Source organism: Gorilla gorilla, chromosome 9 (assembly GCF_029281585.2).
Source record: "Gorilla gorilla gorilla isolate KB3781 chromosome 9, NHGRI_mGorGor1-v2.1_pri, whole genome shotgun sequence".
Classification (NCBI taxonomy): domain Eukaryota; kingdom Metazoa; phylum Chordata; class Mammalia; order Primates; family Hominidae; genus Gorilla; species Gorilla gorilla.
The window spans coordinates 28,765,886-28,910,064 of record NC_073233.2 but is presented as its reverse complement, the minus strand read 5'-3'; the positions used below and the strand labels follow the sequence as shown (position 1 = coordinate 28,910,064).

General features: G+C 36.8%; 2 long non-coding RNA genes across 2 annotated transcripts; one reads left to right on the top strand and one right to left on the bottom strand.

The window, feature by feature from the left end:
- Positions 1 to 30,960: 30,960 nt before the first annotated feature.
- LOC134759282 (uncharacterized) lies at positions 30,961 to 49,106 on the bottom strand. Its single transcript, XR_010135375.1, has 4 exons — positions 49,022 to 49,106; positions 34,149 to 34,250; positions 32,438 to 32,596; positions 30,961 to 31,201 (listed from the first exon to the last, which is right to left on the bottom strand). It is a non-coding gene; the product is annotated as an uncharacterized lncRNA (long non-coding RNA).
- Positions 49,107 to 49,206: 100 nt separating this feature from the next.
- On the top strand, positions 49,207 to 95,578 carry LOC109028805 (uncharacterized). Its single transcript, XR_002007777.3, has 4 exons — positions 49,207 to 49,311; positions 60,717 to 60,853; positions 73,322 to 73,420; positions 95,474 to 95,578. It is a non-coding gene; the product is annotated as an uncharacterized lncRNA (long non-coding RNA).
- Positions 95,579 to 144,179: the final 48,601 nt, after the last annotated feature.

The window sequence follows — 144,179 nt, the reverse complement described above, 5'->3', positions numbered from 1 at the left end:
AACGCATATTGGTAGTGTTTTTCTCCTTCTCCCTTTTTACATACACACACACATTTTAATTTCTGAAGCAATTTGGACACTGAAGTGTCTGAGTAAATTTTTACTTCTCCCTTGGTGTAGCACAAGTGAGAAGATCATTCTGGTCCCTGCTTAGAAGGAAGAAAATAAGTGTGAAATCAGCTCTTGTTGGTGTGACACCTGGTTTCCAAGGAGAAAACGGCTCTGAAGAGCTCTAAACTCCTTCCTAACTAGCTTTTGGGACTTAACTGAAGCCTTCAGTGAGATTTGGACCAGTGGATATAGTCCATCATTATCATGAGTCTCTAAAGTCACAGGTCAGGTTTTTCATGAATTTGTTCACTTGCCGCGTATTTCCTAACGCCCATTAGGCACCAGGTGCTGTGCTGGGTGATGTGGAAGTGACAGAGATGACCGAGGCACAGCTGGGTCTCCCAGAAATATACAATCCAAACAATCTATTGAGATACAAATTATAAGAAAAAAGATTAACAGTGACAAGAAAATAGAAGAACAGGCACCAAAAGGAAGATTTTGTGAGCCAGGGAATGAATGATCAGAGCCCTGGGAGTTAGGTGTGGAATTAACTAACAGAGAGGAAAAGCCAAAGCTATGATAACGAGGCAGAATGCAATTTTAAAAACACCTAAAATTGACATTGATCAATGTGTGTGCAAATATGTAATTTGCATTTATAAACTTCTTTTGTCTTATTCACATGCATGTACTATATACAGAACATGAGAGTTCTGTTGAAAATTATTTCTTACCATCATTATGGGAAGACAGCAATGAACTCTGCTCCTGTGAAAAGTAAAATGACCATAAAATATAGGTAGCTTTCAGCTATACACACTGTATTTCTTTTTTAAATTGAGGTATTCTACCTATTAAAGGAATACAGTCATTCTCCTCCAGACATTTTCTGGGTAGAGAGGAACAAGGGGACAAGATCATCTGTGAATTCTACCATTTACCTGAAATATCCCACTGGTAATTTTTTAAATCCACAATCGGTGGTATATTGTCCAGAATAAGAATCACTACTGCTAATTCCAGTGCACCTCCCTGTCTTCCAGCCTATCTCCTTCTACCACTAGAGTGCACCAGAATATTTATTACCAGCATTGAGAGCCCAGTGACTGAGCTTCAACTATAGAGTCTCATCTTTTCTATTTGATAATTCTATCACATAAACATTCTCATGTCTGTGAGAGATTAGGCACAGTCCAGGACCCCTAGTTTATAGAAAAAAAATCCAGTTGGAATCAGACAAGGATGATGACTTCATTCAGTGGCCAAAATTGTAACTAGTCATTCTTTTTGGTGTGTATTTTGAGTTAAAAATTTGTACTGGATGTGGAGGAGAGAGTCTGCTTGGCAAGTGTAATAGAACAGCTTGAAATACACAAAATCCTGGTATGAAATTTGGCAAAAGATCCTTTTAACACATCAGTGAACTAGTGATATACTTTACAAATTCCTGGAAAACTCTAGGGAATATGCAACTTAAAAATCCAAACTATTATAAATATATTTTAGTATTACGCAGTCTGCAAACATCATCTTAACACCTACTATGTTCTTGGCACTGATGGGCTAGGTTTTAGGGTGGATTTGGCATTCTTGTTGAAGACTACAAAATACCCTCCTTCCAATAATATTTCTCCTATAGCAAATCCTCCCAAAATGCTTACCTTCTCCTTCAGTTTTGTTATTTGAGCATCATTATCTTTGAGTTAAGTAATATTTCCAGGACACTTTTATTAAAAAGAAAGTTTTTAAGCAAGAAAGGTCACCCATAGAGTTATTAATGATGATGGTGATCTTGGCAGCTAATATTTATTTATGCTTAACACAAGTAAAAACTTTTTAAGTGCTTTGCTGTTTAGCTTATTTACATAAGGTCATTGCTATCATCATTATTATCACTTTACAGATGACAAGTCTGTAATTCAGATAGGTTAAATAACTTGCCCAAAATTACACAGCTAGTAAATTGCAAAACCAGATTAAAACTCAGAAGGTCTATATTTAAAACCATACTTTTAACCACTGTTCTATATAATAACAATTCCCAAACTTATATTTCCAGTATATACATTTTCTGTAAGTTGTAGACTTATGACTGTCAACTTGACATTTCCAGTTGGATGTCTCAAAGGCATCTCAATGATGATATGTCAAAAATCGATCTCTTTATTTCCACCACCATTTCCCAGAAGTTACACATGAATACACCCCAAAACAAATATTCTCTCTCTCACACACACACACACACACATACACACACCGTCATTTCAATTAAAGTTACCACAATCTACCCAGTATTAAAGTCAGAACCATGAGAAGCATGCCTACTTCTGAATGGCCTCTTACTCTCATATCCAAAACACCTGCAGATTCTATTGGTTTTACATCCAAAATGTATACCAAATATGCCCACTATCTCCAACTTGATCCAAGCCACCAGCATCACCACTGAATTAGCATCCTATCTGGTCTCTGTGTTTTCTTTCCCTATCTCTCCATCACTACTAAATCCATTTTTGTATTGAAATTATTGTGAACTTTCAGAAACCTGAGTCAGAAATGACACATTGTTAAAAAAAAACCTTCAAGAGTTTGTACTTAAATAAAAATTCTTTATTATGACTCAAATATTCTGTGTCTTTTCTCCCTTCTCTCTCTCTCTCTCTCTCTCTCTCTCTCTCTCTCTCTCTCTCTCTAATATCCTCTTAGGACCCACCAATCCCTTACTTACAATGTTCAAATGGGGGGTGATGATCGGCTCATTCCTAGGGCATGCCAAGTTCATGATGGCACAGGGTGTCTACGTGCACTTATTCCTCTGGTTATGTTTGATTTTCCTACCTTTTCACACGATTGACTTTTTGTCCTTCAGGTTTTAGCTTAAACATTGGCTCCTCTTGGTCATCTTCCCTAACCACCCCATCTTAGATAGTCTATACTCATTATCCTTTATCCTAACACTTTGTTTCTGTATTTCATAGTACTGATCACAATCCATAACCATTTAGTTACTTGTTGTGTACTTATGTATTTATTTCTCTCATGTCAATGTACATTCCAGAGTATCAGGAACCTAATGTCTCTTCTTCATTGCATTCCTAGTGCCTAACCAAGAATATGGCTTCCAGGGGACATTCAACAAATAGCTACTGAATAGTCTATCTACAAGAAAAACATGTAAAAATGAAGGACATGAAAAAGCTAAAATTTAAAGGATAGTAAAAGATGTGCCAGGCAAAGACAAATCAAAAGAGCTGAAGTTACTTTTATCGGCAGGCAACGAAACCAAAAACAAAACACACTCATCTTTAAGAGAAAAAAATATATATAATGCATTACATTAACTGGTAAAAAATATATACTCTACTACATAAACTGATTCAATCTACACCTTACTTAAAAGATAAAACATGATCATTTCAAAAGATGAAGTAAAAGCATTTGAAAAAATTCAAAGCTCATTTATGATAAAGACAGCAAACTAGGAATAGAAGGCAGTGTTCTTTATTTTTATTTTTTTAATTTTATTATTATTATACTTTAAGTTTTAGGGTACATGTGCACAATGTGCAGGTTTGTTACATATGTATACATGTGCCATGTTGGTGTGCTGCACCCATTAACTCGTCATTTAGCATTAGGTATATCTCCTAATGCTATCCCTCCCCCCTCCTCCCACCCCACAACAGTCCCAGGTGTGTGATGTTCCCCTTCCTGTGTCCATGTGTTCTCATTGTTCAATTCCCACCTATGAGTGAGAACTTGCGGTGTTTGGTTTTTTGTCCTTGTGATAGTTTGCTGAGAATGATGGTTTCCAGTGTTCTTTATTTGATGAAAGGTAGCTTCAATATATTTTCAACAAGCCTCATGTTTAATAACGTAATGTTACAAGCTTTCTTTTAAAATTAATATTCAAACAAGTTTAACCACCATCACTCTATTCAAATAACAATAATTTTAAAAATAGATATATTAATATTTGGAAATAAAAAAGCATGTCATTGGTGACAAATATACATGTTTACATAAGTAAAAAGATTTTCCATTGGAACATTAGAATTTATAAATTTAGGAAGCTGTGTGCTTATTAAATTAATACATAAAAATAAGCTGCATTTCTTTACAAAGGATGGGCACAGTTCTTTAGAGCTTTTAAAATGTGAGCTAATCTATTAAAATGCTATTCTTTTCCCTTTTTACACAACTAACTAAAAATCAGAGGGCTACTACAGTCCTCGAGTTGTCCTCATCTAAGTCAAAGGGAAACTTTTGGCTTACAGGGTCATTAATTTCTGTTAAGGAAAAAACTAATATAAAGAAGAACAATTATATTTCCTAGAGATGGATGTGTTCTGCAGAAGGAAAATGAGAACCTAATGACATTACATTTAATTTCTCTGCCTTTTCTTACTCTATAAATAACCAAGATTTGAAATATTAATACTTTCCCTGATTATAAGACTCACATAAGAATTTATGAAGGCAGGAAAACTAAGTAAAAGTAATGCACAGAATAAATCCCTGAAAAGCAAAGGTAACATTTGTTTTGAAATTTTCCAACACAAATCTTTCTTCCAGATTTTCAACCTGAAATAATTTTGGAAATAATTTGGAAACATTTTGGATTACATTCAAAATACAATCATTCCCTACCAGAATGGATTTTTAAGGTATGTAAGAATCCTCAATGAAATATTTATCAACATTCCTTTGGTATAACATCATTTTGTAATGGGGTTTAACCACAACAAATTCCATACATTATTTGTTGTCTGTTTCATTTTAAATTATTTTCTATCAAATAAATTTACCTAATTACAACTACAGATAGCAGTGTTTTCTTCACCACTTATTCATCCAGTAAGCTTTCCTTGAATCCCTGGTATGTGCCAAGTACCTATATTGGTAACAAGACCCAATTTCTACTTTCAAAGTCTTGACAGTCTAACGGATGATCAGACAAATAAACAGATTATTGTAATATGTAATGGTTAATTCTATGAAGGGCTAAGACCAGAAAAGCCAGAAAAATGTATGAGTCACTTCCCCACAATAGAGAGGTAGTCAAGGAAAGCTTTCTAGAAGAGGTAAGGATTGAATTTAAGCTGAAAGATTAGCTGAGCTACCTAGGCAGAGAGAAGGCAGCAACTGTGATAGAACACTATTGAGGAGGTGTTTTTAGTGCAATAATGAAGACAGGGAGTAGAAGAAGAGTGATAGCAAAAGACAAAGATAAAGATGTAGACAGGGTAAAGATTACAGAGGGTTTGTATGCCATAATTCATCCAGAGTAAAACATTTTTGTGGATCCACTGAAAGATTTTAAGTTGGAAGGATCATCCCCTAGAGGCTTTAGAAAGAGCATGGCCAAGCCAACACTTTGATTTTATACTTCTAGCATTCAGAACTGTGAGACAATGAATTTCTGTTGTTCTAAGCCACCGGGTTTGTGATTATTTTTTATGGCTGCCCTAGGAAACCAGTATGGAAGCTATCACAGTGCTATAGACTGAATTGTACCTCTCTTCCCTGTCAGATTGATATGTTGAAGTCCTAGCCTACAATACCTCAGAATATGACTATATTAGAAGGTAGAGTCTTTAAAGGGGTTAAAATGAGGCTGTTAGGGTGAGCCTCAACCTAATCTGACGTATATAAGAAGAGGAAACTAGGACACAAGAGGAGACATCAGGACTGTGCGTGCATGGAAGAAAGACCAGGTGAGGATGCGGCACGATGGCAGCCATTTCCAAGCCAAAGAGGGAAACCTCAGAAGAAACCAAACCTCACTGACACCTTGGTCTTGGACTTCCAGTCTCCAAAACTGTGAAAAAAGATGCATTTCCATTGTTTAAGCCACCCAGTCTCTGGTATTTTGTTACAGCACCCTTAGTAAGCTAACACATACAGTAATACAAATACAAAGAACTAAAGCCTTGAAATTAGTTTGTGACTATGGGGATGGGGAGAAGTGCACAGGCTGGAGTTTAGTAACAAGAAGAATTGACATATTCTGTGTGATGAGTAGGAGAGTGAGGAAAAGGACCCTGATTTGGACACTGAGAGAGAAGAAAGAGCTGTAAGGAGGAAAGAGGAAGACATGGGTTTCACTATTAGACATGCTGGGAGTGTGACGTGCTGTGGATGGGTGAAAATGGAGATGGAGGTTTGGACGTCAAGAGTGATCAGGTCTAAATTTATAGCTCTTAGAGTCATCATTATATAGAAAGTCTATGGTGTCACAGGAGATGATAGGATCACTTAGGAGAGCCCAGAGAGAAAGGAAAGAGAACTGAAGATCTAAGGAACACCAACATTAAGGGACAGGCCAAGGAGGAGGAAGCCACAGCAGTGGCAGTAGATTGTTAAGGCAATTATGTGTCTTCCATGGGTAGAGAGGATCCATCAGATCTGGCAGTCAAGGGTCCACTGGCATCCTCTGCCAGAATATTTTTATTTGAGTGGTAGTGGCAAAAGGTAGACTTCAAAGATAGGTTGTGGGGCACATGAAACAAAAGGAGTAATATGTGTAGGTGACTCAGGATGGGAAACAGCATAAATGTTATGGTATCTCAGAATGTTTCTGCATCAAGGGATAATTTACTTTTTCAAGGTTGGAGACAATTAAGTTTGTTCAAATCTTGATAGAAAGGATCCAGTAGAGATGAGGAAGAAAAAGAAGTATTTAGTATGTCTGAGCAAATGGAAAAGCATAGACATCAAGAACAGAATTGAAGAAATCAGTATTACATAGGAGGAGCAAAAACTAGTCCATTTGGGAGAACAATAATGGAAGTAAGATGGAGTGAGGAGAAGTAATTCGAGGGTAATATGAATAAACTGATGGATGAGGTTGCAGGAAATAGAGTTTCTAATTTTGTTGTGAAATAGAACGGCATAGGTCATGGATAGAGTGAGGTGGAAGGTAGAGAAGCAAGACATTTGTGGAAAGCTGAAGGGTTTAAGGGGCTACTGCCTAGGGGCAGATAGAAAGCTAGCAGGGCAGTGTGGGGGACTGCTTATTTTCTGGGCTCAGACTCGTCCCCTGTGTAACAGATTCACCAGCAAGTCTCAATGGCTCGGGACTGGAAGCTGAGAAGACATCCTCTGCTGGGGAGTTACTCAATTCAAGTTAATAATTCAAGTATTTATTAAGCACACAGATAATGACAGACAGAGTATTAGGGCCTGATGATACTATACAAAGAAGAATACAGTATGGTCTTAGTCCTTAAAATTTTATTATCCCTGAAATATTTACTGGATAAACAGGGGGATTAAGTCAAGCACACATGTAACTTCAGAAAGTATAAAATACAAGGGTGCAACAAAGAAACCACACAGGACTATGAGGGTTAAAAAAAGGAGTTTGAAGATGTATTGAGAGCCCACTATATGACAAGCTCTAAGCCAGAAGTTTTGTATACAGAATGTAGTCCTTAGCACAATTCTGTGTGTTTGGTATGACTATCCCCATTTCACTGATGAAGAAACAGGCTCAGAAAGAAGATAATTTAGAAGGATAAGGAAATTATTCATAGGGTAATTGGTATGTAGAGAAGGCTTTAGAAGGTAAGAGAGGTTTGGCCAGATAAAGACGAAGGACTGACCTCATCAATTCCTGCATGCATTTGTGAAATGGCTTGATTTAATTCTGCTTGATTTCATTATAGGAATGAAGGATCAAGTTATTTTGCATTTGGGCCTTAAATACTAGCCTAAGGAATATGGTCTTTTATTTTTTAGGCACCGAGAAAGGATGCAAAGCCTTTTAAACAGACTGACTTCGTCAAAGTTAAGTGGCTTTGGATAACATGGATTGAAAAACACAAGAAATTGGACATGGTGGGACCACCTGAGAAGTCAATTTTGCTATCTAAGGGAGACAGGCCAAGAGAAATGAGACCAGGGTACAGTTCTCAGATTCCCATCTATCTAATTCTGCACTTTGGACACATCCCTTATCCTCTTTTAGTCCCAATTTTTTATTATAAAATTGAAGAGATTGGAAGAAATAACTTCTAAGGGCCCTTTCGAGGAATATAGTTTTATTATTCTGAGGTTCTGAACAAGAATGGTGGCAGTGGGAAGGGAAATTATAGGGAAGAATGGAACAAAATCTTTAGAGCTTTTGAAACCTTAAACACAATGTGAATACAAATAAAGTATCTTCCACTTTAACTCCATACGCAACCTCCACCCCACTTAGGTCTGTTGATGTCTCCTCTTGCATCACAAACACACATGTATACACACACACACGTAGCCTCTTCTATTCAGAAAATGAGATGAAAATTTTCTATTCATTATTCATCTGGTTGACTGGTCTAGCTTTTTTTTTTTTCTTTCTTTCTTTCTTTTTTTTTTTTTGAATCAGGGTCTTACTCTGTCACCCAGGTTGGAGTACAGTTGTGTGATCATAGGTCAATACAACCTCAAACTTGAGCTCAAGCAATCCTCCCACTTCAGCATAGAACCTGCCACTGCACCCGGCTATATATATTTTGTTGTTGTTTTTGTAGAGATTTGGTCTCACTTTGTTGCCCAGGCTGGTCTCGAACTCCTGCCTTCAAGCAAGCCTCCCACCTTGGTCTTCCAAAGTGCTGAGATTACAGGCATGAGCCATTGCACCTGGCAAGTTAAGCGTGTAGTTCATACTTATTCTTTTACCTCAGATTCATCCATCCTCTTTTAGAAAGTTTTCTCACACTCAAGATATCCAAAGATGAATTTATAATTTCATTACCTTTGCCTTCTTTTAGCTGGTTTTCTCTTCCAGGATTCCCCCTCTCTGTACAGACTACCATTCACCAAATGTTCAAGTCATTATGATTGCCTCCTTCTCCCTCATCCTCTCATCTGCCAGTCACTTCTCCTTCATCCAATCCATCGCTAATCTCATAGAGTCTATCTCCTTGCATATTTCTTCATCAGTCTTTCCTTCTTACTCCTCCTGGCAGAAGTACTCAACAGCTTACAGCGGAATCATTCCTGTTGTCAACTAATTCATTTTGCTTATTCCATTATAAATCATTATCTTCACTTTATTGCTGAAAATTTTCTTCTTTTGTTTTCTTCTTTCTTTTCCTTTTCTTCCTTTTCTTATTTTCTTTACTATTCTTTTTTTCTTTCCTTTTTTTATTTCCTTTACTCTTTCTCTTTTCCTTTCCTTCTTTTAACTTTTCCCAGCTTTATTGAGGTATAATTTACAAATAAAATTATATATATTTAAGGTGTACAACATAATGTTTTGATGTACATATGCATTATAAAATGATTACCACAAATCAAGCTAATTAACATTTTCATCATCTCACTTAGCTACCTTTTTTGTGTGTGGCGCGAATGCTTAAAATCTATTTGCTTGGCAAATTTCAAGTATACAATACAATATTATTAACCATAGTCACTCTGCTGTACATTTGATCTCCAAAATTTATTTATCCTGCTTAACTGAAACTTTGTACCCTTTGACCAAATGAAAACTTACTTCCGATAATCTTACTTTCCTACTTAAAACAGTTTAGATACTTGACTTAGAAGTTCATGCTCTTTCCACAATATATTTTGTAGGTTTTCATTTATATCCACTTCCTTCTTCATTTTTTTCAAAAAAATATATTTAAGCAGGCTTTATTTTCTAGACAGAATATCTATCTGTCTGTCTATTATCTATCTATCTATCTCTCAACTATATATATGTATGTCCAACAGAAAGACACATGTAAGAGTATCAGTAGATGTATTATTTTAATATTCCAAACTGGACATATCCAAAATATCAATCAACCATAGACTGAATAAATAATTATTAAATAAACTGTGGTGTATTTTGATGGTGGAATACTGTAGATCAATGAAAATATTCATACTACAGCTGTATAAAGGTATAATACTTTGAAAAATTATTTTGGTTTTAGAAGCTTGTGGCATTATTACAGAAAATAGATGACTCTCACAAACATGTATTATTGAAGGGGAAAACAGTAGACCCAAAATAGTATATATTATGATTTTATTTATATAGAGTCAAAATGTGGCAAAACTAGGATAGTGGGATTGGGCTTTGGAGAAGGCACAAGTGATGATTTCCGGTGCTGAAAATGTATTTTTTCATCTAAGTGGTGGAAACACAGGTGTTAACACTTAGTGAAAAGTCATCAAGGCATACCCTTTTTAGTGTGTATGGTTATTTAATAAAAATTTGCAATTATGTAAAATATACAGTAAAAAAGGAAAGGTTGAGAGCCAGGAGAAGTGACACATGCCCATAGCTCTAGCTACTTGAGAGCCTGAGGAGGAAGGATCACCTCAGGCCAGGAGTAGTTCAAGTCCTGCCTGGGCAACATAGAGAGACCCCATCTCTAACACAAATAAATAAATAAGTAAATGTTGACGAAATCGGGGGGTGGTAAGATAATGAAAGTGGAAAAGTAGAGAAAATGTCAGCATACAATGTGTATATGGTGAGGTCTACATCAGTGTCTGTACCTGACTCACAAGTTCATTCTGGGCTTCCTAGCACATCTTTCCTTACTTTCCCAAACTGCTCTAACCAACAGTGTCCTCAATAACATCCCTTTGGTACAGGATGTATCTACTATAATGTTCTACAGTGAAGGCTGTTGCCATCACAACCAGTGGCAATGTAGTAAAAATAATTCAACGAGATGCTAAAACAATGCTGTTTGGTCTTTTAGAATATTCAGAGTAATAGATAGATTACACGTCTTTCAGATAATCTTCTTTGGATGTTAACTACTTTGATTGGACTTTCTCTAAGAAATGAATGGCAAAAGTTTAAGGTCACACTTTCCAGTAAAAGCCTATAGTGCAGATAATCTATGTTTCCGATTAAGAGCAAGTCTATAGATTTCCAATCATTCTAAAACAGGGTAAGGTTTACCCATAATAAGGAAAATGAAGGCACTTACCTGGCACATTTGGCTGACAAGTTGGCCACAGTGATTCTGAACACAGGTTGCTCAAAGGAATCCATTGGGGCTTAGGTCCACATTTTGCTTAGGAAACAGATTTGGCTCTACTATAACATGGAAATAAATGGGTAGCCAAGGCTCGATGTTCTACTCTATTAAGAATCACTGGAAAATTTTTAAAGCAGATATTAGTAATCACTCACCAGAGCCATAAAGAACTCATCACAGGGCAACTTCCTGGTGATCTCACTGAGGTAAATTAATTGCAAAATATACTTCATTGATAGCTGCAAGATTTGACCTGATGAATAAAATGGACGAAGGTGAGTCAAGTAAACAGTGGGAGACTTCTGCCATGAAAAATTATTTTGGTTTTAGAAACTTGTGATGTTATTACAGAAAATAGAGTATGTGATCAATGCCTTATCTGGCAGGCCTCAGTATGCCACTGCATAATCATGCCTTTATCAAAGAGAAAAATATTTATCATTATATTCTCAGTGGCAGAAAGGTATATGTCTATTTAATCAAGAAATATCAAGTCATTAATGTACAATTTCCAAAGGACGAAAGTTAAAAATGAAATGTATTTCTAGTTTTTATGCTGCTTGAAATTGTCATCAAAGTACTGTGACTCTCTGCGGCATTAGGATGCATTTTTAGATTAGGATTAAAAGTGAGTTTATACTGCTAATTCCATGTCCAAAGTCTCAATGGGCTTTTGTTCATATTTACCTATGAACTAATACAACAAACAAACAAACAAAAAAGCCAAGATCCAATAAAAGCAACTAGGTTGTATTTTTAAACAATTTTTACTCAGGTATTTAGTGTATGATATAGATAGAGTATAAATGTAATGATTGACTTGATCATATCTTGAGAAATGCACTAAGTTAAACATTTGTCTTGGGTGATATAAATTCAGTTCAGTAACCCATATCATCCTGGTTATGCAAGGTTAAAACTTTAAATAATATTTAGCTCTCCCTCTCACCTTATTTTTCCTAAAATGCCTTTGCCTTGGGGTAGCATAGCATGGTGATTAAGAGTATGCTTTTTGACTCGGAGGAGCCAGGATGGCCGAACAGGAACAGCTCCGGTCTACAGCTCCCAGCCTGAGCGACCCAGAAGACGGGTGATTTCTGCATTTCCATCTGAGGTACCGGGTTCATCTCACTAGGGAGTGCCAGAGAGTGGGCGCAGGTCAGTGGGTGCGCGCACGGTGCGCGAGCCGAAGCAGGGCGAGGCATTGCCTCACTCAGGAAGCGCAAGGGGTCAGGGAGTTCCCTTTCCTAGTCAAAGAAAGGGGTGACGGACGGCACCTGGAAAATCGGGTCACTCCCACCCGAATACTGCGCTTTTCCGACGGGCTTAAAAAACGGCGCACCGCGAGATTATATCCCGCACCTGGCTCGGAGGGTCCTACCCCACGGAGTCTCGCTGATTGTTAGCACAGCAGTCTGAGATCAAACTGCAAGGCGGCAGCCAGGCTGGGGGAGGGGCGCCCACCATTGCCCAGGCTTGCTTAGGTAAACAAAGCAGCCAGGAAGCTCGAGCTGGGTGGGGCCCACCACAGCTCAAGGAGGGCTGCCTGCCTCTGCAGGCTCCACCTCTGGGGGCAGGGCACAGACAAACAAAAAGACAGCAGTAACCTCTGCAGACTTAAATGTCCCTGTCTGACAGCTTTGAAGAGAGCAGTGGTTCTCCCAGTACGTAGCTGGAGAGCTGAGAACGGGCAGACTGCCTCCTCAAGTGGGTCCCTGACCCCTGACCCCCGAGCAGCCTAACTGGGAGGTACCCTCCAGCAGGGGCACACTGACACCTCACACGGCAGGGTACTCCAACAGACCTGCAGCTGAGGGTCCTGTCTTTTAGAAGGAAAACTAACAAACAGAAAGGACATCCACACCAAAAACCCATCTGTACATCACCATCATCAAAGACCAAAAGTAGATACAACCACAAAGATGGGGAAAAAACAGAACAGAAAAACTGGAAACTATAAAAATCAGAGTGCCTGTCCTTCTCCAAAGGAACGCAGCTCCTCACCAGCAACGGAACAAAGCTGGACAGAGAATGACTTTGGCGAGCTGAGAGAAGAAGGCTTCAGATGATCAAATTACTCTGAGCTACGGGAGGACATTCAAACCAAAGGCAAAGAAGTTGAAAACTTTGAAAAAAATTTAGAAGAATGTATAACTAGAATAACCAATACAGAGAAGTGCTTAAAGGAGCTGATGGAGTGAAAACCAAGGCTCAAGAACTACGTGAAGAATGCAGAAGCCTCAGGAGCCGATGCGATCAACTGGAAGAAAGGGTATCAGCAATGGAAGATAAAATGAATGAAATGAAGCGAGAAGGAAAGTTTAGAGAAAAAAGAATAAAAAGAAACGAGCAAAGCCTCCAAGAAATATGGGACTATGTGAAAAGACCAAATCTACGTCTCATTGGTGTATCTGAAAGTGATGGGGAGAATGGAACCAAGTTGGAAAACACTCTGCAGGATATTATCCAGGAGAACTTCCCCAATCCAGCAAGGCAGGCCAACATTCAGATTCAGGAAATACAGAGAACGCCACAAAGATACACCTAGAGAAGAGCAACTCCAAGACACATAATTGTCAGATTCACCAAAGTTGAAATGAAGGAAAAAATGTTAAGGGAAGCCAGAGAGAGAGGTCGGGTTACCCTCAAAGGGAAGCCCATCAGACTAACAGTGGATCACTCGGCAGAAACCCTACAAGCCAGAAGAGAGTGGGGGCCAATATTCAACATTCTTAAAGAAAAGAATTTTCAACCCAGAATTTCATATCCAGCCAAACTAAGCTTCATAAGTGAAGGAGAAATAAAATACTTTATAGACAAGCAAATGCTGAGAGATTTTGTCACCACCAGGCCTGCACTAAAAGAGCTCCTGAAGGAAGCGCTAAACATGGAAAGGAACAACCGATACCAGCTGCTGCAAAATCATGCCAAAATGTAAAGACCATTGAGACTAGGAAGAAACTGCATCAACTGAGGAGCAAAATAACCAGCTAACATCATAATGACAGGATCAAATTCACACATAACACTATTAACTTTAAATGTAAATGGACTAAATGCTCCAATTAAAAGACACAGACTGGCAAATTGGATAAAGAGTCAAGACCCATCAGTGTGCTGTATTCAGGAAACCCAACTCACATGCAGAGACACACATAGGCTCAAAATAAAAGGATGGAGGAAGATCTACCAAGCCAATGGAAAACAAAAAAAGGCACGGGTTGCAATCCTACTCTCTGATAAAACAGACTTTAAACCAACAAAGATCAAAAGAGACAAAGAAGGCCATTACATAATGGTAAAGGGATCAATTCAACAAGAAGAGCTAACTATCCTAAATATATATGCACCCAATACAGGAGCACCCGGATTCATAAAGCAAGTCCTGAGTGACCTACAAAGAGACTTAGACTCCCACACATTAATAATGGGAGACGTTAACACCCCACTGTCAACATTAGACAGATCAACGAGACAGAAAATCAACAAGGATACCCAGGAATTGAACTCAGCTCTGCACCAAACGGACCTCATAGACTTCTACAGAGCTCTCCACCCCAAATCAACAGAATATACATTTTTTTCAGCACCACACCACACCTATTCCAAAATTGACCACATAGTTGGAAGTAAAGCACTCCTCAGCAAATGTAAAAGAACAGAAATTATAACAAACTATCTCTCAGACCACAGTGCAATAAAACTAGAACTCAGGATTAAGAATCTCACTCAAAACCGCTCAACTACATGGAAACTGAACAACCTGCTCCTGAATGACTACTGGGTACATAACGAAATGAAGGCAGAAATAAAGATGTTCTTTGAAACCAACGAGAACAAAGACACAACATACCAGAATCTCTGGGATGCATTCAAAGCAGTGTGTAGAGGGAAATTTATAGCACTAAATGCCCGCAAGAGAAGGCAGGAAAGATCCAAAATTGACACCCTAACATCACAATTAAAAGAACTAGAAAAGCAAGAGCAAACACATTCAAAAGCTAGCAGAAGGCAAGAAATAACTAAAATCAGAGCAGAACTGAAGGAAATAGAGACACAAAAAACCCTTCAAAAAATTAATGAATCCAGGAGCTGGTTTTTTGAAAGGATCAACAAAATTGACAGACCGCTAGCAAGACTAATAAAGAAAAAAAGAGAGAAGAATCAAATAGATGCAATAAAAAAATGATAAAGGGGATATCACCACCCATCCCACAGAAATACAAACTACCATCAGAGAATACTACAAACACCTCTACGCAAATAAACTAGAAAATCTAGAAGAAATGGATAAATTCCTTGACACATACACTCTCCCAAGACTAAACCAGGAAGAAGTTGAATCTCTGAATAGACCAATAACAGGATCTGAAATTGTGGCAATAATCAATAGCTTACCAACCAAAAAAAGTCCAGGACCAGATGGATTCACAGCCGAATTCTACCAGAGGTACAAGGAGGAACTGGTACCATTCCTTCTGAAACTATTCCAATCAATAGAAAAAGAGGGAATCCTCCCTAACTCATTTTATGAGGCCAGCATCATTCTGATACCAAAGCCGGGCAGAGACACAACCAAAAAAGAGAATTTTAGACCAATATCCTTGATGAACATTGATGCAAAAATCCTGAATAAAATACTGGCAAACCGAATCCAGCAGCACATCAAAAAGCTTATCCACCATGATCAAGTGGGCTTCATCCCTGGGATGCAAGGCTGGTTCAATATACGCAAATCAATAAATGTAATCCAGCATATAAACAGAACCAAAGACAAAAACCACGTGATTATCTCAATAGATGCAGAAAAGGCCTTTGACAAAATTCAACAACCTTTCATGCTAAAAACTCTCAATAAATTAGGTATTGATGGGACATATTTCAAAATAATAAGAGCTATCTATGACAAACCGACAGCCAATATAATACTGAATGGGCAAAAACTGGAAGCATTCCCTTTGAAAACTGGCACACGACAGGGATGCCCTCTCTCACCACTCCTATTCAACATAGTGTTGGAAGTTCTGGCCAGGGCAATTAGGCAGGAGAAGGAAATAAACGGCATTCAATTAGGAAAAGAGGAAGTCAAATTGTCCCTGTTTGCAGATGACATGATTGTATATCTAGAAAACCCCATTGTCTCAGCCCAAAATCTCCTTAAGCTGATAAGCAACTTCAGCAAAGTCTCAGGATACAAAATCAATGTGCAAAAATCACAAGCATTCCTATACACCAACAACAGACAAACAGAGAGCCAAATCATGAGTGAACTCCCATACACAATTGCTTCAAAGAGAATAAAATACCTAGGAATCCAACTTACAAGGGATGTGAAGGACCTCTTCAAGGAGAACTACAAACCGCTGCTCAAGGAAATAAAAGAGGATACAAAGAAATGGAAGAACATTCCATGCTCATGGGTAGGAAGAATCAATATTGTGAAAATGGCCATACTGCCCAAGGTAATTTACAGATTCAATGCCATCCCCATCAAGCTACCAATGCCTTTCTTCACACAATTGGAAAAAACTACTTTAAAGTTCATATTGAACCAAAAAAGAGCCCGCATCGCCAAGTCAATCCTAAGCCAAAAGAACAAAGCTGGAGGCATCATGCTACCTGACTTCAAACTATACTACAAGGCTACAGTAACCAAAACAGCATGGTACTGGTACCAAAACAGAGATATAGATCAATGGAACAGAACAGAGCCCTCAGAAATAACACCGCATATCTACAACTATCTGATCTTTGACAAACCTGAGAAAAACAAGAAATTAGGAAAGGATTCCCTATTTAATAAATGGTGCTGGGAAAACTGGCTAGCCATATGTGGAAAGCTGAAACTGGATCCCTTCCTTACACCTTATACAAAAATCAATTCAAGATGGATTAAAGACTTAAATGTTAGACCTAAAACCATAAAAACCCTAGAAGAAAACCTAGGCATTACCATTCAGGACATAAGCATGGGCAAGGACTTCATGTCTAAAACACCAAAAGCAATGGCAACAAAAGCCAAAATTGACAAATGGGATCTAATTAAACTAAGGAGTTTCTGCACAGCAAAAGAAACTACCATCAGAGTGAGCAGGCAACCTACAAAATGGGAGAAAATTTTCGCAACCTACTCATCTGACAAAGGGCTAATATCCAGAATCTACAATGAACTCAAACAAATTTACAAGAAAAATCAAACAACCCCATCAAAAAGTGGGCAAAGGACAGGAACAGACACTTCTCAAAAGAAGACATTTATGCAGCCAAAAAACACATGAAAAAATGCTCACCATCACTGGCCATCAGAGAAATGCAAATCAAAACCACAATGAGTTATCATCTCACACCAGTTAGAATGACAATCATTAAAAAGTCAGGAAACAACAGGTGCTGGAGAGGATGTGGAGAAATAGGAACACTTTTACACTGTTGGTGGGACTGTAAACTAGTTCAACCATTGTGGAAGTCAGTGTGGCAATTCCTCAGGGATCTAGAACTAGAAATACCATTTGACCCAGCCATCCCATTACTGGGTATATACCCAAAGGACTATATATCATGCTGCTATAAAGACACATGCACACGTATGTTTATTGCGGCATTATTCACAATAGCAAAGACTTGGAACCAAGCCAAATGTCCAACAATGATAGACTGAATTAAGAAAATGTGGCACATATACACCATGGAATACCATGCAGCCTTAAAAAATGATGAGTTCATGTCCTTTGTAGGGACATGGATGAAATTGGAAACCATCATTCTCAGTAAACTATTGCAAGAACAAAAAACCAAACACCGCATATTCTCACCCATAGGTGGGAATTGAACAATGAGATCACATGGACACAGGAAGGGGAACATCACACTCTGGGGACTGTTGTGGGGTGGGGGGAGTGTGGAGGAATAGCATTGGGAGATATACCTAATGCTAGATGATGAGTTAGTGGGTGCAGCACACCAGCATGGCACATGTATACATATGTAACTAACCTGCACAATGTGCACAAGTACCCTAAAACTTAAAGTATAATAATAAAAAAATAAAAAAATAAATAAATAAATAAAAAATAAACCATTTCTCAGTCATATAAAATTTTAAATAAATATTTGTTAGGAATTTATTAATGTGGCTCTTGCCTTTCATCACCACTACTTCCTATTATTTCTTAGTTGTATATTTAACATGTATCAAATCTCTACTGTATGTCAGATACTATGTTCACTAAGTTTATAATGTGATGACTTTTATGTTACTATATTAAGTAAAATAAAACCTCCCAGGTCCTATTATAAAAAAAAAAGAGTATGCTTTTTGAAAAAATATGATCTCAGTTTTAGCCTTGGATCTGCCACTTCCCAACTGTGATCATAAGCAAATTACTTAAACTCACTCAATTTAATTTCATATTTCATAAAAGTTAAAATTATCATAATACCTACTTCCTGAATTTATTAGGAAAATTCAATAAGATAATGCATGTAAAACATTTAGTGTAGAGCCTGGCACAGAATAAATGCTTGACACATAGGGGCTGAATGAATGAGTAAATGAATGAGCGATTGAGAAAAGTCAACACATTCCATTTTCTTCTCTGTCCTTGGCATCTGTGATCTGCACCAGCACTTATTAAAATAACAAAAGAAAGAAAAATTGTAAAAGTTATAATGAACTATGTGTCCTTGTGCATTATGATAGAAAGTTACCAAGGACAAATTGCGCATAAAGAACTCACTAGTTCTCCTTCCACTAAGGGACACATTTAATGGATAAAAGTTCTATAGTTAATATAATTTTCCTTTTCTTCGAAGATATGCTGACCGTAGCAATTAACTTTAAATGTCAGTAAGTTAATGCATAACTTTAAATGCTACTTTAAACAAAGGTTTTATAAAGTCATGCTTAATAGTTCTTAAGACAAAGTGAAGTCCACAAAAAACAAATTTGAAAAGTTTAGGGCTTGAAACGTTAATTTTGTAAGCTTAATGATTGCTTTCAAATGACAGTGATGATACAATTCACTCCATAAATATTTATTGACTATTATATTACCATTAATGATAAATGTTTTTTATTATCTATTTTATGCTCTATATCATTTATTTTTATTGAATCTTCAGAATAGCCCTTCAGGAAGAGTATTATAATCCTTTAACAGTTGAAGAACTTATGACTGGTGTACATGGGACCAGAAATTTGATTGCAATGCCTTGATCACTCCTCTACCCCTCAGTCCATAATGTTGCAGTTCCTATTATTATTATTAGACATTTGATACTGTGTAGATGATTATTAAATAGGTTCCTCCTTTAAAAACCTTTTAGAGTTTGCAAAGTAATCTTACATATTATCAACTTTAATCTTTACTATAATTGAATAAGAAATTATTCTTTCCATTATATAGAAAGTAAACACAGGCTGGAGATATTAGCTAATTTACTCAAGGACTCACATCCATTAAATGTAAAACTAAATTTAAGCAGAATCCTTCTTTATTAATTATCAACTAAATGTAACTTTTAGAAATAAAATATTATTTTTTCCTGTCAAATTGGCAAGTATAAGAACATGGTAATATGCAGTGTTTGCAAAGCGTGTGGAAATCACCACTTTCATGTATTCTGGTGGAAACATAAACCAGTGAAACCATTCTAGAGGGCCATTTGACAAGGTATATCTCTCTATGAGATGCTTATACTCTCCTGCCTCCTTAAAGTCAGACTTGACCACATGACTTGATTTGCCCAATTAATTTCAAGAGTCGTCATGTGCTTCACTACTCTCACCTCACTGCCTTGATAACCGGCATTGTACAAGAGAATGACTGCTCTGACAGCTTAGTTCCAGAGTGCACAATACGAAGCAGAACCCAGGCAACCCTGATAACTCATATCACAAACCACTGTCTTAGGTCTCCAAGATTTTGAATTGTTGTCATGCCAATACAACCTAACATAGCAGAAATTTTTCCACAGAGAAGTTATCCTAAAGGAATAGTTAGGTATATTCACAAAATGTATCTTAATGTATCTTCATGACAGTAAACTTAGAGATAAACTATATAAATCAGGGTACTTTTAAGTATGTCTAAAACATGGAACATCTGCTATAACACTAAAAGAAATTTGAGATGGTAATAAATGAAAAAGAAGATCAGCCTTAAGTATTACATAATCATAATTTTCTTTTTTTAATTCAGAAACAATATATACCAGGGTGTTTACAGGATTATTTCTAAATGTGTTTCATTTAGTTTTAAATATTTTTTCTTATTTGCATTTTCTAATTTCTCAATAAACTCTTTAAAAATAACAAGAAGAATAGCACTAATAACAAGAGAAAAACATTTTATACATTTTTATCTTAAGTCCTATTCTTATTGAGTTATACTATGCTATGTGTTTAGTGAAAACTATATATTTCCATAATGAATAAAAGAGACTCCAGGAAGGCTTGGCTTTGGACACTGGAAATCTTATTTTTCTTTTAGAGGCAATGATTGGACACTGCTTGGAAGGAGTCCAATCATCATAACAGCAGTTTACCGGAGTACCCCTGCAAAGCTGGAATATGATGCTCTGGCAAGTTAAACAAGTATTTTGCCCTTCTGTTTTTGCTTATTGACTGAAATAAGAAATGTGATGTACTCAGAGTAGGGGTGAACTGTTAAAACACTGTACCCTTCAGTATTCCTCAAACTGAGACAATCATGAAAACGAAGGAAAGACTGTGAAATTTCCCTAGTTTAGAGGAGACTCAGCCCAGAAGACATGACAACTAAATAAAATGTGGTATTGTGGATTGGTCTTGGAATATAAAAAGGACATCATGGAAAAACTGTGAAATCCAGATAAAGTCTAAAGTTTAGTAAATAGTAATGTACCAATGTCAGTTTCTTAGTTTTGCCAAATGTACAAGGGTAAAGTAAAATGGTAACAATGAGGGAATTTAGATAAGCGGTGTGATAGGCAGAATAATGGCCTCCGAAGAATGTCCATGCCCTAAACTCTGAGACAGGTGAGTATGTTAAATTATCTGGCAAAGGAGAATCAAGGTAGCTGATGGAATTAAGGTTGTTAATCAGTTGATCTTATGATAGGGAGATAATCATGAGTTTGTCCAGGTAGACACAAGATAATAGTAAGAGTCCTTAAATGAGGAAGAGGGAGAAATAAGAATCAGTGTCAGAGTGACGCAATAGAAGAAAATCTTGACTGGCTATTGCTGGCTTTGAAGATGGAAGGCAGCCACACACCAAGCAATGCAGAAAGCCTCTGAAAGCTGGAAAAAGCATGGATATAGGCTTTCCTCTTGAGCCTCCAGAAGTAACGGAGCCTTGGCAACTCCTTAATTTTACCCAATAAGCGCTATTTCAGACTCCTGACTTCCAGAATTGTACAGTGATAAATTCATGTAATTTTAAACCACCAAGTTTGTTACAAAAGCCATAGAAAACTCATTATTTGTTATAAAAGCCATAGAAAACTCATAATTTGTTATAAAAGCCATAGAAAACTCATAATTTGTTATAAAAGCCATAGAAAACTCATACAAGAGGTAGACAGGAACTCTCTGTACTATGGTTGCAATTATTCTAAAATCATTACAGAATCAAAAGTTAATAAAAAAAACTTCAAGAAAAGTCACGGTGAATTTATGGGGCTCAGTCATTCAAGGGACTGCTCAACCTAACAGAACACTGAACTCTTAAATATATTTGGGTTTCCTGATTGTAGGCCCTGGTTTCTTGGTGCTACATCCTCTTCAGTCTTTGCCAGGCCTGCCACCTTAGTCAGATGCCAAGTCTAGGTGACTAGGATTTGACATCCTTCCCACCTGTCACGGATCTCTAACCTCTATGTCTTTCCTAGTTGTGGCTTTGCCACTACTGTTTAGGTACTGACAACTCAAAGTTGTCACCATATCCTACAAAGTTGGGTAAAACAATCATTTTTATGTAACAAATTTTAGAAAAGAGCTGAGCTGTATTACCATAGCAACAAGCTAGAAATGGAAAATGCAGTCAACTCTTTTGTTTGGGCTACAGAGTATCGAGAAATGATGCGATCATCAGATCATCAAACCAGTTTGAAAGGTCCTTTTCCCTAGATCCCAGTCACTATCACTATTCTTTTATTTATTTATTTATTTTTTTCGAAATGGAGTCTTGCTCTGTCACCCAGGCTGGAGCGCAATGGTGCGATCTCGCCTCACTGCAACCTCTGCCTCCTGGGTTCAAGCAATTCTCTGCCTCAGCCTCCCGAGTAGCTGGGATTACAGGCGCCTACCACCACGCAAGGCTAATTTTTGTATTTTTAGTAGAGACAGGGTTTCATCATCTTGGCCAGGCTGGTCTTGAACTCTTGACCTTATGATCCACCTGCGTCAGCCTCCCAAAGTACTAGGATTACAAGTGTGAGCCATTGCACCCAGCCCCAGTCATTATGCTAATTTTGTACCATGCTGTCAGTGTGAGACTTTTTTTCAGGTGAAAGGCAGTGTTACCCTTAGAGATACAAAGAGCAATTATACTGTAGGAGTAAAAGAATGACCTTTCAGGAAAGGGACATCCTCAACCAAAGAATTTCTTTAATTTTTGTTGGTGTTCATGTGATTTTAGGTTTTTGTTTTTGTACTTATTTTCTCAAATATGGTTATTTTATGTGCCTTTAAAAATTGTCTGTCAACGGGTTCTGGGAAGTCTTCTCTGTCTTGAGTCATTGTTCCTCTTCCATGTGTAGGCAGCTGAAATGCCATCATTAGTGAGTCATCACTTATTATTATTATACTTTAAGTTTTAGGGTACATGTGCACAATGTGCAGGTTAGTTACATATGTATACATGTGCCATGCTGGTGTGCTGCACCCATTAACTCGTCATTTAGCATTAGGTGTATCTCCTAATGCTATCCCTCCCCACCTACCCCCACCCCACAACAGTCCCCAGAGTGTGATGTTCCCCTTCCTGTGTCCATGTGTTCTCATTGTTCAATTCCCACCTATGAGTGAGAATATGCAGTGTTTGGTTTTTTGTTCTTGCGATAGTTTACTGAGAATGATGATTTCCAATTTCATCCATGTAATAATAATAAAAAAAAAGAATTGTGTTTGGGTCTCAGTTCTAATGAGGTATATAGTAGACCTTGCCACGTAAGGTTAGTAAACCATGCAGAGTACTCTACCTCTATTTTGTTGTGAAATGTCAATGCCACATAACAGGTGCTTAGTTATGGTTAACTCTCTTTTTCTTCTCCTTTTCCTTATCTTGGGTTTTATGGTCTTACATGTACCTGTAAAAATGCAGGAGAGATAACCTGGAAAGACAACTAAGATTATGAGTTTTTCTGAATTCTAAACATTCATAAAGATACTTTACAACAAACCCCCATGACACTCGTTTACCTATATAACAAATCAGCCCATGTACCCCTGAACCTAAAATAGAAGTTAAAAGCAAAGATACTTCAGTTCAATTCTTCATCATGCAGACATGGAAACTGAGCCCTGGGAGCTCTTCCCCAAATCCGAAGTTTAATTACTGGAAGACCCAGGACCAAAAGCTAGGTCTTCCAAAATTTTATTTTCTTTCTCGTAGCAGAGAAGGTCCTAGCAAACACTCTCAGTATGGGGCATGTGGGGGTAATTCGTTGATAAATTCCCATGAGCTTACAGAAAAGACATAATCCAAATGACTGGTTGGATCCTAAAGAATAATTTAGAAGACAGTAAACATCAAGTTTTCTTCAAAGACCTGTTTATGTACCTATGGAGAGTTTCTCTGTTGCATTTGTAGTTTACTCATCATAGTAAATAATTTCCATGCATCTAATTGTCTGGTTCACTCACAACTTTTTATGTACCCTGGGGAGAGAAAACATGCTAACCTTAACTATTTTAGCAATGTCAATTTCTAGTATAATGCCTATCTTATATGAAAGGCAAATATTTTATTTGATATTTTTCTGGTAATTTAGATGCTTCTGTAGTGAAAAAACTCTCTGCAAAAAGAATGCAACTAATTACTATAACTTCATATCTGTTAGTTATTTACAGATAGCTAATAGTCATTCAGTCAATCATTAATCACACATTTATGACTCTCTAATATGGAAATTAGATAAGGTCTGAAATTGTATAAGGTGTGTATAAGTATGTGTGTAGCCAGGAAAATACAATGAGTACTTTTAATAAAATAAATCTAGAAGCAAGACATTGTGGATTGTTTTGTAGTTTTCCATCATAATTTCTCTTGTTTTCCATGATATTATAAGATGTTTTGTCAATTAAAACAAGACTTTTTTGAAATAAACTTGTGGAAGAACAAAATAATTCCTATCTGGCATGGTCTGGAATTTGTAGCTCCTTCAACTTTACCTTTTGTGGGTCAGCACAGATGAAAAACAAAACCCACAAAGAGCATTCATTTTATCCTATTATTAATGGAGAAAAATTAGAATATACAAAACAAAGTGTTCACTGAAAATAGACATTTTTCCTGGATGCATTTTTTACGAGGATAGGCTGCGTATGACAATGAGTTTAGCTTTCTTCTCATTTCTAGAAAATCAACAGCATTCTTTAATAAGATTTTATTTGTATTGTAAAAAAGGAAAATCCAGGTATGGAGATATAATTTTTTTTTACCCTAAAATATTTCTTGAGGTGTGGGGGATGAGGAAGAAGAATAAATAGATTTGCACAGCCCCACTTAAATTAGTTTAAATCTTAAAATAATATGTCCTTTGGCAATCACTTAATCTTACTATTGGTTCAAAGCAATAAATCTTCCAAGGCATTGAAAAAAAAAAAAAAAAGGAACACCATTGTACTAATGAGATTACCCTGAAAATAAAGCGGTGGATTAGCAAAATCTAATTTGGAAGTGATGAAGTACATGTGATGTCCAAGTAATTATTCCTGCACAGTCCCCATCCATGGGGAGCTTGTAGTTATTGGACACTGCACTATGTTAATGATGCCACTGCCTGACATTTGAGTGAATGTGCTGACCGTCTGCTGTGTCCCGTCTCCTATTGTCAATACTCACTACTGGGTCCAGCAGCTGCATTCATAATGCTGCCACAGATACAGCCAGAGCTGAATGTGTGCACGCATGTGTGTGTGTCCCGTTTCTTAGGCCAGTGTTATTACCATTTTGAAATCTGGGCTGAGACAAAAGAGCTATCCAGAATACTGCTTTGTAGAATCCAAAATCCAAATTAATTTCTCTGAGTTTTATTAAAGCACTGAAACCAAGCACACAATTTGACTCCTCTTTGTATTCCCTTGTCTTTCCAAAGCATATACCTAGACCCACAATTGGCCAAAAGCAGGCTGTCAGGTAACATTAGGTCGTGTGGGAGTGAAAATATTTCTAATAAAATGTTTTACTCCTCTGTACCTTGATAACGAAAATCTCTATGATTAGACACCTAATGAAGTACATTTTGTGATACAGAATTTTGTGCTTTAATACATAACTAATCTGACTTCAAGTTAAACGTATAAAAATTACTGAGGGAAGTTGAATGATCACAGTCAAAGTAAAAAAAGATAGAAAATACAAAAAGCCTTTTTATATGTAATCCATCAAGAACTTAGTCAAACTGCTCATTTAAGAGGCATTCCAAAAGGCTAACATTAGGTATGGTCAGGGAGGGCTTTCCAGAGAAGGAGAGACATTTGTGGATGGATTATAAAACGTAAAGTGGAGTAGGAAGGGAGGCAGTCTCAGGAGAATGACTTCAGCAAAGGCTCAAAGCTGCACTTTATTTGGCATAGTTAGAGTTAGTTCTTTTATTTCAAAAACTAAAATTTAACTAGAACTATCTTTAAGTAAAAATAGGCTATTATAAATATATTGTAATATCTCATGAGAGTCCCTTTTTTATGTCTATTCATTCTTCTCTTTCTCTAAAGATTGGCTGCTGCTTCTTTTTTGTACATAGTAAAAAAACTTATCTAGTATAAATCCTCAGCATTATTTCTTAGACTTTAAACTCTATGTCCAAATGTCCCAGAGAAGGGGTTCATTGGCCCAGCTTGGGTTAGATTTCTTTCCCTAGGTCAATCTGTAATGCCAAGGGTCAGAAAAAAATTAAAACATAGCTGCTGGCCAGGAATGGCGGCTCATGCCTGTAATCCCAGCACTTTGGGAGGTCGAGATGGGCAGATTACTTAAGGTCAAGAGTTCGAGGCCATCTTGGCCAACATAATGAAACCCTGTTTCTACTAAAAATACAAAAATTAGCCAGACATGGTGGCAGACACCTGTAATCCCAGCTACCCAGGAGGTTGAGGCAGGAGAATCACTTGAACTCAGAAGACGGAGGTTGCCCTACTGCATTCCAGCCTAGGCAACAGAGCAGGATTCTGTCTTAAAAAAACAAACAAACAAACAAACAAAAAACACAATACAGAAAAAAAAGGAAAAAAAAAGAAACAAGAAACAAGAAAAAAATCCCAGCTGCTTCCACTGCAAACATAAGTTTGGGTGGAGCAGTGATTCCTGGAAATGGAGTATTGAGCAGAAAATACCATATACGTCTACTACACATAATGTTTCTTTAACTGCTTTATTTCTAACAATTTTAAGGCTACAAAAACCCTATAAAAAGCCACTGCTTTCTTCAGAAAGGAATTGTCCTAGGTTACACCTCCCACTCTCCGAAGCAAACCCTTACTGTCTGTTCTTACTGGATCTCCATAGAACCTGCAATGCTCTGTTTCATGTCCTGATTCTTCCTGAGTCCATCCTCTTTGGAGTGCTGACTGATTTAGAAGGTCCCACCTAGCGCCTTATTCCGCTTCTGAAGCACAGCCCCTCTGGTTACTCTAGCTTCGTGCTTTACTCCAGCCCCAGATACAGCAACTTGGTTCCATCTATCTTGAGAGATAGTCCACTGATCCATGAGTACATCAAGTCCAAATAAAAGATATCCAGTCAAAAAGATATCCAAGATTGCCAGAGGGCTGGAAATATATTCAGTGCTAAAGAATAACACAAGAATTAAATGCTAGAAAAAGTGAAAAATTGGTAACCAGGGCAGTCAAGAAAATGAAGTGAAAAGTATAGCATGGAACAGTCGAGTTAGAGGTTCAAGAAATCAGATGTCCAGAGTGGTATAAATGCAGCAGGGAATCCTTTTCCCACTGAGCAGGATCTGTGCTGCAGGGAGTGGGACACTTAAAAGGCACTCATACTCTGGCATGGACACAGCTCATTTTCTTTCCACCGCAGTAAAATATATGATTATCAAATGGATATTATGGATTGAGAAGACAAGAAGGGAATTCCTTTCCTCTAGGGGCAGAGAACAAGTGCTATATCCTGAAAAAAAAGAAAAAGAACATTACGGAAAAAATGGTTGGTGGTGGGGTGGTTGAGTGGTTGTGATGATCAATATGGTAAAATTTTTGAGGAATCTATTAGAAATACCCATTGTAGAGAAGCGATCAACATTTGCTGATTTAGACACTGCTCTAGTTGCATTATACTCTTTATATCATTTAGTCAGCAAGTGAAATCTGCAAGGTAGATATAATTCCTGTTTTATAGAAAAGCAAAATGGAGGCTACATGAGATTAAAGAATGGACAGTGGTTAGATATGCCAGGACCAGAATTTTTTTTTTTTTTTTTTGAACTGAAGTCTCGCTCTGTTGCCCAGGCTGGAGTACAGTGGCGCGATGTCCGCCCACTGCAGGCTCTGCCCCCGGAGTTCATGCCATTCACGTGCCTCAGCCTCCCGAGTAGTTGGGACTGCAGGCGCCCGCCATCACAGCTGGCTAATTTTTTTTTTTTTTTTTTTTTTTTTTTTTTTTGTATTTTTAGTAGAGACGGGGTTTCACAGTGTTCGGCAGGATGGTCTCCATCTCCTGACCTCTTGATCCGCCCTCCTCGGCCTCCCAAAGTGCTAGGATTACGGGCGTGAGCCACCGCGCCCGGCCCAGAACTAGAATTTTATACTGGTTATATCTGATTCTTAATTCTGTATACTTTCAACAATGTAATACTGAAGGCTAATTAAATTCTTATTATATCTGGGACATAGTGTGGAATGTGTATCCTAATTAATCCATAGCAATCCAGTGTGTGTGCACGTGTGCGTGTGTGTACGAGTGCATATCTATCTCACCATTTAGGGAGAATCCTTGAAACACTTGTGTTTAAATAATAGAAGGGCATCTTTACTGACTTTGCTGTCTTTCCAAACAAGTGGCTCAGGGTGGGTTATGTGTTGGTGGGGATGGGTGGGAGGCAGAGGGAGGGACTGAAAAAATAACGGCCTTGGTATTCATGAAGCAAGAGGAAAAAATAAACAAATCCTTTGTTCCAGCCCACTTCCTTTCTCCCACTTCTCAGGTCTCCAAAGTGTAAATTCAGGCAATAGATTTTCTGTTTTTCTTCTTTCTTTATAGGTTCCTTAAAAGGCACAAATAGTTGGTGCAAACTACCTCACTGCATCGCCATCCTGGACCATGGAACCCCCTGCCTACCTCAAAGCCTGACTGATTTGCACATCCCAGCCAACTTTTGAGCCCTGGGCTGGTCATATAAACCTATGCTGACTGACGACTGGCAGTCAGCCTCACTTGGCAACTCCACATGAGTGAGTAAAAAAAAAAATTCCCCTCCTCAGATTGAGATGAGAACTCCCCCTACACACACAAACATGCATTCAACTATGAGATCAATATTTATTTTTAACAAGTTGTGCTGATCCTGAGGCTATGGTGAGGCACTCTTCATGCATTACCTCAGTTAAATCTCAGAACAAGACAGGAAGGAGAAATTCTGACCTCCATTTCACTGACAAGGAATCTAAAGTTCAATAATATTAAGTAATTTACTGAAAATCACAGAGATACTATAGTGATGTGGTTATGTCCTAAATGACCTGGAATGCAAATCCAGGTGCCTCTTACTAGCTGTCTTACATTGGATGAGTTGCTTAACCTTGCTAAGTCTCAGGCTACTCACCAGTGAAATGAAAAATACTCATAACAAAGCAATACTATGCTTCTATGAGGTTGTTCTAAGAATGAGATAAAACTCTACACACACACACAAACACACACACACACAGTGCTTATCACCTTATTAAAGTTTCAAAAATAGTAGGTATTAATTTGAGGCAGAGTCAAGATTTGAATCCAAAGCACTGTTTTATTCCTCCTACCCTACTGACTCCCTCTAAATGTTAACCACTTCAGGAAGATTTTAAAGCACTGGCGTAGTTCTGCAGAAAGAGTTAGTGGCTGCTCTGCTCTTATAGGCCAGCGTTAGGTTTCATCATCCTCAGGGGCCATTGTTTCTATCTTGTCCGGCCATAGATACCCTGAACTCCCAGCATACCTCTTGCAGTCAGAATAGACAACATTATAGAAGTCACTCAGCTGCTTCTGCTAAACATCTTATTCATCTTCCCACCCTTATCTCATTTAATCCTTATTATACACCTATGCCCACTTCATGATTGAAGCCTCTGAGAGGTTAAAAACACCTACGAGATGGCATGCTGAGATTAAGCTCTTCCTCCTTCTGTTATGTCACACAGCACACTGCAAGATTTTCAACGAAGATCCTCATTACAAAAATCTGGAAGAATATATAGTTATTAATCCATGATCTACTTGCGAAATATTCCAACTAATTTTACTGATGATTGTGTAGTTAGAGTATGGGGAATAAATAAGTCATCTTTTAAAATCTTACGGTGTTAGATATTCCTGTAACACTTCCAAGCCAGTAATTCCAGTGTTTAGCAGTTAATCCTGAAGAATGCACCTTAATTAAATCGGATTCCTTGTAAATATTTCTTCCTGATACGTTGAGATATTTGGCCAAACCAATTTTCCAAACAGGGACGTGTTCCAAAAATCATCTTAGTTAGAATCTCTAAAAGCATTCAATTCCATAAATGTCTCTCAGAGCCTCTGCTTTCAAAAGTAATGGGAATTTTGGGCCGGGTGTGGTGGCTCATGCCTGTAATCACAGCAGTTTGGGATGCCGAGGCGGGTGGATTGCTTGAGGTCAGGAGTTAGAGACCAGCTTCACCGACATGGTTAAACCCTGTCTGTACTAGAAATACAAAAATTAGCTGGGCATGGTGGCATGCGCCTGTAATCCCAGTTACTTGGGAGGCTGAGGCAAGGAGAATCTCTTAAACCTGGAAGGCAGAGGTTGAAGCAAGCTGAGATCATGCCACTGCACACCTTGAGAGGTGAGTAATAAATGATTAATGTTTTTATAAGTTACTTTCCAATATAGGAGATCCACATGCCAACAAATAATTAGAGTAGAGTGACTCATGCTGTATAGAAGTTGGTGCAATATACTGTGAGTAAAGAGGTAAGTGAGCAATCCTGATGGGTGGGGAGAGACAACTAAGGAGAAGTTAGTTTTCAGAGCTGGCTCAGGAAGCTTCTGTGAGAGTTTGCCAGAAAAATTAGAAAGAAAGGGCAGACGAAAGGGTATAAACAAATACTCTGAGGCATGATGAGCATGACATATTTTAAGAAACTGAAGTATTCAGGGTCTTGCTTGGGGTCAGGGATATGGCAGGAATTGATTGGAGAATGGAAGACGAAAGCACGTCCTACCTGAAGGAATGGCAGGACCATTTAAAGAGTCTGGACTTTCCTATAAATAGCAGGACCTTTAAAACCAAAGTTCTTAATCTGGGTATCAGGGGTTATATAAACACTCCAAAATTGCACAAAACAATGTGTAGGGGTGTTTGGAGTGCTGAGCGGAGAGGGAAGAGGGCTCAGAGCTTTTCTCAAGTTCTCAAAATTACCATCATTCAAGAAAAAGACTCACATATTCCACTTTATAATTTCTTGGCAAGAATGGATTCAGAAAGAATTGGAGTTGAGTGCATTGTTTGAATCTCTTTAATCATGCTAGAGTGTTCCAGGTTTATGACAGAAAGCAGAAGGGATGTAGTAGTAGTGCTCTGCCAATCTCATCCCTGACTGGCTCAGGGGCAAGGGGGTGGGGGAAGAAAGAGCATACTTTAGGGCCTTCAGAAATATTATAATTCAGCAGCCGTTGTTTGAGCCCTGTCATATTTCCTCTACCTCTTCTGTAACTTGGCTCTTCACAGCTTGCGCAACACACAGGCTCGTTCCCGCTCCACTCAGCCTGTTGTAATTTCAGGTCTGGAAGCAATAAACGAAGACCAAAATCAACAACACATTTCTTAATAATATCTTTAAATATTAGCTCTGCTCTCTTTCAGTTAATTATCAAAACATATCTGCACTCAGTTTGTGCTGGAGAATATAAACTATAATTCTTTGTTTACCAGTTATAATCAAGTCTGTTTGTAGGAATTAATATTTCCAGGTTAGCTTTCTCATATTCCCTTCATTTTTTCTCTCTGCATCATTCACATTTTGTTCTTAAATGAACAAAAATATATCGGAGAGATGAATACCTGTACTACATTGTTTTGACCCATCTTAATAAAATTGCTTTTACTAAATTGTAATTGATATGAAAGAGATTAAACTTCATTCAGGAATATTAAGAATCAGTTTTAATATTGATTATAGGATCATGACTGAAGATGTTGATCACTATAATCTCACAGAGAACTCCGTTACAGAGACCCCCTCAATGTGCTGTTCCAGGAGAAATGTATATGAAATCTCATTATTGTGTAAAATATACTGCCAAGAAACTAGAAAGTTTATACCATATGTCTATAGTAAACTTTGAAATTTGCTTTAAGTTTTTGCTTTGGCTGCTAGAAAATTTAGAGTCACATAGATGACTTATCTCTAGCGATGATGTAGGATTGCATGGTATAGATTTTGGGAACAATGCTTTTTTAATTCCTTACTTTAGTTTCATTGTTACCTCTATTATTATTATTATTATTATTATTTTGCCTCATATCTGTGTTACCCAGTGGCATTACATGCATTTGTGTAAACTGGTATTTTGGATCAGGTTGAGTGTTATCAATGTATACAAGAAATACATAATTTTTAGAAGCATATATTGCTTTAAATTTATGAACTGAATATGAACTAAATAAAACCCTAGGTGTCAGACCTGTGTATTGTGTTTCATCTTTAAATTTGAAATATCTTTCCTCTGTACTCACTCCACAGAGGTGTCTGTCACAGTTCAGTGAAGCACCCAGAGGTCACTACAAGTGACCTGTGAATTTACATCCCCATAAATAATCATTCGCAAGCAGGCTATGGCCCCAGTGTTCACCCCAAACACAGAGGAACCTTGCATGGGTTAAATTAACCAGCGAGGAGAACATGTGAGCTGAACATATGGTGAAGTGTTTTGAGGTTTAGAAAAGCAAGTTTCTAGTGCAAACACAGTCTGGCCTCTGAGACCCCACTGTCAGCATGAAAAAAGATCTCCTTACTTACCAGAGTGAAAAGAAGGGCGCTTTCAATTACTTCACCTTCTTAGCTCTACACAATGAAACAGGAGGAGAAATTGCAGATTAATGGAGAGGAAAACAAGTGTAAGTTCCTCAGGGAAGTCATACAAGGCTGCAGAAGGTGCGTAAAAAGTAGTTTGCAGCTCTGATTGGAAGTGAAAAGAGAAGAAATCAGAAGTGAAATCCCACAAATTAAAATTAAAACTGCAATTCCCTTGAGCTCTCTGATCCACACATCCCCCAGACCATCCCCCACACTGCTCTAATTGTACCACTTCAAACCTAATGAGTTGGGTTTGGAAGTACCAAGGTCTCTAAATGAAACCGTTTATCATTGTAACACTCTTATTAGATATTTGATTGAGCACTTGTTTTTAAGGCTTAGAAATACAACATAGAAATCAGTCATTGGAGGCATCTTCACCTGTGTTTAGAAAAAAATGAAAAAAAGTATGTTTAGACTAAGAAACAGTGAGTTGTTAAAGATATTATTTGGCTGACTCCTTAATTTACTCTTAGGAAGATTTGAAGCTGGAATTTTAATTCCTATTCTACTCATTGAGATTGGCATTTTAAAACAGTTGTTGGTTGATTTCAACATGTGAGAAATAAGAGGAGTCTCCTCTTGCAGCTGAGTAGTTAGTAAAATATCTTATTTTCTCTATGTATCTCTGAAATTATATGTAAAATGAAGATTATAACATTACCTATGTCATAGAATTATTACAATTAAATGTTATAATATGACAAAAGTGCTTAGGGCAGTGTCTAGCACATGGTAAATGCTTCACAAGTAGTAGCTGTTATTATTCTTGCACTTGTGCCCAAGCTTCTGGAGTTAGAATAGCAAATCAACATTTGTTTGATAGCATAACATTATTCCCCATCATTCTCAAATACAAAATTAAAGAAACACAAAATTACAAAAATACAATGCCTGGAAACTTGGCAAAGATTTAAACATTTGCTAATTCTCAGTATTAGTGAAAGTAAAGATACTTTCAATAATTATAGGTAGAAATGCTTTTTGAGCCTTTTTTTTTTGAAGTGAAATTTGGCAATATCTGTCAAACTATTAAATGCTGATACACCTGAATGCAGGAATTCCACTTCTAGGAGTATTAATCACAGCAATGTTTATAGTTGCAAAAAAATTTGGAAATGACTTAAATGTTTATAAATGTGCTAACAGTTAATTAAATTGTGGTACATCCATACAATGGGATTTTAGCTAGTTATTAAAAAGCAGGGTAGATCTTTATAATATATTGATTATGAAAAAATAACCAAGATAAAGAATTAAGTGTCAACAGAAGGTTATAAAACAAAATGTATAAATGTATAAATGCATGAATTATATTAAAAATTCCTGTAATGTATGCATATGTAAATTAAACCATCGTGTTAACAGGTTAAAAAGTAAAAACTGTATGATAGTCTTAATAGATTCAGAAAAAGCATTTAACAAAACTCAATACCCATTGATAACTAAAAAATAACCTCTCAGAAAGCTAGGAATAGGCCGGGAGTGGTGACTCACTCTTGTAATCCCAACACTTTGGGAGGCTAAGGTGGGCAGATTGCTTGAGGCCAGGGGTTCAAGACCATCCTGGCCAACATTGCGAAACCTTGTCTTCACTAAAACTACAAAAAAAAAAAAAAAAAAAAAAAACCCAGCAGGCTGTGGTGGTGCACACCTGTAATCCCAGCTACTTGAAAGGCTGAAGCAGGAGAATCACTTGAGTCCGAAAGGCAGAGGTTGTAGTGAGCCGAGATTGCACCTGAGCAATGGAGCAAGACTGTCTCAAAAACAAACAAACAAACAAAGCTAGGAATAAAAATAATAATTTCTCAATCAGATAATAAATATCTATGAAAAACCTGTAGTTAGTATCATAATTAATGGTGAAAGACTAAGTGTTTTCTTCTTAAGATTACAAACAATACGGGGCCGGGCACGGTGGCTCACGCCTGTAATCCCAGCACTTTGGGAGGCTGAGGCGGGTGGATCACGAGATCAGGAGATCGAGACCATCCTGGCTAACACGGTGAAACCCCGTCTCTACTAAAAATACAGAAAATTAGCCGGGTGCGTGGTGGCGGGCGCCTATATTCCCAGCTACTTGGGAGGCTGAGGCAGGAGAATGGCGTGAACCCAGGGAGGCGGGGGGGTTGGGGGGGTGGGGTGGTGTGGAGCTTGCAGTGAGCTGAGATCGCGCCACCGCTCTCAAGCCTGGGAGACACAGCAAGACTCCGTCTCAAAAAAAAAAAAAAAAGATTGGAAACAATACAAGGATGTCCTCTCTCTACACTTTTACTAAACACCATATTGGAAGTCTTAGGACAAGAGGAAGACATACGATTGTATTATATCCAGTTAATATTGATGTTTATACAGAAAACTCTATTTGACTTATAAAAATAAGTTACTAGAACTAATAAGTACATTAACGTTACTGAATATAAAGTATGCATAATAAATGGATTGTACTTCTATTAGCAAGAAGTAGAAATTGACCTTTAAAAAAATAGCATTTACAGCAGCATCAAAATTATTAATATTCAGGAATAAAGTTAACAAAATATGCGCAAAAGCTGTGCACTGAAAATTACAAAATATTGCTGAGAGAAATTGAAGAAAACCTAAATAAATAGAGAGACTGGAAGAGTTAACATCAAAATGTTAGTTTTCTACAAGTTAATCCACAATTCACAGTAAAATCTCAGTAAGGTTTTTTTTTACGTGGTAGAATTGATGAGCTAAACGTAAAGTTTATTTTTAAAATGTGAAGGACCCAGAATAACAAAATGAGTTAGAAAAAAATTAAAGTTTAAGGACTTTTACTACTAAATTTACACACTTAATATAAAACTCCGATAATTAAAACAGTACGGTACAAATGTAAAAATATACCTAAGTGGAAGAGAATAGAGATCCCAGAAATAGGTTCCTTCTTATCAACTGATGTTCAACGAAGTCACCGAAGCAACCCAAAATATAATCTTTCAAACAAATTATGCTGGACTGATTAGATAACCATACACAAAAAATTAACCTACACCCTTGCCACATACTACACACAAATTTAATTTGAAATGAATAAAAAAACTAAAGGTAATAGTCACACATATAAAACTTCCAGGAAAACAAAGGTAGAAGAAAATCAATGTGACCCTGGGTTGAGGAAAGTTAGCTAGGACACAAAAAGCAATAGATGATAAAGAAAACATGATAGATCTCATTAAAGACATTGTAATGAGAATCAAAAGGCAAGCCACAGCATGAGAGTAATATTTGCCAAACATATATCTGATAAAGAACTTTGTTTCTGAACCAAACAACACAGGTTCTCAGTTATAAGTGGGAGCGGGACAATGAGAACACTTGGATACAGGGAGGGAAACAACACATACTGGAGCCTGTATGGTGAGGGCAGGGGCTGGGGAGAGCATCAGGAAAAATAGCTAATGCATGCCAGGCTTAATACTTAGGTAATGCATTGATAGGTGCAGCAAACCACCATGACACATGTTTACCAATGTAACAAACCTGCACATCCTGCATATGTACCCCAGAACTTAAAATAAAATTAAAAAAAGAATTTGTTTCCAGAATATATAGAAAGAACACTTTATTAATCAATAACAAGAGTAAAAATAGCCCAATCAAAAATGGAAAAAATTTTGAATATTTTACCAAGAAGATATAAGAATAGCAAATATGCATATAAAAAGATGCTCAAAAACTTTAGTTGTTAGAGAAATGCAAATTAAAATCACCACAATGGCATACAACTACATAGCCACTAAAATAGCTAAAATTACAAAGATTAACAATAGCAGGTGTGGCAAGGACATATACACTAGCAGTGTATGAGACTGTAGCCTTCATACACTGCTAGTAGAATGTGGTTTGGTGAAAATCAGTTTGGCAGTTTCTCAATGACATACACTTACCACATAAACCAGCAATTCCACATCTAGGTGTTTACCAGGAGAAATGAAAACACATATTTACACAAAGATTTGTGCTTGAGTGTTCATAGTAGATTTATTTAAATAGCCAAAAATTGAGCACCATGCAAATGTCCATCACCTGGTGAGTAGATAAATAAATCATGGTATATTCAGATAATGGAATAATATTTGGCAATGAAAAGAAATGAACTATTAATACATGTAACAATTGGATAAACCACAATGGCATTTTGGTAGGTGAAAATAAAAAGCCAGCCACAGAAGATCACACGCTGCGTGGTTTCACTTATTTGAATTGTTAGAAAAGGTAAAACCAATAGAGATAGCACATCAGTGGCAGGAGGTCTAAGAAGGAGCTTGATTGTAAAGAAATTTAAAGGAAACTTTTAGAGTAATGTAAATATGACTGTGTCGGTGACTATGTTAATACACACATCAAAACTCAATAAAATGTACACTTAAAATTGGTGAATTTTCCTTCATGTAGATTATACTTCAATAAAGTTAAAAGAAAATTGACGTTTTAATGGTGAAAAGATAATCAAAATATAGAATTTAGTGTCAAGATCATTATGAACTATTACGTATAAAATGATCAATTTATTTTAAAAAATCTATATGCATATGTGTGTACCTTTCTAGAATATAAACAAGCAACAAGTAGTTACTTCTGGGGCAAAGTAGAAGAGTTTGAGGGTGGAGAAAGGGACCTTTAAAGTTTAATTATCTCATTCTCTTCTGTACTCTTAATTCCTTTTTACCATGAATGTGCCTTCTTTATAAAAAATTAAAATGAGTAAAAAATGAAAAATAAAGGACCGGTTTGAATACTAAGACCATACTTTCTTAAATAAACAATCAGGGCATAGGGATTCAGTAGAGGATGTGAAGTAGATACTGTCTCCACAGAAATTCTGGTAATCATAAGAATAAATTATATTTATTTTCATAAAAATGGATTCTGATTTCTATAATTTAGAAACTCTATTGGCACAGCTGGAAAAATTCTTGGGTGCTATAAATCGATAATGGTGATCATTGATTTATGACAAATCAAGCATTTACCATAATGATGCCTATTAATTTTTGGCTTAATATACCAGTAACTCATCATTTGTGTATAGAGGCTAGTTCAGAAATAAGAGGAAAAATATTCATAAGATTATTTTAGTTCAAAATGAAAAAAATATTTTATTAGATACTATGGGGAAAATTGATTTTTTCACAACTCTCTATATTAATGACATTATGAAAATTGACACCATTTTTAGCCTCTAAAATGCTAAAGCCTGGTTATATTTCAAGTGGTAATATATAGGCCACTAATATCCTGAAATTAGTTAGACACAGATATGGCAAAGCCAGGCAGGCCACTAATAACCAGGCAGGGAATGTGAGGTGCTCATCATGTGTTCTCTAGGAAGGCAGAGATTTTTGTTCCATTCAGTACTGTATCCCCATAGACTAGTACAATGCCTGACACATACAGACCAATTCATTAAATATTTGTTGAATGCCTGAAGTACCTAAAAATATGGTTTGTGTAATTGATGACTGAATAAGGTCAATAAATTTTTTCAGGTTATTTGATTCAACAAGTTACGATTACATTCTTCTTAAGGATAACACTGCGCAATGAGCACCATGGTGGGTAGAAGCTTCTTTAAAGCTTTTGGCTTTAAAAAAATTTGGCACAACTAATGTTTGTTAAATATATATTATGTGTCAAGTGTCACAGTGGACACATTATTAGCAATCCTTACAAGCCTCCTGGAAAATCAATGAGACTCAGATAATTCAAATGATTTGATAACGTTCACATTGTTGGAAAGTAGTTGAATCCCTGTTCAACTTCCAGTTGGCTTGGACATTACTATGTGCTTTCTATTATCCCAAGTTTTTTATATCTGGTCAAGGATATAATAAAGCAACTAATATGTGTAAAAAACAATATACGACCAAGGATAAAATGCGTAACTTACGGAGGAATCAAAAATAGTATGTGAGATCATTGCAGGCTGGAAAAGTTGAAGGTTATTTTTTATTTATCTATTTTTTAAGAAGACAGAATTTAGCTACACCCCAAAAAACATGATAATGTATTAATGCAGACTCTTCTGGAAGCCATGAGAAAACAAATGAAGATTTCTGACTTGATGTGTGGCATGACGATGGTGATGTTTTGGGAGGTTCATTTTGGATCAACAAGGCAAGCTGTAAGAAAAAAGGAAGCCCTTTGGATTCCCAAGATCTAAGGAGTATTTCATTTCAGCCACTGATGTGTAGTAAGTTGGAATATCAATGAGTACAAGTTTTATTGTGGATTGCTACTGTATTCTGCAATAACTAAAACATAGATAATCAAAACAATCAGAAAAGAGTAGCTAATCACCACCTATGGCATAGAAGTCTGATATATAAAAGTGATTTTTTTTTTTTTGGAAAAAGGAAGAGCTGTCCTCATATTCTCTTGGAATTAGAACCCCAAAAACATACTTGTCTCTCTGAACATTCCTATGGAGCATACTTTAAAAAACGTTTGATATGCACTAAAATATCATTTGGCTCCTCAAGAGTCTAAGATAAAGTTTGAATCCCTAGGTCTTTGGTTTTCAAGTTCTTTGGCTTCACTTTAATAATAGTTTGTACTATAATTCTGATTATAACTGATAACACTGTTGTGAGATGTTCTAATCATCTCATTAAAAATGTGACCTCCAAATCAGAATTTCCAAGAGAATATTGCATGACCAAATAAATATTAAAAACACAAAAACCAAAATTGAGTAAGAGATGTTAAAGGCCTTAACAGGGCAATAGTCAGTGACAATTTCCCAAAAAGTATGTATATTATAGAGTTTCCAACTTTTTTGATCATTGAAACTTTCATTGGCTACTAAGTTGAAGTACTAGAATTTTTCAAAATGTATTTTAGTAAATACTGCTCTGAATGTAGGTTTTAAACATTGGAGAAATTAAAAAGTAGAAAACAATTAGTTATTGATATTCTCCAGGTAATAAATTATACTCTTCTCTGCCTTTGTTGTCGTAGCCCTTATTCCTTTGTAAGCAAGATACAGTGGGAAGAGTATGGGTTTTGTTATCAAATAAATCTGGGTCTTATTCTTGTTTTATAGTGTGTGTGTGTGTGTGTGTTAGTGTGTGTGTGTATGTATACATGTAAAAACATTAAAAATTTTTCAGTTTGTTTGATGTTGTTTTGCTTATTTTCTCTGAGACTTAATAAATTTAAAATCTTTTATGAATGATTGGTCCATAGTAGAACCAAGGTCCCTACCCTGGTTATATAATGTTAAAATTAAACTTACTGTGCTTTCTCCCTTGATGGCTGGCATTTTTGGCACAGATTCAATGCCAACAGTATGCCTAAAAAACAGGGATCTAGTTAAAGTGAGAAGACCTGAATTCCGTTCTTTTGAAACTCTGGACTTCCCGTCCCCCCGCTTTTTTTAACCAAAGGAATAATTTCCACAGACCTCAAAGAGAGGAGAAATCCAAATAATTCAAATAAAAATTCATCTCCCAGATCTCTTTTCTGATGGTCATGTCTCTAGATAATTAGTAACTCAATGGGAAATTCATTAGTTTGGGCACAAGGCCCAATTTCAGAAACATTTTATTTTCACCTTCACACCTTTGAGGAAATTCTTCTTTTAGGTGTCTGGGTTTGGGATCTGAGTGAAACTGTCATATCTTAATTATATTCAAAGCTACCCTCTTGACTTCTATTTCAGCTGTGACATTAGCCTTCACACTTGGATTGGCTTGAATTCTCTCTGGCTTGAGAGTGAAAATTTCATATGTTTTCTTTTCATCTGCAGACATCTGTATTCTGTTTAACTCAGGACTGTAATACCTACGGAGCAGGAAGGGTTTGAGCACATTGTGATCACTGTGGGACTTGATCCTTTCAGGCCAAAAGCTACAAAAATCCTTTTACCAGCACTCCAAAGAAATTTTTTCACACCAAAGACCAAGGATAGAGAACATCAAATTATTATAATTATGATTTTAGAAAACACGATTTTTCTTTAACTGTAGTTTACCCGTCATTACTCACTTTGTCCACACCAGCTGTATTAAATGAATTATTAGAAGAAAATCTATTTTTAATTTAGAGAAGTAGCTAACCACCCTTGGTGCTGTGGAGACACAAACATGTTATTAATTTATATGTTAGATGTACTTACTAAGTGCATTCTTGTGAATGAGGAAGAGTCATGGTCCCGTAATCTGTACAGAGTTTTATAATTGTTAGGGTACATTTTTATTCATTACATCATTTGATTTTTTTTTGCAATTCTATGAAGAATGGAATGGGTATTATTGGTGGAAAATATGAAACCCAGAGATTTAAAGACTTGATAAGGTTACGTATAAGTGGGTGAATTAAGACTATAACACAAGTTGTTTTTTTTTTTTGCATTTTCTTAGCTCTTTGTAGTCGTAGGTCTACAGCTTTATGTTGCCTCTTAAAAATGTGGCCACTAACTTTGAGGAAATAATTTAACTGAAGAGAAATGATAAATAAAATAAAACATAATGAAAATTTAAGAGATATCATAAAATTTCATTTTATGATAAATTAATGTGTGTTTTCAGTTCATTACTGGACTTGTATTTCCAATTTCTGCCCAAGAATTTTGTCATTAGATTGGGCATTTGACATCTTCTCTAATCCATTCCCTATAGAAACAGTTAGAGATTTTTTAGACTGGATTAATAAATAATAATAATGTTCTAACATAAGCAGGAATTACTGCTGTTTTTCAAGCTGATCACACTTCAACTGGAGCCATTTGTTGAATTCATTTGATAAACTAATCAGCGACCTGGAATGGCCATACAGAAATATCATGTTTTTCAACAAACAACAGAAGAATCTAGGGAAAAACCAGCTGTGTGTCTACCTTGGAGAAGAAAGACTCCAGAGAACATAAGTATCACCTAAATTTTTGAATGAGCCTCATGTTTAAGAAGGCATAGATTTAGTCACATATTTTTTCATGTTTGCATAACAGGGATAAATAACACTTTGAGTATTGTCAGAAAAGAAAGGAAATACAATATTTGTATATGCTAATATCCATGTAATTTATCAAAATTATTCTTTACAGAAAATCTTATATTTTGTGATGCTCTTGTATTGTTCAATATTCATCACAACTTTGGGGCTTTGATTAATGATTTGAAATTTTACTTTATTTTTCAACCATTAAGTTTCATTTTCATGAAAATATACTACCAGAAATGCAAAGTTCATTTTTCTATAAATAACTTGGAGTCCAAAAGAAGATAGTCATAATTTCAGTTTGGAGTAACGGAATTGGGACTTCTTAGCAAGTGGCTCGTGTGTAATGAAATATTAAATATTCTGTGTTGTTTTGGTATTTTCTGATGAGTCAATAGTGCTCCTAACAATGGATTCTGAAAGTCTGGTGGACTCTTGCAATCTTAAAAGTGACTTATTTTCTACAGTAAATTTCCTTGCTAAAGGGAACTGGCTGGTAACTCCTGAAATTGAGAGCCTGAGCATTTCTGGATTTCCAGTGGAGATAAAACAACTCAGGGGACAATATGCATGACGGATTTTGTGCCTGTATCTAAGAAATGTAAAAGTAATTAGGTGAAAGTGATCAGGAAAAGAATAAAATAGAGATGAAGGACATGATAGAGATGTGATGACATCCAGGGATTTTTATAGTATTGCTCTTGGTCCTTCACAAGACCAAGATACATAATGAGTGAATGAATACACAAATGAGTGAATGAATAAAGTTATGCCTTCTCAAGTATTCATTTGAAGGAAACTTTAAAGAAAAGGGAAAGAGAGACTTTGTGACCAGTTAAGTGTAACATTATTTGTCCACTTTAAGGGTTTTACAGCTTTAGGAAGCATGTACAGACTTCCAGTTAAGACAGCACTATTCTAGGCCAAATGTGGCAATGCTGGATCTTGCAGGGCACTGTCTGTAGGCAGGGAGTGACCAACAGACATAACAGATCAAAAAATGAATGTGGTTGGAAAGTGAACAAAACTAGAAGACATGAATAAGTGTCAGAATTATTTATCCATCATGAACAATTTCTTTCTCTACTTAGAGTCCATCCAAGTCTTCTTTCAACCATCCTTTTAAGCTTCAGGTCCTACAGCTTTCTCTTGCTGCATTCTATTTATCCTAGATTGTTTACTCTTTCCCAAAATGGCTTATAAACATAAATGCTATTCCTTCTGCCTGAAATGTACTTTTTTTCTGTTTTTTGTTTTTTGTTTTTTTTTGTTTTTTTTTTTTTTTTTGAGACAGAATCTCACTTTGTTGCCCAGGCTGGAGTGCACTGGCGTGATCTTGGCTCACTGCAACCTCCACTGCCTGGGTCAAGCAATTTTCCCGCCTCAGCCTCCAGAATAGCTGGGATTACAGACGCCCGCCACCACGCCTGGCTAATTTTTGTATTTTTAGTAGATATGGAGTTTCGTCATATTGGTCAGGCTGGTTTTGAACTCCTAACCTCAGGTGATCCACCTGCCTCGGCCTCCCAAAGTGCTGGGATTACAGGTGTGAGCCACTGTGCTAGGCCAAAATGTACTTCTTATCCTCCTCTTCTCACTTGTAAAACTACTCATTCCTTACGATTCAATTCAAACGTATCGTTCAATGAGAATCCTTGTTTCATTTCTGTTCCCCAACCTCCAGCAGAAATAATTTTGTTTTCCTTCAATAGAGTTCCCACTATAATGTTACTACACTAACCATATTATTTCATAATTAGATATTCACATCCTTTCCTACTAGATTAACAATTATTTGAGAGCCTTTGTATCACATTAATCTTGAAATTTCTAGCACCTACCATAGTCCTTAGCATATAACAAATCTGGTAAATAAATGAATAGATGATGTGAAAACTAGATGGTGAATATGCACCTTTGAATGACATTTATGCATCCCCTAGCCATTTATTTATTCATGCAATCATGCATGCATTTATATGGCCAAAAATAAACAAATATATTGAATAACTCCTATGCTATTATTTAGAAATATTATTTCCATCATGGGGCTGAAAAGGTTGACTTTTGCCCAGTTTCACCCACCCCCAAACCATCCCTGACATTGTGAGCTGTTCAGTCTCGCAGTCCATAATAACTAATAGCTTGCTCCCATGCTTTCTTTACCCCAGTGACTTGCTGCTGCATAGCTGGTAGCTGAGTTCTCTAGGGAACCTCTTTCCAGATTTGATTTGTGCCTGAACAAAACCCCGGTAGCCATTTGGAGGTAAGGTCAATAGTTCTGCAAGGGTTTCTGCTCTTTGATACCGTGCAGTGCCAGCCTGTGAGTAATGTGGCAAACTGGATCTAATAGCAGTTAATGAAGCCAGTCCACATTTCCTTGGCAGGCACCTTAGTCCCTGTTCTCCATATACTTGAACTAAGATGCCTCTTGTTAGCTTAGCGTGGTGCAGAGGGGAGGGCATGGCCTGCCAGATGTGAAAGTACGGGGGCAGAGTAAATTGGTACAAAGCACCCTGTGAGAGCACTACTTAATAATGGAAACGTGTTTCAATGAGCCACCACAATAACCCTCTGCAATAGGGATTATGATCTTCCTTTTACAGAAAGAGAAAATGAGGTACTGAGATACTGAGTAACTTAAGTAACTTAAGTTAGAGCCACAGCTAGCAAATGATAGAGTCAGGATTGAAGGCCAGACCTAGTTGATTTCAATGTTCAAGGGTACACTGTTTTTCTGTACAATCAGGTACCATCCCAGGAAGGTTAATTTCAACTCAATACAAAACAAGACTTTCTAAAAAATAGAGCTATCAAATGAATAAATGTCTTCAAAACTCAGTGAACTCATTAAGCAGAATTCAGTAAGAGGTCAGAAGAACATGACAGAATAAAACTGTCAAAGAAGCTGGAAAATGAATTACTCTATTTGTTGGGATGTTGGTTTATATATTCCCCTTTTTGTCTAAGATTCTGTGATTGCATAGCAATTATAGACAGACACATACACACACACACATAGAAAGCCCTCATGTTAATGCGTAAAAGATTAACATATGTAAAACTGTGTGTGCCCCAAATGTAAGTGCAGACAAAATTAATAATAGTAGTTAGTATTAATTGAACCTCTACACTACACTGTCCTTTACACTAGAAGATATGCCTAACACATTTCATGCATCATCTCATTTAAGGGACGCAATAATAGTAGCTACCATACAGGAATTTTATGCAGATTAAATTAATACATGTAAATTGCTTAGAACAATGCCTGACATATAGTAAGTGTTAAATGTTAAATGTTATCATTATTACTATTAAATATTAAATTACTACCAAATGTTTATTACTATTACTAATAACTAATAAATGTTTAACTATTACTATTACTAATAATTATTACTATTAAATGTTAAATTACTATTAAGTGTTAAATGTTACCATTATTACTATTATTCCTTGTAGCAAGGAATAATAATAGAACATCAGTAAGTCACATGTTTTGGTAGACTGCAAATTCAGTAAGGAAAGAGGGAAAGAAAATGAGAGGAGAAAGGAGCAAGTAAGTTGTCTTACTATTTACTATGATGTGGGTAAAGGCAAGTTGGTATTTTAACCCAGAGTAAATATTTAGGCAAGTGTCTTAATCTTGCAAAGCCTTAATTTCCTTACCCCTAAAAAGGGAATGATTATAGCACCTACTTCATAGGGTTGTTTTGAAGATCGTATAATATTGTGCAACCAAAGTACAAAATTTGGTGCTTTGAAAATAGATGTCTTTAGAAAAATCTCCAAACACTTAAAATCATGTAAATTCACGAGTTGGCATAAAATAGCTCCAGATATTTTTTCTTTCTGTTCTCACTGTTTTCTCTCCCCTAGATAATTCTATTGAATCTAATAGGGCTTATCAATGCCCAGTGCGGTGGCTCAAGCCAGTTAAGCCTAACACTTTAAGAGTCCGACACGGGAGGATCGCTTGAACCCAGGAGTTCAAGACGGCCTGAGTGACACAGGGAGACCCCCATCTCTACAAGTAGTAATAATAAAATTAGCCAGCTGTGGTGGTGCATGCTTGTAGTCCCAGGTACTCGAGAGGCTGAGCAATCAGAAAGATTGCTTGAACCCATAAGGTGGAGGCTGCAGTCAGTGATGATCATGCCACTGCACCTGAGCCTGACTGACAGAGCAAGACCCTGTATCAAAAAAGAAAGAAAGAAAGAAAGAAAGAAAGAGAGAGAGAGAGAGAGAGAGGGAGGAAGGGAGGGAGGGAGGGAAGAAGGGAGGAAAGGAAGGAAGGAGATTAGCCACTCATGGTGGTGCACATCTGTAGTCCCAGCTACAAGGGAGGCTGAGGTAAGAGGATTGCTTGAGCCTGGGAGGTTGAGGCTGCATGAGCTGTGACCTTGCCACTGCACTCCAACCTGGATAACAGAATGAGATCTTGCCTCAAAAAAAAAAAAAAAAAAAAAAAAAAAAAAAGGCTAATAGGATTTATTAGAAAACAGAAAAGAACAAAGAAACAAAGATTTATATGGCTCCAAAATGAATTTCATGATTTTACTAAAAATATGATTCAATAAAAATTTATTAAGAATTTATTATGTTACCAGAGCAATTGTATTTTTCTCAGTAATGTGAAGGAAACATGAGTATATGAAAATGCATAACATGGAAAAGGCATGCCTTTAGTAGCCAGAGAGCCTGACTTGAAGTCCCACATATACATTGAACAATATTTTGGGCCAGTGTTTTAACAACTCTTGGCCTCAGTTTCTCCATTCATAAAATGGGAATGATAACAGTATCACATAGACAGTTGTGAGGATTAGTTAAAATAATCATGGCAAATGCTGGTGCATAACAGGCATTCCATATGTGTTAGCCATTAATTGCATATAAAGCAACAACAATTTCCAAATAAATATCTCTATACATTGACAATTTTCATGTACATTCATAGTAACAAAACAGAATATTTAAAAACTAAAATTGGCATGAAATTTTGTGATTTAGGATCATTCCCACACACACAATGCAACCTCCAAAAATTTATAATTTTGATGAGAATAGAATACTTGCACATAAGTAACAACCAAGAATAAGAAACACATGTAAATAATGATATATTAGGCCGGAGGCAGTGGCTCAAGCCTATAATCCCTGCACTTTGGGAGGCCGAGGTGGGCGGATCATGAGGTCAGGAGATCGAGACCATCCTGGCTAACATGGTGAAACCCCGTCTCTACTAAAAATACAAAAAATTTAGCCGGGCATGGTGGCGGGCGCCTGTAGTCCCAGCGACTCGGGAGGCTGAAGCAGGAGAACGGCGTGAACCCGAGAGGCGGAGCTTGCAGTGAGGCGAGATCCGAGATCATGCCACTGCACTCCAGCCTGGGCGACAGAGCAAGACTCCGTCTCAAAAAAAAAAAAAAGAAGAAAAAAATATAGAAATGTGAAAGATCTCAACTACAGAAAAAAAGTAAGTATAAAATGGCAAGTACAATGGATGCACCCTGCACTAATGATAAGCTCTATAAGGACCAAGACCACACTTCTTTCATTGTTCATTTGACCTCCAGTCCCTCAGATGGGGCCTATCACAATGTCTTTTTTCAATACTGTACTTATTGTATAAATTTTAAAAGTGCAAAAAGTGATGGTTATAAAGTCCACTGTAGAACCACTAGAAATGTTAATTTATTGTATCCTAGAGAAAAGCACAATATAATATTCTAATTATATATTACTAAATACATTTATTTATCCATATAAACCTTAAATAAAAGGATTTTTTAAAACAATCTTGCTGATATGTTAATACCTTAACATGTTTTATTTCAACCCACAAAGTTTGAAGGCATCTTAAAGAAATACTGATTCAATCTGCTGAGGTTACAGACAAGGAAACAGAAGCCTAGAAAGGAGAAGTGATTTACCCAAGTTTGTTCAGGATCGAGTATCAAAGGCCAGATTTCTCAGTCCCCTGTTTCTTTCTACTGGACCACACTGCTTCATTCCTACTCCACCAACACACACACACGTGCGCTCACACACATGCACACACAGAGTTAAGCACTTGCTTTAAGTAAATTTTATCTATTTATCCAGTATTTCTCCATGAAGTTTAGGAAAATAATTCGTCTATATTACCCATTATAATATAGGGCACACAGAATGTGTTCAGTCAATGTTTGTTTAAATATTGATTCCCTCCAATGGAATTAATATAGAGTTTCAAAAGATAAGATTTTTCAGATCTGGAAAAGGGGCAAGATTAGAGCCCATTTCAGTAAATAAGAATTTGACAATATTCTGTCAACAAATATTCATAACATACTTAACATATTAGGCTCTAGGAATAAAGTGAAAAACAAAAACTTGTACTGTTCCTGTTCTCACAGTTATCCCTGCATTGTCAGGGAGGTAACATCAATTAATTAAATAGCTGTACAAGCAATGTATAATTACGAACTGAGAAAAATCTATGGAAGTAATTTAACATGATTTTGTGAAAGCTTATAATGAAGTAATACTCTATCAAAGTAATCTTCCACTAGAAAGTGATACTTGAGTTTGAATATCTGTTGAAGGATCAGTAGAAGTTAAGGAATGACACCAGTATAACATGAAGAATTTGAGGCTCTATGAGGAGACTGTCTGATCAGAGTGATGAACACATGGTGATGAGAAATGAGATATGGGAAGGATTATTAGAAATAAGAATGGACAGATGGATGGAATCAAGGCAAGATTATAAAAAACCTCTAAGATATAATAAAAAGATTAACAAAAAAGGAGACATTAAATAATAGTAAGAAATAATAGAAGATATAAATAGTAGAAGATACATATACAAATATAAGAAATAGTAGAAGAAATAATAGTAAGAAATAATAGAAGATACTTATATTTATATGTACAAATATAAGATGACCCTGATTAAGTGCTTTACAGACATTATCTCCTTTGACCTAATTACTTCCATATTTACAGATGAGGAAACTGAGGCTCAGAGATACCAGACAATTTACTGAAATATGTCAATCAGTAAGTGCTCACTTCAAGCCGTGACTGCCTGCATTTGAGTAGAAGTTTTCCAGAAGAGGACTGAAGTAACGACGATTGATGATGCCTTATACAATAGATTGGAGAAACTATAAGACAATTGAGTATGGCTTCTAGAAGGGATTGGAGGAACTAGGATCAGGGAGCTGTTTCAGCATCCAAATGGGAAGAAATCTGGGCCTTAAACCAGAGTATTGCTCATGAGAGAGGATAAATCCTGCCAAATTGACAGAATAAAATGTCTTTAAAAGGAAATTTTAATAAGAAACTGGTGTTCAAGGAGGCGGGTGTTAAATTAGGAGGGGGAGAAGTCTATTTAAATTTTATACATGGAGTGCACTAGTAAAAATATAAAACATTTTTAAAAAGTAATTCAAGGTTCAAGGTTCAAACTTGTCTGAAATGGGCTTTCAAATATTCTTCAGAATTTATGACTCAATGCCAAATGTATTCAACTAATACATATGTTAAAACGCACACTACACGTCTTACTTTTGACTAATGAGATTTCAAATCCACCCTGATTCACTCCCGTTTACAGAAGGAAATTAAAAAATTGATTGGTTACTTCCTTCGCTGCATACGAACACCTTGATTGGCCAGCTGCCGTGGCTAGGCAACCAGGCGGAGAATCTTTGGAACAAGTAGCAGACTTCATCACAGCAGGAGCCGTGAGGCAAGAAGCTCTGGGATCAATTAAAATGCCAGGCTTTTCCAGGCTGGTTTCCAGCGCATCTGTGCATGATTCCACATAAATTTAGGGAATTAGAGATCAGACAAAGGTAAACATTTCTGTGCTTTGCTTAGCATTGATTTAGAATGCGAAGATGAAATATACCACAGTCACCCAGCCTGGAGGGGGTTTACACCTTCAGCTGATTTTTTTCCCTCCTCAATTGCTTTATTATTTTAGGTATGTTGTAATCGAAGGCTGCTTAAATCATCTGTGTGTTCCTCTGGGGAGGGGAGGAGAAAAAGAAACAAAAGAAAAACCAGTTCCTACTTTCATAGACTAAACAGTAGAATGACTCATTCTTTAATTTTATAATCACACCTCTTAAAAGAAGAAATTATTAATGATCTTCATTTTCCAGCTATTCGGTTTCCTGAGCTTCGGTTAGATAAAAAGCTCACTTGTGTCCTCCTAGAAAATGAAAGACCGTTTCTCCCGTAAATCTGGAAAGTCTAACCTTTTGTGGAGTCTTCTCTCCCTCTGTTTTTGTTGTTGTTGTTGTTGTTGTTGTTGTTTGTTTGTTGTTTTCTGTTGGTTTTGTTTGTGTCCCTAGTACAGAAGGTCTTTTACTGCCTGTGTGTTGGGGAGAGGTTTAACTTCCGCACTTCGTTTGTACCTGGGGTGAGGTGAGGGTTAGACGTTTATCTTTGAAGTACCAAGCAGCATGACAAGGACAGTACAGAGATAGGAAAAGTACAGACAAGTGGCTGGAGATAATGACAAGGCAAACAAATATAATGAACAGCAAATTATAGATTTTAAAATCCTCCAGAAAAAGACAATTCCTTGATATCACAGAGGTAGCATAGACTTACCCTTTTATTAAACAAGAAGAAGAAAAGCAGAAAGCCATCAGTCTTTAGCTGAATATTGGGAAGGAATCAGAAGTGGGGCTTTAAGCCATCTTGTAAATGAACGTGACCAACTCAATATCTCCTACCCTATTTCCACACCAGTAATAAGTGTTACAAAGATGTCCAAAGTTCTTTTCAGCTTTATAGTTGTAAAATTCTGTGAATTAATGCAAAATTTTAGAAAAGCTGAGGAGAAAATTAACATTTATTGAGCTCTTAGGGCTGGCCTCAATGCTCAATACATTTACTCTATTTTTTAATTCTGATGACAATCCTGTGAGGGAGACAGTATCTCAATTCTACAGGTGAGGAACCTGATGTTTTCATACAATGACAAATGACAAAGTTCTTGTCTTTCTTAATATCAATCAAGCTCATGTGATTTCTACTCCCTCTACCCTCTGAATTATGTCATCCTCAAGAATTCTTATACAATGAGGACTACCCACCTAAAGTTTGACTTAGGTGAAACAAATCGTTCGTTCTATATGTTTTATAACGTAAGTGCAGTATGATATAAATCTATAATGACCACTTCCAGGAGAACGTAAAAGCTTAAGAAAATATCAGTTTAACCATCTCTTGCCATTTGGTGAGCAGACTGTGTAAGAAATGGCAACCTCCCAACAGAACACAATATATGAGAGGGTTGAGAGTCGGACTCTCAAGTCTGATATTCCAACGCTAGATACCTTCAGAGTAAGGTGATACAGATCTTGCCAAAGTACATGGCATGGTGAAATATTTTAATGCAAGAGTGAATGTAGGTTAAAACTCTAGCAGCTTGGAGTTTTAATATTCTGTCATCCACGAGTGCCTGTAATTAATGCTGCTTACATTCAGTTGGCATATTTATGACTTGAGTTTCCTCCTTATATCCATTCTTCAGTTTTTCCCTACCTATTAGCAGTGCTCAGAGACCAGGGAGTAATTGACTGCAATTCAGTGGAAGCAGAAAAAATTGCCTAAGAAGACATCAATAAAAGAGTGATTTCCATAAAGGAACAATTACTTTTGCTGCATTCTTTGAGCTGATATAAATCTAATTTTAAAAGTTCTTCATTAGTTTGGAAAAATTCTGCTTCTTCTCAAAGGGAGTTTTGCTTTGCTTTTGCTTATTTAGAAAGAGGAGTTCCTCAGTAATACAATGCTAGATGTTAAATTGGTATCTTAGTTCCCTACCAGAAAAGGATCATACCCCCGAAGCTTCAGAAATCCCTGCCCCTATGGCTTCTGTTGGAGCTCTGCTCTGTCAAAACCTGATGCTCTCTGAATTGCCTTTGGGAAATTCTTTTTCTTCTTCTTCTTTTTATTTATTTTTTTGAAGAATAGTACAAATTTACAGCCGAATAGTTTTATCATTCTGTCCTGTAGAAGCTAAGAAATTTGAAAGTCTTCCTTTATTTCCATTTATTCCACTCTCTCTGTCCCTTTTAATTCAAATTGGCTGTAATTCCACTCTCTGTGTCCCTTCAAATTGGCTGTATCTTTGCTGTATAACCCCATCTCTATTCCTGGCCTCTGTTGAGATAGCTGATTAGGTTCATGGTTCATACCATCACTTATCAACTTATCAAAATGTTGGTCAGTTACCCCCTTGGTGTTCTCTTATGGACATACCTTCTCATTTTTACAACATAGATAGGCTGAGAATTTTCAACATCTTTAAGTTCTGGTTCCTTTTTCTTAACAATCTCATCTTTGATTCATTTCCTTCTCCTCTCATTTCACTATAAGGAGTCAAGAGGAACCAAGATGCTCCTTGAACACTTTGTTTAGAAATCTCTCTAGCTAAATATCCAATCCTATCACTCACAGGTTCTGCTCTCCACAAAACGCTAGAATACAAACACATTTCAGCTGAGTTCTTTGAAACTTTATAACAAAGAACAACTTTCGTTCATTGTCCAATAATATGTTTCTCATTTTCATCTAAGACTTCTCTAGAATGGCCTTTATCATCCATATTTCTACCAACTTTCTGTACGTCATTATTTGTGTGTTCTTCAAGATGTGCCCTTTCTCTATAGTTATTTTCCTTTCTTTCTGAGGACTTAACAGATTCATCTTTAATATTCCCTTCATCCCAATATTGGCTTTTTCTAGCATGCACCTCAATCTCTTCCAGCATCTACCCATTACCCAGTTCCAAAACTGCTTCCACAATTTTATGTATTTGTTATAGTGGCACCCTATTTCTTGGTAATAATTTCTGTCTCAGTTTAGGTAGCAATAACAGAATATCATAGACTAGGTGACTTAAAAATATTAATTGATTTCTTACCGTTCTGGAGGCTGGGAAGTCTAAGATCAGGGTAACAAAATGGTTAGGTTCTAATAAACCTCAGTAGCCCTCTTCCTAGTTTGCATGTGGCCTTCTTGCTGAGTCCTCACATGGCAGGAGGAGAGGAAGAGAAAGATAGAGACAGAAAAACAGAGAGACACAGACACAAAGAAAGAAGATCCCCCCATGTCTCTTCTTATGAGGGTACTAATTTGATTATGAGAGCTTTACCGCGGTGTCCTAATTACCTTCCAAAGGCTCCATCTCCAATACCACATCACAGTGGGAATTAGGATTTCAACATATGAATTTTAGGGGAGCATAAATGTTCAGTTCATGGAAATTATTACAGGCTTTGAATTTAATGAAATAAACAAGCTGATTATAATAGGATTAGACATTGAATTTTCAATAATGATCCAGGGAAGGTACGTTGCACTTATTGCTAATTTTGCACAAAATGTATATTCACAAATATGTAAGAAGAGACTTCTGATTTTGGCAACATGAATAACATATCCAACACAGACTCCTCACCCCCTCAAAAACCCACTATAGTAGAAGTTAACAATAGCAACAACAAATGCACACAAATGAATAGGTATACTCAGGAAAATAAGTAATAATCCCAAATTTTAGAAAAAAAAAGAGAGAACTCAAAAGAAAAAGGTAAGCAATTTTATTAATCCTGTAACATCCTAGGAAGGAGAAAACCCTGATATAGGCCCTATAATCTAGTACTTAGGGTGTATTTCTTAGGGATAGAAAAACAATGGTTTAAAGCTGAAACTTGGGGCCCTGAGTAAAGCTAGAAGAGCATTAGAGTAGCCTCCTTCATGTAAGTGAGACTAAAAACAACTAATCCATAAAAAAGCAAGAAAACTTGACTCTGACTGGGTCTTAGAGTATGAAAAAGTCTCCAATTAGCAACCCAAACTCAGCGTATTCCACATGCAGGTGTGGAATTTTAGCTATCTTCTATTAATCTATATATTTGTCAGCTTGAACTACCACAGCAAGATACCTTAGCCTGCTTAAGCAACAGAAATTTATTTTCCCATGGTTCTGAAGGCTGGAAGGCCAAGATCAAGGTTCTGGTCAATTTGGTTTTGATGAGGGCTTTCTTCCTGGCTTGCAGTTGGTTGCCTTTCACTATGTCCTCATGTGGTTTTTCCTTGGTGCATGCAGGTGGGGAGGCAAACAAAGAATGAAAGATGATCCATATAATTAGGAAATGCAAATTAAAACTACAAAGCCATACCATTTCACATTCACTAGAATGTCTATAATAAAAAAAGACAGTATTATTAATGGTGAGAATGTGTAGAAAATGGAACTCCCACATATTGGTGGAAATGTAAAACTGGTACAGCCAGTTTGGAAAAATTTAGTGGTTTCTTAAAAAGTTAATCATAAACTTACTGAATTAGTTTCCTACAGCCATCATAACAATACTACAGACAAAGAGATTTAAATAATGGAAATTAATTTTCTGACAGTAATGGAGGTTGAAAGTCCAAGATCAAGGTGTTGGCAGTTTTGGCTTCTCTTGATGCCTTTTTGATTGTAGACATTGGGCTTCTCATTGTGCTGTCACATGGCCTTTCTTCTGTGCACATGCCTTCCTAGTGTCTCTTCCTCTTTTTATAAAGATACCAGTCATATTGGGTTAGGGTCCACTCTTATGACCTTGTGTCACCTTAAATTAACTCTTTAAAGATGCTATCTCCAAATATGGTCACATACACATTTTGGCAGAACACAATTTAGTCCATTACAAATACAATCCAGAAACTCCACCCCTACTTATCTACCAAAAGGAAATGAAATATATGTTTACACATACATTTTACACATATAAAGACATTTATGTGCATGTCACAACAACATTATTCTTAGTGCCTATAAACTTGAAATAATTTTAATGTTTGTGAACTGGTGAATATATAAACAGAATGTGGTCTATCTATCCAATGGAATAATAGCCATAAAAAAACTACTGGTCTATGCCACAACATGGAAGAATCTCAAAGCCATGGTAAGTTAAAGCAGCCCCTCACAAAAAACTACATATTGTATGATTACATTTGTATGAAATATCCAGAAAAGACAAATCTATAGAGACAGAAAATGGATCAGTGTTTGCCTGAAGCTAGTTGTGGTACTAGGAATTAATCACAAAGGTGCACAAAGGAACTTTTGGGAAGGATATAAATGTTTTAATATCAGATTTTGGTGATGGCTGCTCAACTCTATAAATGTCCTAAAAGTCGTTGAATTGTATATTTAAAACTGAGTGAATTTTATGTTATAAATTATACCTTAAGCCGGGTGCAGCGGCTCATGCCTGTAATCCCAGCACTTTGGGAGGCCGAGGTGGGCAGATCACCTGAGGTCGGGAGTTCAAGATCAGCCTGACCAACATGGAGAAACCCTATCTCTACTAAAAATACAAAATTAGCCAAGTGTGGTGGTGCATGCCTGTAATTCCAGCTACTTGGGAGGCTGAGGCAGAAGAATTGCTTGAACCCAGGAGGCAGAGGATGCGGTGAGCCGAGATTGTGCCATTGCACTGCAGCCTGGGCAATAAGAGTGAAACTCTGTCTCAAAAAAAAAAAAAAAAATTATACCTTAAAAAAGCTGTGAGGAAAAAGAAGCATATAAGGAAGGAAGTAGTGTAGGTGTTCATAATCCTTGCACTTTCTCCTTCTCCTTCTCCATATGCCACATTCCTTTCTGAAAATGACCTGCTTATTTTCCAAGTATTTCTGGTCATTTTTTTAAAAAGCAACTTTGAAATGAGCTATTGATCATGAGCCCTTGGTCTCAAGAGAAATTACACAGTCAGTGATGACTTTCTCTTATGGAAGCATTCATTATATGGCATCTGTTTTTTTTTTTTTTTAGCACTGTTTTGTTTTGATTCAAAACTATACAGTTAATTTCTTTCAAATGTTAAATTAAAAATATGTTTAAGCATTACTCTTTTCTGGTGGCCAATTAGAAGTCAAATGCAATACACAGTTCTCATTAACGACCAAGGGCACACTAGATATCATAAAGTAGGTAACATGTAAATTTGTTTTCTTAATAAATTGCATGTTGACAATTACATTAATTTATAAATTTTCCTTCCAGACTTTTTCCCTTAAAAGAAAAATCATAGACCATGAGATGTTCTTTCACATTCATATTTCGATTAGAAAATTTTAAGCGACTGTGGAAAGGTTAATGCCACTATGGTGCTTTCTCAAATCCCAAAAGTCTTCACAATCCCTTTGGACCTGGCCCCATTTCCCAAGCCAAACATCATTTCCATCTGCATTCTGAGAGTTTCATTGAGCTTTTAGATTTGTATTGTGCTACTTAAAATTTCATACAATTTGGATACACTTTTGCATCTAGAGGCAGTTTATATCTTAGGCCAAACCCTGAACTTAATTAACTTACCATAAACCTTTTTACCTTATAGCTATATCAGACCATAACACCAGTGCCCAGTTTGTGAAATAGAAGTAACACATGCAGTAGGAATATCTTTCTGTGTCAGCTAATGAGGCATTCTTTTCAAACGTCAAAACCTTCTAGCAGATATGCATTTTTAATCATTCTATTTTGATAGTACAGGGGTCAAAGTTCTAATTATAATTGCTGTAGGACAACAGTAAGAAGCAGATCTTTTCCTAACCTCCTTGAATTGCAAGTTAAAAAAGTCAGATATTAAGTGATAAAAACAAAAACTGAAAAACTAGATTTGAAGTATGATATGATTAAAAGTGACCAAACTTGGATTCAGGTGGATCTGAATTTAGTTTCAGTATTGCTTCTCATTAGCTATGTGAACTTGGGCAAGTAATTATTTTACTTCTTTAATCTTTTATTTTTTTAATTGATAGAAGGATGTAAGAATATTTATTTCTAAGACTTATTCTGAGGAATAAGTGGGAGTTCTTAAACTGAGATATTTGAACTACTTTCAGGGTTATTGTGAAGCACTGAAACTGCAAGAAAACATTTGTAGGTTGTTTGAGTGTTCATAGCTTTCATCAGTTCTCAAAGGAATTTCTGTGTTCATGAATCACTAAGAAGGGATACATAGGTGTTTATAAACACAACTTTGACAACACTTGAGAATGCGTCATTAATGTCAATAATCTATTTCCTTCTCCTTTCTGAAACAAATGATTAGATTAAAATTACAAACAATATAAGATTTCATATTAAATACTCTTTTATACCACATGTATAGATGTTTTCAACAATGAGAAACAACACTCATTTTTGTTCTATACAGGCCTTCAACAGATTGAGCAAAGCCCATCTACTTTGGGGAGAGCAATCTGCTTTACTCAGTCTACTGATTCAAATGTTATTCTCATCCAGAAACACTCTCCCAGATACACCCAGAGAAATACTTAACCAAATATTGAGTTCTGATGGTTCAGTCAAATTAACACATAGAATTAATATTAGCACAATAGATTATGAAATAGCTGTCCCTAGAGGTAAAATACATATTCTTAATATAACTTAGCAGTTATTCATGCAATAGTTTACTTCCAGTAATTAGCCTTATAGAAACCACAATTGAAACACGTATTTCCTATGTTAAATGCTTCCATGTTGACTAAAGATTGCTGACATCTAGAACTTTTATTTGTTTATAATCTGCTTTCTCCTGTTTTAATTTCCAGTTATTATCCTTGTAGAGTTTCATTTTGTCTAATAGGTTGTTTGTTCTGCCCTGTAAAGTTGCACTATTTTTTTTTTGTAGTTTCTCAGAGTTTTGCAAACCATTCAGGCATTTTCTTCAAACTTTTAAACTATTAATAAAGAAAACCTTGAAAAAGTATGCGATGCTTACATTTTTATGCATTGAAACAAGTTCAAAGTTAGTGACACAGAATTTGTAAACTTATTTTCAATGAAATTAAGTAAATAAATACTCAGAAACACACATAATTCTTAACAGCAGTAACGGCGTGTCAGTTAACATTTCTAGGTTGAGCATTCCAATTCTGAAAACTCCAAATCTGAAATGCTTCAAAATCCAAAACTTTTTGAGCACTGATATGACAATAAAGGAAATGCTCATCATAGCATTTGGGATTTGGGATTTTCAACCAGTAAGTAAAATGTAAATATTCCAAGTCCAGTATGAAATTTCCAAGATTTGACTGGTTTGGTGTACAACTTTAGCAGTTTCACCTAGTATACACTTTAGATTTAAGACTTATTTTTCAGGGTCTTTTCACTTAAAGAGACACATTCTCTCTTTTTTTATGAAATATTATTTTTCAGGTTCTTTTTATGATGATTCTTTTATCCTTTGAGTTTTTAGGTAAAACTTCATTTTTCTAAATGAGGTCTTTCTTGACCATAAAATGTAAAAGCACCAAATCTCACCCCCAGTGAAATTAATACTTTTTACTTCTTTAGACTCACCAGTATCTGAAGTGCTCCTTTGTTGGCTTACTAAAACTTACCCTCTCTCAAAGGAAAGCACTTAGTACTTTCTATACAGAGATTGAGTATCCCTTATCCAAAGTGCTTGAGACCATAAGTGTTTCAGATTTCAATTTTTTTTCAATTTTGGAATGTTTACGTTATACTTACTGATTGAGCATCCCAAATCCAAAATATTCCAGTAAACATTTTCTTTAACCATCATGTACTCAAAAGGTTTTTGATTTTGGAGCATTTCAGACTTTGGATTTTTAGACTTGCGATGCTCAACCTGTAGAAATTACACAATAAACACTGAATAAATAAATGAGCTAATGAATGAATGCTTATGCTTCTGTTGCTGTGTTAGTCCATTTATGTTGCTGTAAAGGAATACCTGAGACTGGGTAATTTACAAAGAAAAGAGGTTTATTTGGAGTCACAGTTCAGCAGGCTACACAGGAAGCATGGCACCAGCATCTGCTCAGCTTCTGGAGAGGGCCTCAGGGAACTTAGAATTACAGCAGAAGGTATATTATATATATATATATTGCCTAAAATGAGTTTCAAAAACTTTTCTCTGATGATAAGAAGATGTAAAAAGGTGAAAGCCCCCAGGCACCTATAAATTAAGGGGAACAAAGATGGAAATGTGCTGAGAAGTGTGTGAGACAGAAGACTCTGGAAGAATCAGAAAAGGAGGATTCAAAAAGTAAATGCTTTGGGGACATTGTTATCCATGGATCTTTCTCATTTTTATACTGTTTGCAAACAAAGGCACTGGCTGCCATTGTTCCCCATTATATTTTCAAGGCTGCTTGTATAGCAAATCGCCTTGGTAGATATAGATATAATCCCCCCAGCTCCCAGAGCAAAGGGTAGCTTTGATCATGTCTGGTGTACTAAAGATAATGTCTCTTCCTTGGGCAAAGGTCACAGGAAATGTGAATGCTTAGAATCAGACTATCTGGATATGAAATCTGGTTCTGACACTTATTGGTAAGGTATTTTACCCATTTTGGGTATCAGATTTCTAATTTTGTGTGGCAGTTTTAAGAAAATATGCCTCAAGAACTGTTTAAATAAATAAATAAGATGACATGATGACTTGCACCATGTGTCTTAGTCTGTTTTGTGTGCTGCTATAACAGGATACCACAAACTGAGTCATTTATGATAAACAGAAATGTTTTGGCTCACAGTTCTGGAGTCTGCAAAGTTCAATATCAAGGTGCTGGTATCTGGCACATGGTTTCTTGGTGTGCTATCCTATGTTGGATAGGGCTATCCTATGTTGGGAAGGTGGTAGGGCAAAACAGAGAGAGAGATGGAGAAAGAGCCCACACCTGAAAGCCCTTTTATGAAGGCATTCAACCTTCAATAATTCCCCATGGCCTAGTTATCTCTTAAGTCTGTACAATGGCAATTAAATTTTAACATGACTTTGGGAGGGAACAATCATTCAAACCATAACAGCATGATAGGCATATCTTTCCTGCACAATTGCTTATTGTTTCTATCTTTGTTTCACCTTCCTTTTTCTCTGCCTTTCATCCTACCTTCTTTGAACTGTCTTTAGAAAATCAAAATGCCCCCATTTCCTTAGAAGGTCACAACCCACCTCAAACTGATAAATAAATTGATATTTATAGAACACATCCAAATATAATCAGCCTAAAATTTTTTGGACAAAACAAACTAACAAACATAAGTACAAAGTAGAGTTTATAGAGGCTTAGACAATTAGTCAAACTCCTCTATCACGAAGTATGTCCTTCACCCAGTTATCTTTCCCTGACATACCAACCATCTATTGAGCACTCACCAAGCGGGTGCATTGAGAGAGAAGAGGGGATGTAGTAGTATGAAATGAATCCAGCTCCAGATAATAGGAAACCCAACCAACAGTGGCTTGAACAAGTAAAGGGTTTATTTGACTCATGCAAAAAGAAGCCCAAGGTTATTTTGTTTAAGTGTAACAACGCCATCAAAGACCTTTCTAATATGCCACCCTCAACATGCAGTTCTTCAACTTCTAATATGCCATCCTCAACATGAAGGTCTTCAGCTTCAAGCTTGTCTTTTCTTGGTAACATCAGATGAACTGTGTGAATTACATCCATTTAACTCTGGTACCTCTTGAACTCTCCCTTCAAAGTTCTGTCAAAATTCCCTAACAGCATTTATTGACCAGAGATCTCAAATTCTACTGGTATTTAGCCTCAGAGACATTTTACCCAATGGAGAATGGGGCTGTATTCCATTACCAGAATGCTGAAGGCTGCCACCAGCCTTATACAGCTTTCTTTCCATCAGAAGATCCATGGAATTTTCTGTACCCCAATATGGAACAAGGATCAGGCACCAAGCTCTTTCATGTTCTCTTGCCCTCTCAAGTAAAATTCTCTCTCTCTCTCTCTCTCTCTCTCTCATTTTTTACCCTGACTAATATCTTTATTATGTTGAAATTAAACAGATTGTTGTAAGTGATCATATCTCAGGTTACATTCCTTTTCTTTCTCTGAGAGCATCAAGAAAATTCATCGTAATCAAGAATGGCAGTTGCAATGGAAGGAATGAGCCCTCTCGATCCCTCAGCACAGGCACAACTAGGTGGAAACCTGTCAACTCCTAAGTTGAGGCCACAAGAAGGGCGTGGGTAACAGGAAAAAGCACAGTGAGAGTATTTCTAACAGGCTCAGAATTAGGCAACTGTGTACACGTACAAATATATATATATTTTTTTTAGGAAACAAAAAATTCTGTGCCTGAGTAGTTACATGTAGCTACAGCAGCTTCACAGTGAATCCAGAATCTAGATCTCTCCATCTCTCTGTGTGGCTAACCATAACTAATGTTTCTTGCTCATAGTTATAAGACAGCTGTTGATGTCCCACTCACTAGTTAGGAGGATTTAGAAGAAACTGCTTTCCAGGAAATCCCAGTCAACTTCCAAATAGATCTCTTTAGTCAAAAATGTGTCACAGCTCCAACTCTTTTTTTGTAAGGTAATATGGGGAACAAAATATTTTAGTAGTAAAACTGGGTCTCTGCCAATAAGAAAGAAGGAGAGGTTAGATATTGGGTAGATAACTAGCAGCATCCTCCATGTGATAAACTGGAATGGGAGACTATGCTAGCTTTGATAAATTATATCTGGCCTACATTTGTTAGCTCTTGTCACCTGTTAAACTATTTTCTATTGAATCCAAGGAATGCACTTAAATTACATTCAAGTTTTCAGTTTGAAATGAAAGTACCACATTTGTTCCACTCTACTCTTATTATTTCCACCAAATCCTGAATTTCTCCATTCCTTACCACTATGTTCCATGGTATTACATTCAAAGCCTCAGTCACAGCCCACTGAAATCCACAGCGGTCAAATGGTTAAAAACCAGAGTTCCTAGAAAATCCACCTGAGATGATTAGTTAAAGCAATCTGAAAAAGCAAGATATTTCACTGCCTTCCACATAATGTTTCTCCAGCCCCAGCCCCCGTAAAAATAAAATATCTTTAATGGAAGCCAACTCGTTACCCCATAAAATTACTACAACACATGTGCTTGAAAATGTAAGACAGATATTGTGAACTTGGCATGCCACAGGGAACCACAGAAACGTTCTCCAAGAAATGATTTCATTTTGTTGGTTTTATATTTAAAGTCACATTTTTGGCAGGCAATCCCAAAGACAAAGTTCCAAGAGTAAACTGGCCTATGGGATAGAACTCAGATTCTGGTCACTTGCCCACATGTGTTTAAATCGCTTACCTGTCCTTGTACACCTGACATAATGATCTGGGAGCCTGGCTCTGTTCCTTCTAGTTGTAGACCTCTTTTTGCCATCTTTCCTTCTACCCTCCATACTGAGTTTAGTTTATTACTTTAGCACACATATGTGGGATTATAAAACAGTCTAGATTTGAAGTGCTACTCTGGCACTTAATAGTAGTGTAACTTAGACAAATTACATAACCACACTTTGCTTCAGTTTACTCATCTATAAAATAAGCATCACAATAATGTCTACATCATAAAGCTGTTATGAAGATTGAATCAGTTAATATATTAAAGTTCTTAAAATAGTGCCCAGCATGTAGTGTGATATAGGTGGTAGCTGTTATTATTATCACCCAGCTGGATAATAGGACATGACCTAAATTAGCCAGCAAAATGACTCCCTGAGGTAAGTCAGCCAAAACCAGAATAAAAGAATTCTGTAGAAATGTGTGTGGAAGCTGACAGATATTCCCCCAAATACTGCAAATATAAAGGACTCAGCTGAGTGATCAGGGAAAGTTACCTGGGATTCAAATTCACTATTTCCTCTGGATGCTTAAGGACTGTGAAATTTTAGTGAACAGAAGAATCTCAGGGTTTATCTCATATAGTCCCTTCATTTTATAAAGAAAAACCGAATCTATGAGTAAATACAAGGTTACATAAGTAATTAATGGACAGTTTCCTGGGCCCTGATGCGGTGACTTTTTTTCTTATATTAAGGTAAGATAATTTCTTTATTCCCTCTCAAGTGAAGATGGGAAGAGAAAGACAAGAATCTCAAATAGGCTATAAATCTCCATAATCTCTGCTTACAAAGAGGTCCATTCCAACTCAGAAATATTTACTTAACACAGAATCTTGAAATTGTAGAAGTCTTTGGGCTTGGAGCTTTATAACTATTTACTCAGCTGATTATCTCCATTTCTTACAGTGAAATGTGAAACTTGTTTTTTAAGAGTGTATGTGCAGCTTTAAATCTTCAAGCTAGGCAAAAAAAAAAAAAAAATGTGAGTTAGGTTTTCCCATTTGGGCGCCAAACTTACAATCTTAACCTTTTCCTCTTCTCATCTTTGCTTCTATTATTCTGATTTCAGAATAATGCCCAGCCCCATTATATACATTTCTGTAGCGTTTTCATTTTCCCAAGGGTCTTCCTGATTTGACTTATATCTCTCAACAATTGTCATTAGCTTTATCATCCTCACTTGACCAATGAGGAAATCAAACTTAGAAAGGATTCAGCGACACTTTTCTATGATCACATGAATAAAGGGGAAGACTGATTAAAAAGCAACAACAACAACAAACAAAACAAAACAAAACAAAAAACAAAGAGACAGGTTTTCTGAGTCATTCTGTCTTTCATTTATTCAGTATTATCTTACCAATATGACCATGTGTTTCCCATGTGGATTGAGGATAAGTGGTTTAAAAAAAAAAGTCGCTCAAGATCCTTTCTTAAAGCTTAGCTTATATCCAGGTCAGTTATGTTTTATTCTAACACACAGTAAAACTATTGAGTGTTATTAATGAGTTTACAAACAAGTCAAAAGGTAAACTATACCTGAGATATCAAGTACACATAAATAAGAGGTTTTTAAGGTAACTTAATATAAAACAAATTATAAATGTGCTGAGGTCAATAAACCAGTGACCAGATAATTAGAGCCAATCAGAACCATAGACATAACTGAGAAAGACTATCTGTAGGTCAGCTTCACTGCTTCCCTCCCAGCCTTACTGCCCCAGTCACTCTACAGCTCCCAGATTTAGTCACACCAGACTGGTTTCATTTCTTAGCACACCTCATGCAATTTCATCATGTGTTCCTACAATTTGTATTTCCTTTTCATCTTCTCTTGTGCTTCTATTTTTAAAAAATGACTTATTTTATTTATCCTTCAAAGCCTACTTCAAAAGTGTCCAAGACTGATAAAATTACTGTTGTTTAGGAACCCTCCACCAGTAACTGGGGCCTCCTAGGAATGTAAGAGACTCTAGGAGATAAGAAGGAAAAGTCAGTTAATAATAACTTCTCAAAGTTTCTCATCCTTGTGAAGTCAGCAGACTATTAGAGACTAAGAAAGTGATGATGTGATGTTTCCAGTTCATTCTCTAATTCAGCAATTTTATTGAGCATCATTTTATTTTTCTAAGTAAAAATGCATCATTAAATAAGACAAAAATTATCCTCTTATGATGTTTTTCTTATGATAGCAAGGCAGACAATTATATATATACATATATATATAAAACAACACATATAAATATATAACTTAAAATTGTGATGAGAGTAAAAACTCAAAAAGACAATAATATTATATTTGAGGGAAATGTACACATTTTGGTTGAATCTCCAGCACTTACTTCATCATCTCTTGATGAATAACAACAATACATGATTTGGAGAAGGACTTCAGTTCAATTGGTGATGACTCCTATCTCATATTTATAAATTATTCCCATCTACTTTATCAATGATTGGTTCAAGCATAATCACATGACCCAGTTCCAGTCAATAAAATGTAAAACCAGTTTACTGCAGGCATCTGAGAAAGTTTAAAAAAATTATTTTTTATGGAAGAGCCACAACAAATTAATAGTTTTATAGTATTAACAAGGAGCCTTGTGGCCCAGATTTTCCCTGAAATCATTTTTACCACCATGAAGGGGGAACCAGCTCTAGGAGGAAGATGATGATATGGAAGCTGGAGTTAAAAAAGGAACGAACTTGTTAGGGTACTAAGCCAGTCACCTGAAACTCACCTGACCTCAGGATCTCCTCTTGTAGGATCTCATATTTCCTGCTCTTAACATAAACTTGAACCACATTTTCTTTTACCTGTTCCTGAAAACAAATGACACAAAAGGCTAGATGGTCAGGCAAGATCTCTCTAAAAGGTGATATTTGGAGTGAAACCTAAATGATGAGAAGTAGCTAACTGGCCAAAGATCTGGAGGAGTTGGAGACAGTCAGGATAAAGAGTCTAAGGAGTAAAGAAATAATGATCTGCTTTTTGAGGGACAGAAGGAAAGCCAGTGTGGCTGGTGAAGTGTGAACCAAAGAGAGAATGGGATAAGAACCAATTGAAACATATACAAGAGTCAGGGTTTTAACTGAGGTTTTAATAGATTCACAACATCTCTTCTTTGAAAGGTTTAGCAGAAATTGAAGTTTTTGTTATTCTTTCTGAAGTAATGTATTTTTCATGACATCCAATACAAAGAACACCTTAAACGCTCTCTAGCCCTTCAGCTAAGATCCACGTCTCAAGTTTGAAGATCCTAAATTAGGTGATTCTTATAGAATGCTGAGTAATTTACATCCTTTTGTTGGGTTATAAAAATCCAAGAACATAGGCAGAAAAGCTTTGATGGTAAAAAATGTATTGTAAGACAAAAGGGAAGAGGAAAGAGACGGTCAATATTCTGACTTCCGGGCATACAAACAATTCTGCTTTAAAGTGATTTTAAATATCCAGAACCAAATGGAGAATTAGAGACAGTGTTAAACTACCACTGTTTATCTTCATAGTTTGTTTTATTATTGCTTCTAAATCCTTAACATGTTGTAAAACTAAATGCTCCATACTTTACTGATCTGTGTAACACTTGTACGTATTCTATTTTAAACCTAATTGCTTAGTTATGTGCATACGTATCTATGTCTTTCCCAGCAGATTGTAAGTTCCTAGAGAAGAGACAACTTTGAAATCTCTTTTATATTCCCTCATCCTCTGACAGCTCTATCAATTTAATAGAAACTCAGTACATTTTTGATGAATTAAATGCTCCTTTGTTGTCATTTAACACTGGCAGACAGGTGCTAATATTCCATTTCTCAATAATTATAATATATAGAATGCATACTAGGTAAGCTCATTCCAATAGTTTGTGACAAAATTTTATATAAAAGAAGGATTCTATTTCAGTTTATGAATAATTGCAGGTTTTTTTGGTCTATCTTAGAAACTTGACTGATGACTGGTGAAAGAGTTACAGTGCAAATTCTAAAGTTTTGAAAGACGGGGGACGTTGTGGGGAGAGGCAGTTTACACCACCAGGAAAACTCTTCTATTTCCCTACCATTTGGAATTCTAATGGGATGTGCACTCTCTTACTAACACCTGTTTATTTTTAACCAGAAAACAAATGGTTGGATTTTTCTGTACAAACAGAGCAAAAGTTTTTCTGCACCTTAAAATTTGTATTTAGTTTTTGTTTCACTTATTTGCATAATTAAACTAGCTACATATTAAGAGGGGAAAAAAAAGAAATTTGACTGCTGTCTGAGTTTCTGAAACCAACTATTCCTTCATTTGTTTCATAGAAACAACTGCTCTAAATTGCGAACAACTGTCTAAAAACGTACCCTCATTCATAGGGTACGTTCACCTCATTCTTCAAATATTGGTTTCCTTAAGTAATCAGTTTCTGGCACCCAACATTTGGTTTTGATATCCTTCCTATGTGTTCTCAGAGCAACCTGGTTTGTATGACTCAACCTATGTAGTTCAGTCTTACTCTGATAGATACACAATACATGTTTGGCTGATTAATTAAGAAAAAGTCTGTGACATCCAACTTCCTTCCCATCCATAACCTCTTATCGGGGAGATAGCCAACATAATAATGTCTGCCATGTGACAGATACAATAAATAAATAAATAAATATTAATGCTGTTGACATTTGCAAAGTAGCATATATTATGCTAAGAGCATTCACACACATTATTTCGTTTCATCCTCAAGACTTCTTCTAAAGCCGGTGATCCTTCCTCTGTTCTTCTCCACTTCCATCTTCAGGCTAAGGCAATGGAAATTGAAACTCAAAATGCGTTTTTTTTCTTCTGAAACTGAATATAAGTCTGAAGGATTCTAGAAATATATATATATATATATATATATATATATATATATATATTCCCTTGTGTTCAATGTACTCTATTCATTGAGTCTAAGAATTCCTTGAGAGCCAGGGGGGTTATTTATTTATGGTATTCTTTTCAGCCTCCTACTGTAACGCCCAGCATGTGTTATGTGCCCATTAAAGGCCAATTGAATTTAAACAAGGAGCATCATTTCTTAAAATTCTCAACAGTAAGGCTACAAGTACAAGAAAAATATACTTTATTTTCTAGCCATATCAAAGCTTTGCTTACTCAGATTTTTTTTTCAATTATTTTGCATAATCAAGATTTTACTGAAGTAAAATAGCCCATTAAATAAAATCGGTTTCTCTTGCAAACTAACATTTTTCGTTTTGCTTCACATTTTCATTAGTAGCCTTAAAGTATGCTATTTTAAATATATTATTGATATAAACTTATATATTTAAAACTGAATATATTACCATGTTTATCTTGCTATTTGCTGGACATCTTAACAAGTAAACTTGATTCATTTTCAAGCTTTTGAGTGAAAATGTTCTTGCAACTGCTAGTTGATCTTGGGTGAATCAGGACTAGCTCCCACAATTAACTTCTCAGGTTTTAAATCTGTCAAAGAGAAAGTGCGAATGATTTAATGTCTGGAAGAATGTCAGTGTCCACTGTATCATGATCTGCTAGTAAGCAACCTCAGTTCCTGTTCCTGGTTCCAGTTGAGGTTAAAATGAAACTTTCTGGATCTGCTTCTGAATGTTCTCTATTTTCAGAGAGAAGAACTACTAAATAATTGACATCTCAGTTGGCTCCGTAACTGATATATTTCAAACTGTGTGTTGAATTTAACTTATTGCTTTACCTTTACAAACTTAATACAATTTAAAAATCCCTTGAAAAGTAAGTTTAGATTTTCTCATTATTGGGTTACTTGACATAGAATAAGGAAAATAAAATATTTTTATCTGTTTCAAACAAATGAAGATATAAAAGATGCTGCCATATTTTCCCTGGCTTATCATGTAGTTGCTATTATACAAAGAGGAATGAATTCATCATCAAACATCTGTACTTCAATGTCAACATGTGGTTCAATAGCAAACAAGTGATTCCATGATTTAAATGAAGAGCTAGCAGGTTTGAATTTTATGTTGAATCAGTTTCTAGAATTTCTTCTAAAATTTGAGCCAACAATTCTGGGAAAATCATCTGCGATAAGTGATAAAGATAATATTTCATTGTTGTTGTTTGTCTGGTTTATTTGTTTGTTTGAAAGACATCCTGGGATTCCTGAGGAACATAAAGCAGCCAGAGTCACTATCACATCAGGCTGGGATTCTTTAGCTCTAATGCCAGTCCAGATCACTGTTGAAGCATTCTCACCACAGGTTCCTCTCTTGTTAAAGTGGCAATTTGAATATTTCCTCCAACCCTTTTGTTTTAATTATTAAATAAAATTGCCCAGAGAGATTTTTTGTTGTTGCTGTCAGACTTTATATCAGGTAGGCTGTATTCTCTGCATTCCCTGAAACATTTTGATATCTCAACAATCAGCTACTTGGTTGCCTGTCAGTTTCTTAAGAAGGACAGTCACATGTCACAAGAGAATTCAGCCAGGTATAAACAGACAATGAAATCAAAGCTGTACCAACCCTTCCACTGTAGAATCAAGGACTTTAAGAAGTTTCAGGGACCGTCTAGTCCAATATTTCATTTTACAGATGAAAAATTCCGAGGTCACGTTGGCTCAAGACTTTTTAAAGATCATAGCGTTTACTAGCAGGTACATCTTCTGGCTCCTAGATTTGTTCGTCCTAAATCTCGTAGTTTAGTCCTCAGATCTTCTCGTTGCCATTCTTGTATCCTCCTGTGAAGGACTAGCAACTTCCAGACTTCTTTTTCATATGGCTCCTGCTGGTTTAGGCCACTGGGAGGCACTGGTAGAGGACTAGAGGACTAGAGGAAGAAAGAAGCAAAAAGTGTCTTAACAATATCTGTACGTGGTAATGCCATAATATTGTATTTTTCATCTATGAGTATGATTCGAAAATCAAGATTTAATCTTTTCATCACAGATGGAAAATTTCAATGTTTCAAGGGGCTGGTTAGGTCATATAGGTGAATAAAGCAGGCACAGTAGACACCATGGAGAATGCTCAGCCTATCTAGAGAAGATGAACTAACACACAGCTCCAGAAAACTACTGCTCTGTGAAAAGCTGGCCTATGCTGCTGACTTCGCTGAATTTTTCATTGAAAGGAAACACCTAGAACCGCATGTGAAATTTTCTTTTTTCTAAGTGATAGAAAGCATTTCAATTTTTAAAAGCCACTATATGGACCAAATGCAATTTAACTGTGAGAGAAATCTGGCAGGCAGTTTATGATTCTGGCTTTGGAACAACAGCTCACCTCTAGGGAGGAAAAGTACATTTAAATATTCACCATGAAGTGCAGGGTTAAAGCACTCACCGGAGTACTTCCTTTCCCCCACTGCCCTGCACATCTAATATGTGGTTATTTCAAATAATCATTCTATCTTGCTAAAACATCTTAACATAGCTGCTTAAATATTGTACTTTACTTAGTGTATTTAAACACAGACTAAGCATGAGCATACAGAGTTTTGGGGAGTTAAAAGGGCAACACTTGATAAAGACCATGAAACTGAGTTGCCAAAAAAACCAAACAAATCCGTTGTAAGTACATGGCATACCTTCAGTTATTATCTACAAATAAACCCTGGTAATGAGGTTTGGGATTCCTCTCAGTTGCATGTTGATGATAGATTCTCTGTGGAACTGACTCTAACCCATTAAGCAAGCTTGTTCCTGCCACCATGGCTGTTAATTTGACAAGACACTGTCACATTAAGTAGAACAAACATGTTTTTGCCCAGTCAGCCATCCAGAACCGACATGGCTGTTACTCTAACAACTGGATATTGATTGGAATCACTCACCCCTTCTGACCCTCCACTGGGAGGTGGAGACAAGGCTCAAGCTGACTGAAGATTTGCCTCATTGGCACACATGGGTAGCATATTAAGGATAGCCACAAATTTTAAACCATTTAGCTCCTTGTCATGTTCAACCTTCAGGCACTGTCTGGTTCACAGTTTCTTCAGTGAAGCAATAGGCTCCCAATAAATCATTGTTTATTAATTTTATAGATCTACACATCCATTGGTGAGGATGAATTTGTGCTGTTTTAGCATTTACAACTTCATTAATGCAAAACATCTTAAGGCACAAAAAGAAATTTTACAAGAAGTCCAAAAGAAAAAAATTAAAAATTTTTGAATTCTAAAAGGTAGGATGGAGTCTTCCCTCTCTTTTTAATCTATGTGATTGAGAGACATCCACTTAGTTTTTGAATGACCAATCCATTTAACCCAGATATAATCTTAAAAGGCTGTAAATCAAGCTCACTGAAAATAGAAATGATATTTACCTGATGTTAACTGTTTTTAATCTGGCTATTTTTAACCTGCTTATTAATATGGGTACCTAACATTTAGTAGAGCTTGCTTTTCACTCAGTCATTCATTTACCACAGATAAATTTTAACATGTGAAATTGCTGAGATATCATTTACCTGTGTCTGTGTGTCAATCTCGGCATATGTTAGGCCCTACTCTGTTCACTAAACTTCATATTCATGAGAGAATCCCATGGTTGAAAAGGACCTTAAAGGACATTTAATCAAATTGTTCACCAGACGCCCTTGCCTGCTCTGGAACAGTCTCAAGAAGTGGGCATCCTATGTTTGCTTGAACACCTCCAGTATTGGCAAACTCATTAGACTCATAACCACCTGGAGAATTCTATTAAAATATTAGACATAAATCCTCCATTTTTCTAGTGTAGGTCAAATCCTTCTTCTGCAGGAAAGTCATTCAAATATCCAAAAATAGTAACGGTGGTCTCTTTCTGTCTTCTTCAAGAGATATGGTTTGGATTTATGTCCTCACCCAAGTCTCATGTCAAATTGTAATACCCAGTGTTGGAGATGGGGCCTGGTAGGAGGTGATTGGATCATGGGGGCAGATTTCCTGCTTTGGTGCTGTAGAGTTCTCATGAGATCTGGTTCTTTAAAAGCGTGTGGCACCTCCTCACATCTCTCTTCTGCTCCAGCCATGTGAAGTGCCTGGCTCCTTCCCTGCCTTCCGCCATGGTTGTAAGTTCCCTGAGACCTTCCCAGAAGCTGATGCTGCTATGCTTCCTGCACAGCCTGCAGCACCATGAGCCAATTAAACCTATTTTCTTTGTAAGTTACACAGTTTCAAGTATTTCTTTATAGCAATGTGAGAATGGACTAACACACCCAGCTAAACACCTCAGTTCTTTGAACTATTTATCTTATAGCAGCTGTCTGCAAACTGTGATCTAAGAGCTGTATCCAGCCTTTCACCTGTTTTTGTAAATAAAGTTTTATTAGAACATGTCCATTCAATTACATATTTTCTAAGCTGCTTTTATACTAGAATGGCAGAATTAACCAGCTGTGAGAGAGAGTGTACAGCCCCAAAATATTGAATAACCTGGCCCTTTAAAAAATAGTTTGTTGGCCACTCTCTCATGCCATGGTGTGTCAAGAACCCTCGTCATCTGTATTCTGGATGTCTTTCAGTTTTTCACTACTGCTGTAAGACTGTGACCTGCAAAACTTGAGAAGCTTGTGTCACTTGTTCTGGATACGTTTTCTATTAATGCAGAGAAAAGTCCTTTGGCTTACAAAAATTCTCCATCCTAAAGCACAAAGAAATCCTCAGTTAAACCATTGAGATTAGCCTGATTTATAACAGAAAATATAAATTTTTGCTGTTTTTCTCCAAGTGTATTTTTATTTTATTGTTCCATCATTGCTTTAAAATATACTTTTGAGTACCTGTTATTGCAGAGCATTGTTCTAGACACTACATAAAATACTAAATAAGACAGAGTCCTTCCCAAAAGAGTTTGCATCTGGTTGTATGGAGGAAAAATTTATAAAATAACCGATATATTTGGGGTTTTAAAAATCTCCGTTCACTAGCTTATCAGCTCCGTAAGTTCAGGCTGCTTTGTCTGCTTGGCTCTATAATGTCTCGCCAGTGCCTAGAATGGTGCTTGGCACATGGTAAATTATCAGTAAATATTTGTGGGATGAGGGAAATGATTAGAAGAGGGAGACAAAATATAATAAAATATTAAATTATGTGATAAAGACTATACAAAAAACAGGAACCCTGGGAAGAAATAGATCAACATGGTCTGGACATAGAGCTGGATGGAAACTTCATCATGGAATCTAACTTCTCCTTTAAAAATAATTATCTCTTGGCCGGGCGCGGTGTGGCTCACGCCTGTAATCCCAGCATTTTGGGAGGCCGAGGCGGGCGGATCACGAGGTCAGGAGATCGAGACCATCCTGGCTAACACGGTGAAACCCCGTCTCTACTAAAAATTAGCCGGGCGTGGTAGTGGGCGCCTGTAGTCCCAGCTACGCGAGAGGCTGAGGCAGGAGAATGGCGTGAACCCGGGAGGCGGAGCTTGCAGTGAGCCGAGATCGCGCCACTGCACTCCAGCCTGGGCGACAAAGCAAGACTCCGTCTCAAAAAAAAAAAAAAAAAAAATAATAATAATAATAATTATCTCTTTTACAATCTGCAGATTGTTATTTCTAACCTGCATCAGAATCCTCTAGTTCGCTTATTAAAAGGAGAGATTCTTGATGCTTATGTGGACCTCCTGAGCCAGAATCTGGCTGCCATGCCAGAAATTATTCTTATGAATTCTAAAATTTGAAAACTACCCCTCTCGACAGAAAGTGACACGGTCTCTGTGTGAATACCTCTAGTGATGAAGAACTGACACTACCACAAGCTTCTGCATTTGTTAGCTTTAGTTGTTGAAAAATAATTTTTTACTGAGTTGCAATCTGCCTCCTATCATTTCCAATGATTGGTCTCAGTTGCATTCATTAGAATCACAAGGGACAAATTTATTTTTTCTCTTTCATATGACAACTCTTCAAATGTGGACAATTCTATTAAATGTCTTCTCCTAAATCAACATGACGTAGATGCCCTTATCTTTGTAGTTGTTGTTCACTAGCAGAACTTCCCAAGATCTATCAGTTATCCCAACATTCTGCTGAGGTGCCAGAGGAACCTGGCACTCAGAGCCAAGTAAGTGGTTTAGGAATCTGCAGATGAATCTCTTTTCCTTCTATACCAAGTGAAACAGTCTGCCATTTGAATGATGGGTATTCATCATTCACACCTGAAGCTAGAGTATGTACCTCCCCCTCTAGCCCTTTATGTTCAGTCTCAGCCGACTCATTGGAAGGGGTTGAGGAGAGACGTGCTCATAGATTGTGGATTCCCATCTCCACACCGTTCTTAACACTCCTGTCAAGTTCTATATTTCCCAACATCCATCTTAAAATGTGTCTCCCAGAACAGACTCATGTAGAGGTCAAAGTCTAAGTCGGAGTTGGACTTCACCACTAGTTAGCTGTGCAACATTGGGTGATTATTGTTTAAATTCTTTTAGCCTCCATTTGCTTAATCTATAAAATATAAATAATAGCACTTCCTCATATGGTTGTAAGAATTTAATGTGGTAAAGAAATTAACATAGTACCTGGTGGTATACAGTGAGAAATATAGGTAAAGCAATTAACATAGTGCCTGGTGGTATACAGTGAGTTTTCAATAAATGTCAGCCATTATTACTACCTTCTTGGTAGAATGAGACTATTACATCCCAGCAATCCTGGGAGTGTTGTAATATTTTTATTTACATTCCTGTCTCCTTGTGCAGATGGTGAACACAGGCAGGGGCCACATCTGACTTACCTCCAGCTCCAGGTACTAAAGAGCCACTGGGGAGAGCTCAGTCATGTAATCCAATACTATCTAAGTAAGTTTTCAACCTCTCTAGTATTTTGCATATTACCAACCCTCTAGTTTGTGCTTCTAAACTAGGCCAACCTAATACATGCAGCTCTGTGGGTAACCAATTTTAGAAAGCCACCATCACAACAGCCTCTTCTTCATAACTGTCTGAAATCCAGCTTCCCTGCCCCTGCCCTTGCACCTGTGCTGAGTCCATCTCCCTGTCTTACACCTGATCCCTTGGCTTGGTCATACATTTTTAGTTCTGTGCTCACTTATGGACATATGGACTAGATTTGAGCTTGCTCTCTTACTTGCCCATATTCTGACCCTTATGAGTAGCCATGCTGGTTTCCTGAGTTGCAAAATCCTAGAGCCTAGAGCAGTACCCTGTGTTGGACATCTGGCCAGCACTCCAGCCATCCCTGCTCTATCATCCCAGAGAAAAGCAGTCAGGGAATAAGAAAGATGCCATGATACAGGGTTGGCTACACATCAGACTGATCCGGCTCACCATGTTATTTTAGTTTCGACTCTTTTGCTTTGCAGACAAAGGGTAAGAGCAACACATCATTAATATGTTATTGCATTATCAGTGATGAAGTGCTAATAAAGTTAGTTCAACAAGACATGGGTTACATATAGGTAGGTGTCAGAAAATTTTATCAGCATCAGTTCTGGAAGTCAGGATGATGATGACATCAGGTCTTAAAATCAAACCGCAGGGGCTGAATCTGACCTCCTTTGTCTTTGTGGCGGTGGCTCAACACCCAATCAATCTTACAACAGGAGTGTGATGCTTTGCGCAAAAGAGGCTGGTGCAATTCAGCTGAGTGGGCGGGTTGATGGAAAGTGACTCTGGCATTACTGAGTTCAAAAGGAATTAAGGATTCATGAGAATGCTGCACAGGCAGGCAAGCATAGATCCCCGGATGAATGCCGAATGAGTCACAAGGGAGACCTGGCTGGGCTTCGAATCCCAAATAAGCAAGGAATTGCTTTTTGATGATGCCGAACTATAAATATCATCACCTCAGAAAACCAGGTTCTCCTTTTACAGTGTCAGGAATCAGCAATGAGGACTACAAGACCAAATGTGTACGTTATTGACAAACATAATGCTTTACATGAAGAACACTGCCACTCTAAAACCAGTTACAAAGCAATTTTGAATTTTTCTTAATATTTTAATTGTATTTTAATCATAGTAAAAAAATCACGGGTGGAATTCAAAAAATTTCCATTTTTGGGCCACTTCACTGGCAATATAATTACCAGCATTTTCTCTGGTCTTACTCTGGGTCTGGTTATGAAATTGCTAATGTCTAAGTATCACATGTAATAAAAATGAGTGTGTTTCAGGTTTGCCTGCCACTTTTTCACTCCAACTCCTTAGACTTTTTTGAATTTCTTTCTTTCAACCATGGATGGAAAACAAAGAAACAAAAATTGTATTTTTTGCCAAAATTTTCCAAAAGGCATTGAAAACAATGTGTCCAAAATCCTTGGGTTTTAAATACTTGTCTCTGTTGTGCTTGTCATGAGCAGCTCTTGTGGAATCCCTCACTGCAGGACTTGATGAATTAGTGCAGACCTTGCTCACAACCAGGACAGGTGTTAAGTGCTGTATCCTTGTGACTTATTCAATTCTGCCAGTGTGGATGGGCCTTATTTTCAGCAAAGCTGGGCCTACATAATTGCCAAAATAGAAGAAGTCAATATCCTGCTTAACATCCAATATTTTTCTGTAGTCATCAAATGCCTGGGATAGAGTGATACGCGTCAACACTGGAGCTCTATGTATAAATTTTTTAAGTATATACAGAGACACATACATAGATAAACCTGATACAGTACCATATTCTCACCATTGCACTTTCAATATAATGTGTCAAACAATGGGAACTAAATAAGACCTAATTTAGGGGAAATAAATTATGTATGTAGAGACCTGGATCAACATGGCTATACTCAACTGTAATGTTCAGCAAGCTGATTAAACCAAGGCAGGTCTGAGCTCTAGACTACGTGAACAGAATTCCATTAACAGGGCCCCTGCATCATCTGGGAAGAATTCATCTACTTTCCCTGCTCTCTTCCAGTTTCTGACTGTTCTCTCTGTAGTTATTTGTCAATTAAAAGGAAGGAGACAGTGCTGCTGCTACACTGTGTTCCTATCTTCACTAACATCTACTAAGAAAATTTCAGCACCTTGCCTGACAAATGCAAATAAATATTGTATCATTTTGATTAATCACAGTAATATACACAGACCACTCATCTTTTATTAAAAAGAGTCACTGGCTTTTCAGAACTTTCTGGCAGTTTTTATTGTTTTCCTCCATTTTATGGTAATGTAAAGGAGAGTCATGCTACAAAAATCGAATACTTATCTTTTCCTTGAATGCAATTTACACCATGTAAACTCCTGTTTGATACTTTAAAATTACTCTGTTGGCTCCTCACCTGGGATTTTTATAATATAAATAAAATATTCTCTGCATTAAGACTTAGGTATATAAATAAATAAATTTATACATTCTTTTCCCTGAAAAGAGTTACAGATCAGAATGTACAATACAAGATATATTTTTTTCTTACAATCTTCTCTCACAGCATGCCTATACATTGTACATTAGAACCAAATTTGGGCCCTGCTAAACTACATCTGTGCATGTGACATATATTAATGTAAAAATCTTATTATTTTCCTCATAATAGAAGCACATGAAAATTTGCTTAGAATCTCTAGAAGCAAATAATAGAAAAATTGATATCTAAGAAAGTTGGTGGAATATCAGAATAGCATTAAAGGCCTTTTTGAGTTTTAGCAAAAATGAAAGAAAGAAAGAAAGAGAGAAAGAGGAGAGAGAGAGAAAGAGAAACCCTCCTTCAGCAAGGTGTTTAGAGGTTCAAGCTTTAAGATACTATTCACCATGCGCTGTCTGGCCTCAGTCCATCTTCCCAGTCCTCCCTCTCCTCCTTACCCCTTCCACTAACCTACCTCTCCTGTCCTATTGGCTAATGTTTAGTCCCGGAATATATGCACTATCATACCACTATGACTTTGCCCATGCTGCTCACTATCTTTCCACCTCCTCACTCCTCCTCTACCTATTGGGGTCCACTTATTTTCTGAGACTTAATTCAGATCTCACCTTTTCTGTGAAATCCTCCTCAAGTATACCTTGTTCCACATCTCCTACTCACCCAGCTGAAAAGAATGTCAGCCCCTGGCACAGCAAGTACAATTTGTCTGTGTCCTTCAGCCCCTAGTACAGGAACTGGCATAAGCAGTGGATTATGAACAAATTAACCAATTGGCAATGAACAAACCTTTCTTCAGTCTCTATGACCTCTTCTTTTTGAACCACATTTTACATTTTATTATTTTTGTTTTTTTAACTTTTATTTTAGGTTCAGAGGTACATGTGCAGGTTTGTTATATACATAAACTCGTGTAACAGGGGTTCATTTACAGAATATTTCCTCACCCAGGTCCTAAGCCTAGTACTGAATAGCTATTTTTTCTGCTCCTCTCCCTCCTCTTACCCTCCACCCTCAAGTAGGCCCCAATGTATGTTGTTCCTTTTTTTGTGTCCATGAGTTCTCATCACTTAACTCCCACTTACAAGCGAGAACATGTGATATTTGGTTTTCTGTTTCTGCATTAGGTTTCTAAAGATAATGACCTGTAGCTCCATTTATATTCCCACAAAAGACAAGATCTTGCTATATAGTATTCCATGGTGTGTATGTCTCACGTTTTCTTTATCCAGTCTGTCACTATGAATATTTAGGTTGATTCCATGTCTTTGCCATTGTGAATAGTGCTGCAGTGAATATTCGCATGCATGTGTCTTTATGGTAGAATACTTTATATTCCTCTGGGTATATCCACGGTATTGGGATTGCTGGGTTGAACGGTAGTTCTGTTTTTAGCTCTTTGAGGAATCACCACACTACTTTCCATAATGGTTGAACTAATTTACACTCCCATCAATGGTGCATAATTTTTCCCTTTTCTCTGCAATGTCGCCAGCATCTGTTATTTTTTTCCTGCCCTAATTTCCCTGTGAACTCTGCTGCTTATTGCTGTTTTAAGTGTCCTTGTCAAGCCCTGGACTTGTCCCTGTTGATATAATATCCACATTATCCCCAGTATTAGGCCCTCTACAATTTCTTTTGGAGGTTTCTGACATGTCTTAAGACTATAGAACACCATACTGAGTAAGAGTTAAGAAACTGACAGTCTGGACCGTAATATTTTACTTATTTACTCCAAGGCCTAAGACAACCACTATTTATTTCTGAGTCTCTGAATACTCATAAAATTAGGAGGATACACTGAGTGTCTAAGGTCCTTTGCAATGCAAGAAAATCTGTGGCTGGTAAGTTTTTCAAGAGTAGTGCCTCCGGTAGGAATAACTTCAGCTTGATAAAGATTTAATTTATTCATATATTCATTCAACAAATATTCAGTAAGTACTTTTTCTTGTCAAGCATTTTTTCTAAGATCTGGGAATACAGCATTAAGCAAAATGTAAATGTAAATACCATCTATGTAGCTTACATTCTGATAGAAGTAGAGAAAATAAATTATAACTCATCTGTGTATATGAATGTGTGAATGAATATTTATTCTATCTTTCTATAAAATCAGGCAGTTTTAAATGCTGTAGAAGAAAAAAGTTTAAGCGCAGATTAACGTGGAGAGAGAGGGACTATTGTTCAGGGCAAAGGTAGAAAGATAGATGGATCTATGATTTCATTCAGTGTACCCAGTGAGAGAGAGAAAGAGAAAGTGTGTGTGTGTGTTTGTGTGTGTGTGTGTGTGTGTGTGTGTGTCCCAGGCAGATGGGACAGCAAGTACAAAGGGCCTGTGGGGTCGGAGTACGACCACTTGCTCAAAGAAGATAAAGAAGTTAAAATGCAACAGAATTAAAGAGTGAATGAGAAATGAAGTTAAAGAGGTTGAGGTGGAAGAAATAGGTCACTAGGGCCCTGTGGGCCATTGTAAATGCTTGGCTTTGAGTGCTGAGAGACTGTTGGAGGAATTAAAATAAATAAAATAAAATAAATAAAATAAAAATACGGTAGAATGCTTTATATTCCTCTGGGTATATCCCAGAGGAATAAAGGAGTGACAAGCTCAGATTCAACCCCTTGGAAAGATCACTCTAGCTGTTGACTTGAAAACAGACAAGAGACGGTCAGTGAAACAGGTAAAGATAATTAAGAGGCTATTATAATAATCCACATATAAAACTACAGATAACTTGGACTTGGGAAGAAACCATGGAAACGGTGAGAGACTGTTGGATTCCATTCATATTTTGAAGACAGAGCTGACAGAATTTCCTTAGATTATTTATGTGCAGTGTAAAGCAGAAAAGGAGTTAAACATTGCAGTAGTTGTGGCCTCAAAAGGTAAGGAGAGAGTTGGCACTTAGTGAAATAGGGAAGAGTGCAAGAGGAGCAGGGAATGAATTCAGGAGGTTAGTTTGGGACAAGGTAAGTTTGCAATGCCCCTCGAATATCCAAGTGGATGTTTCAAGTAGGCTGCTGGGTAAGAGTCTGGAATTCAGGAACAAGTTCTCTGCTAGAGATACAAATTTTAAAATGATTAGGATAGAGATGGCTTTAAGAGATCTCAGAATGGATGATGTTACTCAGGGAGTGACTATAGGTAGAGAAGAGAATAAATGCCCTAAATACCAAATACAGTCCCAGACACTCTCAGAATAAGAGATTAAGATGATGAGGAGAAATGGGAAGGAGTGATGAGTGAGGTAGCAAGGGAGCCAAGCCAGCATGTTCCAGAAGCCAAGTGAAAAGTGTTTCAGGAAGCAGGTGGTGTACTATGTCCAATGCAACTGAGAAGTAAAATGTGATAAAACTTGAGTCAACTCTCAATTCCCATTGAATTACTGGAGTCTTTCTGACTGTGGTTGTTGTAGATCCTGAGCAGATATACATGGCAGCCTGGGCCAGATATAAAGAGCCAACAGAACCTTGCCTCAAGGCCTCTTAAATTAGCATGAGGTAGGGAACTAGATAATAGCCAGCGTATAAGCATTCCTTTCCACCATCATCACCATGACCACTACAACATACACACACACAAAGTTGTCATATGTAACTCTAAATGCGAAAAGCAAATGAACTTTGTAACAACAAAGTGTAACTTTGGTGTGAGTTATAGCACATCAAATGTTTGATGAATTACAAAGTATAACTTTGTAGCACTAATTGTTAATGGTGCTATTATGTTATTACTATTAACTGCTTACATTGACTGAGTGTTTAGTAATTATCCGGCACTATATTAATCATTTTACATATATAATTTTGTTAAATCCTAATGATGCCCTCTGAGATTATTATCAGTATCACTCTGATTTTCAGATGAGTGTATGAAGCCTTAGAGAGGGGAAGTGGCTTGTCTAAGGTCACATAGCAAGTAACTGGCAGATTCTGTTTCAAAACCAAAAGTCAGCTTCTAAGTCTCTCAGCCAAGAAATAAGAATGGGAATGTTCAGTTCTCCTAAATGCCCTGTCCTTTGGATGATACATGTACTTTCAACTGTCTATTACCAGATTTTCTTTTCTGTGATTCCCAGTAGGGACGGGTAATCTGGAACTAACTCCAGAAGTTTCCTGATGTTTAAAATACAGGCAATAGCTAGCTTTGCCATTCTTTCTTAGACAGTTAGTCATTGCTGAAACAAAGTATTCCATGGTTAGACTGACCCATGAGTGGCCAAGAGCCATTTGAGTGGTAGCCTTCCATTCCCTCAGGACTGTAAAGCTGACCCAAATAAAGTTATTAGCTAGCATTTCTAGAATTACATCACCAAGTGTTTACCAGCCTCTGAGTTTACTTTTAAGAAATCATACTCCAGAGGTTAGATACCAGACCTCTAATGACTGGGCAGTAGTTGGAACTTTACTATTACCAAGTATTGATTTGGTAAGATATGATAGAATTCTTTTTTTTAAGTGACTAGTGGTTGAGATGCCTACTTTGAAAAAAAAATCCGTACAGTAGAAATGCCAAGCCATTTGTTAGAAAGGGAAAGGAATCACTCAAATCCCTTAATAGACAGAAAGAACTTTAAAGTGTCTACACTATTAAAAAACTGATTTAGAACACCTTTCCCCAAAAAAGAGACATACATGTAAGTTCAGGCTATCAGTTTACCACTTTGTTTGCTAAAAAAAAATGTTCTTGGAAAAATCTTATTTCATGGAGAATATAGTGAAATGACAGTAAACTCCATGTTTGATGAATATCAAAATACCTTTCTTGGACTGTTTTCATTATTCTTTATGCTCTTCCATTTCCTATGACAACCTTGACCTGTTCAGGTAAACCTTTGACGTGTCAGAGAAGAGAAAGAACAACTGACTCATTCTCAGCAAGGCAAATACGGCTTGAAATTGAATTTCCTAACCAATGTGACAGGTTGTACTGAGTCATCCATATGCTCATCTGATGTCCTCTATTCTTCACCAAGACTTTCCACATACCATTGGTAAAAGTCTCACTGGGATCAAGCATGTGATGTCTAGCTGTGATTGTGTGTGTGTGTGTGTGTGTGTGTGTGTGCATGTGCAGGGATGTGCAGTACCATTGGCCTTCACTAGGAACAAGACTAGGGGTCCTACTTCATTAACAGAACAGTCTACCTATGACAGAGATGCCTGATACAATTTAAATCTGGGCTCTGATCCCATTTTTCCTTCCTCAGAGGCATAAGGTAAACAGAACATCAGATTTGAAGCCAGATACAACCAGGTCCAAATCCTCATTCTGCAGTCTTATTCCTGTAGCATCTTAGAAACTCATTTACATTCTCTGAGCTTTGGGGCTCTCATTTGATCAAGGGGAATAAGTAGACTCGTGGCATGTGAAGTGTACTTATATATAGCAAGTGAACACATGCTCACCTCTTTATTTTGGACATCAATGAAACTTGAGCAGTAGTATCTTTTGTCACTTTTTAAAAAATTATCATCCTGCTCTAGAAAATAAAGTTATCAAGCTGTTCTTTATAAAGTGAGAGCATTTAACTCATAGCTAGTTCTAAATTTAGAAACCACCTCAAAATCAGGTCAAAGCACTAACGCAAAAGGGTTTGTCCAGCTTTAACCAACTGGAGCTTTATGGGATTCAAATTAAAAGGTGGTTGTGCTCAGGTGCCTCAAAACAACTACTGAGAGTGAATGAATAATAATAATGGCTAACAAATATTAAGTGCTTATTACATTAATCATCATCTGCTGCTGCATAACAAACAATGCCCAAATGTAAAGCAACAAATACTTATTATCTCTCACAGTTTTTGAGGGTTATGAGTCCAGAAGTGGCTAGCTGGGTAGTTCTAGCTCAGGGTCTCTCATGAGGTTGCCATCAAGATGATGACAGTTTAGTCATGTGAAATCTGTAGGATCTGCTCATAAACTCATTCACATTGTTGTTGGCAGGATTCAATTCCTTGCTGGTTATCTCTGAAGGCCTTAGTTCCTCACCACGTGCGCCTCTCAATTCATTGGCTAAGTGTCCTAGTTACATGCAATTGGTTTCTCCCTGGAGCAAATGACCCAAAAGAGCAACCAGGACACAGGAAATGACTAGCACAGGAAATGATATGTCATGAAAACTTCCATAGCCTATTCATTGGAAGTAAATCACTAAGTGTAGCAGCTGTCAATGGAATGTGAACTAAGCTCCACAACTTAAAGAGAAAAGTATTGAGGAATGTGTGGACATATTTGAAATCCACCACACCTATTATATGCTCTGAAGCTATTCCAAGTATGTGATATAAATTATTTCTATTTAGTTTGTACCATAATTCCATGAGGTTAGAAATTATCATATTCCCCATTTTGTAGATGAGATACATGAAACTTAGAAAGTTTGACATTCACTCAAAGATGCATTAGTGTTGGGCTTCTAAACCAACTAATCTGAATCTAGAGATAAAACATTTTGAATCACCAAAAAAATTAGTTTACTTCAGTAAAAATTCTAATATTTTTCTTTGAAATTGATAATTCATATCTAGATTATTTAGCATGCTTCCATAAATAGAATTTTGGATTAAGCAGAATATATCATTTTCTGACAATGCTAAGTAATTATTTACTGTTTATGAATTAGGATGTATTGTGACAGTTAAATCTGAGTCTACGACATTTTTCTATATGGCTTATACTTCATTCTCAAACAACATCTATCCCAGAAGACTATTATTTAAAATATAAGCAGTAGTGAAGAAATTAAGCCACGTATTAAGGTACAGAAGTTAAAAGTTCTAAGAGATTCTAACGGAGTCTGGTGTAAAATTATCTTAGTATCTTTTCACTCCTTTTTTTTTTTAGTGCTCACAGATTTATTTCCAATTATCTCATAAACGTGAGGGGAGAAAAAAACCCCAGTGAGAAATAACTTACACTGTCATTTAAGAGCTGCTTTTCTGCCAGCAATTGCTTGAGTTTAATTTACCAGGAGACAAAATTGCAGTTGTTGAGACAGTCAAAGCAGAAGGGGGAAGAGTCAATGATCCAGATCAAGGCTTCAGTAACGGGCAAGAAAAATGTCAGAAAGATGTTAATAGGATAAGTAGAAGTGGGAGGGGAGAGGGAGGGAAAGGAAGGGAGTAAAGAACGGAAGGGCAGAAAGAAGTGAAGGAAGGAGGACAATGAACAAATGAATGTATGTATAAGAGAATGGATGAAGGAGGAAATCGGTGCCTGCTATGATCTCATTTGTCCCCCAAAATTCATGTGATGAAATTTAATGGCCAATGTGATAGCATTAAGAGGAGAGGCCTTTAAGAAATGATTAAGTCATGAGGGGGAAACCCTCATGGATGGAACTAGGTTCCTTACAAAAGCTTTGAGAGGGTGGGTTCAGCTTTTCTTTGCCATGTAAAGACACAGTGTTTTATCTCCAGAAGATGCAGCAACAAAGTGACCTCTTAGAAGCAGAGAAACTTGGCTCTATTAGAAACTCAACTTGCTAGCATTTTGATTATAGACTTCCCCATCTCCAGAAGTGTAAGAAATAAATTTCTGTTGTTTGTATATTACCCCATGTCAGGTATTTTGTTACAGCAGAAATAATGAATGAAAGGAGGGCCTGAAAGTAAAATAACGGTGTAGGAAAATGCCCTGTGGTGTCAGGGAGAAAGCACAAGTTTTGTGCAAAAGCTTTCAATGGGCCTCCATTGTCTAGAGCAAGTATGAATGAGCAAACTACTGCCTACTGCTTAGTGCCTGCTGCCTGTCCCCAAGAGGGCTAACAGCTGAAGGGTGACAGCCAGAGCTTGCCAGCAGCCTGGGGAGTAAGTTATTTATTTCTAAAGTGGGATCTTGTAACTGCCCAATAGCTTCTTCCTGCCTGCTGCACAAGTAAAGAGCACAGTATTTCAGTAAAGAAAGAGTTTAACTGATATAAGGCTGGCCACACCATGTGGGAGATGGAGTTATTACTCAAATCAATCTCCCTGAAAATTTGGGGATGGAGTTATTAAGTACAATTTGGTGGGTAGAGGGTTGGAAAGTGGGGAGTGCTAATTAGTTAGGTCAAAGATAAAATCATAGGGAGTGGAAGCTGTCCTCTTGCACTGAGTCAGTTCCTAGGTGGGGGCAGCAAAACCAGAAGAATCAGTTTATGGATATGGTTGGTGCCAGCTGATCCACTAAGTGCAGGGTGTGCAAAATATCTCAAGCACTGATCTTAGGTTTTACAATAGTGATGTAATCCTGAGGAACAATTTGAGGAGGCTCAGAATCTTGCAGCCTCCAGCTGCAATTATGGCTCCTAAACCATAATTTCTAATCATGTAGCTATTCTGTTAGTCCTACAAAGGCAGTCTAGTCCCTAGGCAGGCAGGAGGTTTGTTTTGGCAAAGGGCGGTTATCATCTTTGTTTCAAAGTTAAACTGTAAACTGAGTTCCTTCCAAAGTCAATTTGGCCCATATGCAGGAATGAATGAGGATAGCATGGAGGTTAGAAGGAAGATGGAGTCAGTTAGGTCAGATTTCTTTCACTGCAATAATTTTCTCCGTTATAATTTTTGCAATGAGAGTTTCAATCCTGAGGGCACAGCATAGAATCCTTCCCCATCCAATTATCCTTTTCTGCTTTAGACAGTACCATTTTTATGCTGCTTTATCAATAAAGGGAAATATTTTAATTCAGAGAAGATACAAGACTAAAATCTCAGTTGTTTATCGAAAGCTGCAGATAATACATGTATTAATCAAAACTAGTATAATGAAGATTCATTGAGATAAAACAAGTAAAGTATTTACCACAGTATCAATGTCAGCTGCAATTATTATTATTACTGTCTATATTGCAGGCTTTTGAAATACATTTCCCTAGAAAATGCTCCAAAGTTAAAGATGAATATATCGTTCACAAGATATCCAAATGCTCAGTTTATGGCTATTAACATCTTTAAGCCTGCTCAATAAATGGCACTTCTGTAATTCCCCCAGGATCTGAATAAATTAAAAAAATAAGACCAAGGAGTGACAGGTGGTTGCCCATATATCTCATTTTGACAGATAAAAGTTGAGCAGGGCCAGTTGATGTGTGTATCTGGGAATTAGGCAGACTTACCAACCTAATCTCAGCCTCAGTGAACTGTGACAAGCCCCCTTTCCTGTCCCTCACAGGTGAAGAGCCTAGCCTTGGAGGAGCAGAGCAGGAAGACTATTTCAAAAAGTAGATGAAAGTAGGAGAGCTGAGTATGCGTAAGCCCTGTTCACTCTTTTCAAATGTACTAAGCAGATAAGTCACGTCTCCTCCTTCTCTAGATTGGAGTAACCCAACATGCAAGAAAAATGTCAGAAAGATGTTAATAGAATAAATAGATGAAGTGGGAGGGGAGAGGGAAGGAAGGGAATAAAGAAAGAATGGGAGGGAAGAAGGGAGGGAAGGAGGACAATGAATGAATGAATGTATTAAAAGAATGGATGAAGGAAGAAATGGGGGCCTGCTATAGTCTGATGTGTCCCCCAAGAGATAGACTAAGGTCTGCAGATTCACTGAGTTCCCTTCACATGGAAGCAACAACTAGCATGCTAGATAAGTGTTCCCCAAAACAGATTTTTATAGAGAAATTCTGAATGTTCCCACCCCTGGGTTAGGCCTCAACTGGCCAGAACATTGTACCTTGGAACAAAGACACCAAAGGGAAATTCAAAAGTTCTTAAATTCTCTAGATTTAATACAGTGTGCACTCTATAACAAATTTTTTAAATTTTAGTAATATGCTTTCTTTTTTGCAACATACTTTTATTGGAGAGTTCATTACTAGTTTCAAAACCTGAGGAATCACTTTATTAAAAAAATCTAAAATATATGACCAAGGAAATAATTGCATTAACAATTACCACAATCAGGGAGAGCCCTAAACTAGTAACGTGAATATCTGATTTTCTATCCCAGTTCCACCATTTCTTAGCTAAATATCCTTGACTAGTCATTTAAACTCTAAATCTCTGTTATCACATCTTTAAAATGCAGAGAATACTAGGATGCGTGAGATTTTTCACATGCTGCTGGACAGATCACTAAAGGATATATGAGAAAGCACTTAAAAGGTGTTGTGAATGTAAATACGGCATCTTCAAGAATGCCCAATGTATTTTAATATAATAGAAAAAAAGTTTTTAATCCTGTATATTGGAAACATAGACAAAGAAAAAGCATCAGTGTTTTAACAGTATGTAACAACAAAACACAAAGAGAAAAGAAAAAAAAAAGATTCCATTTTCTCCCACTCATAAATCCATTAATTTTTCATGATGGGCTCAGCCTTGGAGAGATTTTATATAGAAGAGGAGTTTTTCATTATGTTGTCCAAGGACCAAATATTTGGGGGTCCACAAATGGCCAAACAATTGGATATTTCATATAAATGTAAAACCACTATATTTATCCTTTTTTTAAAAAAAAAAGTCATACTGAATCTACCACAAGCTTCTTCTTTCAAATGCTTTCATTCAAAAATGAAACAAAAGACGTGCTGCTGCTAAGAGCTTCAAGGTCTAGAATGCCTGTGTGCTCCTTATTATAATTCCTTTCTTCAAAATAGGCATTTTGTGTCCCAGAAGGACAAGCCTTGTATTCATTCAGCTCTACGAATTGATTAATGTCTCGGGATGTGATGTATATTTAAGCCAAACTCGTGGCCTATTAGCAATTCACAAACCATGACTTGCACAGTGCTGTGCTCAAATCTATTTTGCATTACAAAATGTTTATAAATCAGCCTCTATTCCCAGAATGTTATATAAACACGTCAACAAATCACATGTGTATTAAGGGGAGAGAGGTAGAAGGTTGGGAATTCATCATAGCCTCAGGCTGTTCTGGGACAAATTAAATACTACCCTGGCCACCGAGGTCCCCACTAGGCAGTCGTTCAGAATGAACTGTAGATAAATTGAACTTCTCTTATTGGAGACAAGCCAGCAGCTCACCCAAACATGAAAAATTGTATCCCCACACTAAAAAAATTAAACCACGCTAAACACAAGCTTTTCATTTCTGCAAGACTGCAGTTTTCCTATTTCTTTAGAAAATGAAGATATTTTATGGCTCAAAAATAAAAGTCACAGGAAGTAGGTGAATAACAGGGAGAAAGGTTGGTGAGGACGTTACCTATTTGTATTCCCAGCACCCGAGACATTTTTTGTGGGGAGAGCTGGGAAGGGGGCTTCAGATTAATTGAACATATATAGTCAATTACATATATTCAATTATATATATATATATATATACATACACATACATACATATATGTAATCACATATTTTAAATGTAGAGGATGCCAGTTTGCCTAATACATATATATAACGTTTTTAGCTGGTGAATCATTTTTCCTATTATATTTGGAAACTTAATTTAAAACCATTTCCTCTTATATTTGGAAACTTAACTTAAAATCATTTTCCTCTTATATTTGGAAACTTAACAGACAACAGAAAGTGGATAGAAGAAAGGCCCCTAAGCAAAGGGCTCACAAATTGTCCCTGAACCCACCCAAGAAATAACTGCATAGATTCTGGTCTTCAATGGGATTTAGTCTCATACAACCTTCATTTTTCTGTTAATCTAAAAGTATGCAATTGGACATAAAATGTAAGCGGTTTCTGTGCAGTGACTTGTGTGAAGATATGCTTTGATATGAATCAGCTCTCCTAAAAGGTATTTTAGTCGATTCAAAGATTCATCTGATATAAAACTTTAGCTTATAAAATAAGGTGTGTTCTTTCATGTTATACATATTTTACCACAATTTTTTTAAAAAAGAAAAACTGGTTTCTCCTGGAGAAGCATACACACTAACTTATAAAGGGGGAAATGTTTTTCTGTAATTGGATCATAGAATTGCAGACTTTCAGAGCTGAAAGGGCTGGAAACTCATCTGCTGCAGTTTTCCAGAATGCAATTCTACAAGCCAGTTATAGCTTTTACAATAATAAAGAGTTCCACAGTTGTAGTCATTAGTCCTGCTCATCGCCATCCAATTTTTCTGTCCTCTAGGCTCTTCCTATCTTTCTCCCTCTTAGTAGACCATGGTCATGTGACTACTTCTGACCAGTGAGTTGTATGTAGAAATGAGATGCATCATATTTGGGAGGTAACCTTTAAAGACTGCTTTGAGACTCTCCTAAACTTCTTTTCTTACTAGCAAAATGACCTGCAAGTTTCGTTATGACGTCTACTCTACTAGCTGGTATCCCTAAGTAGCTATGAAAAATGGAGCTTTTGTCAATGGTAGTTAAACCATGTTAGACATATAATGGGTAGGGGGAAACTTTCTTTTTTTAATCCAATGAGATTTTCATGTATTTTTTTATTTCAGCATAGCCTAGTCTATACTGACTTATATAATGGTCAGTTAAGTTTGAAGAATACAGATTTACACAGGTTTCTTTACTACGTAAATCTACAAGGCTTCAAAATGCTAATAGGAAACATAAGTCATCAAGAGAGGAATATATTAGGAAGCATTTATCACACCTGTTTGACTATGATAATTTTTGTTTTGCTTTATTTTAGAATTTGTGTGTTGTGCAGAACACGTGTTAGGATGTCAAAGATCACAATGTTCCACAGAGCAATTAGGGGAATCACTTTTGGTCCAATTTCAGCACTTTACAAAATAGTTTAACAAAGTTCTAAGGAATGAAGGTCTTCTCCAAGGCTATCCTCAGCAAGGTAATCAGTGAGTGGCAGACATGGGAGCTGATGCCTCTTGGTCATGCCCTGGACCTAGTAAAGTGGAGTAGCTTTACAGGTATACCAGGTGTTTGCTAATGATCACTTCTTTTTTTTTTTTAAGACTGAGTTTTGCTCTTGTTGCCCAGGCTGGAGTGCAATGGTGTGATCTCAGCTCACTGCAAACTCCGTCTTCTGGGTTCAAGTGATTCTCCTGCCTCAGCCTCCCATGTAGCTGGGATTACATGCACTGCCACACCCGGCAATTTTTTTGTATTTATTAGAGATGGAGTTTCACCATGTTGGTCAGGCTGGTCTCGAACTCCTGACCTCAGGTGATCCACCCGCCTCGGCCCCCCAAAGTGCTGGGATTACAGGCATGTGCCACCACATCCGGCCAATGATCAAACGTTTTACAGAAGTTTTTAAAGAGCCACACCAGTGGAAACATTCGTAACACCTTACCACCCAAATTAACATCAACTCAAAGTTATGTTTGGCCCACAGAGAATTAATACAAAGAAATATCTATAAGAAAACCTCAAAAATTTCACATCTAAGGCAAAAGCCAGAGATTACAGAGTTAACATATTTTTGGAGCTGAGGGGGAAAGTCTCTCAGCTTAGATCTTCTGAACCAGAGCTCTACAGCTTTCTGCAAAAGATCATTTCCCCTGCTAAAAACCTGGCAATAAGAACCTCCTTTTTTTGGCGGGAGGTATTATTTGGCCAAAAGTGAGATTTCATCCAGAAACAAGGGGAAACTGAACTTGTTGTTAAGCCACTGAAGACACCTCTTTCCTTTGAAATAACTTATTTTGACTGATGCTAGAGGCGCTGGTAGAATTTCCTTCCCTTCATAAAATCACTGTAGTTGCAATGATAGCTCTGAAGTTGTGGGAGTAAAGATCTGCTAAACATCATTTGGATTTAATCACAATACCAGAGGAAAAGAATAAAAGCTGTGTGTTTTTTTTTTTCAACAACAGCAAACTGCTGGATGGATATTGCCAGAAATTAATTGATCAAGAAAAGCTCCTAGAAATCTTTTTTTTTTTTTTCCAAAACGTACCTTTTGTGACAGCTTCAAACTTGATCTCTGAGCTCCAGTGAAGCACAAATTACTGTGTGGCATTTTATCTCACAGATTAGAGAAGGTCCTAAATAGCATGCTGTGCCTTTCTTAAAATGCTGTCCCCAATACAGGTTTTTTTTTTTAATGTTCTTTGAAATTTCTCATATTGCATTCGGTTCTTCACCCAAGGGAAATGACATTTTTAGTTAAAAAGTAATAAAGTATAATTAAAACATAAATAATTTAAAAAGATTTTGATATAAGCCTGAAAATGGGCATGCGAATAAATTTGCACCATGTCCCAGGAGGTATATTGGTAGACATATTTGGGAAGGATGAATTCACTGCCTGGAGGGGTCCAGACATAATGGCTAGTACCCCAAGTTCTCCAAGTACTCCCTTGAGGTTTCCAGATAAACTGCTTTTTTAGTCAAAGAGCCTCTACAGAAAGCCTGCTGCTGCATTGCCTCATGGAGAAGAGAGAGCCCCACCACTTCTAGTCATCTGCAGAAGCCAGGAGTCCCACCACTTCTAGTCAGCTGCAGAAGCACTCTCTCTACCTCAGCAAACACAAGTAACTGCAGTATCTAACCAGAGAGGACCTTCCTACAAAACAGGAGGTGAAATTAGGATAAACAGGACTTGGGAAAATAATTGATTTTACAGAATGTGGCTGCTGTAATAAATGGCTTCCTTGGAGGACCTAAAATACAGAGGGAAGCCGCAACTAGAATACGGACAGAAGCAGTAGACCTGAACCTGGAAGCCTACAAACTCTTTTTCTGGTAATATTTCATTCACATATCCACCTCTCTTCCTCTCCCCACAATAGGATACACACAAAGGGGCTACTTGTCAAATAGCAACAATTACACAATGACTAAGCATCGTTGTCTGCCTTCCACATTAAAATGTGATTTAAAAATAAAATCTAATTGGAGGCCCTTTTCTTTCTCCTGAGTTGTGTCTAAACCTTGCAAAGAGGTTCATTTCAAAGCTCATTTTGCCTTCTTTTGTTCCTTGTGACCCAGTTCTTTCATTTTCTCTTTGTCTCTGATTTGATAAATGTATTCTCAGGAAAATATCCTGGATTTAACAGTTATTTTTTCTAGACCTGTGGCTTCTAAAGAGATAATTCATCCACAATAATATGAAGTAATGAATCTCTAATGGTGAGCTTTTTAGATTCACCGTCATTGATTGATAGGGAGAGAAGGTAGACCTATCTGCTAACCAAGCCATGAGTATTACGTATTCACCAGTTTGATTCAGTCTCTCACTCACTCATTTATTTAACAAACATGTTATGAACTCCAGTAAACCAATCACTGCACTCATTATTGATACAGAGATTCTTAAAAAGACACAGATCTTGATTTAAGGAACTTTAGAGTAAAAAAGACGGATATCTAAACAAATATCTGTAACACAAAGAAAAAAGGCATACGACATATGATAGAGGTAGCAGCAACATACTATTAAAGACAGAGTGAAGAATAATTCTGATTAGGATGATTCAGGCCTCAACAGAGCCTTGAAGTAGAAGTAGCAGCTTCATACATGGAGTAGAAGGGTAGTGCAGATGCACAGAACTGAGAAAACAGCATAAGTGATGAACAAGAAGCCTAAACATAGTCTGGTCAAAGCACAAAAGGTCAGATCATGGGAGTCACTGTGTGCTGTGCTAAGTACTTTGGGAAAGTCTATTAGTAACTGTATTAGTTTCCCACTCATGCTGTAACAAATTACTACAGACTGGTTGACTACAAGCAACAGGAATTTTTCTTCTGCTTTTCAGAAGACCATAATTCCAAAAGCAAGGTGTTGGCAGGGCCATATCTCTGAAGGTTCTAGAAAAGCATTCTTTCTTTCCTCTTTCTAGCTTGCAATTCTTAGCATTCCTTGGCTTGTAGTTGAATTGCTCAAATTCCTGCCTTCTTCTTCACATGGCTATCTTCCTTTTGTGTCTATCTCTGTATCTCTGTTTTCTCTTATCAGGACACTGGTCATTGGATTAGGGCTTACCTTATTTCAGTATGGATTCATCTTAACTAATTCCATTTGCAAAGACCCAATTTGCAAATAGGATCACATTCTCAGTTCTGAAGTTCCAAGTGGACATAAGTTTTAGGGAGACACTAATTAACTCAGTATAGTAATCAATGTCCTTTACCATATTTGAGGCCAGTGGTCAAATAACCTAGCTGTTACAACTTCAAGCAGGCAAAATCTGTGTCTAATATCTCTAATAAATTTTCTCAGTAAAGACAAAAATACTGGCTACTTCAAAAGGAGCACAGACTGAACAGTCAGTAAGACATGGAAGGATGAAGCTGAAGGGAAGTGTCAAGGATAACGAAGGTTTCAGGTGGAAGTGATAGGATGATGATGATGACGATGATGCTGATGATGAAACCTAACATTTGTTGAGAGTTTCTTATATGTTGGGCATTTTTCCAATTGCTAATACTTTATTTATGCTCATAACAATGCCAGTAAGAAAGATTTTCTCATTTTGCAGGTGGTAAAGTGTTAACCATTTTTCAAGTGATAAAATTGAGGCACAGAGCAGTTACAGTCTGCCCAAGGTCACATAATAATCAATGTGAGTGCTGGAAATTGAAGCCAGGTGATCTAATTCCAGATCCTGTGACATTAACCACTACAGTAGAACTGCTTCCCTAAGAAACACGGTGATATTACATTGAACTAAGAGAACTCAGGAGACGTCCTATTAGGGCAGAAGATTAAAAGGGGGGAGAAATACATGAATTGGAAGAAGATTCAAAGAAATGTGTTCCCTAGCATTTACTTCACAATTGCAATTACATTTGATGCATTAGGATGAGCATTATCTCCATAACAAAAATGTAACTTGGGTAAAAGATCCAAATGTTCAGAATGAACACTGTGTTACAACACAGCAACATAATGTATCAGGAAATTTATCATATTATCAGAAGCAGAAATAAAATTATAGAAAACATTTTTCTGAGATTCCCTTTGGACTTTCTTTTCAAATCTTTATCTCCACATTATGGCATAGATTCCATGTTTTGCTCTTCTGCAACTTGCATAGGTGACAGTGGAGGCCTTGGCCACTAGGATGAAGGATTGCAGTATCACATTCCACGTGGCTTTATTTTCTTCTTTGTTAATTATCCTACAGAGTCACCTTATCATCAGAAAGGGTTTTGTATGTTGCATCTCTCTTTCTTTTTAAAGTCTTTTTTAAGCACAGATCACCTCTATTTAGCACACACTCTTCTTTCATCACAACAGGACTCTTTTAAAAAAGTCATCTGTTCTCACTATTTTTACTCCTTAACTTCACTCTTCTATCTACAGTAATCTGCCTTCCACTCCCCTAAAGTAAGGCAATTGCTCTGTGTAGATTACAAATGATACTCTCAAGGGTGGCTTCTGATATTTGTATAGTATTTGACATTATTTCCCAAAACTTTAGTGGTTTTTGGAAGCCCCTTCTGGCTTCTCTCTTACCTCTGTAGTTTCTTATGTCCCAGTTTCCATTTTGAGCTCTGATTTCTCTGCCCATCATTTAAATCAGTGGTTTTCAAACAGGATATTATGGTGTCCTAAGAAAGGGATGCCATGGAATAAAGATTTTGATAGGAGGCCTTAAAGATGAATCTCACTGATCTCTAATTTATAGTATTCATGTCCTTGAGTAATCTCCTCTTCCTGAGGGTCAACTGGACTTGCTGACTCTGATATAGTTTGGTTCTGTGTCCCCACCCAAATCTCCTCTTGAGTTGTACTTCCATAATTCCCACATGTTGTGGGAGGAATCTGCTGGGGATAATTTGAACAATGAGGGCGGTTTTCCCCCAGACTGTTCTTGTGGTAGTGAACAAGTCCCATGAGATCAGATGGTTTTATCATGGGCTTCCACTTTTGCATCTTTCTCATTTTCTCTTGCCACCACCATGTAAGATGTGCCTTTCACCTCCTGCCATGATTCTGAGGCCTCCCCAGTCATGTGGAACTGTAACTTCAATTAAACCTCTTTTTTCTTCCTAGTCTCAGGTATATCTTTATCAGCAGCATGAAAACAGACTAATACAAACTCTCTTCTAATGATTGGAATACCACAGATGTGATAGGATGTCACTTCTGAGATTAGCCTATGAAAGGACTGTGTCTTCTATCTCTTGGATTGCTCACTCTGGAGAAGCCAGCCATCATGCTGAAGGCCCATGTGACAAGGGACAGAGGCCTGACAAAATCTATGTGAGTGAGCCTGCAAGAGGGTCCTCTGCAAGATAATCCTTCAGATGACACCACAGACGTAGTTGACAACTGGACTGCAATCTAATAAAACACCTTGAGACAGAGGCACTCAGCTAAACCTAACCCTGATTCCTGACACATGGAAGCTGCAAAGTAATAACTATTTGTTGTTTTAAGCTGCTGAATTTGGGATTGATTTGTTATGCAACAATAGACAATAATACAGGACCCTACGTGTTAGGTTTCATCATTCAGGTCATCTTTAATGTCTTACTTTCACTCCCCACTGTTCTTCCAATAGTCATTTTAAATTCCCTAAAATTTACTTTCTTAATATACCTTGGATTTATATCCCTTACCTCTACTATCACTCTGTTAGTTCAGGCCACCATGACTTCTGCCTTGATTATTTTAACACACCCATAAATAGTCTACCCACATCTATACAATACAGAGGTGAAGAGCTCAGGTTCTTATTTCAGACTGCCAAGTTTGAATTTAACCTCTGCTACTTACTATCTAGGTAATATTAGACGAATCATTTAACCTCTCTCCTTAGTTATATCGTCTATACAATGGGAATATTAATATTAATAGTACTTACTTCATGGAGTGGTTCTAGCATATTAGCTTTTGCTTGTAACATGCTTAGAACACTGCCTGGTATACTGAAAGCTCTTAATAAATGCTGTAGTTATTGAAAGGCAGTCTAACATAGTGGTAAGAACATGGACGGCCAGCCTGTTGGATTTGAGTTGTTATTCTGCCATTCATTATTTGAGTAAACCTGGAAAAATTGCTTTACAGTTCTGTGTCTCCATTTCTTTATCTGTAATATTGAGATAACAATAGTACTCAAGAACAAAATTGTCATGAGGATTACATGAGTTAGTGCCTAAATAGTAGGCTGAAAAAGACTGGCATTGAACATTACCAAGTGTTTTCAATTATTATTATTGCTGACCATTCTGCTGCTTTTTGATTCATTCATTACCTTGCAAAAGTGATATTTCTTAACATCAGATCTGATTATGGCATTCTCCCGTTTAAGCCTCTTTGATGGTCCACACATTACCCACTACTTTGCCTAACAAAACCTTCATAATCTGGCAAAGCTCTCAAACCTCAAGTGTCTCCACTCTTCCCCACTAAACCTTAAACTCCAATCAGACTAAGCTGCTCGACCTTCCTCAGATGAGCCATGTTCTTTTATATTTGTCTGTCGTTGCAAATGCTCTTTTCTAGCATAAATACCCTTTCTACTCTACTGCCCTGGCTAACTGCCACTCATCCTTTCAAAATTCCATTAATAGTATTATATTTCACAGGAATCTTCTCTAACCATCACTGACATTCTGTGCAATACACACGTATACACACACTAACACACACACATAGGTGGATCCTCCCGTAAGCACCCATAGTTCTCTGTGCACACCTCAATATCTAATATCTAAGAGATTGTAACTAACTATGCACATTTCTATTTCTCTCCACTAGACATGAACTACGGAGTCCCCATCCAAGGCACTGAATGAGAACATCTGGAACACTGTAGGCACTCAATAAATATTTCATCAACAAATAAATGAGGGCTTTAATTTACCGTTTCCTTTTTTCTTTGAGAAGCCATATGAACTTCCTTTATTTTGTTCCTACAGTTGACTTTTGTGGCACTACTTTGATATGCGGGTGGGAAAAACCCCATATCAAAAGGGTTCTTTGTGAAGATCAAATAAGAACATGCTTTCTAGACAACTAAGAACCCCAAGAGGCTCCAGAGACTTTGTACCCGTGTGTTCAACCCAACTCAGGGGAATGAAGTCATAACAATCTCTTTAAGCCCGTATGTTCCATAGCTCTGAGTAGGTGCATACCTGGCTAGAGTCTCTTATTTTAATTCCCCATTCCCACAATATACTATAAGAATTTGGGGCAAGGTGTGGTGGCTCACGCCTGTAGTCCCAGCACTTCGGGAGACTGAGACAGGCGGATCATGAGGTCAAGAGATCAAGACCATCCTGGCCAACATGGTGAAACCCTATCTCTACTAAAAATATACAAAAATTAGCTGGGCATGGTGGCACATGCCTGTAGTTCCAGCTACTCAGGAGGCTGAGGCAGGAGAATCACTTGAACCCAGGAGGCAGAGGTTGCAGTGAGCTGAGACCACACCACTGCAATCAAGCCTAGTGACAGACCAAGATTCTGTCTCAAAAAAAAAAAAAAAAAAGAGAATTTGTATGAAATTGAAAGTTTTTGAGTGCTTCAAACAAAAGCCTCAGACCAAAAACTCCAATGTGGTAGGTTTTGTATCTCATCTTTCAACAACTCTCTAAGTAGGCAGGTGGTCTTGTATTGGTACTCCATTAGCCAGGCAATGTATTGATTTCCAAATGTGGGGAGGGTCAAGGTCTGAATCACTTCAAAAGTACCAAGAAAAACAAGTAAAGAGACCAAAGAGTTTCTTGTCTTTTTAGATTTAATCAAGGAACTGCTAAGTCCCTGGTTCTTAAGAACTTATAACAATGAGGAAGTTATGCTTTTTTCTCTCCCAATACCACTTGCTCTTTTTATATATCCTGAAAAAGGAAAATAACTGATAAGAAATGACATGTACTGCTGGTAGAAATGGGAAAAACTGTCGAGATCTCACCAAAAAAATGAGCAGTGTCAGTGTTACTAATAAGATCTCCCACCGAATTCCCTCATTTCATAAAGGTTCTATCTATGTGAGATGAGCAAAGATTTTTCTTTTCAAACAGAGCCTATGTTCTATAACTAGGATAGAGAAATGAAGGGAAAATATACCTATAAAACTGACTTAAAAATAAAGGAAAAGCTCTCCCTAAATTTGTAATACAGAGAAATTGAATCATTTTTTAAGAATGTATTTTCATTACTAGAGTAAGTAGATCAGGGTAAGAGTGAAAGACAGTATTTGCATTTCTTGCAGTATATACATAGTGAGATCTTTGGCACTTCCTTCGACACAAATAATTTTCCGATAGATGTTGGCTTGAAATTTCTATGCTACTGAAGAAATGGAAAATAGAAGTAATAAACAAGCAATTGGAACGTTTTATGTAAGAAAATACAACTCATAAAAAGTGATGGCAAATAGCAGACTAAAGTGTTGATCAGACTAAGAAACAATATGTCAATTTAAGTTAAAAACTAAGAAATGTGTCCAATAAAGTATATACAGAGCTACACAGTGTAATTCAACTCACTCTGTACCATAAAACCATTCTAGAATATAGAGGGAAAGGAGTTAATGCTTTTCAAAAAATGCTTTGCAGTCTTACCTTCAAATCTGTGACATATCCTTGTTAAATGATCTCCCTGTAGAAGATACTGACTTTATTAGCTCTCAAATGATATATTAATGAAAGCCAGTCTTGCCTGGAGAGGAGAGTCTCAAGATATTTATTTGTCCAGAGGATGACATCACAGATGATAGAAAGGACAGTGGAGGAATAGACAAGGGTACTAAACAGATATGTGACATAAAAGGATATATAAGTGGCCACTTGGCACATGAAGAAGCTGTTCATCAGGGACATGCAACTTAATAAACAATGCCATGCCACTATGCACCCACAAGAATAGCAAAATTTTAAAGGACTGACCATAAAAAGTGCTGGTGAGAATATGGAGCAATTAGTACTCCCATATATGATGGTGAGAATTTTAAATTGTACACTTTGAACAAAAGTTCTGAGAGTTTCTTGTAAAATTGAATATACATTTTATGATTTTTCACAAGATAATTTACCCAAGATAAATAAAAACATATGTTTACAAAATGACTTACTAAAAATTGCTTATAGCAGCTTCATTTATAATTAGCCAAAACCTGGACAGAGCCAGAATCAATAGGGTATTTTAGGAAATTGGTTCACGTGATTGTGGGGCTGGCAAGGCCAAAGTCTGTAGGGCAGGCCAGCAGGCTGGAAACCCATGCACGAGTTGATGCTGCAGTCATGCTAGATTTCTTCTTCAGCAAAGCTCAGTTTTTACTCCTCAGAACTTCAACTGATTGGATGAGGCCCAATGACATTATTCAGAATAGTATGTTTTACTTAGAGTCAATTGACTGTAGATGATAAACATATACACAAAATACCTTCACAGCAACATCCATATTGGTGTTTGAGTGAATAACTGTGTACTATGGCCTAGCCAAGTTGACACATACAACTAACTGTACAGAGGCCTTGCATAAGATACTATACTGTCTGATTTTATTTATTTAAAATTCTAGAACAAGGAAAACTAATCTAGAGAAGCATAAAATTAGAAGAAAGTTTGCCTCTTGGGGTTGAGGGTGGCATGATGAGAAAAGAGCATGAGAAAACTTTCTATGGTGATGGTAAGTTTCTATGTATTGACGTGAGTTTGAGTTACACAAGTATGTGTGTGTGTTAAACGTCAGTGAATGTACACTTGAGATTTGTTCATTTTATTTTGTAAATTTTATAAGAAAAGAAAAAATCTATAAACAACATTGAAATCTATTTAATAATACATGTGATGGTGTATTTAGGGAGAAAAGTACTGATATAAAATGAGACTGATGGATGTAGCATTGAAGAGAGAGATATGTAATAAGGTGAGTATAGTAGAATGTTTATGGCAGAGTATAGGTCAGGAGTACATAGAAGTTTGCTGTAAAATGCTTTTGGTTTTGCTGGACATCTAAAATTATCACAAAAAAATGTTGGGACAACAAACCCATCTCTCAAAATAAGTTATACATATATTTTCTTCAACCAACTGGAAAGCAGTGTTTTATGAGTGGTGAAGACCGTCTAATTTGGGGTTAAGTGACCAGGTTTCAAATCCCAGCTCTGCAGTTATGCTGATTATACAGCCTCGACTATGCTATTTAATATCTCTAAGACCTAGATTAATTATTCATAAAATGTGAATAGCAAATGGGATTTGCGCATGTGGGTGCACGTGTGTGACCAAAGTATTTAGTGTGGTATATATTAAGTGATCAATGTGCTTTGTGGCATGGTTATATTATATTGCCTGAAATGACTTTTCTGCATACTTTTCTGGTGACCAAAATGGCCTACTGGTCTCTTCTGCTTGACTAACCTTTAGACAGGTTCCTTCCTGACTTTAGGTCCCTGATTTCTATTTTATTAGAGGGTTTGCTTTAGAAAGCTTGTAACTGTAAATCCTTCCTCTGCCTTTTAGAAATGTAAATCTTCTCCCAGTCTCTTGCCAGTTTTACAAACCAGGAATGTCTTTCTTCAGGATCTGAGAGCCATGTATTTGAAATGCAATCATCAAGGAAGATAGTGCCCCTATCTCCCCTATTTCACAGTCTCTCTTGGGAGAGCAGGAGCCTAACTTTGGTGAGCAGCTTGTTCCATGTAGTACAACGATGTCCTGTCATATGGATATGGGAAGTTTGTTTTTTCCTATGGACAAAGCCAATTAGCAAATATCAGTGGGCTATGACTTATCTGTAATGTCCCACAGTACTTTTCCACTAGCTCATCGCAGAACTTAAAACCCCTCCCTCCTTTTGTTTCAGTGGAATTGAGTTCAGACTGAGTTCTTTCCTCTTTCGCCTATTTAAATAGCTTGAATCAAGCCATCTTTGCCTGTTTAACTTTCTCCAGCGCAATTTTTTCTTTGACATAGGGTAATTGTTACTTATCCTTTTAAGGGTCAGCTTATATGTCACCATTTTAAGGAAGCTTTAGCATCCTCCACATTACCTTCCTCACAAAGATTTGATTGCCTTCTTAACTCTCACAATACTTGGTATTTGCTTCAAATAAGATATATTTGTTTTTGTTTATCTGCTTCATCTCCCACACTGGGAATTCCTTGAGTACTTCTTGCATCTCTGTATCTCAGCTTCCAGAACAACCATTAATCTATAATAAACATCAATTAATGGTGGCTGAATGAATAAATAATCAAATGAACAAAGATATCAGGTCCAGTTCTTGCCATAACATGACGCTAAGCAAAGGATGTCCAGAAGGCTAGCAACTGCTTATTTAATGTCTGATGAATCTGAGGCAATCACGAATAACATATTATCTGATAAATGTAAATCACAAACAATCTGTACTGAGCTAGTGGGAAAAGAATATCCGTCCTTCTCTTGGAATGCATCTCATTTTATGCTGTCTACTAGTTTCTAGCATTTTTGGATTTTAAACATCTCCCTATCCACTAAGCTGCACTTTTGGTTTAACAAACTTATACATATATGTGTTAAACCATTTTTATTTTCTTTTAGATAAGGAATAACATTACATCTTAGCTCAATTGCTTAAGCTATAAGTGTGCTGAGCTCAATGTTAGAGCATTGTGAGTTACATGTTTGCCTTGACAGTGTTTTTCTAAAAAGGACCACGATAACCTCAGTCTTTTATGCCTCAAAGATTGTGCATACCAGGAAAAGACAGATTTCAAAGCTGATAGAACACATAGTTTCACCACATACACAAGTAACACAGGCTACATTTATTGGGTGCTAGGTAGCAGGAAAGTATTGAGCTAAGCAGTTTATAAGCATTATTTTATTTAAACACCAATTCTGTGATTCAGATATTATATTATTTTTACTGACCAAGCTCATCTTGAAATCTTCCTTTGCTCACTTTGTCCTATCCATGTGACCTTCTTTCTATTCTTGAATTTCCCACCTCTGAGCTTTGTATTAGCTGTTTTCTCCATCAGAATTCTTTTTTCCTGCAAGTCTTCGTTTGGCTGTCTCCCTCTCGTCTCAGCTGAAATCTTATCTTCTTAGAGAGGCTTTTCCTGACCACCCAAGCTAGATTTGCTGCCTACCCTCCTCAAGTCAATTGATGGACCTTCCCCTTGAATTATCTTTGTTATATCAGTGGTTCTCAAAGTGTGATCTATAGCCCTGTGGGAATCTCAGGCTCTTTAAGGGCATGCATGAGGACAACCGTATTCTCATAATAATACTGATATCTTATCTGCCTTTTTTGCTGTATCTACATTTGTACTAATGGTGTAAAAGCAATAAGAAAATAAGTAAATAAGACTCTTGGTGCCTTGGCGTGAATCAAGGCATTGGCCCCAAGCTGTACTCGTGGTCATTGTGTGTTTCACCACCATGCAGTTCTAGATACAAAACAAGCAATCCCATTACTGGGTATGTACCCAAAGGATTATAAATCATTCTACTCTAAAGACACATGCACACGTATGTTTATTGTGGCACTATTCACAATAGCAAAGACTTCGAACCGACCCAAATGCCCATCAATGATAGACTGGATAAAGAAAATGTGGCACATATACACCATAGAATACTATGCAGCCATAAAAAAGGATGAGTTCATGTCCTTTGCAGGGACATGGATGAGGCTGGAAACCATCATTCTCAGCAAAGTAACACAGGAACAGTAAACCAAACACCACATATTCTTGCTCGTAAGTAGGAGTTGAGCAATGGGAACACATGGACACAGGGAGGGAAACATCACACACTGGGGCCTGTTGGGGAATGGAAGGCTAGGGGAGGGATAGCATTAGGAGAAATACCTAATGTAGGTGATGGGTTGATGGGTGCAGCAAACCACCATGACACATGTATACCTATGTAACAAACCTGCACGTTCTGCACATGTATCCCAGAACTTAAAGAATAATAATAGTAAAAAAAGAATGAAAAACAAAAAGTGTCACTAAAGAATATCCTTGACAAAACAGTAAAATCTATTACTTTTATTGAACCCCCACTCTTAAATACACATCTTTTCAATATTCTATGTGATGAAATGGGAAGTACACATAAAGCGCTTTTGCTGTACAATGATTATCTCAAAGTAAAACACTTACGTAATTGAGTTGAGAACTGAATTAACCATTTTTCATGGAGCAGCATTTTATTCAAAAGAACAACTGAAAAACTTGAGTATTTGGCAGACATTTTCTAAAAAAATAAACAAAGCGAGTCTGTCGTTTCAAGAAAAACAACTGACAGTATTTGTTGCCAGTGACAAAATTTGAGTTTTCCAACAAAAATTAGAATTTCGGAAAATCTGTATATGCCATCATGAGCTTGAAAGCTTCCCAGTGCTTAAGACTTATCTGATGTTAATATTGATCATATTAACAAATGCTTTCTGATATTTTAAAATGAAATATGTCAAAATTTGGAATATGTGCATAATTCAGTAAAGTAATACTTTCCAAATGGCCAATACTTGATGGTACAAAATCATAAATCGATAAAGATTTACTCAGAGTGCAAGGCCGACTGATGGCTTCTAATGTAACAAAGTATGGAAAGTTCATTGATATGACTTTAGATTTTACATTGTAATTAACATTAAGGAAACAACCACTTGCCAAGTTTTGATGTAGCATTAGGGAACAGCCACAATTACCTGAAAATACTATTACTGTAGTCTTCCCTTTTCCAACTACTTATCTGTGTGAGGCTGGATATTCTTTTTTTTTATATTTATTTTTTAGACCCAGGGTCTTTCTCTGCAGCCCAAGCTGGAGTGCAATGGTGCAATTATGGCTCAGTGGAGACTCCAGCTCCTGGGCTCAAGCCATCCTCCCATCTCAGCCTCCTGAGTAACTGGACTACAGGCACATGCCACAATGCTTGTTGTTGTTTTTTTTTTTTTAATTTTATATTGACAGAGTTTCACTATGTTGATCAGGCTGACCTCGAACTCCTAGATTCAGGTGATCTTCCTGCCTTGGCCTCCCAAAGTGCTAGAATTACAAGTATGAGCCACCATGCTGTATTCTGTTATGTATATATTAAAGAGATTTGCAAAAATGTGGAAAATGACACTCTTCCCACAATTTGTTTTTAATTTGTAAACTATAGTCATTTTCAATGAAAAATGTTTTTATGTTAACATATGATGGGGTAATTCTTATTATTTCTAGATAAACTAATAATTTAAAAATTTTTTTTTAGTTTTTAATATGACAAATATCAATAGATATAACCTATACAAACAAAATTTCTTTGGGTGTTTTGTAATTTAAGATTTTCAAAGTCCCAAGACAAAAAAAATTAAGGATCAATCCCTTATAGTAGATATCACCAGTTTACATTCTATTCTATATTTTTACTTATTGTGTATTGTCTATCTCCCTCTATCAGATTATTAGCCATGAGAAGAGGGCTAGATCTGTCTTGTTTGTTAATATCTTCTGTGCCTACAAGAGTGACTTGCATATAATAGGTGCTTCATAAAAAATATTTGTTGACATGAATGAATCTTAATTCTAAGGATGAAGAAATGGCATCTGAAAGAGGTTTTAAGTTATGTACCCAAGGTCACATCTCTAGTAAGTGGCTGAGGAAGCATTCAAATACAGCTTTGCCTAATTTCAAAGCTCATGCACTTACTTAAATTATTCAATGAAATTGCCTCTGCAGTGAGGATTTGGAGGTGGTCTTATCACAGCAATATTTAGCTTTAATGTCAAAAGACTTACGGTCTTTATGAACTTCTATAGTATTTTGTTTTAGACATGAAATTATTGTAAAACTACAAAGAACTTTAGAGGGTATTTATTTCAACTTCTCATAGAGTTGGGTCATAGAGTTAATTATTTATAAAACTTAGGGACTAAGCCCCAGAGCTTCCATCCATACCCATTAGGGCAATATGTTGTGGAAGCAAAGTCATGAGAATCACATGAAGTTACTTTCATTTCTTCTGCCTCATCCCAGATTTCTTTTCTAAAACCCCAGATGATATGGAAAGGCATGGAAGAAATGGAGCCTGGCATGCTAAGTTGAGAGCTTTGATTTTCTGACCACAGCAAATCTATTTTTCCATCGCTGACAATTAGGCCACACATCCTTTAGAGGTGTGCCTTGATCAATGACACCCAGCTACACAAAGCAGGCCCTGCCCTCTGAGCAACCACTTCATCTAAAATGGATGCACATTCTAGCTTTTCCTGCACTAGGCCACTAGGCCGAGGTGCAGTGTATAGGTCTTTACCAACAGTCCTTTGGTAAGGCCCTTACCAAGTCTCTCTTGTAATTGAATTGCTTTTCCTTTATATTTGACACTTAAACCAACAAATAAAAATATTTCATTTCCAAATCATTTCGAATATTGCAAGGCAGCAACCAGAGCAAATGTGACTCAAATCATCACTAAAGAATATGTTCATGGGAGTGTGCACATGAAACATAGCTGAGTAGTTGTAGAATATAATAAAAAGGGGCACTGTGCCTCCTACGCTTTGCCATCACAGTGCTCAGGGCAATACCTATTTCACACCAATTCCAATGCCCAGGGAAACACCCATGATCAGTGTTGGCTTTAAGCACTGAGTAGCTACTTAGGGTGGTAAGCTCCCCAGCTTCTAGCATATAGCAGAGGATCAATAAATAATCATTGAATGACTAATTTTCCACAATGTCAGTACATATTTCAAGCATTCACCATGAGTATGGCCCCTGTAATCTGGAAACAATATGCTTGTGCTGAAGACCAAACAAATCCTGCGGTCTGTAGCACAGAAGCTTAAATTCGTAAATCCTAGAGGTTTATGTACTTCTGTTTGTAAAGATGATAATATTTTACCTTTGGAGAGATATTACATCCAGATCACTGCTGTCAGATGAAAATATTGGCTTAGCCTACAGCCCTACTACAAAATATAAAATGGTAACGTCTAGAGAAAACAAACACATTATCATTTGGAGGGAGGGGTGTGCTTAGGAAAGCAATAAAGAAGCCGGATAACTAACTTAAACTGAGTTAATAATGGAAGGTTTAAAGTATCCTAATTGCTACTGTCTGAATGTGTTCCCCCAAAATTCACATGTTCAAACCTAATCACCAGTGTGATAGTATTAGGAGGTAGGACCTTGGGAGGTGATTAGGTCATGAGGGAAAAACTTTCATGATGGGATTAATGCCCTTATAAAAGAGGCCTCAGATGAAGGTTGGAGTGAAATCATAGCATATAGCAGATGCTACAAGATGGTACCACTGCACTCCAGAGCAAGACTCTGTCTCAAAAAAAAGAGGTCTCCGAAAGCTGTCTTGCACCTTCCACCATGTGAAGGACACAGCAAACAGTTGCCACCTATGAGCCAGAAGAGGGGCCCTCACCAGACATTGCATCTGCTGGTGCTTTGATCCTGGACTTCCCAGACTCCAAAACTGTGAGAAATTGATGTTTGTTTATAAGCCACCCCATTTATGGTATTTTCTTATAACAGCCTGAATGGACTAAGCACAAATTATTGCATTTTGTAGTTATTTTCCCCACCCTTGATATTACTCTTTTATTTCTGTATTTCAATATATGTATTATCCACACATTAGCACAAACTAAGTGCTTAATAATTTTTGTTGAATTAACTTAATACACTGGTTGTCCCATTATGGTTTGAGGATCTCTGGAGGTAGTGGTGTGCTGGAGCAGCTTCTATCATCTCTTAAGGACCCACTGTCAAATTTTATTTATTATTATTATTTTTTATATTTTATTTTATTTTATTTTATTTTTTTGAGACAGAGTCTCATTCTGCCGCCCAGGCTGGAGTGCAGTGGTGCAATCTAGGCTCACTGCAAGCTCCGCATCCCGAGTTCACGCCATTCTCCTGCCTCAGCCTACCGAGTAGCTGGAACTACAGGTACCCGCCACCACACCAGGCTAATTTTATTTTTTTGTGTGTATTGTTAGTAGAGACGGGGTTTCACCGTGTTAGCCAGGATGGTCTCAATCTCCTGACCTCATGATCTGCCCGCCTTGGCCTCCCAAAGTGTGTATTTTATTTTATTTTAAGTTCTGAGATATATGTGCAGGATGTGCATGTCTGTTACATAGGTAAACATGTGCCATGGTGGTTTGCTGCACCTATCAACCCATCACCTCGATATTAAGCCCCACATGCATTAGCTATTTATCCTGATGCTCTCCCTCCCCCAACCCCCAAGAGGCACCAGTGTGTGTTGTTCCCCTTCCTGTGTCCATGTGTTCTCATTGTTCAGCTCCCACTTATGAGTGAGAACATGTGATATTTGGTTTTCTGTTCCTGTGTTAGTTTGCTGAGGATAATGGCTTCCAGCTCCATCCACGTCCCAGCAAAGGACATGATCTTGTTGCTTTTTATGGCTGCATAGTATTCCATCATAAACATGTACCACATTTTCTTTATCCAGTCTATCATTGATGGGCAATTAGGTTGATTCCATGTCTTTGCTATTGTGAATAGTGCTACAATGAACATACACATGCATGTATCTTTATAATAGAATAATTTTTATTCTAATATCCAGAATCTACAAGGAACTTAAACAAAATTACAAGAAAAAAAACAAACCTATCAAAAAGTGGGCAAAGGACATGAACAGACATTTCTCAAAAGAAGACATGTATATGGCCAACAAACATGAAAAAATACTCAACCTCACTGATCATGAAGGAAATGCAAATGAAAACCACAATGAGATACCATCTCACACAAATCAGAATGGCGATTATTTACAAATATAGAAACAACAGATACTGGCGAGGCTGTGAAGAAAGAGGAATGCTTTTACACTGTTGGTGGGAATGTAAATTAATTCAACCATTGTGGAAGACAGTGTGGCGATTCCTGAAGGATCTAGAACCAGAAATACCATTTGACTCAGCAGTCCTCATTGTCAAATTTTAAAGAATTTTGTGAGTCAGTCATTAAACATAATCATTATTAAAAAGTATATTATAAAAACGTTCAATTAAACAAATTATATTAACGTAAAGATAATAAATATTCACAACCCATCATTTCCTAATCATTTTATTACATTTTATTACAATCTTGTTAGGCTCTTGTGGTTATTTCTAGCTGTTGTATTTGTATGGTAGAAATACTATATAATAATGTGCTACTGCCTGTCTTTTCCCAACTTTGCATTATCAGCCATGTTGGGAGTATTTACACCACAGAAATTGGCAGTGCTACAAAGTGGGCTTTCTCTTCAATGATGAACTGGTTATTAAAACACTCTCCACAAGTGGAGCAGCACACCACTTATTGAGAGTTCTCAAGACTTTTTCTGGTACCAGGTCCTCTCTTTTGGTATGAGTGGCTAGATTTCTTCATGTATGTTAATCAAAGCAACACATTAAAACAGATTGAATGCAGAAGCAGAGATGAGACTCGAACTATAAGCTCCACATTAATTTTCAAAAAATGGAAATCTATGTATCCCTTCTCATTAATTTTCTTCTTCATAAAAATGAGTTATTTGCGTTATCATGTAATGTTTTATTGCTATTTTAAAATGAATTAATAAGTATTTTTATTCCAAATTTTGCATTTTAGTATGATAAACAGTGATACAGTTCACAAAAACGAAAGCCCTTAGGGTCCTCAATAATTGAGAGTGTGAAGGAGACTGAGATAAAAAGTTTGAGAATCATTTATTTTTCAATGCAGTTAATTCCATATCTCGCTTTTTTTGACTTAGCATAGTTAAACCAGAAAAGCAGGTCTGTATTCCTACGGCTTTGTGACCTTGGTAAGTTAATTCTTTACCTCTTCAAATCTTTATTTCTCCAGCTGTGAAAAGGCAATGTTAGAAAAGATTTTGTCTCACGAAACCATTTTATAGCTTTTAGCTTCTGTAACTATGAGAATTATAAATGAGCTTTGCTCCTAGCTTGAGGGCAGTGAAATTATTTCTGCTTTGTCATCCTTTTTATACCTCCAAATCCCATCATTACTGCCTTTAACAATCTTTTCTGCCTAAGTTCTTCCCCCCACCCAAAAGATTTTTCATTGGATTACATCACTGTACAGTAATTACAGAAGTTACTATTTCCAGTTGTCAAAAAAACCAGTTCTGCACTAAACTGCATGCCATGTAGTACATACAAAACACAGTGCAGACCAAGAAAATGCCACAGTTTAGTGTCACCCCATCCATCAGGTGGAAAAATGAAATGCCTAAAGCAGGCACTGCAACCGAATTTAATCAAGCATACTATTACTCAGGCCCTGCCTTGCATCTTCCCAGCGGAGTGAAATAGAAAGACATGTGCTGCCTGTGCATTTTCTCTTTTCTGTGAAAACACCACGGATTAGTATCTGCTTGGCGTCCTCAACCAATGTGTGAATACGTGTCTTAATTCCAGGCTAGTGCGCCTCTGCTTTGCCTCCGAAATCACTGCGGCAGAATACAAATAATGTATGAAATAAAAAGCCTTTGCCAAGCGTGCCAAGACTACAGCCTTCACTTAACGAATCACATCTGCGTCTCCGTTTTCTTTACGCACCCGCTGTAGGATCAAGATGTGAGATCGCACCCCAGTCTGCCGGGAATTTAATTTCCATTTCCCCTCCCAACATCAAACCACCACGAAAACCAATCCTTCCGGGCGCGAAGCTGCAAGTAAGATGGGGAAGGCCAAGGGACCGCGTGGCGAGCCCGCACTGTGTAGGGCGCGCCCGCCTCCCGCCGCAGACCCTGGAGCGAACTGGGCTTCACTGAGGCCTGAGCCGGGAAGAAGTCAAGGAATAAGAGATGCGATAAAATGGCTGCCAGGACGGGGTTTCTGTATGCTAAGGGCAGCCTGCCTTCCCCAAGGGATCCAGTGTGCTCCCAGCCCGGCTCCAGGCAGCGGCCGAGACGCCTCAAATTTGGGCCGCATCCCAAGGCCAAGGAGAGGCGACTTCCACAGCTTCATTTAGCTCTGCAGAAAGTCACCTCCGCCCCCACCCCCATGCGGCACGTGCGGCAAGGCATCACCATGGCAACCTTCCTTTCTGCCCCTCTCTTGTTATTGAACAGCTGAGACACCCAGCGTCCCTGAACTTGTTACTGCACAAGTTAATGCGGTCCTCTGAGGGCTTGGTTTCCTAACTATTGTTCTTTGGGCAACTGACTGCTTCCTGAAACAAAAAACAAAACAAAACAAAACCCTACGCGTGTGTCTCAGACGTTCTCCCCACCACTCCTGGCCCCAAATGTCAGCGAATCTGGTCATTCTCCTCCTAGGAGGCGCAACAGAATAAACTGGAAGGAAGCAAGGATTCATGTCCAACCCTTATTTACTGACACTAATGTTGGAACCATTTTGACGTTTGCAGCCTTCAGTTTCACTAGATATAAACTATTAATAGTTATATGACTACCTCTTATATATGGTTGGTGAGTGAGCAAATTGATGCAGTCTTCCTGTAGGCAACTTTTTCAAGAAATAAATAAAGGTTTGAACAAAATATAGCTACAAAGATACTCATAGGAGCAAATGGTTCTAATAGTTGTTTTTAAATCAAGCTAAATGTAAGAAAACAGTTGAAGAAATGAATACAATGAGGTAACCACTGGGTGATGCAATTACAGGTGACTTTTTCCTTAGACTTTCTTCGACAATTATAAAAATTATATAAGAACAAAAACATGTTTTGTTTTATTGTTTCAACATGTCTGATGTGGTTTATAAACATATAAATGGATCTTTACTTATAGATTATACATAAAAGTATTTTCCTCAAAGGAAAGTGTGAAGATTAAAATGGAAGAGCTCTGGATCACTTGGATCGTTTGTTATTGTTTTTGTTTCTTTCCCCTCAGATATCTAAGTATTTGCATTTGGTTTGGGAAAAATTATTTTTAATTATTTATGTTCTACCAAAGAAAACAAAATGATTTTCCATTGAACACATAATAATATTAAGAAATACTCAAAATCACCTTATTGTCATAAACCTTCATTAAGGATAAAGGCTTTCATTTTGTTCTTGTTGTCTGGCTATAGAATTTCAATTCAAAGAGCAGTTGTTGTTTTAAAATGGAAATTCATGAGTGCTGAGAGGCCTGGCTGCAGAGCCAGATTGTGCTCAAAGTGGAATCCTTCAAAACCGTCTTCTCTGAGGTCCCTGCACCCCAGCCCTGGAACAGCAGGGAGTAGCTTGCCATATCATTTACACAGAACTGCGTGATCCTTCAGGGAAACCACTCTCTTCCCATTGTGGGTAAGAGTGAACCTGGCTGTTGTCAAGTAGCCTGTAAGAAGCCCTGCAGTATCACACTCAAGGCACCTCACCTCTGAGGAGGGCTCAGGGAGCACCCAGTCCTGACCAACAGCTGCAATTAAATCAGGGCCTTTAAGGCTTGAGAAATGCTCACTTTGAATTATTCTGAAAGAAAAAAAAAATCATAGACCCGGGCAAAAATTTAGCTACGCGAATTTAGTTTTTATACTATTTTATAACAGTAAAATTTTAGAATCCACATAAATGTCGAAGAATTTAAAAAAAAATCTGTGTTACAGCTGGATGATAAAACTATATGCAGCCATTAAAACTGAACATATAGGAGAATATGCAGTCATGTGGAAAAGTGCTCACTGTGCAGTGTGAAGTGAAAAGAAAGGCATGTTAAAAATAGAATGTACTTCATGACCCAATTTTTATAAAATATTTTGTAATGCACACAAGATTTAATGTGTTACATACATTACTTGAAATTTAAGCTCCAAAATTGAGGATTGCCAGTTGTATTTTTTCTTTTGCCTTCTCTAATAAGTCAATTAATAATAAGGTATCGATGGTTGAAGTGATTATTAATAGGGCATTAATGAGAGAGAGTGTATTTTATTAGTACCCAGGAAATGGTACTACACACTCTGATGACTTTTCTGGAATGCATTTTGCAGACACTTCAAAACATTTCCAAAGCATACATTTTATAAGCTTAGTAATTAGAGGATGATAGATTGCCTGAGTCACTTTAGCCACTTCACATATCCATTCATCTGGACTAAAGCGTTTGCACCTTGTGTTTCTTTCCAACCTAAGTTTTGGAGCACATATAACACAATTTTCCTGAAGACATCTGTTTACAACATTGAAAAGATTAAATCAAGCTAAGGATTGTCCAGGCACCTAGTAAGCACATTCTATGTATCCTCAGAGTGCACGTGTGCTCTGGATTCAGATCTGATTTTCCATGAACCCCTCATTTATAATTGGAGAAGCAGTTGCCCACATGACTCTATAATGGAAAATCCACAAAGGCTATCCCCTCAGGGTGGATGGCCAAGCTTTGCAGCCCAGCCCAGCAGGCCCTTTATTTCCTGGTTCCTGCTAACCTCTTCATGTCTCAACCCTGCCTTTCCCACCTTCTGTGCTCAGCCACAGTGAGACTATCACAGTGAACACAAAAGGAATCTTCCTATGGGCTGAACATTTTTATGGTTAGCCAAGCAAATCTATGGGGTAGGTATTACTCTACTAATATTCCTCCCATTTTACATATGGAGACACTGAGGCACGGACAAATCAAACAATCTCATCATCCACAGTTCCTATCACTTACAATTAATAAGTATTAGGATGTGAACCCAGGAAGCCTGGCTCTTGCTCTTAACTGTTATATCTCCACTGAGGTAGTATGTAGATTCCCAAATGAATTTTTAACTTCAATGCTTTTCTGCTTCAACCCTTCTGTGTAGGCTCCTTCTGTGTAGAAGTTCTTTCCACTTAGCCAAACTCTCATTCTTCTTTCAAAACACAGATGTAATATATCTCCTCTGGAGAGTCTTCCTCAGTGCTCCCATATGTGCCTCTGTCATGGTTCTTATCACTTTGCTGTAAAGCATGATTTACCTCCTGCCTCCACCATGTGTCTTCAAAGACAAGTTTCAAATTTCTATTAATTTTTATACCTCCAGTGCCCAGCACAGTGTCTGACACATAGGAGGTACTTAATCACTGATGCATGTATGAATGATTACGAACAGCACCATAGAGTTCTGCTTGCCGAAAACTATCATCTTTAATGTCCCACCATAACAGCCACTGTAACACCATTGGAGCTGGTGTTATGCAAACAAACACTGGACAGGTATCCAGAAGAACAGCGCAGTGCCAGCTCCTAAAGAACAGGCTTTTCCTTGGTGGGCTCTAGTTAAATGTGGACATATCCTTCGGGAGGGGAGAGAGAGTGTTAAGAAGAACTATTAAGATATTATCAGGCATTATTTTTGACAATTTGTCAGGGCCCCAAAACGGTGGGACAGAGGACGAGTAAATCTGATATCGGGCTTAGGGCTTGGCCAAGAAAACACATCTGTTTAATGGGGCACTGTACTCTGCAACCAACACAAAGAACCAGAGATGTCTACCTAGGACAGTTGACACTTCCACTGTCTCACAAGTTTCATCAAGACAGTCTTGAAATTCATGGCATATTCATGTCAATGTTCTTAAATAGTAAACAATTACTTTTGCTCATTTTAGCCAGGGCATTAGTAGGACAGACTGAAGCAGTTGAAGACAACTGATATTTATGCATTAAAAGCAATACTTAATGAATATTCAACATAAAAGCATGTTTCTGCTTGCATCATTATTACTATTTGCATCATTTTCCTATTAAAGTCTGTATCTTTTTTTGCCAAATAGTTTATTATTATTATTATGCTTTAAGTTCTGGGATACATGTGCAGAACGTGCAGGTTCGTTACATAGGTATACATGTGCCAGGGTGGTTTGCTGCACCCATCAACCCGTCATCTACATTAGATATTTCTCCTAATTCTATCCCTCCCCTGCCTCCCACCCCTTGACAGGCCCCAGTGTGTGATGTTTCCCTCCCTGTGCCCATATGTTCTTATTGTTCAACTCCCACTTATAAGCGAGAACATGCGGTGTTTGGTTTTCTGTTTCTGTGTTAGTTGGCTGAGAATGATGGTTTCCAGCTTCATCCATGTTCCTGCAAAGGACATGAACTCATCCTTTTTTATGGCTGCATAGTATTCCATGATGTATATGTGCCACATTTTCTTCATCCAGTCTATCATTGATGGACATTTGGGTTGGTTCTGAGTCTTTGCCATTGTGAATAGTGCTACAATAAAGCTATGTGTGCATGTGTCTTTATAGTAGAATGATTTATAATCCTTTGGGTATATTCCCAGTAATGGGATTGCTGGGTCAATTTCCCCTATTTAATAAATGGTGTTGGGAAAACTGACTAGGCATATGCAGAAAACTGAAACTGGACCCCTTCCTTACGCCTTATACAAAAATTAACTCAAGATGGATTAAAGACTTAAACCTAAGACCTAAAACCATAAAAACCCTAGAAAGAAAACCTAGGCAATACAATTCAGGACATAGGCATGGACAAAGACTTCATGACTAAAACATCAAAAGCAATTGCAACAAAAGCCAAAATTGACAAATGGGATCTAATTAAACTAAAGAGCTTCTGCACAGCAAAAGAAACTATCTTCAGAGTGAACAGGCAATCTACAGAATGGGAGAACATTTTTGCAATCTATCCATCTGACAAAGGGCTAATATACAGAATCTACAAGGAACTTGAACAAATTTACAAGAGAAAAACAACCCCATCAAAGGTGGCGAAAGATATGAACAGACACTTCTCAAAAGAAGACATTCACGCGGCCAACAAATGTGTGAAAAAAAGCTCATCATCACCAGTCATTAGAGAAATGCAAAACAAAGCCACCATGAGATATTATCTCACGCCAGTTAGAATGGCAATCATTGAAAGGTCAAGAAACAACAGATGCTGGAGAGGATGTGGAGAAATAGGAACACTTTTACACTGTTGGTGGGAGTGTAAATTAGTTCAACCATTGTGGGAGACAGTGTGGCGATTCCTCAAGGATCTAGAACCAGAAGTGTCTTCATTTTTATTAAAATAAAGACATTATCTCAAATGTCTTTTGAATAAACCTGGGAATAAATAATTATATAAGATGAAAATAAACATCCTGTTGTTTCACTTTGAGGGACTGGTTTAAACTTTGCTTTGAGTGTTTAGGTTTATTTGTGATCACGTTTATAAGGGAATCTAGTATATCTTCACAGATGTCAAAACAAATGCTTTGAAAGAAAGTGTCAAAATCCTAGGAGACTCATGTCTACTGATTTGGAAGAAAACAAAAAGATTTTCATCCAAACATATTTCCTGCACTTTAATTATAGAAATTGAAATATGGGATTTAAAGTTACATTTGACCATTGTTGAAAATTTTATTTTGTGTTGTAGTGCTATTTGCACATTTAAAAAGTTCTTTTTTGAAGTTTTGCAAAGTTCTCATAGACATCTAGTGACTCCTTGTGGAGTTTCCCTGCACACATAATAATTCACTAAAAAGGTTAAGAAATCATAGAATCTCAGAATTGAAGGGACCGTGGAAGTACTTAATGCCAACTTCCACCCAGTTGGGTGTCTATTTTGCAATAACCATGAAAGATGGTCGAAAATGTCTGATGACAAGAAGGAGTCTTTTGGATTGCTGCCTACTTTCTGCTCTTCTAACGGTGACAAAGAGTTACAAATTGTGCTGCAGTTTTCCTGGGATTTTGTCTCAGAGGTAATCATTTCAACAAGGCTTAGAATCAAAGTAAAAAGAAGAAAATTTCACATTGGCCAAAATCTATGATTCCCATTGTGATTCTATGGAGAATTAGATCCTCATGGAATAGTTGATTTCACTTAGAATCCAAGAAATTCACATTCCAAGTACAAAGAGGTGTGTCTAACCCCCTGAGCCCCAAGAAACAATATCCCTTTTACTCTCAAATTGTACCATTACTTTATGGTTTTTTTTTTGCCTTTCATTAATATCCAATAATCTTGGTAATAGATACCTGTCATTTGGGTCTCTCAGTACCTAATCTCTTGCCCTGATAGTCCCCTAATCACCTTTTGCGGAACAACTTTCTCCCATGTTGTGTGTAGTCTACATGGCACAGTAAAACTGATTGCCCACTTTACACACCTGAAGCTTCAGTATAGTCATTATAGTCATGAGATAATAAAGACATTATCTCAAATGTCTCACAGTGGGTGACCTGAAGCTTCGGTATAGTCAGGTGGTTATCAAAGCCAATGAGACAGCTTCTCCCAGATCACTGAATCTTAGGCAAGAAATAAAAACCATAAGAAGCCATTTAAAACCGTCATTGCACCAGTGTTGCCCAATCAGACTCTTCCAGCTTTGAGGCCATCTCTTCACTTTACAGAGGCACCTTGGATCTTGCCTGGTTTCAAGACTGGTTCTTTGGGCTTTCCGTCCCTTCTTGACATTCCTGAATCCTTCCAACATATTCCCCCTTTTAAAAAAGTTAACCACATTCTAAAATTGATCATGGTTATGTTTGCACCTCTGTGAAGGTACCAAAAAATGCAAAATTGCACACTTTAAACAGATGAATTATTTGGTACAGGAGTTATATCTCAATAAAGTTCTCTCTCTCACACACACAAAATCAGCTAGAGTTGGTTTCCATTGTTTAAAACGTAATAAGATCTAATTGATATTTGACTCCTTTCAAAATGCAAATATCTGAGCTGTAAAGGATTTCATATCTCATGTCTTTTTAACAGTGGGTTTACCAGGAAAAAGTATCAGGGCACTAGTTTTCATGTATGTTGAACAAATTTAGCAAATATAATGTCATTCCTAGAGATCAGGCAACAAGGAGGAACCTCATGGGAGGTGACTTTAGACATTTAGACTAGCATGAGGACATTGAATGGTGGGGATGTTGGAGAGAGTGGTGTGGAAGTATGTTGTGGTAGTCCAAAAGGAAAGGTACATTTTTTGGTCCCTAGTCCCAAATCCAAATTAATCTTAAGTCATAAATCTAGTGCCAACTGCATTATTCCCCTGCTGCAAATCATTTAGTATCTACTCTATTATTTCTATAAAAAGTGTAGGGTTTGAAGATAAAGGATACACATGTGAAAATGCATAACTAATAATAAAACACATTGCAAACCCCGAGGTAAAAGCTTTCTATGTTTTATTTTTTCACAACTCACAAAACCTATGTACTTCTACTTAGAGTATTTAGTGGTTTTCTCAAGTTTACAGAGCCAAGGTAAAGGAGATGAAACTCAAACTTGTATCCATCTGATTCCAAAGCTCATTTTTTCTCTTAATGCCTCCCATTATGCTTGCTCTTTCAAGGTTCTAAAATAAAATTTTCATTCATAACTGAAGGCAAGAAGAACTAGATAATGACATATATAAATCCCTACTAATGAAATATTAATTTTTCAATTAAACCAACAGGATGATAAACGTTTTTTACTTTTTGACACATACACACATACCAAAAAATACACATTTTCTGGGAATATGAGAATAATTTATTTTGTCCCTAGCTTACCTCTTAGCTTCATCTCTTCTTACCTGCACCCTATATATTCCGTACACCATGAGTTATTTGCATTGAGTTTGTATATACTTTTTTCTCTGCTCAAAATACCCATCAGATGCCCCCAGTTTTGTTTAATCGTTTCAAGAAAAATGTGTTCAGTTTAACCTTCTTTTAACTAGACTCTCGCAGTGGGTGACCCTAATACTGTCTACTCTTTTACAGACTTTTAACATATTCTGTGCCCACCTCCAGCATGGAATATTTTAGTCTGTATTATATTAGTGGCTTGCCTTTGTCTGCCACTAAAAGGCAAATTACTTAAGCCTACGAGCTGCATCTATTTGTCTTTAAACTTCAGCTTCTATCTGGTTGGTGCCTGGGACATATTAAAGCACCTAATAAATGTCTGTTAATAAATTGAATAATTAATCATTCAGTGATTTGGAAAATGAAAACTTTTTTCCCCAAAGTCTAATAAACTCAGTTTGGTTTATAATAGTGTGTTTTGGTTAAACAAATAACCTGTCTAAAATATTATGTATAACATAAATGTTATAATATCATAAGAAATATAAAAATCTTACAAAACATAACTTCATTTCTCCTTAATAAAATAATTTTGGATAGTATGATGGTTGAAAACATCATAGGCCCTCATTGGTTGTCATCAGTAAGGATGTTTCAGCATCATTTAATAAAAAGGTCTTAGCAGGGTGTCAAATTCCAGGAAACTTATATAGTGGCATCATGTCAATTATTCCAAAAGTTGATCAAACAATATTCATAAACCTAGAAAAAAAAGTTTATTTTGGGAGAGCCTGTAGAGTTTCAGTAATTTTCTGAGTATCTGTATCTTCTGATACTGTCATCCTGTTAAACTGAACTTAAGTATGTCACCAGTATTAAGGTTGTTCAAGGCAAAAGCTCATGCTTGGAGACTACACCAAGGATCTCTTGTGTATGTATTTCCAATTTACTTGTTCTGTCTTTATTTTCCAAGTCCCAACTCGGGGTTTGATATCCTGACTTGAAACCACATTTTCCCGCCTCATATTTTAACACCTTTCATTCTGTCCCTGGCTCTTAAGACTTCAGTGATCAGGAAAGGTTTTGGTTTTAATTCCTCCTTAACTTTTGGCTTTCCATATTGCCTTTACTGGGAATTCTATTCCAGATTCCACTGGACTTTCCCTTTGCCTGAATCATTGTTTAACTTACTCCAGGGAGAGTGAGAGGGTAGAAGAATTAGACAGGCAAAGCTTTGGTAAGTGTTATTCCTCTTTGCCATCACAAATATGCAGTAGAAACCCAGTGACTCTTAACCAATTTTGAATAACAAGCAATTAACAGTGAACTTTGCATGGGGAAAAGCTGTGCTCTCAGCATTTACGGAATTCTAACCCTGACTTTGAATATTTGTGTTTGTGCACAAGCATGATAGTTACCTTTAGTGTCTTAAAAATCCTCTGTAAAATTTATTGTGAGAATAAAGCGATTTCTTGAAAAAGCAGTTATCTAGATTTTCATTTGTGGATAATTATAATGACATTTTAAAGGCTTCTATAGGCTGATTTTTTTTTCCATTTTATTTGGGGGAATACCAGAAAGTCTTGATGAAACTTTTAGTGCTTTTGTGTGTGTATAATGCCATAAAATATTTATATATTGAATTATGTCATATAAACTAGAGACATTTTAGCAGAAATTATGACTGTTATATGTCTGCCATAAAATCACAACCATGGGTGCCAGGGTGTTGAGGGTTTGGGGAGTCAAGCAGTCAAAGCAAGCATGAATTTCCATTTCTCAGTTTTCCCACATGCTTGTTCCTCAATCATTTCTTTCCTTTTTGTTTTTTAAGAGATGCCATAGAAAGTATCAACTATCAAGAAATATATATGGAATAAATTTCAAGAGTGAGCCATTACTGCACTCAAAAATCATTTCTCACTTTTGGAAGCAGAATGCTGCAGCCTGGTTTAAAAAGATCACAATATCCACACAAGCATAGTTTCAGAATCATGGTGCTCACATCCCATGTTGAGCCTCTAAAACAAATACTATCATTTTTTCCTTAACATGAGCTGCAAGTTAAAATTAGATAGTTTTACTCAGGTAGGAATTGAGATGCTAATATTTCCAAAGAGAATGAACATAGAGTTTAGCACAATACATAATAAATACATTTCTCATTCTTAATAGTCTTTTAAATGTTGACATAGAGCATTCACACTATACTCATTCATGGAATGGATGCCTAATTTGAAACATATTTTCTATTACCAAGATGATTGTATATGGAAAAGGAAATAACTCCCTTAGTCCCACTGTGTATATCAAAAGAGAAATCTGGAGCCATTATATAGTTTGTGCTTAAGATTTTGATTAAAAGATATCATGAAAATCCCATGAGAGCTCAGTTCAAGGTAGAGGATTTGAACTGAACATATTGAAAAAAGATTGGGTGCCCAAATACTAATTTTAAGTATCTTTTCTTACTGAACTGTATATTAAACAATCCACGTGAATGTAAAAACCAGCCACTTCCTGAATAATGGCTACATCTGTTTTCAAGTCAAACTTAAATCCCCTATCTCTAAATTTGGTGAATGATTCAATTTTAGAGCTAGAGGGGAATTTTGCCCAATTCCCTCATATTACAGATGAGGAAATTGAGGCACAGGGAAATTCCTTTTTAATAACCCATAATAATCCTTCCAATCTTATCCTGAGTCACTCCATGGGGAGGTCTTTTCTGCTTCCTGTCACCACCAAAAAATGAGTCTCCCCTAACATACACTCACAAATTCCTCCACATTTTTGCTTCATAGTACTTAATGTAACTTCTGATTATGCAAGCGAAAGTCGTGATTCTTGGCTTAACATCTGTTGCCACAAATAAATGCTCCATAAGCTTCATAATCTGGGTTCTCGCTGCCTAGAACATTCAAACGCATAGAGGGTAACCAATAAACATTTAATGTTTGAGCAGCATGCAATGACACAAACACATATTATTTCATTTATTAAATGAGCAGTTAGACTGGATTATCTTTAAAGAATATTCCAATTCAAAAGGAACGTATGAATGTTTGGTGAATCTGATGTTCTTTGCACTATGCCACAAATGTCAGAAAAGACACATTTTCTTGCTATCATAGTTTCTCCATTTTCTATTTGTATGACTTAATCATGTCCCATTCAAATAGTGGAATGTACATTGGGAGGGGAGACTTAGCCCAGATATGTGTGGAGAGTTTGCCTTAGTCTCAGTCACTAGTAAGACTTCACACTCCAGAGACCTTAGTTTAAGCCAGTGTCTTATCTGTGTAAATTACAAGTCAGATATACAAAGCACTCAAAGAGGGGTGCAAAAAGTCTTGTCTGATAGTGTTGAAGGAACAAATGTAATTGACATTTTGATAGGAATACATGTGTTCCCAGAAAGAACCATTTTGAAGCAAGCTACTGAATAGGGATTGAACTGAGATGCAAATAAATACCACTTTCCTCTTTGACCTCTGGAGAAGCTTGATTTATTAAAATCACAGGAAAACAGAATGATGTGACTCCTGGTGTTAGCATAGACATTGCAGTAGGATCATGGAAGGACAAGAAAGTGGGTTTGTTTTAATACATATTGCCTTATCCCTCTGCAGGCAAGCCTGTAGGTTGCCCATGCATAACAAAGAAATGTTTATTGAATATTAGAACATAATTCTTCCTGCCACCTCCCACACTGTAAATTTCTCATGAAGGATGAACACCTTTTGAATTAAGAGATAGGCAAGAGTGAGAGAAAGGTAGAAATGGCACTGACTTCTTTGAACATGGAAAACAGTAAGAAAGATAAAAATAAGGATAGGTGACTAAATGTTGGCCTTATGTTATAGACAGTCTAGATTAGAATGAATATATTTGTTATGATCTTTAAGATAAATCCATCCTTCATTTTAATAACAATCAAGGAATATTAATTAACAAGGTATAATGTTGAATATCTTATTTCTGCCCTGAGTAAGAAAAATATTTATACAGCAATTATAGTATTAATCTCTCATTCTTCAGACATCAAACTTTACTTCATAACCCTGTGTTAAGACCACAACTTGTGGACCAGGACAAAAATACAAGAAACACACTAGACTCCACTTGTCCTTGGCTGATGTGCCATCAGGCCCATCTCATTAGACTTAACTATATTAGCCATTGTGTGAGATCCATGTATCAGTTGTTTACTAGTAATTATATAATTATGTTTTATTTATTAAATAATTCACTCTCACGTATCTTAACACACTCATTTTATTAAAAGCTTATTTTCAAGAACCTTTCTAATTACAGGTGACCTTTCCGGAAACTGGGGCTACAACAAGGCAAAGAAAAGTAGAACAATTAGTTAGGTCTTCGCGTAGTACTCAACTTTGCTTTGTTGAGCACTTAGTGTGGTGTCTAGTTTCATGTCAACTGACCAAAGCTCTGGTTCTCAGTTGATTAGTCAAAAATTAGTCTGGATGTTGTTGTGAAGGTATTTTGTAGATGTGATTAAATATATACAATCAGTTGACTTTAAATAAATGAAATTATCAATTATGTGAATAGGTCTCATCCACTCAGTTGAATGCCTTAAGAGCAAAAGCTGAAGTTTATTGGGAAAAAAGAAATTCTGCCCCAAGACTGTAATATGGAGGTCCTACCTGAGTTCCCGGCCTGCCAACCTGATCTACAGATTTCACACTCAAGACTGCAACATCTCATATACCTGTTGGTCATCTTTAAGTCTTCTTTGAAAAAAGGATGGGTTATTTATTTATTTATTTTTGCTATTGTGTTGTGTGAGTTCCTTATATATTTTGGATATTAACCACTTACTTAGGTATAGGATTTGTAAATATTTTCTACACATCTATAGGCTGTATTTTCATTTGCTGTCCAGAACCTTTTTAGCTTGATGAAGTTCCACTTTATTTTTGCTTTTGTTGGTGTGATATCAAAAATATCATTGCTGAGGTCAATGTGAAGGAGATTTTCCCCTGTGTTTTCTCATAGGAGTTTTATAGTTGAAGGTCTTAACATTTACGTCTTCAATTCATTTTAAGTCAATTTTGTGTATGGTGTAAGAAAAAGATCCAATTTTGCTCTTTTACCTGTGGATATCCAGTTCTCCCAACACCATTTATTGAAGAATCCTATCCTCATTGTTATTCTTGGTGTTTTGGCCTAAGATTAGTTAATTGTACCTACTCGGGTTTATTTCTGGGCTCTCTACTCTGTCACAATGGTCTACATACCAGTATTATATTGTTTTGATTACTATAGCTTTATAACAAAATTTTAAATCAGGAAGTGTGGTGCCTCCACCTTTGTTCTTTTTTCTCAAGAATTGCTTTGGCTATTCAGAGTCTTTTTTGATTCCATGAGATGAAAAGGTACTCAGTATCACTAATCAGAGAAATGAAAATCAAAGCTGTAGTAAAATATCACCTTACGTTTTTTACGATGGCCCTTATCGAGAGAGAGAGAGAGAGAGGGAGAGAGAGAGAGACAGAGAGAGAGAGAGAGAGAGAGAACAAGTGTTGGCGAGGGAATGGTAAAAAGGGAAGTCTTTACGCTGTTGGTGGGACTCTAAGTTGACACATCCTTTATGAAAAACACAATTGAGGTTCCTCAAAAAAATTAAAAATAGAGCAACCATATAACCCAGCAGTGCTTCTTCTGGGTATATACCATAAGAAAATGAAATAAATACTTCTTAGAGATATCTGCATTTCCACGTTCATTACAGTATTATTCACAATAGCCAAGACAAGGAAATATGTATCTATTGATGGGTGACTGGATAAAGAAATTATGAGATAGACAGATAAAATGATAGATGATAGATAGATAGATAGATAGATAGATAGATAGATAGATAGATAGCAAATATTATTCAGCCTTCAGAAGGGAGATCCTGCCATTTGCAAAAATGCTGGTGATCCTGGAGGAGGACATTATGCTAAGTGAAATAAGCCAGGCAAAGAAAAATATTGTATGAGTTCACATATGTGTACAGTCTTTAAAAGTGTTGAATATCTAGAATCGGAGAGTAGAACTCTGGTTAACCAGGGGTTGGAGAGGGGAAATGGGACAACATAGGTCAAAGGGCACACAGTTGCAGTTATGTAGGATAAATGAATCCGAGAGGCCTAATATACAGCATGATGACTATAGTTATTGTTGTATAGTATATTGGAAATTTGCCGAGAGATTAGATTTCAGGTGCTCTGACTACACAAATACATCCCTCTACACATAGGAAATGTAGCTATGTAAGGAGATGGATATGTTAATTTACTTGACTGAACAATTTTTTTATGTATGTGTTTATAAAAACGTTGTGTTTTATGCCTTAAATATATATAATAAAAATAAAGACTGCAGGGTCAATTCTTGCCTGAGTTTACAGCCTGTTGGCTTACCCTACAAATTTCAAATTTTCCAGCCTCCATAATCATCTAAGCCAATTCTCTAAATCCTCTCTCTCCTCTCTCTCTCTCTCTGGGTGTGAGTGTGTGTATGTGTGTGTGTGTGTGTGTGCATGTGTCTTCCAAATTTCTAGTTACCATCTTTCTGTAAGTAGAAGATCCAGATATACGAGACTTGAAGCTAGTTAATTAGGAAGGCCCTTTTGAAGAAAAAGAAACACAACATTACAAATACAAAATTAGGTACTGACTTTGGAGAAAATCTGTACAAATGAAACATCAAACATTAACCTTTATTGGTGTCATGGTAAGTACCTCTTTTTATAACAACCTTTGAGATAAGTACTATTATTTTTGTTTTTCCCAACTTACATGTAAGGGTGATGAGATTTAGAAGATTGACTTGCCTGTTCCATGTTTTAGAGCTCATCATGAGTCAATGTAAAATCCTAAGATACATTATATGTCATGCTTGAGGCTTGCAGCTCTTTGTGGTAAGTATGCTAGGTAACATTTCAAGGAATAAGTTTTTCTATTTGTTTAAAAAGAGGCAATTCTAAGAGATCTGTGTCTTCCAATTTGATTTGGCTTTTAAATTTCCAGTTCTAGAGCATACCACCTCCACCCCTGACCAAGCAGAGAACATAATAAAACAACATGTCATATAACTAAAGGCTTGAAACCCTCATGGTGCTGACACATTAAGATTTATGGGCACAAAACAGTTATGATGCATTTTAAAAAATGAAACCAAAATGAAGTGGTTTTAATACTTTTAAGTATGGAAGCAGAATTTCTTTTCCTTTCTTTATTCCCAAACAAATGCTATATATTAAACTCAAGATACTTGGCTTTAAAACAAACACCCTTGGCTGGGTGCGATGGCTCATGCCTGTAATCCCAGCATTTTGGGAGGCTGAGGTGGGTGGACCACAAGGTCAGGAGATCGAGACAATCCTGGCTAACACAGTGAAACCCTGTGTCTACTAAAAATACAAAAATTAGCTGGGCGTGGTAGTGGACGCCTGTAGTCCCAGCTACTCGGGAGGCTGAGGCAGGAGAACGGCATGAACTCAGGAGGTGGAGCTTGCAGTAAGCCGAGATTATGCCACTGCAGTCCAGCCTGGGTGACAAAGCAAGACTCTGTCTCAAAAAAAAAAAAAAAAAAAAAAAAAAGAAAAAGAAAGAAAGAAAAAACAAACAAAAAACCGTGTGTATATATATGTGTGTGTATATATATATAGAGAGAGAGAGAGAGAGAGAGAGAGTGCCTCGCTTTGTCACTCAGGCTGGACTGCAGTGGCATGATACTACAGCCTCAACATCCCAGGCTAAAGCAATTCGCTCACCTCAGTGACCCCAAGTAGCTAGGACTACAGGTGTGCACCACCAATTTCGGCTAATTTTTTTTTTTTTTGAATTATAAGTAGAGGTGAGGTCTCACTATGTTGTCCAGGCTGATCTCAAACTCCTGAGTTCAAGTGATGCTCCTGCCTCTGCCTCCCAAAATGTTGGGATTACAGATGTGAGCCACCACGTCCAGCCCTACAATAAGCCCTAAACAGATCTTGATATTTTGCCATACTTGTTTCAGAATTTTAAAATAAAATGTTAAACATAAAAATTAAGCCAACATTTTATCTCCTTCTCAGTCACATTTCCTTCCACTTCATTATTTTCTGAATAAATGAGTGAACTAATGCATGAATAAATATACTTGCAGTAATACACAGTCATATATCTCCCCCTTTCCTTCTCAGCAAAGCTCTAAGTGCTTCCATCCTCCACTCTACTAAAACACTAACAAACAAAAACGTCCTGCAGATTTGATGATGAAACTTGGCATGGGTATTCTGATTCATTCAAAATGTCGAAAAACATCATTTGGCAATATCATCAGTTATTGTGAAACCCTAATTGGAAAATTTTGAATCAACTCAGGCTTTGTCCATTCCTTAATCCGTGATTAATGTACAGGCACTGTATGCATCCTTTAAAAGACTGCTACCAGTTTACCCACATCCATTTTTAGAATCTCTTTCATTTCTAGTGAGATCTATAGGGTTACGTGAGGACTAACACCAATAAAGATTGTTAAAAATCAGCATCTATATGTGAAAGTAACTTTTTAGCATTAAAACCTGTGATATTTTGTACTCTGTTAGAAAGAGGAGTATAATATAGACATAGGAAACAGAATTACATCAAAAGTTGTGTGACCTATAACATCTAAAGAATTCCTGTCTTTGAGTTCAGCTTTGGCTTTTTGTTCAAGAAAGGATTGCTTGCAATCTCTGGCTGGCCTAAACACTGGAAGAAGAGAAGAATAAGCTATTCCCCCACCTCTACAAGGTACAGACTTGTTCCTCTAAGTGAAGGCAAGTAGAATTCTGGTCTGTGGCTGAAGGAGACTTAATTAAATTAAATGTCCATAATAACCAACAGCTCAAACTTTGAGCCAGGCAATCCTGGTTTGGTATTATGGCTTCTCACCTAACTGCATGAAACTTGAGCAAGTGACCCTTTCTCCAGAGTTTAGTTTCGACATCTTTGACAAAGAGATAATAAGAGTAATGATCTCCCTAGGTTAACATTTATTAGATAATGAATCTAAAACTTTTACATGGTGCATGATATATAGTAGATATGTACCACAGATAAGAAATTTTAATTAATATTATTAAGAACCAGGAACCGGACTGCCTCTCCAGCTCTTTTCCCCTTCTGGAAACTACCTCCCGCATCAAAGTCATTCCAGGAACCACCATGAGAGTACATTATGACCTCACTCTCTGGCCACAGTTGATGCTATGGAATAGGAATCTGACCAGTTCTTTCCTGAGACTTTTGGAACTATAACTGAGAAAAACAAACTTTATCTGAGTAAGATTTGGCCAAAGATGTAAAACTCAGAAGCCAACTTCTTGGGAGGCCATGTTCATCTACTATGAGTAGAAAGCTTGTGTCTACTGGGAGGAAACAGTAACATCTACATACAAATGAAAATAGATATGAGAAACAGTGGTGTCCCAGTGGCATTTGAATCTCTGATTGCAGTTGGTCTTGAGACATGGCCATATCCCTCCGTTCCATAAAGTCTATGGCATATCCCAATAACCTTGCAAATCACTGCCTTTTACACATAAACTGGCTGACACTGGATTTCTATCACTTGGTAACAATCAAGCTCTTTACATATATTATCTCATTTACTTTTCAGTGGTGCTGAATGATAAGTATTATTGTCCACATTTTCCAGATAAGTAAACTGAGGTTCAAAGAAGATAATTGCTTGCCCAAGGTCAAACTACCGATATGGTAGAGCCACTATGGAATGTCATTCCTCTGACTCCAAGCTCTCCCTTCTGCCTGTCACGTTCTTGCCTTTTATTTCTTTTCTCTTTTCTCCCTTCAACTAACAAACTTCTATAAGCCTTTCAGTGGTCAGCCTATCATCGCTCCTTCTAGAAGCTTTCCTTGATTCCAAGGACCAGGTAAATGTTTCCGTTCTATGCTCCACAGTTTTTACGTTTCTCCTTATTATAACATTTATCACTTTGTATCCTAAATGTCTCTTTTCTGTAGGCTCCACTATACTGTAAACCATCTAAAGGTAAGATGCATCTCTTTCCTCTTTGTGTCACATACCTTGTACAGCCCCTGAAAAATGTAGGCCCTTTATACAAGTATTTTTAACTGAATGAATAAGGGTATGTTTAGAGCAGGGGGGAGAGTTCACCATGTCTCCAAAATCACACAGCTGTGGGAACCACACACATTCTCATGCAGCAGATTAGCCCAGCACACAGAGCCTTCTTTTTCTGGGCTTGATGATCCTGTCCCATAAAATAACATAATTCAAGTCATCCCTTTCCTTAGCAACCTCCAATTTCCCTCTCAATTCCCTGCAGCTTGGCAGTTCTGCTCTAATTGGGAGGTGAGAGTGAAAATAACACATAAACCAAAGACAGTTTAAACACTCTGAGCCATCTCATGGCAGGTCAATAGCATGGAAAAATGTGTCTTGGGCTAATAATATATTCATAAAATGTCTTCCAATTTGGTCATTCTGTTCTTGTACCCTCCAGGAATAGAAGCCATTGTATTTTTCAGTATTACCTCAGAACATAGCAAATTGTCTGGTTTTTATATTTTTTTCTTGATACCTAGGGTAATATATGCAAAAGCACAGTATACAAAAGAGAATAAATATTTTCAACAAAATAATCAAGATGTAAAACAACAAAAATATTATAAAAAATTCCTCAAAATTAAATGAATCATAAGAAAGAAAATTTAAAGGATAATATTTAAGAATATAGTTTTTTAACTAATTAATTTTTTAAATTGACAAATTAAAAGTGTATATATATTTATCAGTTACAACATGATGTTTTGAAATATGCACACATTTTGGAATGGTTCAGTTGAGCTAATAAACATATACATTGCTTCACATCCTTATTTCTTGTGGTGAGAACACTTAAAATCTGCTCTCCTAGTGATTTTCAAAATAACAATTTGTGATTAGCATAATCATTAATTGTGCAGAAGATCTCTTGAACTTATTCCCCCTGTCTAACTGAAATTTAGCGTCCTTTCTCCCCAGCCCTCATCACCCTTTAGGCTCTGGTAACCATCATTCTATTCTCTGTTTCTATGAATTCAACTATTTAGATTCCACATACAAGTGAAATCATGAGGTGTTTGTCTTTCTATGTCTGGGTTATTTCACTTAACATAATGTCTTCCAAATTCATCCATGTTGTTGCAAATGACAAGATTGCCTTCTTTTTGAAGACTGAAGAGTATTCCATTGTGTATATATACCACATTTTCTTTACCCATTCTTCTACTGATGGACACTTAGATTGACTATGTCTTGGATGTTGTGAATAATACTGCAATGAACATAGGAATGTAAATATCTCCTTGAAATACTGATTTCATTTCCATTCGATATATATACCCACTAGTGGGCTTACTGAATCATCTGGTAGTTCTACTTTTAATTATTTTTTTAGGAATCGTCATACTATTTTCCATAATGGCCATACTAGTTTACATCCCCACCAACCATGAGCAAGAGTTCTCTTTTCTCCAGATCCTTTCCAACACCAGGTATTTATTATCTTTTTTAAAAATAGTCATCATAAAAAGTGTGAGGTGACAAATCATTGTGGTTTTAATTTGCATTTTCTTGATAATTAGGAATATTAAACATTTTTTCATATAACTGTTGCCCATTTGTATGTCTTATTTTGACACATGTATTCAGGTTCTTAGGCCATTTTTTATTTTTTTCTTGCTATTCAGTTGTTTTAGACCTTATAAATTCCTTATAAATTTTGGATATTAACTCCTTGTAAGACTAATGATTTGCTGATATTTTTTTCTTATTCTGTAGGTTGTCTCTTCACTCTGTTGATTGTACCCTTTACTGTGCAGAAGCTTTTCAGTATGATGTGATCTTATTTGTCTATTTTTGCTTTTGTTGCATATGCTTTTGGGGCTGTATCCAAAAAATTACTGCCCAGGTTAATGCCATTGAGTTTTTTCCATTTGTTTCCTTCCCATTGTTTTACAGTTTCAGATCTTATGTTTATGTCTTTAATCCATTTTGTCTTTTTTTTTTTTTTTTTTTTTTTGAGACGGAGTTTCGCTCTGTTGCCCAGGCTAGAGTGCAGTGGCGCGATCTGGGCTCACTGCAAGCTCCGCCTCCAGGGTTAACGCCATTCTCCTGCCCCAGCCTCCGGAGTAGCTGGGACTACAGGCGCCCGCCACCAAGCCCGGCTAATTTTTTTTTTTTTTTTTTTTGTATTTTTAGTAGAGACAGGGTTTCACCGTGTTCGCCAGGATGGTCTCGATCTCCTGACCTCGTGATCCACCCGCCTCGGCCTCCCAAAGTGCTGGGATTACAGGCGTTAGCCACCGCGCCCGGCCTTGTCTTGATTTTTTTTGTATATAGTGTGAGATAAAGGTCTAATTTTATTCTTCTGCCTGCGGCTATACAGTTTTCCCAACACCATTTATTGAAGAGACTGTCCTTTCCTCATTTTGTGTTCTTGGCACCCTTACAAAAAATCAACTAACTATAAATATGTGGATTTATTTCTAGGCTTTCTATTCTGTTTCACTGATCTATGTGTCTGTTTTTTGCCAGTACCATGTTGCTTGATTACCATAGTTTTGTAATGTATTTTGAAGTACTGTATGATACTTCCAGCTTTGTTCTTTTTGCTCAAGATTGCTTTGGCTGTTTGAAATCTTTTGTCGTTTCCCATAAATTTGAAAATTGTCTCTTCTATTCCTCTAAAAAAATTATTGAAATTTTCATAGGTATTGTATTGAATCTGTAGATCACTTAGGGTAGTATGGATATTTTAACAATATTAATTCTTCCAATTTATGAATGTGAGTGATATTTCCATTTATTTCTCTCTTCTTTTATTTCTTTTATAAATGCTTTATAGTTTTCAGTGTATAGATCATTCTTCTCTGTGGCTAAATTTATTCTTAAGTATTTTTTGTAGCTATTGTAAATAGGATTGTTTTCTTTATTTGTTTTTCAGATAGCTTGTTGTGCCAGGCACTGTGGCTCACACCTGTAGTCCCAGCACTTTGGGAGGTCGAAGTGGGAAGATTGCTTGAGGCCAGGAGTTTGAAACCAGCCTGGTCAGCAAGACCCCATCTCTACAAAATAAAAATAAAGAAAATATCCAGGCATAATGGTGTATGTCTGTAATCCCAGCTCCCCAAGAGGCTGAGGAAGAGGACTGCTTGAGTTCAGGAGTTTGGAGCTGCAGTGAACTGTTATTGCACCACTGCACTCCAGCCTGGACAGCTGAATGACGAGATCCTAACTCAAAAAATAAAAAATAAAAAACAACAACAGATAGCTTGTTATTAGTATATAGAGATAAATACTGATTTATGTATGCTGATTCAGTATCCTGCAACTTTACTGAATTCATTTATTAGTTTTAACAGGTTTTTGTAATTTTTTTTTTTTTTACAGTTTTCTGTACATAAGATTATCTTGTCTGCAAACAAACACCATTTAATTTCTTCCTTTCTGCTTTGGATGACTTTTATTTGTTTCTCTTGCCTAATCGGTCTGGCTACAACTTCTAGTACTATGTCAAATAGAAGTGGCACAAGTGGTCATCCTTGCCTTGTTCCTAATCTTAGAGGAAAAGCTTTCAAGATTTTACCATTGAGTATGATGTCAACTATGGGCTTTTGTTGTATGTCCTGTATTGTATTGAGATGCATTCTTTGTATACTTAATTAGTTGAGTTTCTGATGAAAAATGTTGAATTTTGTCTAAAGCCTTTTCTACATTTATTGAGATCATATGGTTTTTGTCCTTCATTCTGTTAATGTTGTGTGTCGCATTTATAGATTTGCATATGTTGCACAAAACTAACCTCTGTGAGATAAGTGCCACTTTACCTGGGTGAAAGATTCTTTTAATGTGCTGTTGAATTTGTTTTGCTAGCATTTCGTTGAGGATTTTTGCATCTATGTTCATCAGGAATACTGGCCTGTAATTTTCTTTTTTTTTGTAGTGTCCTTGTCTGGCTTTGATATCAGAGTAATCCTGGCCTTGTAAGATAACTCTCAAGGTACTACCTCTCCTTTAATTTTTTGGAAGAGTTTAAGAAAGATTGGTACTAGTTCTTCCTTAAATGTTTGGTAGAATTCAGCAAGATGCCATCAGGTCCTGGGCTATTCTTTGGCAGGAGAGTATTTGTTACGGACTTGATCTCCTTACTCCTTATTGGCGTGTTCAGATTTTTCTGTTTCATCATTATTCAGTCTTTGTGGGTTGTATACGTATAGGAATTTATTCACTTATACTAAGTTATCCAAATTTTTGGTGTATAATTACTCATAATTATCTCTCAAGATCCTTTGCATTTCTGTAGTATTTATTATATTGTCTCTTCTCTCATTTCTGATTTTATTTCTGTCTTCCCTCTTTTTTTTTCTCAGTAAGACTATCTAAACTTTTAAAATTGTGTTTATCCTTTTTAAAAAATTAACACTTAGTTTATTTGACCTTTTCTATTGTTTTTCTGGTCTCTATTTCATTTATTTCTGTTCTGATTCTTATTATCTCCTTCCTTCTACTACTCTTGGGCTTAGTTTGTTCTTGTTTTTCTAGTTTTTTAGGTGTAATATGAGGTTAATTGTTTGAAATCTTTCTCCCTTTTTGATGTAGGCATTTATTGCTAGTAAACTTCCCTCATAGAACTGCTTTTGCTGCATCCCTATAAGTTTTAGTGAGCTGTGTCTCTGTTTTTGTTTCTCTCAAGATATCTTAAAATTTGGCTTTTAATTTCTTCTTTGGCCCACTGGTTGCTCACAAGCATGTTGTTTAATTTCTGCGCATTTGTAAATTTTTACCAAATCCTTTCTGTTATTGACTTCTAGTTTTATACCATTGTGGTCAGAAAAGATACTTGATATGATCTTAATCTTCTTAAATTTCTTAGCACTTGTTCCTAAAGAATGTTCTATGTGTGCTTGAGAAGAATGCATCTTCTGCTGTTGTTGAATGAAAGGTTCTATATATGTCTGTTAGATCCATTGGTCTAAAGTATTGTTTAAGCCCAGTGTTGCCTGATTGATTTTCTTTTTAGATGATCTTTCCATTGCTCAAAGTGGGGTATTGAAGTCCCCTACTATTATTGCATTACAGTCCATCTCCCCTTTCAGATCCGTTAATAATTTCTTTATATATTTAGGTGCTCTGATATTAGGTGCATATACAGTTTTACATTGTTTAAGGATGGGAATATATTCTAAGAAATTAGTGTTAGGTAATTTCACTGTTGTGTGAACATTATATTGTGTATTTACACAAACCTGGATGGTTTGTGCTTTCTGAGTACATATACAAGCTATATGGTATAGCTTATTGCTCCTAGGCTACAAATCAGTGCAGCATATTACTATACTGAATACTACAGGCAATTATAACATGATGATAAGTATTTGTGTATCTAAATATATCTAAACTTAGAAAAGGTACAGTAAAAATGCAGTATTTTAATCTTATGGGACTACCATTGTATATGTGATCCACTTGATTGAAACATCATTAAGGGGTGCATAACTGTATATTTACCACTGTTATATCCTTGATAAATTGACATTTTTATTACTATATAATGATGTTCTTTGTCTCATTTTACACTTTTGATTTACAGTCTATTTTATCTGATATAGCTACCCCTGCTCTTTCTTGGTTTCCACTTACATGGAATATCTTTTTCCATCTTTTCCATTTTAATCTATGTCTGTCCTTAAAGGTGAAGTGAGTCTCTGTGGGCAGCATATAATTGGGTATTGCTTTTTTAATTTATCTATTCGACTTCTCTGTGTCTTTTGATCAGGAAATTTAACCCATTTACATCCAAGGTAGTTTATTGATAGGTAAGGACTTACTATTGCCATTTTGTTGTGTTCTGGTTATTTTGTAAATCCTCTGTTCCTTTCTTTCTCTCTTGTTGTCTTTCTTTGTGATTAATTTTCCCTAATTTGATTCATTACTTTTTTATATCTTATATATCTACTATAGGTTTTTTGCTTTTTGTTAGCAAGAGCCTTACATAAAACATCTTCTAGTTATATCAGGCTATTTTAACCTAATAACTTAATTGATCACGTACACACACTCTAGACTTCTACTCCACCCCTTCCCCACGTTTTATGTTTTAATGTCCAAATTTGTATTAGTATATTGTATATCACCTAACAAATTATAGCAGCTATTATTATTTTTAATAGTTTTATTTTTTAACCTTTGTACTAAAGATATGAGTGATTTACACACTATCATTATAGTATCAAATATTCTGAATTTGGCCGCACACTTATTTTTACCAGTGAGTTTTATACTTTAAGAAGATAAAATTTTAATGATTACTGTCGTCATCTAATTAAATTTTTCTCCCAGAAAACTTCTCAGTTAAAAGAAGAGTCATTGGAATGGATGCTAAAATGAGCTATCAGACATAAGAGTTTTTATATGTGTATGTGTTTAAGTTGGTGAGCCTCATTTCTCAGCTTGATAGAGAAGAAAGCCTGTCTTTTTGTAGGAAGAACATATGAAATGGTTTTGAATTATTAGGACTTCTGGTAAAAATGTGCTATTTTAGATAGGTGAACTGTTCTGAAGCTGTGAGTCTGTCATCACCCTTATTAAATAAAATCCTGAAATTTCAAATCCTCATGCAGGTTGGAGTCAGATTTCAAAGAGCTGCTGAGCAGTGAGGGGCCTACTTTGTGCCCAGTAGCTATCCTAGATGTTCTTTGAAAGCATTGTCTCCTAAGCAAATGGAAGGAAGGCACAAGAGCTCTTCAGCGGACATAGCAAACAAAAAAGCTGTGTAGCTTGAGTGCTTTCAGAGTACTGCAGCTTAGCTCTGCAGCACTGAGATGTCACTTTTCTTCTTGTGGGCATGGGGGATGGGGGAATGGGGGAAGTCACAAAAGTACAGAGGGTTAATTTAATTAAACCAAATCTCTCAAAATCCAGAAAATCTAGTTTGAGTGAAGGAACATATTCCTCAATCACCATCAACAATATTTTCCACAGGACACTTCCTGTTTCTTTAAGCTGCAAGATTTATTGTATTGAAAACCTTCTATACTCTATGTTCACTTTCTTTAATTTTTTTTTAACTGAAAGTTGCTATTTCAAAATTTTGGTGTGTTAGAAGAATTTGCTCAACTCTAGTTCTTCATTTGCTGATTATAATGAGAGAATGATTAGTTTTACAAATACAATTTGTCATAAAAGGTGCTAACTCAAAGAGATAAATTAAACTGGTGTTTGTATTTATTGCCATGAAGATGAAAAGAGTTACTTGGAAATAAGCTGCAAAACTACTTCAATCAGAATCCAAGTGGAAATCAATAATTCATCCTCATACATCTTCTTACACTTTGCTGGCAATTGCAGACAAAATTAACAGCAACTCTGACAGCCAAAAGGAATGACTCTAGTGTGTTTCCCCAGGAGGGTAGAACCATTTCAGTTCCAAGGACATAGTCTCTACATTTTTCATACTTCTTGCCCTAGAAATGTATGAGTTAGATATTCTCTGACTTTGCTTTATCTACAGCTTGAGCAAATATTTTTCTTTTCTTCTTTCTTTTAATTATTATTTGTATATAACCAAAAAGAATAAGTAGATTCTGTTTACGATGAACTGTTATTCTTTGAGTATATCAGAAATTCAATAACATCAAATCAGTAAAGGCCACTTATGAGCTGTGGAAGTGGCATTAATATTTTACAAGGTCTGCAGGCCATGATAAAAAAGGAGTCATCATGTGTCATAATCAGGGATCATTTGATTGCCAAGAACAGAAACACAGAAACCCTTTAATTCTAATATAGATAAAATAGCATTTATGATAAGGAATAACAAGCAACCACACATGCATCTAAGGTCAAGAAATGAAGCAGATTTATGCCCTAGAGTGACTAAAATGTTATGTGAAACTCTGTCTCTCTCTCTTTTTCTCTTTCTATTGGGGTTACCTCACTGAAGAATGGACCCTCTATCAAAAATTTAGTTCAGATGTTGAGACTAATAATGCCACACACACATAGCAGGAGGTTATGCAAAGATTCATTATTCACTTAATAAGGCTTTCTGGGGAGAGCAGGGCAGGCTCTCAAGCCATTCCAAAAATGACTTGAGGAAGTAGGAGCAATCGGCTTTAAAGTTTATTGTGGTTTGTGTGGGGCTGGGGTATGGGTTCTCAGGCAGGGACTTTCATGGTTGAACTTTCCACTAGTGTGAAGGGAGGGAGCACCAGGGCTTTATCAGTTTGCCAAGGTGTGACATAGAAGAGAAAGAGGGTGGAGGGTGAGACTTGAAAGCTGTAAGCAATCAATCATCAAAAATGTGGCCAGACTCTTCATTATGCTCTCTTTCTTCCATTGAGTACAAATACTTTGAGATTTGAGATTCTCTCTACACGTCTTTTCTTTCTTTTTTTTTTTTAATTTAAATTTTTATTTTAAGTTCCGGGGTACATGTGCAGGATGTCCAGGTTTGTTACATACGCAAACATGTGCCATGATGGTTTGCTGCACCTATCAACCCATCGCCTAGGTACTGACCTTGTAAAATATTAAAGCCTCTCCCACAGCTCATAAGTGGTCTTTACTGATTTGATTTTATTGAATTTCTGATATGTGGAAAGAATAACAGTTCATTGCAAACTGAGACTACTTATTATTTTTGGTTATATAAAAATAATTAAAATACCATCATCTAGGTATTAACCCACCAGCTAGGTGTTAGTTATTTTTCCTAATGCTCTCCCTCCCACTACCCCACCCACCAACAGGCCCCAGTGTGTGTTATTGCCTTCCCTGTGTTCATGTGTTTTCATTGCTCAGTTCCCATTTATAGGTGAGAACATGCAGTGTTTGGTTTTCTGTTCCTGCATTAGTTTGCTGAGAATAATGGCTTCCAATTCCATCCATGTCCCTGCAAAGGACATGATCTCTTTCCTTTTTATGGCTTCATAGTATTCTATGGTATATATGTACCATATTTTATTTATCCAGTCTATCATTAATGGGCATTTGGGTTGATTCCATGTCTTTGCTACTGTGAATAGTGCTGCAGTGAACATACACATGCATGTATCTTTGTAATAGAATGATTTATATTCTTTTGGGTATATACCCAGTAATGGGATTGCTGGGTCAAGTGGTATTTCTGGTTCTAGATACTTGAGGAATCTCCACACCATCTCCCACAATGGTTGAATCAATTTGCATTCCCTCCAACAGTGTAGAAGTGTTTTTATTTCTCCACAGTCTCCTCAGCATCTGTTGTTTTTTGACTTGTTAATAATCGCCATTCTGACTGGGATGAGATAGCACCTCATTGTGGTTTTAATTTGCATTTCTCTAATGATCAATGAGGTTGAGGGTTTTTTCATGTTTGTTGCCCACATGAATGTCTTCTTTTGAGAAGCGTCTGTTAATATCCTTTGCTCACTTTTTAATAGGATCATTTGTCTTTTTCTTATAAATTTGTTTAAGTTCCCTGTAGATTCTGGATATTAGACCTTTGTCAGATGGGTAGATTTCAAAAATTTTCTCCCACTCTGTAGGTTTCCTTTTCACTCTGATTATTGTTTCTTCTGTTGTGCAGAAGCTCTTTAGTTTAATTAGATCCCATTTGTCAATTTTTGTTTTTGTTGCAATTGCTTTTGGAGATTTTGTCATGAAATCTTTGCCTGTGCCTATGTCTTGAATGGCATTGACTAGATTTTCTTGCAGAGTTTTTATAGTTTTGGGTTTTACATTTAAGTCTTTAATCCATCTTAAGTTTATTTTTGTATAAGATGTAAGGAAGTGGCCCAGTTTCCATTTTCTGCATACGGCTAGCTAGTTTTCCCAGCACCATTTATTAAGTAGGGAATTCTTTACCCATTGCTTGTTTTCATCAGGTTTGTTGAAGATCAGATGGTTGTAGATGTCTGCACATCTTTCCTATTAACTTTTTGGAGCATGTGCTTCTTCTCTAAGTATCATTCTAGAGCTCTGTCAATGATGGCAAAAACTAGTGATAACTCTCAGTGGCCTTATATAAATAACTAAACCTCTTTATTTAAATTCAATAATGAGATAAAGAAGGGGAGATAGAGAAACAGAGTGTCAGAGAGACAAAGGAGAAAAAATGAATCCTATGCATAGGTACTCCTGGGCAACATCTACACTCTGGCCCATTCAATTCTAAGGAGATAAGGTCATGTGGTCAAAATACGGATACTCTGGTATCCTCTCTCTAAAGGTCCTGTGGTGGGGGTAAATTTCAATACAGGAAATGCCAACAGGGAGGCTATTATAGTGTATCATTAATACACAAATGAGTTTTAATGCTAATACTAATACAGTAATACACCAACTCAGTGATGAGAACTGCAATGCCAGATCAAAGGAGGATCACTATAAACATTGATCAGAGAAGGTGAAAGGACAGAAAGAGATGTGGTCAGCCAAGGACATGGTAATTCATAGATAGCACAATGTGCTGTATAAATTGGGCAGACAGGTAACCTTGGTTATTGATTGAATGAGGTCAGAAATAAGCAAAAGGTTAGATTTATTAGTAAAGAGAGACAAACTGATCCATTACTCAGTAAATGCTTACTGAGCACCAGCTACATTTTAGTTATTGTTCTGAGTGGTATTGATATATCAGCAAACTAAACAGAAATATCCTGTCCGTAGAGCTGTAGTTAGGAAAGAGAGACATGAAATAAACAAAGAAATAATTAATTTATAATATGATGTTTTGTGGTGATAAGAATATGCTTATACAACACAGACAACAGAATTCTATGCAAGCTAACACATTTGTTCAAGTCAGTAGCCTTCAAAGCCAGATGATATAATCCAGATTGTGAACCAAACTCTGTGTCACCCAGAACCACTTTTTTTGCACTCACTTTTGAGGAAGATCCATAACTTCATTGTACCTAAATGAAAAACTTATAAGTAGATTTGAAGGCTATGAACCATCGTTAAGCCTGCCAAATCTTGTTGGGATTTTGAATGGAACCGATCCATTACCATTTGGCTTCTTACATAGAACTGTAAACAAAATTGTGGAGTTTGCCATCACATAGACGCTCCACTAACATTCAGGACTTCCTTGACTGCCCCATGGAAATCTTCTCCCATAATTGATTTTATTTAGACTAACTCCTTACTTTCTGAGCTGACAATATTTTAAGAGATGAGGCCAGAGATTTCTTCCATTTCTGTTTTTGTCCTAGGAAGAACTACATAAAATACAAAGACATATTTGTTTGAAGGCAAGAGTGAGCTGCTGAGGCAGCCAGAAATTGAGGTGCCAAGCCCTCAGATGTGAAGTTCATTGAGGTGAGTCCAATATTATTTTTTTTCAGGTAAAATATGAGTCATAGTCCTTTTTAAAGTTAGGCGTATAACTCACATTATGAAAGAGGGACTGTTATCAAGATAAAAGACAAATGGGTGTTCACGTTTTTCTTTAGGGATTTCATCTGGTAACTTTGGTTTCTTTGCCTGATCTCTATATATGCCATGATATTCAGGCTCAGGCAATCACTTGGAGTCTTTCATTTGGACTAGGGATCCTGTGATGTTTTGGCCCCAGGGATACTGCTCAGAGTTACAGGTATACTCTACAGTGTCTACCTTAAATGCCTAAAGTTTCAAAGAGGAAACAGAAAGGAAGATTTTTTTAAATCCCTATGCTATATATTTGATGATAATCTAATTGGAACAGAGACTAAAACAAGGAACACAAGATATCAGAAGGCAACACTATTCTTCCCATCAAATGTGCTTTTTTCTGGTGTTCCCACCTCAGTTAGTGAGCCCTCTATCCAACGACATAGTTTCTTATGCCAGAAACTTGGAAATAATCTTCAAATAAAATTTAGCAGTTTTACTGACATATCATTGACATATACAAATCATATATGTTTCAGGTGTACAACTTCATATTTTGATGTAGCATATATATTGTAAAACTATGTTGCAGCTAGTGAACTTATGTGTCACCTCCACATAATTACTCTGGGTGTGTGTGTGTGTGTGTGTGTGTGGTGAAATTTAAGATCTATTCTCTTAGCATATTTCAAGCATAACATACAGTATTTTTAACTATCTTCCCTATGTTGTACATTAGATCTCTAAAAGATGTTCATTTTGCATAATTGAAACTTCTAACACTCAACTCTAACATCACAAATTCCTGTCAACTCTTCAATAAAAATATATCCAATTTTAATAAAGTTTATTTATAAATATTTTTTATGATGAGTGCTTCTTGTATCCTGTTTAAGGTGTATTTGCTTCATTCTTTTTTCTCTGGAAACTTTATTGTTTAAACGTTGACATTTTCTATTAGGATACCAACTTGCTGTATTTTGCTTATTGAAATGACAATTTTTTCTATACTTAATTGAAAGTGGAAAATTTGTAATAAACCAGATGACTGTAAATGTACATGTATGTGACCAGGCAATCTGCTCTGGATTGACCAATTTGTCTATTTTTGTGTCATACTGCATTGTCTTAATTGCTGTAGCTTTATAATGAAATCTTGGTATCTGTTTGTACAAGTTCTTAGCTTTGTTCTCAGTGTGTCTTAGATATTCTAAATCCTTTGCATTTCTTTTTTTTTTTTTCTTTTTTTGAGATGGAGTCTCGCTCTGTCGCCCAGGCTGGAGTGCAGTGGCACGATCTCGGCTCACTGCAAGCTCTGCCTCCTGGGTTCACGCCATTCTCCTGCCTCAGCCTCCCCAGCTGCTGGGACTACAGGCGCACACCGCTACGCCCGCCTAACTTTTGTATTTTTAGTAGAGACGGGGTTTCACTGTGTTAGCCAGGATGGTCTCAATCTCCTGACCTTGTGATCCGCCCGCCTCGGCCTCCCAAAGTGCTGGGATTACACGTGTGAGCCACCGCGCCCGGCCTGCATTTCTAAATAGAACATCTTGTCAATTTCTGTGAAAATATTAAATAGTAACTTGGATTATATAAAATCTATACATATGTTTGAGGAGAATTGACAAAGAATATCAAGTCTTCCAATACATGAGTAGAGAATAAACTTTCATTTCTTTAGGTCTTTCTTAGTTTATCAAAAGACAAATTTAAGGATTTAAATTAAAGCCATAATGGGGAAAAGATTTTTAATACTTATACCTGACAAAGGATTGTATCCATAATAGGTAGATAACTCCTCAAATCAATAAAATCAATTTAAGTGGGCAAAAAGATTCAAAGCTAATAGAATGAGTAAATCTGGTATACTGATACCAGATTATGCTGCATAATGATATATTATGCAGCACTGCAAAAGGATGAACTACTGGTACAAGAAAAAATGTGGATGACTCTCACATACATAGCAGTGAGAATTAAGCTATATACAAGAGAAAATAGGCTGTATGAATTCATTTATATGAAGCTTAAAGACACAAAAAACTAACATATGGCAACAGCTATCAAATAGTCATTAGCTTGTGGGATTACTGAATGGTAGGGAGCATGAAGATGTGTCCTGTAGTGCAGAAAATGTTCTATGTCTCTTTTTGGCTTGTAGAAACATTGCTTAACTGTACTTCACATTTGGAAAATTATTGTGCTGTACACTTGTTTTGTTCTCTTTTCAAAATGCTCATTATATTTCATAAAATAACATATGTAGCATATATGTGTGTATGTATATACACACAGTATCCACTCTTTACCATCCACAATGCCACTTTAATACCAAAAGTCTGCTATAATAGTCCATTTCTTCCCTCCCCCATTCCAGTAGCCAAGGTAATCATTTTAAAGTGTAAATTGGTTACTTTACTATTTGCTTAAAGTCTCTCAATCGTTCCCATTGAACTTAAAATAAAATCCAACATTTTAACTTGGCCTACAAAGCTTCACCTACTTTGCCACCTGGCCCATGGTAGCTGTAAAAATTCCTTATAGGAAGGCCTTTGGTGTACGATTCGTGATCTGTTTTGATTTTCTTGTATAAAACTCGTGAAAAGTATAAGGTGTGGTAGATTGAATTATAAATTGTGATTCTTTACTCTTCGCTGTATCCATGCCCTTTGTCATGAGATTTTAGAGTTCCTTCCACAAAGGTATGAATGTCCCCTCCTTATCTTTGGCTTTAGGTATGTGAATCACTTTATCTGATGAGATATTAGCAGATGTGATGGGGTTCAGAATATGCATGATCAGTGGGGTTTCCCCTCTTGCACTTCTGCCATCACCATCAGCTTGTTAGTCCCAGAAGAAAGATCAGAGTTATCTGGAGCAGATCCTTAGTGTAAAGCACAGCTGCCTCAGTTCATTAATAGATTGTAAGCCAGAAATAAGTGCTTATTGTTGTATGCCACTAAGACTTTACAGATGTTTGTCAAGAAGAATTATTGTAGCATTGACATAAGAGCTGAACTTCACCCAAACTACTTTTATTTCAATTGTCCTTGCTTACCTAGTTATTCTCATTTCAGATCGGTCTTTCCTTGGATCTACGGCCTTCCTTTGGCTCATAAAATTTGCAAAGTTCTATTTAGCCCAAAGTCCTCCAAATATGCTATGCCTCTTTTTGAATTGTTTAAGGTCAAATATTGATAGAGCAATACAATTTAAATATTGTTAAATTTTTACAATATCTACTAAAAATATAAAGCATATGAAGAAACATTCCTTGAAACAATAATTAATTATAAGAAAGGTGAGGAATAAAAGATACAATGTAAAAATAAATACTATGAAAGCATGAGTGGAAAACAAAAATGCAATAATAGTGTATCAAAAATACCAGGAATGAGAGTAAATTTGAATGAGTTATAATCTCCCAATAAAACTCAAAATCTCAAATCTTGTCCTTAAAAATGTCAGGAATATATCTAGGAAAGGCAATAAAACAAAATAAGACAAAGTTTGGAAATAAAGAATGGAACAATGATATAAGTAAATGCTAACAAAGAGAAAATGGAACTGGCAATATTAATGTCTCAAAAATATAATCCAACAGGGAAAAATAGATTGAATAAACAAATTATTTTCTAAAGGTACAAGTGAACAAGAAGATATTACTTCCTTGAATTGCATCATTGTTGTCTTCTGACCTTTGCCTTCCAGTTGGATTTGGCCAAAGGAAGATAGAGCAGTGGATAGAGAATAGCTGGGTAATAAGCAAGGTATTATACTCCTCAGTTTCCCTCTACAGGGTCATAATGGATTTGCTGTTCCCTCTACAGAAGCCATAGGTGCAGTCAGGCCCTTTTTGCTGAGTCTTCTCCTATGGCTACAGCTACAACTACAGCTATCATCTCCAGTTCACTGAAGTGCTCCTTCACCTTGCTTCTTTGTGTCTAAGGGCGGTAATAACTCCCTGGATTTCTGTGGTTACTAACTCCGAAGTACTTCACTATCTCTTGGTGGTTTCCTTTAACCAAGCCCACACCTGGTAAACAGACCCAGTATCAAACTGTTTTCCTTTACTGTGTTTGAGTGTGAGGTTTCCTGATGAGAACCTGGCTCTGTACACACACATATAAACGTGCATTTCAAATATATACACATATATTTGCTTAATATAAGCAAATGTTACTTTGACTTTCCACATTGAGTGAGATAAGCTTAAATTTATAAATTGGTTATTCAACTGTCTATAAATACTTTTTATTTTTAACAAAGTCAAATAGTAAACTAGTCTGTGGTTAGCCCTCACATCTTAAGAGATTAAACCCTAGAATACCAAGTGGACATCATTGTGTCAACCAGAAACATTCTCCTGAACATTAAAAATGCTCAGGTGCTTAAATACGTATTTTATCTTACCATATCATTATGTGCAGAATATAATTCTGATTTATAGAATTTTTATTTTTTATTACTTCTTTTTCCATAAATTCAAAGAATAGAAATATTGCTGAATTGTATTATCGCTGAGAATGTCTGCATACCTAAAACCTAACGAATAACAGGAAGGAAATGACAAGAAAGTGAAGTAAATAGTTGTCACGTCCAGGTTCAGGTTTGACCCTCAGAAACGTTGTTATTTTGACAAGGTCTTCTCAGCTCAGACTTAACCCCTCCCCATCGTGTACCTAACAGTTTTTCTCTATTTTTTATCAAAACCTGTCTTCAGGCATTTCATTTTCACTCAGATTTTATTAATTGATAAAGTTAGAAATTCCAACTTAATTTATTTCAATACTCTCCTCTAATGTCTTTGAATCCCTTTTTTTGCTGGCTCATCAAAGACTTTCAAAGCCAAAAATGTTGTCAATTATCACTGAATCTCCAAAACATAGCACTGTTTTACGCGAATAACCTTTATTTATTGAGTACCTACTAAATGACAGGTCCTGCCCTAAATTCTTTAAGCATGCTGTCACATTTAATCCTCACAATCTCTATGATGTAGGTACTTTTATTTAACATGAAAGATTGTACACTTAAGTTCTCGGTTGTCTTGTGGTCATTAGAAGGTGTACGATGCATGTTTGTTTAATACATAAATTGGAATATCAACTACCAGTTCATCCTAATGTGAATTCAGTGGACCTGTTTAGCTATAGAATACTCTGTGTTCCAATGGGCCTGGGTGCCTCTTTGTCATTCCAGTTGTCTTTGTAAAGAAGAGCTAAAACACCTTGTAAGCCAAAGAACAAATTGTGAAAGTTTTCTTGATCACAATTTTAGTGGCAATACAATTCACATCAAGTAGGTTTGAAAAATGGAAGTGGCTGAATTTTAAATTGTCTGTCTTAATCAAACCTTTCTTTTAAGTATACACTCTTCTCTTGTATTTAAAGAGCACATATTGCTGCGGTTCTTAAGCTTATCCAAAGGTCAGGCTAAGATAAATTGTAAGTGGAAAAGGGGAGAAATTGCATGGGAGTGGAGTGAAGATTTGTAGCAGAAGGAAATAGCAGGCCCAGTAGGAAGATACTTGGATCAGTGGGGGACAGTCAAGGTTGATGAATATGAGGAAGAAAGTCAGTCTAATTCCAATAAATGTCCATATGTGTAGGCGTGAGAAAAGCAGATCCAAAGCCCAGTCCTACCGAAGAAGCCATGCTTAGAGTGGAGGAAAAGAACCTAAGAACAGTCTGGATCCTCCTCACAAGTCCTATCTCCCACACAGCTGACAAGGTCTTATCTGGAGGGAGTTGTATCTTTTCAGGGTGAGAGGGTTTGAATTAAGACCACTGAGGCTGGGAAGCTGCAGTCTTGGTGTCGGATTCTTTTCCTTATTTTACCTTTCTTGGCTATCTTTTCTTTTATTTATTTGTTTCTCGGAATCTCCTAGCTCAGAGATTTTGACCACAACACTTTCGGCTCCTGTACCTGCCTAAAACTCTGTTTGCTTAATGAGTAGCAGGACTAGAACTCATGAGAGTCAATGTAGTTCAGTTGATCCTCTTTATCAATGTACAGCAAAAACCTGAAGATTTCTTTCACTCACTCAGGAGTTTAAATTATTAATGCACCCTGTGAACCTTTTTCTTTTTAACAAAGAGGGTAATTTTAACACAATTATATACAATAAACTACTAGTAATAAACAGTGCAGATTGAATTTCAATTTTTCTTTCTTCACCAATACTGTTAATTCTGGGCCCATCTAGTTCTTTCCAATTTTTCCTCTGTTCTAATTGCCCAGGATTCTTCTCTGTATGTTGTGCAATGCTAGTTAACACTCAATACTCACTCTTTCTTTCTTTTTTTAAACAAGATAACTTTCATAGTATTTATGGTCACTAGGTAAAGATTATTCAGCCTCCCTTGAAGATATGTACAGTTTGTTTAAGTTTGGGCCAATGCAATCTGAGCAGAGCAATGTGTTTAATTTCTAGATTATGCCTCTTCTCATAGATTGGAATATGGAAGTGGAGGAGAGCCATCTGCAAACATGCAGATAAGGCAACACGCTCAAGATGGGAGAGCAACCAAATGAGCAAGCTTCCGTCTTCAGTACTGTCAAATAATTCTACCAGCCTTGGACTCCCTTCTAGGAGAT